The 144,179-nt window shown below is 41.7% G+C and overlaps 2 protein-coding genes across 16 annotated transcripts; one reads left to right on the forward strand and one right to left on the reverse strand.

Moving 5' to 3' along the window:
- Positions 1-1,570: 1,570 nt before the first annotated feature.
- PSMB7 (proteasome 20S subunit beta 7) lies at positions 1,571-31,860 on the forward strand. The gene is made up of 8 exons (XM_068914440.1): positions 1,571-1,740; positions 1,852-1,945; positions 2,159-2,256; positions 2,806-2,946; positions 3,760-3,875; positions 14,408-14,466; positions 29,304-29,455; positions 31,625-31,860. The coding sequence occupies exons 1-8, from the start codon at positions 1,679-1,681 to the stop codon at positions 31,734-31,736; spliced, it is 834 nt and encodes a 277-aa protein (XP_068770541.1). The 5' UTR covers positions 1,571-1,678; the 3' UTR covers positions 31,737-31,860.
- Positions 31,861-32,988: 1,128 nt separating this feature from the next.
- On the reverse strand, positions 32,989-114,494 carry NEK6 (NIMA related kinase 6). Of its 15 annotated transcripts, none has more exons than XM_068914438.1 (10): positions 114,355-114,494; positions 81,287-81,406; positions 70,928-71,068; positions 69,113-69,175; positions 63,256-63,366; positions 59,550-59,658; positions 58,175-58,282; positions 47,678-47,772; positions 40,629-40,742; positions 32,989-35,188 (listed from the first exon to the last, which is right to left on the reverse strand). In XM_068914438.1, exons 2-10 carry the CDS (start codon positions 81,377-81,379, stop codon positions 35,078-35,080), a joined length of 945 nt encoding a protein of 314 aa, XP_068770539.1. In that variant the 5' UTR covers positions 81,380-81,406; positions 114,355-114,494; the 3' UTR covers positions 32,989-35,077. The 15 variants fall into 15 exon arrangements, with proteins under 15 accessions (XP_068770539.1, XP_068770537.1, XP_068770531.1 ...); XM_068914436.1 differs by lacking the exon at positions 114,355-114,494 and adding an exon at positions 113,054-113,303; XM_068914430.1 differs by lacking the exon at positions 114,355-114,494 and adding an exon at positions 113,054-113,191 and having other exon boundaries at positions 70,928-71,071.
- Between the last annotated feature and the right edge of the window lie 29,685 nt (positions 114,495-144,179).

The raw sequence follows: 144,179 nt of genomic DNA on the forward strand, positions 1-144,179 counted from the left end.
AGTGATACGTACTCTTAACGACGTTGTCTTCTGAGGATTAAGCATCTCAAGAAGGAAGACATTTCACTGGGTAAAATGCCTGGAGAAAGTTTCCTTTGCGCAAGAGGTTAATGCACTGCTTATGGTCTTGTTTTGTTCCCACAAGACAGAGAGGGCATCGTATAATTAACGTTCAATGTTTGAAACAAGTAATTCTTGCACTTAAAGTACTTAATTCTTTTTAATCAACTAGATTTGTAAATTCAGGCACCTAAGCATCCAGAAAACAGATTAAGTACGTGGTAGACTTCTGAAAAATGCCACTTCATGTCTGCATCGTTTTAATATCCGTTCATGAGTAGTCGCCACAAGCTCTTTTGTCTAAGGATACATTGGGCCATTCTTTTTAAAAGGTCAGTAAGCTGGAGGAAAAGGAAAGCTCAAATGGAGGTCTACTGTAGGTCATCCAGAAAAATACTGAGCTAATTTCACTGATTTTCTTGACATACAGCAGGATTTCCCTAATTTTGAAAAGGGGCATTTATTTTTTTCTTATCTCACCATTTAACCGTTGCGTTAAGAGCATAGAAATTTTAGGTAGGTTCACGTTTTCTGCATAACAACTCTCACGCAATTAAAGGTTCCTTGTAAGATCTACACACAAAAGTTTGCAATTTTTTCCCTTTTGATCCTTCCTTTCCTTTTGTTCGAAGCTCTTAAAGCTTTTTACAAAACCCACTAGACACGTCCTATAACCTAGTAAACGCCACATTACTTCCATTGTAAATACGTTGGAACCAAGGCAAAGGAAGAAATAACAAGACAGCTTTAGTTTACGCAAGAAAGCAGAGTCAGAGCCCGGACAAGCATCTCGACCGTCCATGTCCTCTCCTGCTCTGACCACAGACCGGTGGCACTTGTTGGAGTGCAGCGTGCCAAGGAAGAGTTCGATGACTCGATGGAAGAACTGGCTGAGGCAGTTTGGCCTTACAGAATAGACCACCTTTAACGGTTTACTATAAATTATATATAAACTGAAGTGAATCTGCGGAAGTTTTGCTGGAGCTTGCTGCAGGCTGCAAAAGCAGCAGCATTCGCATCCCTCCCAGGGTTCAAATTCACCCCTAGCTTCCCAACGGGAACAGACCTTCTCCTCGTCCTTCCTGCCTCGGGCTCTCTGCCACTTTTAAGAGCTTTCTAGGGGCTGCAGCGACTTGTTCTCGCCTCCCGTTCGGGGGCACCCGGAGGAGGGCCAGGACTAACAACTCAGCCTCCGGCCTCGCGTCCCGCTCGCCTGCCCGGGCTGCTGCCTGGGACAAACCCTCCTCTCCCCCCACCATTAGAAGGGCCCTATTTTAAGTTGCAGATCACCAGGACATAAACACAGCGCGGTGCCACAACGCGCTGACAGGCCTGGTCTATTGGGGGGGGGGGCGGCGGCAGGAGAAGACCGGGCCCTCAGGCGAGGGAGCCCTGCCGGCCTCAGGGCGGCCCCGGCCGCCATTTCGCGGCCCTGCCCCATGCGAAGGGAGGGCAGAGCCGGCCGCCGCGCTCCGCTCAGCTCCCCCCCGCCGCGGCCGCCGCCGGCCCCCAGCCGCCCTCGGCTCCCGCCCGCCCCGGCCCCGGCCCCGCTGCGCGCGCAGGCGGCCGACCCGGAACCGCTCGGCCGGCGCCGCCCGTCCCTGCCGCCAGCGAGAAGATGGCGGCGGTCTCCGTGCTCCAGGCGCCCGGCGGCGGCTTCAGCTTCGACAACTGCGCTCGGTGAGGCGAGGCGCGGCGCGGGGCCGGGGCGGCCGGGCTGGGGGCGCCGGGCTGGGGCCGGGCCCGCCGCGGAGGCCCCTGCCCGGCGCCACTTCTCGCCTTGTGTTGCAGGAACGCCCTGCTGGAGGCCGAGCTGGGGCAGAAGGGGCTGCGGCTGCCCGCGGCCCGCAAGACGGGCACCACCATCGCGGGCGTCGTCTTCAAGGTGAGGCGGCGGCGGGCGGGACCGGGCGAGCCCCTTCCCGGAGCCGAGGCCGGGCGAGCCCGGGCCCGTCACGGAGCCGCGGCCGGGGCGGCGCTGAGTCACGGCGCTCCCCCGGCCCGGCCCGGCCCGGCCGCTGTCTACTCTTGAAACCGAGACTTAGGGAAATAATTCCGTGGGGTTTTTCTGTTTTTTGGGGTGTTTTTTTTTTTGCAGGATGGCATCGTTCTCGGGGCGGATACGAGAGCGACGGAGGGAATGGTTGTTGCCGACAAGAACTGTTCAAAAATACACTTTATTTCCCCGAATATCTAGTAAGTGTTGAAACTGGCCGTTGTGTAACGGGGCTTGAGATCAGTGTTGGGGTTTTTTAGGCGTATCCTTTGCTGGCAGCAAGTGTTAAGGTGTGCTTTAGAGCACTGGTTTACTCTCGTTAGAAAAAGCTTGTTCGAATGTGAATAAAACGTCAAAAGCCGACAGAGTTGCCTTGTTTCATGCTCTGAAAGTGTTGAATATATAAAAACTTAATTTCTTCAGCTTTATGTGGAGAAAGAGGAACACTTGGGCTGCAAAGGCTGTTTGTTTTGTTTTGTTTCCTTCTTGGGGTATAACTATATATGCTGTCCGTTAGGGTTACTAGTGGTAAGAGTTTTGTGTCACAGAAACTCTGAACGCCGCCTTGGAACAGCAAAGGAGAAAGGATCCCCAACCAGCTATAGGGTTGTTTTTTCCTTGAAAAAACTTGTGCCTTTAAGGGATTAAAGGTTGTTGAATAAAGCAAACAGAACTCGTATTTGGCCCTAAAGAGGTGTTTCCTTTCTCATCCTCTCCTACCTTCCCAACTTGCTGGTGATGTTTTTCAGTTGTTGCGGTGCTGGAACGGCTGCAGATACTGATATGACCACCCAGCTGATTTCTTCCAATCTGGAGCTCCATTCGCTATCTACTGGCCGACTGCCGAGAGTTGTCACAGCTAATCGAATGCTAAAGCAAATGCTTTTCAGGTGAATGGTTTTCTTATTTAGAATGCTGTTAAAACCACAGGATAAGACCTGAGCTCCTACCCTGGGAGAACCATCACTTAGTCCACCTGGTCTCCATAACGAGACTTTGAGAAAGGTTTAGTAACTGCTCTTTCCCTCGTAGGTTTTTGAATTGAGGTAGAAGAGAAGTTAGGTCTATGATGTTTTAGAGAATTGATGCTATAATCGTATGGTGTTGCTAGTATTTTCGCTGCAAAAGTAGAAGGACAATAATTCATTGAACTGTTGATCGCACCCATGAAAACTTAACTTCCATGTTTGTGGAGAGATGCCTGGACCAGTAAGTAATCTTGTAATGTGCAAGCTTTTAAAATTGTGCATCTCATATGACTGTAATAGAATCTCTATGAATTAGAGAGTTAAAGCAGCCAAGGACATCTCACTGGGGAAATGGAGGAAGACATTCTCTTTTTAAGGTCTCTGAAGAAAAACTTAATTGCAGATACAAGAATTTCATGTTAGCTCTGAACACTAATCTGAACCCTTTCTGTTCAGTAGGGATGCATACAGGTTCATACAATGTTCTAGCACAAATGCAGCATTCAGCCTACTTGCCTGTCATATTTGTTTTTCTGCTTGACACTTAACTATCTCATGTTTTAGTAAATGTATTAATTTAAACTGTTGCTTCTAGATAGTAAAAGTTATTTTTCTATTATGGAGATGCATCTAGTGCAACGGAGGAAAAATTCTCTAGCGCATACAATGTGTTTAGAAAGAACCACAGCTTTATCCTATGATGTGTTCAGATTCACAGATAAACATTATTCCTAGGTATCAAGGCTACATTGGTGCTGCCCTGGTTTTAGGGGGAGTAGATGTCACTGGACCTCACCTCTACAGCATATATCCTCATGGGTCGACTGACAAATTGCCTTATGTTACCATGGGTAAGTGATATGCGCCTCAGTATTGTAAGAGAACTGCTGGTAAGAAGTGTAAATTTTTGAGTTTATTATTTAAAATGTTCTTACTTAAATTGCATGGTTTGCTGTGAGTTCAGACTTAAGAGGGTAAAGTTGTGTTTGTAAGGCAGGTGCTATATTCTGTTTCTTCCTTCACCTTTAAAAAGACTTCCATGGACTGTCATGCTATCTAAATCTAAGCTACCAAAGAGCTGGTATTGGGAAAGCTGCTGTGTGGGTTCTCCAACATATCTTAAAGCAAGATAATCCCAGGATTCCCGGAACCTTACTGTAAGAAATCCTTAGAAACTGAGTTTGCAGGTAGTGCTAACTTGTGGTTCCTATAAAGTCTCACTTGGGGAACTACATTCTTCCACAGATTTTTCTGTAGCTTCACTGGGAAAAAACATGCCTTGCTTCTTGCTTGCAACTGTTGTATTTCTCTTACTTGCTAAGTCACAACTGTATTTTACTCGGGAAAGTGCTTAATTATAGTGACACAAAATCACTCTGGTTTGCTTTCTATATGTAATAATTGGTCTTAACTACTGTATGGAATTTCTCAATGGAGAAGTTTTAGTCCTCCCCTATCTAATGATAGGGTGTCAAATTCAATTTAGTTAGCCCATCATCAGGTTTGTAAATGTTACTGTCCCAAGTTTTCAGTCTGTGTAATACTTTCTGCAATAGCCATAATCTGAGCTATATATTAATAACAGTCATTTTTTTGAAGTCTCTGTTACTGTGGAAGATGCTTTGTCTTTTGATACTGTCATGCAAGATGATCCCACTCCTGCTTTGTCATAGTTCTTAAAGCTGTTCACCATATCTAGAACAAAATGCTTTTTCCTGAGAAATTGCTTTATCCTTCAAAGCACTCTTTGAAATCCAGTTTTGCTTTTAGTTTCCAGGTTTGGGCAACTGTTTTTTTTTTTTTTTTCTGTTTACTTCAAATCCATCTATATTTAGGGTTTGATATTGAAGTAGATATCTAAAGCAATATCAGTTTCTGTAAAGGATAAGCAGAGTAAGTTTTTATATATGTTGGATGAACAGTGAACAGTTTCCAGGTTTTTGCCACATGAGTGCTTTCATCTCCATTTATGGGTAAGCAGGATTGTGAAATGATGTTATTTTCCAGACATACGATGACTTTTTTTCTGTTTTTGTTTTTAGCATGGGCTTTTGGTTATATGTGTTCTTCTTGAGGGGAACCAGAAAAGGGAACTACGGAGGAGAATATGGGGGTGTTCTCTGATCATCCCGGCTTCAGCCTTCTATTTTGTTGGCCAGAGGTAGCTGGAGTTCTAGCTCACTTTTGGATTTCATCACTCCTTGTAACACATCGTTTTTGCCCCTGTTGCTAGGGCAGAGCAATGATGGCTTTCTTAGAGTCTGTGAAACAAAACAGACTTTAATCTACATAATCACCTTACCTCTTCCTGTGCTCCTGTCTTTTCTTTTGGATCATTATTGTATATTCCTCTTGGGCTGTTTTTTCTAGCTGTTAGTCAAAAGAAGCATTTTCTGTGGTCCTTTACATATAAAGTGAAGGATGTGCTTTGCGGTAGCCTGTGATTATTAGAATTTGAGAAATCGCCTTTTCCAACTTGAAAAAGAGTTGCGCCTGTCTTGAGTAACCATTGCTTACTCCTATGTTTTGAGTGTTGTGCTTGAGGGCCTATAGACTCTAAAGATCACTTTTTGGAAATTATTCCTAGCAATCTGGGCCCTAAAAATGAGGAAACACCATATTAAAGAATAAAATGATTGTCAGGGATAAAAGTTTCACTACCAACAGTTAGAAAAGCAAACAAATCGTAAAACTACAATTCTGCATACATCTCAGGCCATTTCTAATTAGGGGGCGTCATAATATTTAAAGCTGAAACCATGAAACTTCTGCATGCTTTTTTGACACTCAAGTACTTCGTCTTGACAAAAACAGTATGGGAGTAATTTTCACGGTGTATATAGCAAAATACAGTCTTGGTAAACGTGTTATTTGTTCTTTCAAGTATAAACAAGAACATGAGGTAACTTGGAAATGGATACTTTGTTTCCTCTGCTTTTGCAGTAGCAGAATGCCAAACACTGGGCACCTTTTCTAGAGAGTCTTATTTTTCTCCCTTTATAAGCAGAAACATTGCTTCTTTACTTTCTGATGGTACAGAGGGAGATGAATATGTACAGGAGAGAGTAAAACTTTCAAACTCCTCAGTGCTCTTTGGTAGCAGCATTAATACAAATCATGAAATGGCTCTTGAGCATTTACCCTTTTACCTGTGATCTCCTTGCTAAACAAAATATAGAGCTCTTTTATGAGCATGTTTAGGAAGATACTGTATTACAGAATGCTAAATTTTCATTCCTATCTGATCTTGATTTGTGACTATAACTTAATTCTTGCTGCGTTTTATAACTACTGTTCATACTTCGTGAAAGATTACACACGTTTTCTGCAGTAACTGTTAAGTTTGCTTTTGTGAAAGTAGAGGGTAGATAGTTTCTTAGCCAAAACTTCAAGGATTAGGCAAGAAAAATGGAGTAATACTGGTCATTTTGATGAATCTCCTTCTCTGAAGGCAAGTCTATCAGCTGTCAAAATGAAAACTTCTTGGGGAGGCAGGCGAATTTAAATTCTTTGATCCTTCAAAATCTATTTATGTAGGTATTCAGAAGAGACACTGCTTTCCTCTGTAGAAAGGTAACTGACGAAGTTCAGTTACTGTAATTTACATTTCATTTTAATTAAAAAAATTATGGACAGTATAAAAGTATTGTAACTTAGTTCTCAATCTAGGAGAAAAATATCCTTTATGATGCCATGTGTAATGGAAGCAATCTGAAAATAGACTTGGACTCTTAGGTGCTTTTTATATACAGGTATGGCCAAACTTTTGCCAGAGAATACTGAAGTAACTGCCTTGCTTGAGGCACATCAAGTACGTTACTGACGCTGCTGTTAAGCAATCGCTGTAAGTTCTCCTGTTTCATAGGAAAGAGGTAGCTCTGTCCACAAGAAAATTAAAATGGGCCATTGTTTTTTGTGCTTCTCCATTTTAGCCGGCCAGTATTGTCAGCTTGAAAATTCACACTTTTGTCTATAAACTGTATACCTGCAGTGCATAAACTTATCATAGCATCTTCTCGTTGCTTATACTTATTCTGTGGTTAGCTCACAAAGGGAGAAGGTGGTGGCAGGGAACTGAAAGAAAGTTAAGCACTGATAATCCAGTTTTTATCAGAGCTTTAATATTCTGCTTCATTTGTTAGAACTGAATCACAGAATTTGCAGAATGGTTGAGGTTGGAAGGGACCTTTAAAGATCATCTAGTCCAACCCCCCTGCTCAAGCAGGGTCACCTAGAACAGCTTACCTGGGACCCTGCCCAGAATATCTCCAAGGGTGGGGACGCCACTCCCTCTCTGGGCAGCCTCTTCCAGTGCTCAGTCAGCCCTCACAGTAAAAGGTTTTTCCTGATGTTCAGACAGAACTCCCTTCAGACGCTTATACACATGGATCAGCTCCCCCTAAGCCTTCTCTTCTCCAGGCTGAACAGGCCCAGCTCTCTCAGCCTTTCCTCATGAGAGAGATGCTCCAGTCCCTTAATCGTCTTAGTGGCCCTTTGCTGGACTCCAGTAGCTCCATGTTTCTCTTGTACTGGGGAGCCCAGACCTGGACACAGCACTCCAGATGTGGCCTCCCCAGGGCTGAGGGGAAGGATCACCCCCCCTTGACCTGCTGGTAACACTCTTCCAAATGCAGCCCTGGATACCATCGGCCCTCTTTACCATGAGGGCACATTGCTGGCTCATAGTCAACTCGTCGACTCCCACGTCCTTCTCGGCAGAGCTGCTTTTCAGCAGATCAGCCCCAGCCTGTACTGGTGCGGTACGTCTTCTGTAGAAGAATGAACTCCTTTGAGATCACATTTTCAGTATATTTAGAAGTCTGTTAGAGAAGAGTAGGGTTCTGGCTTAATAGAGCAAGGCAGTAGTAAGCCAGCTAATATGTATGATACGCTCGCTCTTGCTATGAGTGTGAAAATTGAAAACAAAAACTAAAAATGGCTTAAAGCAAAGCTTGGAAAAGTTTATCTTATAAATGTTACTGAGAATGGGGTTTTCTATGGAGCAGATAAGTATATGTTTATTAGCTGTCTTGAGAAGCTGTGACCTATGAGCCAACTTACTGTACTGAAAGTTGATGAAACTAGTAGTGTTTAGTATCTCTCTTTATAGTTAACACAAACTCTTCAATAGATAAGGTTGCCCATGCCTTTTAAACTGCTAGAATAGTACAGCTGTTAATACAATTAAGTGGATCGTTCAGTTTGAAATGAGAACTGTGGTTAATTTTCAGAAATTCTGCAAAGGTGGTATTGGACCAATAGATGGTGCCATTACCTTAGAAATTGGTAAGTTATTTACTTGGCAAATAAAATTCATGCAACAGTCATGCTATGTGATGTCATTGTTTAGCCTTTGATTTCTTAAAAGAATCAGACATGTCTGATTCTTTTAATTGCCTTATATCTAATAAAATAATAAATTGTAAAACTATAAATGACTTCATACTGCTCTTAGTAGTTGATCGCATGAATAAAGTCACATAGCTACCATTATGTACATGGTTACTTTAGCACTTTTGTTCTAAAAGCCTTAAAATGTGACACTTCTGAAAATCCTGGCCATTCATCTTTCCTTCCATGAAAATAACCCAGTAGCAGGAAAAATTCAAATAAGTAGGAAGTAGAATACCAATGGATTAAGTTCACTTCAGTTTAAACCTTGATTCGTTGTCTGGTGTAGGTCTGTTTTCTGATGATTGCATGTTACTCTTGTTCATGCTTTCAAACAAAGTCTGTCTTGGCACAAATGTCTTTTACCTTGCTACACCCAGTACATTGATACTAGTTGTCTGTGCAGTGACCGTGGACTCTAAAGTCAAGAACTACGCTTGAATCAATGAATCAGTCAAAGCATGTATAGTAGTAATGTTTGAATAATGTTTACAAAAACTGAAGGGTTTCTGTAACCTTCAAAATAAATTTTGATGGGTGAGGGTCTCTGCAGTAAGTATTATAGGTGAATATGTAGTGCAAATAGGCTGCCTTTAAGCAAAAGGGAAGTGAGGTGTTAATCTTATGGCTCGAGAACCTAAAACCTGCAATAAGATGCAACCCAAAGGCAGTGTTTAAAAATGCTGTAGAATTTGCACGTCAGCATACTCTGTATTTCTGAAAGTAAGGTCCTGTTACTTGAGCGAGTTGCTGCACACTCAGAATTGATAGTGTGTGTGCTTCCCAAAGAAGTTCAGTTTCATATCTCCACTGAGTCATTATATTTTCAGTGGCATGTATGACTCTGTACATCTGTAATGTAAATAAAAACTCTGCAGCTCCTTAATTCTTATACTGAAAAACACACTTTGGATCACAGTCAGCTCTAAGGAATATTTTAATATCCCAACTGAACACACATCCTTTAACAATTTGAGAATTAAGTGCATTGTAGATTACTAAAAGTCAAACAACTAATTTATAAATTGAGTAACCTATTGATGGAAGTTTTGTAGGCATTCTGCAGTTCCAAATAGGTATCATTTTCCAAATGCTTTATGTGCAGTTTATTAAATTGGGCTAGTTAATTTCTGGAAATTGAGTATTAAACAGGAAAAATGGTTGAGGATAATTTCCTTTGTTGTTGATTGTTTATTTTGGAGTTTTTTGCTAAAATATCTTAGCTAGTATGTGGTTGTGGATGAATAGAGTAGTGTCCTTCCTTGCAAGGTAGATTTAAAAAAAAAAACAAAAAACAAAAAACCTCTGTGCTTACTCAGGAGTGAAAACATCAAATTAAACTGTTTATGCTGACAAAGGACAAAAATGGGTTTCAGCAAACGATGCAAGATTGTCTGATTGCTTGGCTTGTCTAGGAAAGCTTCTGGCCAAGACTTATAATGAAATGCATGCATAAAATTAAACCACTTGAAGTCTGTAGTTCAGCTTTCAGATACGGTAAGTATGTTCCAGTAGTCTCTAGTGGCTAAACCTAGTCCCCTGGTACCAGCGTTGCTTCATATTCATAAATCAGCTCTTCATGCATTGGCAACATTGGCCTGCAGAGCAAGCAGTACCACCACTGAGACAAGGCCCCTCAGCCAGGAACCAGGGTGAAAAATGATCCCAATCGATGGGACTGTGGAGATCACTGAATTTTTGCCTGGAATGAACAGCAAATTGAATAACAATGAGTGCGTGTGAATAAATGTCCTGTCAGGGAGGCCTGACACTGATGGATTAGGAGGTTCTAAATGCTACTCTCTCAAGGCTGCGTTCATCCTCCAGCGTGGCAGGCTGTGGTAGCAAACAGGTCCTTGCATGATGAAAATGGACTGTGCTTAGCAATAGGAAGTCGTCTTCATGAACGTTGTGCTGAAAAGATCCAGTTTATCTTTTCTAAAGCAGCCATTGCAGTTGCAAAACCCAACAGAAATTGTCAGCTGTTTTTTTTTTTTTCTGTGAATTAACAATTATCTTTCACTTTACATCTAATATGGAAGTTGTACAACTCCTTGAGTAAAGGCCAAATGGGATCTTTGATGTGATTTTATTATAGTCAAGTCCCACAACTTTTTGAACTTAGTTGTAAGAACTTAACGAAATTACAAATATTTCTTGGTGAAGTTAAAGATGGAAATAAACTCTTATGGTCTCACAAGTAAGTTCTCTGGTTCATGCTAACTATTAAACTGAAAAGTTCTCTCAGAATATAACTTGGCATACCAGTTTTTGTATTTTGATTGGCAGTCCACACTTTTATATGTTTAGATGCAGAATTAATACTTAATGAATATTTCTGTTTCTGCAGTGACGCTTACTGAGAACTTATGCAAAATAAATTCTTTGGGTCTGATAAGGCTTTTTTTTCCTTGATGATTGAGTTTCCAAGGTTCCTGAACTAATCTTTCATAGCAGTTAAGATATTTTTTAAAAATCTAGCTGAAAGTGTGTAGCTGAAGATCCCAGATTAAATAGTTATTTATCTAAGATAAACATCTTGTTTTGGTATTATTTTGGATCTGAGCTCAGTTAAACATACTACTTAATGACTGATTACGACACTGCTTTTCTGAATGTTTTAATAGGTTTGAAATTGAACTGGTGTGTTTTAGTAATGTTGAATCTTAACTGATAGTGATTTACATTGGATATTGTGTGTATGAAGTGGGAACATCTATCCCGAGTAAATGGGTTGCATTCTGCAATGTTTGGATTTTATCTTTCTCCAAACATTATGACTGGAAATTGTTCAGCTTGTTTCTACATAAAGGCAAAACATGCTTGCTAAAAATGAATTTTTATTGGGCACTGAATAGATAAACAAGAGGAAAAACTGTTTCCTACACACAAAGAGGTACTCCATAGCACCTTAATACGTAAGACTTCTGTGTTTTTATAGGTGCTGGCAATAAGAAAGCCGTGCTTTCAACTTTTGCTTTGGTTCACAGATTTTTATTGCCAGCTGTCCAGTTATAATGCATACTTTCCACAAGTTTGCCAAGCTAGTATGACCATTGTGGGGTTCTTTGGATCATACGTGGAATTTGACAACTACTAGGAAGCTGGTGTAATTGGAGAGTGAAGTTTGCAACTGTACTTGGAAGCAACTGTCCGCTCACTGCTGGTTTTCTATGTTTCAGCAGCTGGGTGGACTGTCAAGTGACTGGGCTTTAGTGTGCCAGGAGTACAAATAGGTCTTAGTTAGCACGCTGCAGGTGGACTATGAGTTCACATCCTCAGTATTTTTCAAAATAATTCATACTGCTGTTGTCAAGCAACAGGTGACTTGGTTTGATGGAGAAACTCAGAATAATACATCTATTTGTATTTCTAAAAGCACCGTGTTTACATCTGACACTAGTAAGAGTAAAGAGTTTTCATTGTGACATTTACGATTACAAAAGTCTGTTCGTTCTTTGAACGTTTAGCTGTGCTCTGAGACTTTTGCTAGGCACTTCTTAAAATGCAAGTTAGGGGAAGCATGCCCTTCATAACTATAAGCAAAAGAGGAAAAAAGCTGAATTTATTAAACTGCTTTTCCAGCTTTACTTCCTGTTCTGTTAGAATCTCCTTGGGATTTTGGTTTTTAGATGTAAATATTTACATACAGATCTAATTAAATTAACAGACTTTCGTCAACTCTTTGAAAATTTGGATTATAGGACTGTCTGGGCTTGTTTAAAGTTGATATTAAAGCTGGTATTTATTTGCATCTTGGTAACGTAATGAGATAATTAACAATGTAGTTCTTTATCTATAAAGGATTTTATGTAATATAACGTAAGGATATATATATATATATTTTATTTTTCTCTCCAAGTCTTCTGAGTTTCTGTCCCTGGGTTCTTTCAGGAATTTTTTAAAATAGGAAACTGGAGGAATTAATCCAGTCTGATTGTGCGGTGTATGAGACTTCTTTTTACTCAGTACTGTTTCTTCTAAGAAGCTGCAGAAATGTTAAGTCAAATTACTGAATGGTTTGGAAAGATACCTGTAATTTTTTTTTTTTTTTAAGAGGACCTCTATTATTATCAAAGATAGTTTTATTTGAAAATAGAAATTTTAAGAAATTAAGACTGCTTTCTCTTGGCTCAGTAGTTATAACATAGTAATCTCTGTCATATGTTGCATTTATATTTCCATTCTTGCAAATTTTTTTTTTTTTAATATTTACACTATTTTTGTCACGGATCCTTATCCATGGATAAGATTTTTTTTTTTTTCTTTAGACTTCGTATTCTGCTTACAGTAGGCCTTGATTTGAGTGGCATTAGGAATGTAGTCTTAATTTGAGACCATCTCTCAGACTTTTTTTTTTTCCTTCTTCTTACTGGAAATGTTCCCATGTAATTCCACAGGAGCTATTTTATGGTTTGAGCCCTGTATTTGCTTTGGAACAAACCGTATTTTGACCTTGGTTGAAGGTTCAGTAAAATGACTTTTACTTGGTGATTTGTTCTGTGATATCAGCTGTTTGTATCAGCAGTTCATTTCTGCTATTAGTCTCTTAAAAATCCTTTTTATTCCCAGTTTCAGCATTTAAAAAATGGAGTCACATATTACTCTGAGGTGTAAATGAATAGTCATTGCCTGTAATACAAGTACACACTTAGAATGCCCCACTGCTTTTAGATGTGATGTATTTGGTACTGTAAAGGTAATGATCCTCAACCACAGCAATATTCTGTAACAGGAATATCTGTCATATTCATTGGGATTACCATGTTCATTGATTTGTGTCAGTAAATCTGCTGTTTCTACCCTTTAAATTTGATCTATAATTGGACCTCCTTAAATGGTTCAGATAAGGTAGTCTGTATTTCCTCAACAGTGTCACTGTCAGCTTCTCCTTTTTCATTATACATTCAGCAGACTTGATAAAATCAGCAGGACACCTCATTTGAAACTGTTTAATCGCTGCCTTTTTCTTTCACTAAACCATTGAGGTGGTCAAGCAATATACACAAATCATTTTAAATAGAAAATATGGCTTTCTCTGTGACCCAGCTAAACAGATAGCAGTATGCAAAACAAGTTAAAAAGTAATAAATGCCAAAAAGTCTCCTAATTGGTGTAAAAAATTGCAGGTAACTTTATTCACTCCCCAAAAGTAGAGCTCTCTGAAATATGGTCAGGGCCACAGATAGATAAGATATCTTCCTAAAGATTCACTCTTTCTGAACAAAGCAAGCTTACAATTTCAAATAGTATCATACTGCTTTTTATATCCATTTATGGAAAGCGTATTTATAACACCTGCAGTTACAGTGCTTTGAGTAGAGATGGGTTCTGTTACATTACTCCCCTTGCAGTGCATCCTTAAGTGGATCAGAGAGGTAATGTTAAACTCACGTTTTCATATCTGTCATTTTTGTCTATTCAGATGTTATTGTTCAAAGTAAAAAAATAATAGCACAAAATAAATACATAATAAACTGTTTTAAAGTAGATGTGGGAAATAACCTGATGGCAGCAGCCACCTACCCTGTTACCGTTGCTGGTTCACTCATCGCAGTGTGTCAAGGTGACTATGCTAGGGCAGCTCGTTAAAACAATCTATTCATTCTGAGTGTCTTAGTATTAAGTGACATATCTCCTAACGTGGCTAGGCGCAGAAGTGGGACAGGAGAAACAGAGGAGTAAGAATTAGAAACTGTAGCATTCAGTTAACTCATCTTTTCTAACCTCATTTTTGTATCAGTGTTTATTATTAAAAAGAAAAGGCTATCAGAAATGGGACCACAACAGGTCTTTGAGCACTAGATGTAAATTTAAGATTAAATTAGATGCTGGAGCTCAAGAGGATAGACACTTGACAGTATATAGTAAACTAAAATAGACTTTCAGTCTGATTTGTGCTGCTGTTATTTAATTGGTACTTTTTTTTTTTTAAATACTGGATCCAAATACACTGGCTAAATAACATTGTGTCTTAATTTTATTACCATAGGTTCTGGATCATTAGCAGCTATGGCAGTATTTGAAGATAAATACAAACCGGACATGGAGGTAAGAAATGATCTTTAAAAGCTCAGTGTTTCTTCCTTCAGTAATTTTCATGACCTTAAGAATTTAAGAGGCTTGAAGCTTTAAAAAAAGTTAAAGCTGCTCTAGTTTCCTGTACTTAAAATGTTTTAATGTCAGCTTACTGCAAAGCTTTCACAAATTTACATATTGATTTTCAACGCAAAAAAAATCTTATTTCTTGCAAACGTATGTGCTGATAAAACTTGTGTATTTTAATATAGCTCAAAGTTTTTTAAAAACAAATAACTTAACTATAGTTGACTTTAAGATTTTGATAGTCCTTGCATGGTCAGTTTTACTGTTGTGTTTTTTCTTCCCCCACCCCGTAGTCAGCCGTTCTCTTCTTTATGCAAGTCTCTTAATCTTTCAAAGGGAATACATGACTGTAGACCGACAAGATATGGAAGTAGAATATAACATATAGGTAGACCAAAACATAACATATAGTAGAATATAACATAACAAGTAGGTTTCAAGTTGATTGGGTATGTTGAGTACTAGTAACTGCACTTGAATTTTTCACATCTACTTAAAAGTTGTTCCTCAGAACATTTACAAGGTTGTGGGTTGTTTCTGTTTTGCTGCTACTATTGGTCAGGCTTGAAAAATATTTACGTTCATAAAACAGAATCATTCAGGATAGTTGAAAGCTGGTGTTTCATGATTTAGTTTTGAATAATATAGCAGAGTAATTTATTTATCCTTATTTTTAGGATTGTGTCCAGTACATTATTTCTATATCTGTACTATTTCTTTACACCTAGTTACACTATGATCAGTGCCTGCTAAGCTAAGCAGTCAAAAATCCAGTTATCTGCAGACATACTCTTGATGAAAATAAAACCAAAGGAAATAAAAGGCTTTCTGTGACCGTATCTTGTAAAATACCTCTGTAATGTTGTCAGGCCCTCTTTTAAACCACATTAATCTCTTCAGACTTTCTGTGGGTACTCCTTCTCATTGCAATTGATTAATAATTTTACAGTATAGAAAAGAAGAGTTGAATATAAAGGTGAAAATTGAAGTGCTTTGAAAATGCTTTGTAACACTAACGGTTGTGATCAGTTTTCATAATAGCATTTGAACCTAAAATACAGATGTAACAAATCTTACAGCTATTAAGTACCATTGAATAACGCAGAAAAGGTAGAACTGGATTTACTTCAGAAAGTTGGCATATTTTCCTTATCTTTATAGTGCATCTACTATGGGCCATTTTCTACCCTCAAATGTTGGCATGACTGGCATATATTTTCAGTGGGTAATCCAATAACTCCACTGAATTCCTCTCTGAAATGGATTACATAAATTCATAATTCAATGTTGTTTGTCATCCCTGTTAAATTTCATGAAGGAACTTGACCTGTAACATCAGTTGATTTTAAAAATCTGTTTCCGGCAGTTTTCCAGTAGTTAAACTGCTCAAGAGCTAGTGAGCGATAAGCGGTTTCCCAGTTATTCCAGGAAGCGGCTCCTCTTCTGTTGCTATATATGAAATAGCTGTAGCTGTGCTAAATTCCAAAAATGCAGGAAGATCAGGGTTTCTGTGTTGCTGGAGTCTTGGGCAGTATCTGGAGAAACTGGACTTTTGGCCTCCAGTATTTTTATGAAGGCTATCAAAAATACGGGAATATTTTTTAATTAGGCACTCAAGTTTCTTCTGTAAGTAGCATTATGTTGGACTAATAGAGATTCTACCTTTATATTTAATGGTTCTTTCTACCTTTTTTTTTTTTTTCTTTTTCTTCCCTCATGCTGTTGTGAGAATGACAGGCTTTTTGCAGCCTCCTGTGTGGCTATGCGCTTGGTATGTGTGCTATTCATACTGAAAACATGGACTACCAATCTTTGGAATCAACAGCTACAGAATAATAGTCCCCTTTCAAAGATACAAATGTCAAAGAGCTATGCTATGAAACTAAAAATCTTATCTCATTCTCAGCTAGTTTTCAAGCTTGTATTTTAAGTCATTCTTTGTGTAAGACCAACTAAAAAAAGGCACCAAAAATTGGTAAATTTCCAACTTTGCCTATTTAGAAAGGTCATCCTAATTAAATTGTCTTCATACACAACCTTAAATGGCAGCAGATAGTCACTGTTATAACAAGCATGTAGAAATGCAGCCTACCAATTTGTTGAAATGGATATTTAGGTCTTTGAGACTTGCAGGCACCTTAACCCTTTTTTGTTTTCCTGGGCATTCTGTTGGCTAGTAATAATTTGATAATTAAAATAACTAAAGCAGCAAAGTTTTAGGTGATAAAGCTCAGCTGTGCTCTTAAACACTTCTTCATATTTCATTATGGCTGCCAGCTTAAAGTATTTTTTTATTTACATTAACTTCAATAAAATAACCAAATAATGAATGATGTTTCTATTAAAATTAAAACAAATGAAATCTAAAGTACACAACTATGTATTGCATAAAAGTTGTTATGAAATGGCAATGATAAATTTCAAATTCCTTGAGATTAATTCATTAAAATGGGTAGAGGATTAATATTTTTCTGTCAAGATCAATACTGCTTTCCTTTGCACTAATTGTCAGAATATCGTGCTAGGGCTACTGAAGGGTAGTGGTGTGCTGCAAGACCATCACATCACAGAAAAATGATTCAAAGGCAGACTGTCCTGCACCCTCTGGTATCGACTTGCAAATTAGCATCTGGAATGTAGTTAAACAAGCTTAATGAAAGTAGCAGCTGAATACTACTGGAAAAGGCAGTCAGCCTTTTTCCCCTCTGATATATATTCTGTACTATTGAAGCTGATCACCAAACACATCGTGTGAGCACAGTTAAAAAAAATTAGCATTTATTTGAAGAATAGGAACTGTTTTTCATTCTGTTATGCTTTTGGCATGCACTGGTGTCCCATGAGAGCCATGCCACAGCAGATAGTGCACAATATTTATAAGTCCATGACAGGCAATAATAGCAACTTGAAAAATTCTTTTGCTAGAATTTCAAGTTGAGAGCTGCCAAAAGCTGAGAGGATCAAATCTGCAGTGGCAGCTGCTGTGCCCTACAGTTAGAATCGTAGACTTTGAAGATGCTCAACTTAAAAAAAAAAAAAAAAAAAAAAAAAAAAAGACTGCAGGCTTAGCCAATTTTTGCAGGTTTCTAGAGCCCTGGCTCTCTGCCTTTTGAAGATGAGTTGCTGAAGCTTCTACCACTGCCTGAGGCATGCTAACACCAGCAGGATGTGTGGTGTGTGTTGTTTTTTTTTTTTTTCCCATAGACTTAGTGTATCTTCAGATTTAAGTAGCACATGCTTTATCAATGCCAACTGTGATGGTTCTTTCCCTGGTTGCAATGCTGGGAGATGATCTTTACCCAACATCCTTCAGAGAAACTGCAAAGATAGATGGTGACGTACACAAGTGCCACTTCTGCAGTCTGATTTATGGAGGCATGTTTCATTATGAAGCAAGTGCTGGCCTCTAGAGGAACCATTATAGATTGCTGAAGATGTGAACACTTTCAGCCCTGAAGGCCTGTAGATGCTTCAAAAATGTAATGCCAAGCACCTAACTACTGTAGAACAATATTAATCTGTCATGTGGGCAGCTATAGATCTACTTTAAAAAACATAAGTGGAAGAACAGCACATCTAATGGAGTGTTTTGAGCTTAGATCTTTCAGAGCAGCCGATTTTTCTTTCAATAGTTTCAGTAGAGTAGCCACATGGCTTTAAACCTTACAGTCAGGTTTGCAAATACATTCACAGATTCCGATGTTAAAAATATTAATGAAGAAATAGATACGGGAACCATAATGACCTAAGAAAAATTCTCTCTGCAGTATTAAATGCTGGAATTCTAGATTTATCTGTATTGTAGTTTTTGGGCTCCTAGGGAGATTTGGGGGAGGGGAGATTATGTATTTCATGCTGGTATTTGACTGTATCTGTTCATGCTCGTATCTGTTTGAAAAGTAAGAGTTTGTCTTTATAAGAATTACTTGATGTACAGTGAGGCTACAGTCAATGAGGTTTTAGTCATCTGACAACAGCTTTGTGCTCAAGCAAGGAAGCAGGCTGCTTGCAACTCTTTCCTGTACTTCACCCAAACAACCAGGCTTAATAAAAAGTAAATCTTTGTGGAAAGAGTTCAGGGGCACAGAATAGGTGGGAAAAAATAGGAGCTAGTGTCTAGCAGATATTCAGTAATCACTTCTGAAACAGATTATGCCCTAAGTGTGAGCTATTTACAATCATTTAGTATACCTTTTTAGTATGTGATGGGAAGTCAGGTGCTAATGAATGAGAACAGAAAGACTCTGCAGGACTAGGAACAGATTTTAAAAAGTTGGTTTTCACTATATTCCACTTGAACCGTAGATACTTATCTTCCTGTGGCAGGAGCTGTGCTCTCCAAAAAGTTACGTTAACCGCATCTTGTTCTCTACCAGAGACTTGCACCCCTGCACCTCTTAGCCAGGTTTGCTTTTGTTATCATTCTGCAATGATTATGCTAACTTGTTTGGTTTTGACAAGCGTGGGTTAGGGAGCAATGTTATGAGCAGTTCAGCTGGCAAGTTTGGATAATTCTGTGCAAAAGGCAGAAGTGACAAGCAGATGAGGGCAAGTTGGAGGTAGGAACCTTCCCGGCAAATAGTTGCAGCTGTCAGAGTATGCATGTTCACAAAGGAAAAACAATAAAAAGGAAGAGATTGGAAGTGGTCTAGTTGTAAAATGTGTAGACTGGGGCTTTTCTGGCCCACGGTTTTGTTTCTGGCTTTGCCTCTAACTTTTGAGGTACTTGTGAGCAGCCCCGTATCCCCCAAACGAAGGCATGAAGAGTGCCTTCCCAGGAAGGCTCTGTGTGCATTGAAAGTCTTTGTTGCGTCAAAGTGGAAGATGGTGTAAATGCCAGGCTCATACTTTTTATTTTGGTTAAAAAAATACATAAGGCGTAGTACAAAATTTTATGAAAACATGTCATTTTCTTCCATTTTTAAACAGCTGATATAGAAATCATTCAAAATATGTTTCTGTGCTTGTATTTCCTACTGTCCCTCAATATTGTGGTGGTATTTTTGTTTATTAACCACTAACAGTAATACTGAGCTATTTTTGGAAACTGTCAAAACTCTCTAATCTTCAACAATAGTTGTCTCATCAGTCTTATTTAGACTGCATCTGTGTGATTCAAGGCTCAAGAGCAATGACACGCTGCATATGAATTCTGTATTCATTAGTGATGGTGATCAAAATGCCTGTGTCCCCACCATAGGGCTCAGGTGTGGAAGTCTGCAGGCTAATCCCACCAGCTGACATTCAGAGGTTTAATGACTCCATAGGAAGGTGACCACTTGCTGGGAGGTTTGTCGGCTGAACTCAGACAGCAGACAATAGAGATCAAGCCAGACTATCAGAGTTAAGCTGAAGAGCCTGCCTGAGATACTTGAACCCCTGTTGGTGTCAAACACAGAGATTAAGTAAATGAAAAAAAATCTGACTCCTTGTACAAAAATAAGAACTTAGTATTTTTGTGCTCTGTATATCTGTTTATTTCATTACTCGGTGACTGTTAGTGGCATCTCTTCACTGCCTTTTACTGACAGGGCTCATGTTGATACAGATTTCATGCTTTCCTTACACACCCATGCTATTTTCTCCTTTAGAGACATGTATTGACATGGGTAAATATCAGGTGTTAGTGCAAACAGTCATCCAGAAAATAAAGGTTTATCGTACTGTTTCTTATTTTTAGATTAAAATTATACGTTAATGAAGTTTCCGCTTGACACTTTAGACAGTTAGTACTATTTTCATCTTCTTCCATAGTTTTGCCCCTTGGATTGAATTTCCATTGCAGAACTAATGTTAAACAGGAAATATGAAGTCGATTAAAAATGTTCTGTGCCACTTTATAGCTAGATATGCTCTGAAATGCCTAAGATTACTGGAGAAGTGTTTTGAGCTGTGCTTTTTGAATATATCAAAGCACAACTTCTGTGGAGAAATCGGGTGGCAAAATGCCAACCATACCTATCGGGGTTACCAGTGATGCCCCATAACACTTTCTTCTAGTTTTCTGTTTACAAATTATCTCAAGATAATTAATTATGCCCTAGTTTAAATTGGGCCTTGCTGCATGGCAAAAGAGCAACAATTTCTTCACCTTTGCAAAAGTAAGACTTAAACTTTGTACATACTGATATAATTAAGCTAGTCACAAGCAGGGCTCAATGTTAGAGATCATTTTAGTGCACAAGGTAGGCGTAGGACAGGTAATTATTTGTGATGCATTTCTCAGGAGCAGGTGTTCCAGTTTAAGTTGTTTCAGTTTGTATATTTCCCATAACTGCAGAACACAGGGAAAACAAACTGGAAAATATTTCAGGTGGCACGAAGGTGAGTGCCGCTCCTGCAGCGAGGACTCTGAAGGCAGGGTGCAGTTTCGGTGAGCAGAGCACTGAGCTGCAGCAAGGTGAGGAGCTGAATCTGCTGAGGCTGTGAGGGGAGGCTCCCTTCATGTGAAGGTTTATGGAGCATTTCGGTGTATTTAAGAAGAAAAAAATTGCCAGAGAGCCAAAGACTTTTTTTTTCCCCCCCCCGAAATAAAATGTTGACCTTCATTTCCACCCCCCCTGTCCTTTCTTCAGAGCTCAAGTAATAGTGGTATGAACATAATTTGCTTTATTTGAAGCCAGACATGTTATTGCTGGATATTCATCTTTGGTTGTACGGTAGTGGTATATAGATATTTTCTTTTAGATATTTTTTAGAGATTGTCTTTTTTTCCATGATTTGCATTTCTTGCTACTCCCTAATAGCTGAAATTCAGTATGTCACTGTAAGGTAATGCAGCTTTAACAAAAAATTAAGGCTATCACACTGACAAAGAAGAGCTTTCAGCATGGCAGAATTTACGGCTCTTTTATTGTTGAGCACGTTCGTTTTATTCTGAGAATCAGATCTCTAAAACCCATGAACTCTTATCTAGACACAAGTAGTGATGGATTATATGTATTTTTATATTAATTCTAAGTATGGAAATAGTATTAAAAAATCCTGCAATTGTGAGAGGAACTTGTTATTTAAGTCTGTACCGCTGGAACTATGTATTGTACTAGTCTTCGTGTAAGTAATGAAATATAGGAACTAATGTTATTGAGTAGTAGCTCCGAATCATGTAAGGTTTTTTTTGCCTTAGCAGGTAATTTGGCATAAATTGTTAATGTAAATTCGGGTTAGTGGGGAAGACATTATTTTACTAAAAAAGATAAACTGCTGATTAATTCAGTATAGAACTCAATTACAAATTGAAAGTGTCTCTGCGGGACGCCAGTACCCTAAAGACAGCAGATGTTGAATTGATACTCCAGCATATTTCACACTGGTATGAAATATTAACATGGTTTATTATACTTGTGTGGTGCACAATATTAGAAAGGGGGAGGTGGTGGTGATGAGTCTGGGCTTGCAGGCGTATATTCCAATGGAACATGAAAATTCTGTAATCACTGAGAATAATTAGAGACAGAGGTGTATTTTATTTGAAAAGTTCTTAGGAGAAAGCAGTTGAAAAATAAATATTTACTTACGTTATCCACAACAAAACTTGCAGCAAATGCAGTGCAGAAGTATTTGATCTATTAATGAATGAATGTAGATACATTTGTGTAAAAACTCAAATTGCTGGGTTTTTGTAAGACTGCTGAGCCAGTGATATGCTGAGAATTCTTTTTGCATAATTTCCAGCCTATGCCATATTTGTGTGTAGTTTGGCTAGGAAGTAGCAATCTTCATTTCCTGTATTGTTTGTATATAATAGGCAACATAGTAACACCTGATGTGTTCATAATCCAGGGATTTAAGCAAGTTTAGTTTGTTCATTTTAAACGTACTGCAATCAGTGATGGTGGCACAGATGGATACTCTGCGTTTGAGAAAGTACTAAGTGATGAAAGGAAGTCATACAGTGGCGCAAGGAAATAGGAATGTGTGCAACTTGAGCAGGCTTGTGGGTTTTTTGTTTGTTTGTTCTTTTTTTAAGAGTCCTACTTTAAAAGCTAGACAGATGTTAAGTAAACTTACCTTACAGAAAAAGTCATTCCAAACAGAAGGTATGATTTGCAGCATTTGAACAGGATGTATTCTGGAGAGAAAATCCTAATCCTATTTAATAGGCTTTGAGTCCTTGACACTGTTTGTTATGCAAATACTGAGTCATTCACTTGCCTTCCTGCAAGTGAATGAAAGTAATATTTCAGAATTTGGGGTGTTTCAGTTCCTTGTTAAATAAGGCTGTGGAAAAAGAACTGGAAAATAACATGATACACTTTATCTTGATTTAAAATAACTTGAGCTGCTTCACACATACAGTATTAGAGTCATTATTTCATTTTTTTTCCTCTCACATTTGCTTTAGAAACTACTACATTTCTGCTTATCTTCGTTTTTAGCATCTGTTCAGTAAAAATAAACAAACCTATGTATGCTATTTGAAGGCATATTTTTCTTTAGATTTAAGGGTTTTTTTTTTTTTTCCTTCGGAACATAACAATTCTAAAATAATGAATGGTTGAAATTCAGCAGAATGGAGACACCATCTTCATCCCTATCACGGGGCACAGTTCTTTGTATGATGAATTCACCTGGGTGAATTAGGGAAGGGGAGGAGTCTAGAGTTTAATTTTAATGTAATTGCAGGGAACGTTCCCAGATGAGAGGCACCAAATTTTACAGTCACACAAACCGTTTTGTCCTGGGTATCTTCGGATATTTTAATTTTTTTCCATCACTTGCTGGCAATATTCTGATAATTTCTCCCTTTATGCACTGGGAAACTGACGTTTGCTCCCAGGACACATTTTTATGTTTTACTGCTATGTGTCTCCTAGATGCTGCTAATCTTACAGATCCTGATTTTTCTGAACCCCTTTACCTTTGGTGTGATCATAGTTCTAATTGTTCCACTTGTAACTTCTATCTTGTAAACAGTTCTTATGCTGTGCTCCTCTGGCGTGTCAGTTTAATCCTGTCTTTGATTTGGAATCCTGATCCTACACATTCATTGCGTATCTGTTTTATAGCCCATCTTGCGTTGTTTGGACTTAACATTCTCTTTAGCCTAAACTTCTTTTGTGACTTCTTAGAGCACAGACAAAAGATGGTGGAGGAAGAAAGGGGTGTGTTTGTGTGTCCGGGGGGGGGGAGAGGGAATGCTAGAAAAAGTGTTATTAACTCCCCACCATGAATCCCAGGTAATTTCAAAATAAGAATTCCTAAAAGATTGACCACTTTCAAATGTCAGCCTCAAAAGGTAGCCAAAGTCAGGTTCACTTTCACTAAATGGAGTCTTTGAACCTTCCCTTACAAGAAAAAAAAAAACCAAAGTACTTTCCTTCTTTGTTATCTCTTTTTGGGCTTAACCAGCAGGGCTTTAGCGCTGATTCCAGTTACATATTGATTTTCAACGCAATTTCTCCAACAGACAGACATAGCCACCCTTTTTCATGTTGTAGTCTGCTGATGACTCTTCCAAAGTCTAATTATGTTTCTGCAGGGGCTTATGCCCTTCAAGAGATATCACTTTCCTAGCACCAAATTCCCAATACTTCTTTATAGGTTTTTTTTTTAACCCTGTCCTGCCAGAAGCTTCTGATTTCTTCCCCTTTCCTTCCATTCCCCCCAGCTTGTGGATTCTCAGTTGAAGTAGGGTGGGCTTTTTACACTACAGAATTTGAACAAGTTTCATTCTACTGTAAAAGGATCAACTGTGGGGGGTGTGTGTGTGTATATATATGTATAAAAACAAACAATTTCTGGAGAGGAAAAAAACACCCTTTGACATTCACAGTGTACTAACCTTTCAAATTCTTGATAAGACTTGTTAAAGCATTCTACTATATATCAAATATCAGACAGGATACTGGTGGCCTGTAGAAGGCATTAATTTTACTTCAAACATTACTGAAAAACTGTAGAAAGTTTTTTTTTTTTCTTCTTTTTTAATAGAAAAACATCTCCAGTTTAACTTGTGAAATTATGTGAATGGCAAGGAAATAATACTCACAACATTGTTGCAGCTGCTCTCTGTACTTAAGCAGGCATACTGATACATTTGTTTAAAAGCTATTACAAAGATGGTATTAATATGAGGTAGAAATATCCACATGTTCTCTAGAAGACTTTTTTTTTTATTACTTCGGTAGCACTTGAAATCTGGAAATTGCTTAAGTGAGAAGAGAAACTCGATTCAAGCCATATACAAGAATAATGTGGAAAAGTTCCTTATTGGTGCTGTTTGTGACTTGCACCATAGCAGATGTAGAGAGGTAATCTATCAGTTCTTGAGTGTCTACAAAATGCAACTCTCCAGATAACAGGTTTAAAGTAAAGATTTAATACAGTCTCTATCTACTATGATGTTGCAGTGACAGTTTAAAACTCATTCTCTAAATCTCAGCAGACTTTATAGCTAGCAGTGGGCCCATATAAAGCTTAATGGCATTACAACACATAAATCATCTTTTAAAGATGCTACCAGTAGCTCCAATATTAAATGCAGACAATTGTCTGTGTTATAAATAATTTATCAAACACTGTTTCAGATTAGCCTTCCATGCTGAGTTATTTATTTTAACCTTTACTGTAGTATTCCTAAGACGCATTTTGAAAGATCCATTACTGGTCAGTTTAATGAACTTGGGGGTCTGTTTTTTTCCCCTTCAAGCACTACGGTACATCTGTGGTGACCATTACATGGCTGATCTGGACCTCTTTGTGCCTTTTACAAGTGCTGCCCATTTGTCATGTAGTGGTAAATGGAGTTGCACATTGGAGTCCTGGGACACATTGTGTGATGTAGTGATGGAGACAAACAGATAGCTCTATAAAGTGCTGCTTGTCACAACTGACTTGTATTACAGTACATCACTCTTGCTGTAATCTCATTTAAGAAGTAGTGTGGACCCGAGAGAATGATATTCCCAGTTAGCTTGGTCTTTGCAACCATAAAGTAGGAAGTGCTCCTTTTATGTACTCTGAACTTTTAGGGTTTTTTTTTTTTTATTTTAAGATTAATTATTACAGTGACTCATTCATGCCCCTATAGTTAAGACTGTGTCAGCACTTTCATTATAACCTCCTATTTTCTGATCGTAAAACAGCAGTTCTTGCTAGAACTTTGTATGCAGGATCTCTATCAAGGAACAGTTTCTCTCATGGCCGTTCTGGTCATCTTTCTAAATTATGAAAAGGGGATAGGAAGTGAACACAGCACTGTATCAGGGTTCTCTATAATTAAAATTATTTCAGGTTCATGAACTAGGCTGCATTATATCAGAGGAAAGAGCTGAGATTATGTTTTAGACCTTTCTCAGTGTAGTAGATGCCTCAATGTGGCTATAACTGAGCTCTATGGACTGTAGTGGCTATTTAAAAATATTTTGATAGGGATAGATTAATAGAAAGAGTACATTTTAATATACTGAAGTGTTTAACTCAAAACAACAGGTGATTCTGCAAGACTTACATTGTTCTAAAAATTTGGAAAAATTAAAAAGGGGGGAAAAAAGAAAACCCACACATCTGCCTTTGCCTAAGCAGTGTTTTTCTTAAACAGCACACAATAGCTTAAACCTATTTCTGTTACTACTTAATTTTAAAACATATCTACATGTAGTTTTTCATTTGCTTCAGTATGTTTACTTTTGCTGTAGTTGCTATACGTATAGCTATATAAAATATCCTTAGCACGCAGTGAATCAGCTTAGAGAAATTAGTCTTGTATTCACTGAATAAGGAAATATTTTCTTATGAGTTATACTACCAAAACCAGTGATTTAACAAGCAGAAATTATTTTTTTCCATCTGTTTTGTTCATGTCAGCTCAGTTTTAAAAAAAGTAATTTCATGTTTATTGACTTTTTAAAAGATTAAATTCTCATAAAACTGGGAGTGAAATAAGAACCCACGCTATTTCTAAAGTTTACTAAACAAACAAACAAAACCAAACCTCTCCTGGTCCATGTTGTAATTAAGCTGTTTGAATATGAATACTGTTATTACTAAATTCTTTTATAGCGGGCCATTGGAGAATTCAAAATATGCAGTGGGAGCAGACATGATTGTAGCTGAGCTAATTTTGGGCGCCTCTTCAGCTCCACTTGTACACCGGGGCGTGTGCAGCTGCTGTCTGCATCAGAAGACAGTCTAGGAGTCGGCTATGTCTCTCAGCATCATTGTGTTCATGGGGCAGGACATAGGCAGAGAGATGCGGAGGGCTTTAAATGAAGCAAGTAAAAAAGCTGCATTTGTCAAAATCTGCACTGAATATTTGCTGTTTTGTTCGTGATACCTAAAGACAGAAGATTATTTAAATGTGTGAAACATCAGAAAAGCAATGAAGAGAGGAAACAGAATGGGAAACAATTCAGTTACTCGTTGTGTCTTGGAACTGCCTGTTAAGCAGCTGGTAACATTGGGCTAGCTATGCAGTAGCTGCTGTAAGTATGTGTTGAGGCTAAAACTTTTGAGTCAGAATTTCTCCGTATTCATCGACTCATTTTAGTCTTATTCTTTTATTATTAGAACAGGTATGTGCTGTTTATAGTTGTAAAATAAGTTCCTTATACACGATGGAAAAAAATTAAGCTGGTTTGGTGTGTGGTGGGGGGAGAGGGGTAGTATTAATGTGCTTGTGTGTGTAATTTTTCAGCAGCCTTTTCAGTTTGTGTGTGCGAGTACACACACGCATGCGCACGCGCGCGCACGCATGCGCACGCACGCGCGTGCACGCGCGCGCGCGCACACACACACACACACAAAATATATAGACGAGCATGCTTTCTGACTGACACTTTTGCCAGGCAACCAGAACACTTAGCACTTGCTCCATTAAAGTTTCTGTGGAACTTACACTGCCAGACACGTCCCCTATTAGCAAGTACTGCAATGCAATATATATAGTGGAACCAGTGGGGAAAGAGGACCTCCCATGCACACTATGAATTCTAGGCAATTTTTTGGCAGGCCAGGTCCAGTCTAGTCCCAGGGTTGTCAAACCATGTTAAATACACTCCTGGAGCACATCTTTGTTCAGTTTCCTCCAAAAGCAATCCAGCTCATGTTTTCAGCCCGCTCTGCCGTGTGAACCAACGGGCAGTAAGCAGAGCCAAGGCGATGTTTTAAAAGCTTGCTTGGGTGTAGGTAGAAGAGCAGTTTAGTTCAGCTATCAAGTGACTGATAGCCTCCCTTCCAGCATACTGAGAGGCGTAGGTAGATACTGACAACAAAGGAACCTGTACCCGGTTTTTGCAAGATTTAAAATAGTACTGCACCAGGTCAAATTAGTTGTCCAGAACATAAAAAGGTTGTTTTGCAACATTTCTTTATGCTCAGTAGTATCTTCAGTTACAGTGTAAAACTAAGGCTCTACTGGCCTTACCAAGTTATTTGTATTATCGCTGGCTCTGATCTGTGACTTTTAGTAAAGCTGTCGTTTAAATAGAAACAAACCCTCTTAGGGAGCTGTAGAGGGAGCCAATGCAACTCTAATAGCCTTTACGAGAAAAGGGAAGTTTATCAAGTGCATCAGAATTTCTGAGGCCTGTTACATCAATGCCATTTTTATACATATATGTGTGTGTGTCTATATATATATATATATAAAAATATATATATATAACATAGGGAATGAAGAGGATTACAGATATGTTGTAATATATCATTTTAATAGAGAGTTTTGATTTTGAAATGTTTCCTTGTAGAAGACTTTTCTGAATGTTAATTATGCAAGTGTTAATATAGATCAGAAACTACTGCGTTGTTTCATAAAGCTATTTAGACAGCTTCTAAATAGTCCAAAAAACCCCCAAAACTCTGAGCTATGTGCAGCATGCAGTTCCGTAGCTGCATATTTGCCCTTTTTTTTTTAGTATAAAAACCTGTAAGAAACTGTGTTCTCAGATTACATTCGTATAGGATTTTGTTAGCTGTATTACAGTTTAGAAATAATGTGCAGCATATGCTTTTGAAATATATATAAATGCAGCATACATTAAGTGGACTATGTTAAATATATTATGCTTTAGTTATCTGTGGAATTTCAGACATGTACAGCAAAAAAATGGACTGGAGCATATTTCCCATTAATCCAAAATGGAAGAAAATGCATTTTTTTGTTAGATTGCAAGAAGTTAACTAAAAATTATAGGATTTTTTGACAAAGGTACCTCGTTCTGCAAGTATGCAGCTGCTTTCTTTAAATTCTCTGCACTTGCGTTCTACACTGGAATTAAAAATATTAGCCAACTACTATTCGGGTACAGAGCCAGGCTCCCCTACAGCAGTTTAGATGAGCAGAATAAATTTTGCAAACCATGCTGCCTATGTTACAAAAATCATACAAACCATTTTGGTACTACAGAGGATGATTAAATATTCCCCACCTAGGGAAGGCTTGTAACTAAACTAGTATGGATCTTTAATTTGTCTGCAACAGTTACACAGAGGGCACTACAGGGAACGTGCATTGTACACGTGCATGAAAGCCTGGAAAAATATCATAAAGTTTTTCTTTCATTGATTAAGACAGACAGAAATCTTAATTTTGCTTCCTTGACAATCTTTACCAAGTCTCTCGGGGGACGGGGACACATGAACAGGTTAAAAGGCTTGCCTTTTAGATAGCGCCACTGTTCAGTAGACTGATGGTCATGCTCCACAGTACTTTGGTGATAAAAAAAAGGCACTGTTATCTCAATTTATCATTTGAGAGCTCACAGCTTCCACTGTCACATGGACAAACATTTCTGTGAAATGCCAACACTTGTGCAATGACAGCTTTTTTTCTCTTTTTCCAGGAAGAGGAAGCCAAACAGCTTGTGAAAGAGGCCATTGCAGCTGGCATATACAATGATCTGGGCTCTGGCAGTAACATAGATCTCTGTGTTATAAGCAAGAACAAGTTGGATTTCCTCCGTCCATATGATGTGGCCAACAAAAAAGGGGAAAGGTTGGTATCTCTGAAGCTGTGCATTATCCATGCTTTTCTTAACACTACCTGTCTTCCATGATTTATTGTACTGAATTTTTTCCAGAGTATTCTCTACATACGTTTCAAAAAGCTTTAAGACAGCCATTGTCAAAAACCTCTCAATGTAGTTTATAGCTACTAGAGGATAGTCTTTAAATCTGTATTTAATATATTAGAATTTCAGCTAATCAAAAAAAAAAAAAAAAAGTGGCTGCAGCCGCATAGTGAGGTTGCTAGTGGCATTTACAGATATGTGGAAGAAATGCTTACCTGCCACTTCTTTACCAAGCTGGGAGACTGCTTCGAGTTTCAGGAAGTTTGAGAGGGTCATCAAGTTTAACATTTGTGACTAAGCAGATAGATACTTGTTTTTCTGCTATTGCATAGCAATGCAGTCCTGTTTTGCTATGCTTTTGCTGAAATGTGTGTGTGGTGTTGGAAAGACTAGTGGTGTCGCCATACTCTTTGCAGTTCTGCCTAAATTTAGCATGGCAATGTGGAAAAGGGAGTAGCTGGCAGCACAGCCTGTCATTAGCCATTATATAAGAACTTGCTGTCAGGACAAAAAAAAAAAAAAAACACAACAAAAAACCCCCACCACTAACAACAAAAATCTTTCTAGAGATCTTTTCTAGCCAGTAACACCTAATATAAGACTGCTAAGACACCATAGTCACTGTTTTGATCATCACAGTTCTCATACAAATAAAAATTGTCCCGCTATCTACTGTAACTTGTTGAAAAGATAGTTTATAGTTAATAGCTAAATTTGGCAGTAGCAAGATTTTTAGTCAGATTAAAGTTGATGCCCATTTTGTGTATAAAAACAAAAAATTTTGCAAGTTGTGAGAGTTCATGCTTTTCCAGTGTGGCAGCCCTCTCCTACTAGTTCTCCTGTGTCGAAACTTGTGCTGTTTGTTTTCCAGGTCTCATTTGGCAAGCTACATCAGAAGGACAGATTTCTGTACACTCTCCCCCCTTTTACAGTTCTCAGTGTTCAGTTCCTCAAAGCACATGGGAAGGCTGCACAGCATGTTAAAACTTCAGCATTTTGTAACACTTGGAAATCCTTCACGAAGGCAACATTATGCTGCCACTTTGTGTCCTTAGGACAGTCATTTTGAATCTCCTAAATGTAGTGTCACAAATAGTTAACTACAAAATTTATTGGGAACAAGGTTATGTTTACGTATGTATAATATGATCTTGTAATACTGAGAATATTCAGGACACAAGGTGATGAAATTCTAACCTTAAAATCTTACTCACTTCAGAAGAGCTGACAATTATTCTTCTGCACACTCAGACATGTTGCTTGGTGAACTGCATTGCCTAATCAGTGAATCACAGCCCCTAAGGCAGTCACAGAATTTTGCAATATGTACTTTTATGTTATGTGTAACAAGTTGTGCAACTCTTCAGTCCACTGTCAAAATAGTAGAGTTTAAAGGAATTACTTTTTTCTCCCCCTTCTTTTTAAGGCAGATACTATTGCCAAAGCCAAAATGAACAGCCTTGCGCCAGTTAAGGATCCTTTGGACTTCTTGCCCTACAACTGCCTATGCGTGAAACTTAACTCTGAGCAGACGCCTTTATAGATGGTCAGCCAGGAGAGCGTGTTCATTATGCAGTTCAAGTGAGACTGCATTCCGCTGCGTAAATGGGAGAACAGCAAAAAAAAGTGCCATTTTTACAGTCAGCTGTAGCAAGAGTTCAGAAGCATGGCTTGATGGCAGACATTTTGTTTTAAATGTTAGCTTAGTATTTCTGTGTTAAAATTAGGTAAAACATTGATAAAAATTACTCTGGAGCCGCAAAGTGTGCTCTTTGAGCAAGGCCACACAACAAGAATGTTGTATGCTCTTATGACCTCTCACTTATTTCTATCAAGTTGCCTTTCAAGTCACATGGTAACCTTTTTTTTTTTTTAAAAAGACAATATGCTTCCTAAAATACCTGTTTATTTAAAACTTCAGTTTATTACAATCAGTTTAGACTTTACACTAAGCACAGTTTCTTTACTCGCTTTGGCCTTGCATAAGAAACTCCCACATCAGGGAAAGTTATTAGAGCTAGAATAAATTTTAAATGTGACTTTTCCTGGGTATTATCATCTTCCACATTAACTTTCACCTATTTCTTTAACAGGTTTGGTAGATACAAGTGTGAAAAAGGAACTACTGCTGTTCTCACTGAAAACGTAGCACTCCTGGAACTTGAGGTGGTAGATGAAACTGTACAAACCATGGACACTTCCTGAACTACTCTGTGCAGTGCTTATGTTACTAGAGACCAGTCTTAGCTATGTTTCAGTTTTAGAAGCCTTCCTCCATGAAGAAAAACATGCAACTGATGTAAAATAAAGAGGGTTCTTACCAGTCTAATTAATGTTTTCAATGATACTGCTTTTTTTCCCCCTGCTTTTCCATTCTCTCTGCTGAAAAAGCGAGGCTTATGCAGAACTGAACTGCTGTTTTTAGTGCTGTGGGCCATGAAAGTAAGGTGTACTTTACCCAAAAGAGCTGTATTATCACATATAGAGAGTTGGGCTCTTGGAGTGGATACCAGGCATCAGTTACTTCTTACTGCCTCTGCAGGGCTTCAGACAAAACCACTAAGTACAACAGCTGCTTTTTGACTTCAACTCAGGAAAAAAAAAAAAATGTATATATATAGTAGTAAGGGTAAAACTTTTCTGGTTAAGCCCAATTTCTGTCTGTTTTTAATATAGCATAATGGTCTTTTCTTGATTATGCCTACCAGATCAAAAAACTTGGTATGAAAATAGTGAGCACTGATTTTGACCTAAAGCAGACTACTGACTTACAGTATTGCAGAGCAGAAATAGTGGTATCAGGACATGTTTATATTCTTTTTCCTGTTTTCTGTAGTGACAAGATACTGAGCAGATCCAGCCACCACCGCAGTACAGATATTTTCATTTCTAAATTACCTAACTGAAGACAGTACAAGTCAAAGTCCAGTTGTCTTGTTAGTGGTCTCTCTTTTTCTACACGTTTCCACTTAACCTTTTGAAAAAAAAGCTAAGTTTTCAGAGCCTGTATTATTTGAGCTAAACTGATTTCAGACTGTTCCATGTTGTGCCACTTAGCCACCCTCCAACCCCCCCCCCCCAAAAAATGCTAGCTTAACAAACATTCACCTGCAATTTTTTTTTTTCTTCTTTTACTGAAAAGGGAAGGCATATCATCTACAGTCAGCTTCAAAAGGTTAATTGATATTAGTCTCTAGTCTTAGCACCTGCAACAAAACAAACATCCAGGAAAAATAACTTTAGACAGGCCACACTTTGGAGGGTGAAGTCTCATAAATAGGTTCCCTCAAGACAACTGACAGTTTATATAGTCCTTTTGCCAGAAGCAGAGCTTGCTGTAAAGCATTAACATCTCATAATAGCTGTTTGTTAGAAATATTTTCATATTTACACATAGTGTTTTCAGTGATTATTTTAAACAATTTTTTTTTTTCCTTAATACTGGACTCACTCATACTTTTTTCTTAACAAAGGTGTTTATTTTGTAAATCATTGTTTTATTTATCTAAAAATGCACAATTGCAAAAAAAAAAAAAAAAATTACCTTTTGAAATACATTTACTTAAAAGCACTAATAAATCTTATATAGCAAGAAAGTGACCAGACTTCTCAAGATAGTCAAGTAAGTTGAGCTTCCCTGAAAGCCAAAGATCCTATTCTATGTTACACCAACTGAGGCGCAGCACAACCATCCCTGTGAATGTGTAGCTGCCACCACGGCTTAAAGGAAAGCTGCAGTGTAAAAATGACGCTCTTCGGTCTTAACGCTAACAACTGCTAAAGAAAGAAGCTGACCATAAATTACACATGTTAGCATGGGACTGTTGGAAGCAAGTTGGTGCCTCTCCTCCGTTCTCATGCGGATTTGAATTTCCTGAACCTCTCATGAGAGAGCAGCAGGCTCAACGTTCTGCTGAGAAGACTCACCAAAACGACACCTTGCATTAATGAGACCAACATTATTCACAGCAATTAATAGCTTTACTTTGCTACCTTATATAAATATTTTAAAATTTGATTAAAAGTAGTTGACGATGGCACTGCAGTTTTCCTTTAAGTAGCGAAAATTAGGTTTAAAAAGAAATCCACTAAAAGCATATATATGTATTTAACCTGCTAACCCTAATCTTATTTCAAAAAAATTAAGAATTGGATGCTTTTTTAAAAGAAAAAACAGGCACAGGCTGCATTTTAACTGTCACACACAAATTGCATTTTGGCATTAGCCACTGTCACGCATGGAAGCGGCGCTGTAATGGTACAGGCTTATTTCCCCCAGATGTTGTCCTCAGGAACATCAGGTGCAGCACCGTTCCTCCAAACAGGCAAATGAAATGGAAACACTTGAACGTGAATCCAGGTATTGTTTCTAAAGCAGTGAATATTTTTCATTGACAGTAATGAAACAAATCATTGATTCAATGAATGGATTTGTTGGCTGAAAAATTTTCATGTAGTTAAAGAAGATGACTCCTTCAAATCAGGTTGCGCGTTTATAAAAATTCACATTCTATAAATTAGCTTTCACAGTTAAATAGATAGGGGCTGATCCTTATGCAGAATTAGATACACAAAGCATTTTACTTATTTCTTTTTTAAATGTTTCAAAAAGTTTAAAACACTGCTTTGCTTATATTTTTCCTATCAGTACCTAAAGTACCACTGAATTTGATAAAAGTATCTTCCCCAAAATACAGTTGGCTTAGAATAACACTGATTTTTAATAAGAACTCTTAGCCTAAAAAAAGATTCATACCAAATGGGAAAATAAGTTTAAAGAGAAGTTAGTTACCTGCAGAAGCAATGCTTGTTTGGTTGGTTCCCCACCCCCCCACCGGTATATGCTTAACTCATCTTATTGGCTAGAGCCAAATTAACAAATAAATGCATCAGCAAAGTATTCACTCTAAATTTTCAGTTTAGGAAAAAAAAAAAAAAAAAAGAAATCTTGAAACAAATGTGTTTCCCCTGCCCCAACACCCTTCCCAGTTCCTAAATCTGAAGAGGAGGGAATTAATAAAAACACATAACTGGATGCTTTAAAAGATGATATGAAGTAAAAACTGAATTTGCTATTAACCATTTGCAGAAGAGGCAAAGTAGCAGTTATACAAATTACACAAAAATCTATGGCAATTCTTACATTATTATAAAGTGATTTCACTGAAGGAATTATTTCAATATTTCACATTACAGTTAAGATAGAAGGGGTGCGTCAAATGCTCTGAGACACCCTTGTTAATATAATCTATCCTAGATTACACACGACAGTTTTAAGAAAGGACCCTTAAATGATCTACATCTGTAACATGTTATTGGCTTAAAAAAAAAAAAAAATCACTTGCAATACCTCACAGAATCTTCACTTTAAAGCATGACCACCTTGTAAGAGTCCTTGTCAAATAACCTGCAGAAATAATGGAGCATCTTGCTATGAGTGCTCAACCCTCTCACTTGTGTGACTAGGCACCAGTCGGTTTCATCTGAGAAAAAAAATTCAAGTAAGACTAAGCTGTGCTGGCTTTCTGAGAGTATTTGCAGATGGTTCAAGTGCTGGAGGTCCAAACATGCATTTGTTTTGCTATTTGGTGCACGTAACCAATGTCAGGTCTTTGATCTGGATCAGGGTATATGCACATGCTGACCAGTTCCCGTAGCTGAAAGACAGGAAAACAGGCATTCAAATATAAATGGATCAACTTAGGTCTTCCCGGAAAAAGATACAGAGCAGTTTGTCCGACCACTGGAGTCCAGGACAGGAGTTAGGAACCTTTTACTCAGGCATTCACGGGCAGACTGTGCACACATTCACTTGTGCACACATTCACTTGCCCTCCCCATGAAAGGACCAAGGAGAACCTTTTACCTTAGCACTGGAGCTTTTAATCTTCTACGTAACAGAGTGGATTTTACATAAAGTCTTTATAACGTGCTGTTCAGTATGTACCTACGTGTATCCCCTGCTCAGAGGCTTTGGGTGGCTCTACAGAGAACGCAGCAGCCTGGCTGATCTGTTACTCCTGACGCTGACTGCTGTAAGATATATATATATATATTTTAAATCTTCTTTCCTGGGAGATTTTTATTTTACCTTAGAGAATCAGAGCAGAGACATCTCAGATAACTAGCAGCTTGCTGAGGGAAACAAGTAGTTAGTAAGAGCGTGACGAGTAAGACAGACAGGGTCACAGGCAGGCCTAAGGGCAACGCCGGTGCAGGGGGCTCCAGTTTGGGGTGGGGTAGGGAAGCAGCACTGGGCGGTGGGACAGAGGAATCGGGATGTGGGTGGGAAGAGGGAAAAACAAGCTCAACACCAGCGATTTGACTGAGCTGACAGATGATGAAGGACTCGGAGGAAAAGGAGAAAGTATAAAATGAGGTGTTTCAAAACGTGTCCTGAACAGAACTCTCCTGTACAATAATTGTCCTCCACTTCCCACGTCAAATGCTTTGTAACGAGCCAGTTCAATGTTTGTAACGTAAAGTCTGAACAGCACTTCTGCATCTTAAGACACAGGATGCCAGAACGTAGCTGTATGAAACAGCAGCATTTCCTAGAAGACCTCTGTGAAGAGAGAGACTGGTCATTGATTATGTTTAATAAGTAACATGCAGAAGGGCTGAAGTCTCCCCACCTCCCAACCGTCTTTATTGTGCACATGAAAGATTGTAGCTTTTAATTATACAGACACCGAAAGCTGCTCCTATCCCTGAGGCATGGGGAGAAACAGCCTTGAGCCTCTGATCTTCTCACATCCTCCCAGTAGCCACGGTGCCAATTATTTTAATGGTAATTAAAAGCATGACCACATAAGCTATAAGCACATAGCTTCAGCTGCATAACTGAATATACCCAAGTGAAGCTTTCAGTCCCGAAGGGGGCAAGGCCCTACGCCCCGCGGTGCTGCTGGGCCTGAAGCACGTTTCAGCGGGGATGTTGCAGGGACGTACACAGCTGAGCAGCAGACAAGCAGACAGGGCCGAGGCACAGGCACACGTGCAAGCAAAAAGGACAGCGTAACGCAGTTCATACCTAACCACCTTGCATATCGCTGTGTAACGTACACACTGACAGCAACACAGACCCACTGCCCGGCTCTCTGCAGAGCAACCTGAACTCCGCAGCCCCTCTGCCTCTGCTCCCTGCCGAGGCGGCTGCGAGGTGAGCCAGGGTGCGGGCACGCGTGTGCGCACGTCTGCGTGTAATCCTGTGGTAGCTAACGAGACCTCAAAGATTTAACATGTACCTGAGCCCTGATCAGACAGCCTGCACCACAAAACAGACACATGTGAATGAATTAAAACACTACTGAAGATCTGAGCAAAATCTGCACCACCAGTACAACTTACCCAACCAGTAGCTTTGTTTCCATGTAGGTTAAAGCACTTAAACACAGTCTGGGCAGTTTTGTCCTCGGTCAATGACCATCACAACACAGAGGTTTCACCACCACCATCTCCATGGAACTGATGATGGACCAGGCCTCGATAAGCCCCGCAAACGGGCGTTGGCAATTTACTAACAAAGTTTTCCAGAGATAGAAAACTAATCCCAGCTAGAGTCCCAGCTACTCTTCCTGCTACAAGAAACAAGCCAGCTGGCCATGAGATTTGGACTGTTTAGCCATAAAAGGCTACAGAGGAAGAGGGGCATCACTTAAAGGGAACACCGTTATAGCAGGCATTCTTCAATAAATGCTCTCGTTCGTCTAAAACAGTGCTGCGAGTGAAACATTCACGTGATTAGCAATCAGCCTGCGGCCTAACACATCAGCGCAGCCAAAACTTGGCTTTGAGACAGTACTACTGAGGTGAAGGAAAGACATGCTGATGGCTCTGGAGCATGGCTGAAAACTGTTCAGTAGCATGCCTGGCCTAATGCTCACTCCTGCATGGAGTGGGCATGGGTGGGAGGAAGGCTCTGCTGCTTTCCCCCATCCCTCACAAACCAGCGGCAGTGACAGTATTAGACTGATTTATAGAATCTGCCCTCTCAATCTAAAATGGAGACATTTCCTCTCGAAGGAAGACGTACACACCCAGACAGGGGACACCCAATCGCCCACTGCTCTCAGGAAGAACAAATTCCTTTTTATGCACCTTGATGCTGCAGATGCTCCATATTTCCAAGTCTTTCAGGAAAAAAAAAAGTCCTGGTGGCCTGCCTGCGTGTTTTACCTAGCTCGGCTGGTGGAAAACACCAACACGCCTTCCCTTTAGCAATTCACTCCAAAAACATCTGAAAATTTCATCTTTAAAAGTATGTACTACAACAAATAGCGTTCATAGTGGAGTCATGTCCTAATATTAACAAAATTAGGCCCTTCGCAGTTTCATATAACAAGCAGCAGCTAATACAGTGAGATAAGCTACAGCCAAAGGCGCAGCCCTCCTCCAACTTTGTCAAGCATTCTGTTAATAGTGTATGAACACCATCTGGAGTCTCTGGGACCTGGTGCCTTTGAGCTTTAAACCATCCTTCTCACCCTGGATTGTATCACTGCACTACACACACTCTTTAGCACTGCCAGAGGGAAGCAAACAGACAGTAATTGTAAAGACAGGAAACACATCTGTCAACTTACACTAATTCTTGCTGCCAGCAGGCATATCTTGAAATGCATGCTACAATAGCATGGCAAACGTGAATGTGCCTACCCTGGACTCGCTGCTAAGGCAGCTTTGGGGGGAAAAAAAAAATCCACTTTTCTAGAACAGTTCCCAAATAATTTTTTTGCATGAGTTACTTAGCAAGAAGCCAAACCTAAACTGTGTCTATATATTTATTTTTAATGAGCACAATGCCCTTTGCAGTCAAGATCCTGCCATCTTTACGTCAATATGAACAGTCTTATATGGCTAAGAAATTGCAACTGTCCATTGTCAGAGGAGAATTGGGAGCAAACCAGCCACTTCACACAGGCTGCATAAGAACTTAGGACAGGAAGGTAACAAGAACAGATGCTCTCTACAGAGAGAGAAAGTGTCCGTGTCCACATCCTCCTCCCGAACGCAACAGCCAGCTGACTGCATGCTACAACCTTATCCAATACTACTGCACAGACAGTTTACACTGTTTTTTATGGAAGTGTTGTAAGCAGAAGAGCTTTCAGAACGGGCCTGATGCAAAACTCTTCAACAGTCACACTGGGAAGGTAGCAACCCGTGAGGACACGCGCTGGTGTCATTTTCAGCAGCCTTGCTGGGATGGTTTCTCTCTCCAGTGCTGTACACTGCTTTTCCACTACAGAAACTCATTGTTAATGCAACCTGTGTAAGAGACAAAGCGTACTTCGATGACACTGTATTTGAAGCAGCCAGTGTGTCTATGGACACGGTCAGACCTTTGTACTAAAACTGGTCTTTATCCCTGCAGCTGAGTGACTCGGTCTTTCAAGCAAAGACTGTGGTGGCTCAGAGGACAGTACCACACCAGCCCCAGGGAGACCACAGTCATGGTTTAAATTCATGAGCGAAACACCTCAAAGTGCAGGTGAACCCCTTAGCAGCCTTCCCCGAGCGATACTCGCCTTAGTGCGGCTGACTCAAACCCACGCTGTGGGCAAAACCGACCTTCACAAGTTTAGTGTTCTTACCCTTCCTTTAAGGGCCATTAAAATTAAGGGAGTTATTTATGTCCAGTCCAGAGAAAAGCAATCCTGCATCCAACCTACCCAGAGTTTCTCCCAGAGCACAGGCCAGCTCCCAAGAAACGTGGCCCGTAGTGGAGCTAACTCCTGCTGCCTGCTTCTGCTGAGTGACATTCCTCAACGTCTCGTAGGCAGATCCACGTGCCGCAGTACCTTTCCCCCATAAGCTAAATGTCTACAGTTCAGTGTATTTACAAGTTAACTGGTTGCCAGTGAGAGCGCTTCCTGGTCAACTTATTTTTTCCATTTGCTTTTTTCAGAAAAGCTGGCAGTCTGAGTACCAAAAAGATGGAGACTAGATCACATTTTCAAGATGCAGAAAATATCTCCAGTCTTCTTCCTCTGCTCCCCCCCCCTTTTTTTTTTTTCCACTAGTATCTCTACTTTTTGTCCTATCCTCTCACAGAAAAATCCACATTCCCCACTTGGCTTTATGCACATTGCAATCCCAAGACAGACAGATCTGTGTACAGATATATGTCCATTTCTTTCATACAACTGCCACAATAAAACCCAGCAGCATAAGACGTACAGAGCACTGGCACAGTCCCTCTTACGGTGGAAAAAACAGATTGTCTGCTAACAGCTAGGTATTATACTTTCTCTGTATCCCATCTCTTGTTCCTCAGAACTCTGCTGTAGACTAAAATAAAGACCCAAAAAGGATATGGTGAACATCTAAAATTACATTAGCTATTTCTTTTCAAAGAGGGGGCAACTACGACTGAAAAAGAAGGTGAGGAAAACAGCTGGCTTATCTACATAAGAAAAAAAAAATCTTAAAAAGAAAAAAAAAATCAGCCCAAAAGGCGCAGTACAAAAATCAACAGGGGTGACTGCAGCTAAACTGAAACACAGCAGAGCAAGCATGCACGGCGACAATTTGTGCTACAGCTGGGTTCAGCCACTGCTCTCCATCTCTTGCTTTCATGAGCAATAAAATTAACCAGACTTTTTAAAAGCCCCAATATGGCTGCTGTGTATGCGCTTACCGTACTAAACTAAATGAGTTTCCTTCCCCCTCCCACTTTTTTAAAGAATCTTTTTTCTCCCTTGTTACACACTCCACAACTGAAGACTTCACAAACAGAAATTTAAGTGCTGTTTTATGGTATGTTATTTGAAGGGAAGGGAAGGGAAGGGAAGGGGAAGGTTTTCTCACGCTTCGTTGTTGTGTTTTGCCACTGTAACAGACTTCCAGTCTCAAAATACTCCCCACACTAAGAAACCTTCTTTTCTGTCTTAATTTAGCTTGCTGATATTCAGACACTACGACAACAGGTTCCTTAGCCAGCCATAAACGTACCTGAGATATTCTCTCTAGCCATCCCCTGTTCCGCCTTAGATGCTGGGGGCTTTCCTTGGGGGTTCCCTGTCCCGTGAGGCAGGGCGGTAGCTCGCTGTACCCCCATCACCCCCAGCCCCTGGAATAACGTTCCCAATTTACCTTTTCAGAATAATGTTCGGCTGGAAGAGGTGGGTAGTCACATTGCTCTATTTTTTGGCAAAGAGAAAACAGGTTCATTTTATCTCCATAGAAAGGACTCTGAAGAGCTGCCATCTGGAGAGAAAAAGAGAAAATATTTCAGAAATGTAAGGGATTTAATAGCCCTCAGTACCGCTGATTTTGCGAGAGCAAATTTTCTTCTTTGACAGCGAGCAAACGATTATGTTGCTCTTTGAGAGCGTATGCAAGCCAAAGTTGCTCCGAGAGCATGACAGTTTTGCACGCTGTCGCACGGCTGCTGCCAGAGGCACCGGGTGCTTCGTGATGCCCAACCACCCCTCCAACGCGGTCAGCGCAAGCAAACGGAGTTACAGCAGGCAGCAGCCCAGAGCTCCTCCTATCACAGCACCCTGTCCAAACTAAAGAAACAAGAGTCCATTGTTGCACCGTGGCGTCAGCCCCCTGCGGCCCCCTGTGCTGGCACGGGACCTTCCTGCGCTGCGGGCTCACGCACGCTTGCGCCCTGGGAAGCTGAATCGCCTCCCCTGCCTCCCCCGCAGAAGCGATCTGTAACCAAAGCAAGCAGCCGGCTTGGCAGCGTGGAGACTGGAAACCAAATAGATGCCACCACTGCCCCCCAGCACAAACACCATCACTCATCACTCTTCCTTGGATCTCTTCACGCAGCAAAGCCTCTGTTTTCCTCCCCCCGTGATTATTTCTGTGCAAAACGTTTCAGATGTGGGACACTGGATACGTACAGACAACAGTTCTAGGAATACACAGAAAAATAGTACCGATTTTTTTAAAATCAAGGAATAGGATACTTGTACTATAGGGCAATCATTTAGAAACGAACCGCCTGTAAGACCGTGATAGCTCATCATAAACATGATGACCTCTTTAAAAGCGAAAAGCTCTTCTGCCTTTGATAACGTGTGACGGCTTCGCTCTTCCTCAGTCACAATCAGAACAGTTTGCTCTCTGCCGCTGCCAACTTTTTAATAGACTGGGGTAAGAAATAAATTGATTAATTCTGGATATTTGGCTACCTAAAATACAAAGAATCTTATAAACATGAATGATTCACTTCAGGAAATAAAAAAAATAAAAAAATAATTAAAAAAAAAAAATCAAGCAACCCCTGCTCTCTCACCCCCCTGGAAACGTGCTATTTAGGGAAGAGGATCCCACACAGATTTTGGAATCAGACTACTGCAACTTCTCCTAATCAATCTCTGTTTTTCCTCTTTAGATTCTGTTTTATGAACCCAATATTTGCATCTCCAAAAATAGGACAGATTTATGAGACAAACGGAACCTCCCCGTAGCAAGGACGGCACGGCGGAAGGCTTTCGGTGGGGAAAAATTCCTTCCAGGGCAGGCAGAGAGTCTTTAGAGAGACATGTTTACATTACGCTTAAGTCTCAGGAAGGAAGCTGCATCTTCATGCGTCGAAAATAATTTCTCCCGGAAGCCCTTAACCGAGCGGTCTAAATGACCATTAAATGATGAGCCTCAAAACCAGACATAGTGAGACATGCCTACTCGGACTTCAAAACGTGGCGGAAGCAACGTCTGTCTATTCAAAGTAAACGTTACGAGTCAAGAACCGTTTTTCTGCCTCCCTCTCACGTACGATTCACGAGCAGCAGAGCCACCACCCTGCCCGGCAGCGGCAGGCGCCGGGCCAGGGCTGCCCACCTCCGCAGGACGCACGCCCGCAGCTCCCCATCCACGTACCAAGGAAGCCAGAGCGCTAACAGGAGCCGTCGTCAAAGGGAAGGCCTGCGCGGCGGCGCGCGTCGCCTCGGCACGCGGCCCACGCGGCGCCCCATCTGCTTATTGATCCCTAATGGCATTCAAGTGCTTCTCGTCACTCTCGCTGACTGTCACGCGCAGCGCCACACCACACAGCCATGCCTCCTCCTAACGAAGCGCTATTGGATAATTGTTGATATTATCTACTCTGTTTAGATCTTTTTAAACCATTTCGCCACGAGCCGCATCAAATCGGCAAGCTTTTCATACTGAGGCCAGCTGAAGTTGCTGCCTCTCACTACGGCTTTAATAGGGAGTTATTTGATAATTATCAGTCTTTGGCTCATTACCACGCACCGTGAAAGCTTTCTGAAGGCGACTGTCTTGGTGCTGACACGCACCGCAAGCTCCCAGCAGCCTGCACAGAGAAGTCAATACTAGATCCCCTCCACTCTACTATCTTGCACTTAGAGACCAAAATTGATGGATTATTAGTGATTGGGTGATAGGTACACAGTTTTCACTGGGCTTGATTTACAGCAGCTGGGCACTGCCAAGGCGCAGGCTGGCCCGCCGGCCGCTCCGCCGGGACGCGTGGCAGCAGGGGCTGCCGCTAACCCCGACCTTCCTTACAATTAGCGTACCTCCAAAGGGTAAGCTAGGCAGGACACGTTAAAATAAACCATACTTGGATGAAAACATAGACATATCTTTTAAAGGATCTAAAGTTATTATGTCTTCCACTTGCTGATTTGCAACACACACTGGTCTCTTCACGAAATGAGTGAAAACATTCCTCAGCTTCACAGGGTTATCTCACCTCAGCTCCCATGCTCAGAGGCAAGCAAACGTTCGCAACGAATTATGAGACAAATGAAAAGTAACGAGATGATCTGACCATTTTCTTCCAAGCCAGTTCTCTAAGACTATCTCCTTACGTGCCTCCAGGCTGAAATATTTCTCAGGAAGTTCAAGAGGTATTTATCAGATATCCAGAAACGCTTACAAATAGCAATTGAGAATATTTTAAGGTACCCAAATTCCACGGAAATACTCTGAACTGACTGGATGGTTCTCAAAAACCATCTCTGAAAACTCCAGGCTTGTTTACTTCAGGGTTTTCTGTTTGCAATTCTTCACATAATAAAAAAATCAAAATACTTGCTGTGCCAGTGAAAAGTACTACCATTTGCTGCAGGCTGACGGAGAAAAGGAATTATGCTTGCAACCAGGGCACAAAAGAAAGGGTTTAGTAACATTCGCACTTTTACCTCTCTGCGGTTTCACCGGCTACTGTCAGCAGAGCGGCCACGATGCCAAGCGATTCTTCCTACGCTACAGAGAACCTGGATTGAACAAGCACAGCCAGGCTCCTGAAGCGTGCCCTAACTGCAGGGTAAGGGGCCGCGCGATATGGCGGTCGTGTCCTTTTAGAAGCTTTTCAAGGCAAAAAGGTGAAGCGCTGTCTCCATTACTTAATCTAAAATGCCATAATCGCAAGAGGTAAATCAATGGGGAAAAAACCAGAGACTCCAATTAAAACTCTACTCTTCAATTAGAAACTTAAAGCAAACTGCTATCAATTGGTTAAAATAAAACCGGAGAGCCTGGTGCTCAGGATGGCTCCAAGACAAAACAACAACGCGTGCATTATGGAAGGAACATAAGGCAATCAAGCGTTGAACAAAGTCCCCTAGATTTCAATACAAAAATCAGTAATTCCCTTAAGCTCAAAAGGGATTTTTCAATTCCCACTTAAATTTCTCTCCGTATCACGTTAAATGATCTAGCCCCAAAGAAAAAGAATGAAAAGGAAACAACACATTCCCCCCCCGACTGAACCGCTAATACAGGGAATTACAATTGAAAGGGATGCCATACCCTAAACCAGTCCAGAACGCGGAGCGGAGGGGAGAGACTACAGGCTCTCTAAATATATCACTAACAACAATTTGTGATGCTACATTTGGGTTTGCTCTGACATTTTGATTAGAGCAATTACAACAGGGCAGCTAGATCTCCATTTAAAATGACCACCATGCAGTATGACTGGTTAAAAAAAATACATAGGAATTGCTGTTAGTGTTTAAATTGATCATCTTGCTAGAACTGCTAAAGTCATTGCTTGTAGCTATATCCTGGAAATAAACAACTTATTTTTATGCCCTCCAAGTTATCTTGATGACAGGTTTATACAGGAAGTGAGGGATGAAGACAGTTCCTACTATACTGATAAGATTTTAAAAATCACTGTGTGATTATCAATGTCAAAGTTAAGTGGCGTTATCTGACATCACGTCCCAAACCCCTCAAATGCTGTGTTAAGTGAATTCCAGTGGACACACACGTCTCTGAAGGCAATTTGTACATTAAATCTCTCTTCAGTTTATTTCTCCATACAGATTGTGTAGATATCAGAAGTGACTCATAACCAGACCAACATTATTTCTTTTAAGCAAAAGAGAGACACATTTTTATTTCATGTAATTAGTAGCGATAAAATACAACTCCTTCAAAGAGATGTGAATTTGATTTTTAATTTCAGATTCTGAAAAGTTTAGAAAGTCCAGGAGCTGTTTTATCTAGTGAATACAAAATTGGTAACTGGCCAGTATTTCTTGGAATTTGCAGGATCTCACAGCTCTTGTTCACAAAGTAAAGGCTTACCTACGTAGGAAGCAGTTTAAAAATGCTTCATATGCCAAATCTTTCACATATTACTACAGTACCACTACTCCTACCAGCAAATTATGTTTAGTGTGCAATTAAGTCAGCTTCTTGAAATACAAGGAGTACTATGACTACTGTGCCATAAGGGGACCATATTGCCTGCAACAAAAACATATCTTAGCGCAATGCTAAATATTTCTCTCTGCATAAATCTGGAATCCCATCTCCAGGAGGGCTCAGTCTCAGAATGACTCAGAGCAGCCTGGTAGAGAAGGTGCTTCGTACACCAAAGCAAGAGAGTAGCAGCGTCCACCTTGGGTGACTACAACTACAGCAGATGCACTTGGCAAGTGCTACGCACCCCGGCAGGGCAGCGGTCAGTAAAGTCTTAAACTGAAAATTCCTGTTTAGACCAAATACGTGAAATGTTTAATTAAACAGTAAGTTACTGGGAGCTCAGGTTTCCTTCCTCCTGCTCCTACATAAAGTAGTCTCTGAACTACTTTTCAAATGACAAGATTACATACAGTTGTATTGTATCATTCCAGTTTTAACATCTCATTAGAAGCATTACAAACAAAACCATCCTTCATCAAAAATACCAGCTTTTAAACCATTTGTTGCTGCTGCTTCAGGATTTTATTAAAAGGCACTTCAATTATTTCACCAGAAGTAGCAAGAATTTGAGGACAGACGGACAAACGCTCAGTTTGAGCTCACAGTTTTCCACTTATGACAATGATTTATGATTTCTGAACACAGTGTCTCATAGCCTTCCTCTTCCTATCTCATGAGATTTTGACAATAAATCAGTGATATGACAACCTTGGCCTCTAGCATCTCCACTAAAGCCAATCTACTCTTACAGCAGATCTAAGAGCTGTTTGCTCTGATACTACTACCAAGGGCGATACTGGGACTTCACGCTGCTTGTGGTCATTTATGAGGCATTTATGTTACACCTAGATAATTCTTTTTCCTTAACTTAATCCTATGGCACGTCAAGTGTCCAGGAAGTCAGCAAACGTGGACAGGCTGTCTAACGAGCCTTCACCTCACTGTGAGGTGACACAGTCTTTGGATGGATACTGGTAGCAGTATAGAAAAAATGCAGAGTTTTTTGCCAGGAACATTTTTCGGGTCACATACAAATCCATAAGCATATCCAGGCCAACTGTGCTGCTGTTCTTACGTGTGAGAAGCAAAGGGCTGTCAGACTCGGACAGCACTGCACTCCTCCCAAAGACTGTCCAATTCCTCTAGCAGGATTTTATTCATTTACTTCACTGAGTTCCCAGCACCAGTATCTCTCTCTGAAGATGCACACCACATGGCGCTTTCACACTCTGCCAACAAATAAATCGGCAACTACTGCACTGTATGACTCAGAGCTTTGTACTACACTAATAATGGTAAGTTACTGCCTGTAACAAGCATTTAGTCGTATTAGATGAGTATTCTTCCCAGAAGTATATAAACAATGACAGGCACTTAACTCCTGCTGGGAAAAGCTGTATTGTACGCTTTTACAGAAAAGTGACTTTTATACCACCTTGTCCTGAAAGACTCATTTCATCAGCAACTCGAAGTACATGCCAAACATAACTGTTTTCACATCTGACGTGTTCAAAAAATAAAATACATTTCTGTTTGTTCTCCTAATCCACATGGTTATGAAAAGTTGCAGTGAGAAGCACAATCTCATCATTTCACATAACTTAAAATAACTCAGGAAAGCATAACTCTGACACTTGGAAGTCTCATAGTAAAGGAAGACGTGAACAATACTCTTAAAATTAAATAACCTAGGGATCTTTAGTTCTTTGAGTAGGGTCAAAATCTTTTTAAACGTTGACCGCACACTTTCACTTGAATTCAAAGACGTGCCGTACATTTAAGAAAGATTAAGATTAGACTGTAGGTGAGCACAAGATTTCTCAATAGCCTTTGATCCTAGCTAAAAAACTTAATCACAAAACTCAAAGTACTACTGTAAAATCACAGCATTCATTTTTAAAATCAATCTAGTAGTTTTAAGAAAAAAATTATGCAATAAGTATGCAGTTCATATGAAGTGTGGCTGCTTCGTGCCTGCACATTTGGCTATAAGACAACGTACAATTCAAAAACATTCCATCTGAATTCTAATCAAGTTAGAGAAACAGTGATTTCACATTACACAGAAACTCTATTTTTCTTTACCAAAAGCTCTAGAAATCAAAATATTCCAACTGGTCAGAATTCAATTTAACAAACCAGTCGCTTATATTCACATGAAATTTTCTATTTTTTAAACAAATGTGGTATTCAGGACAAACTACGAATCTGCTGTCCTAATAACTGCCCTGCTCATAGCGGACAAAAGGAATGCCAGTGAACTCGCTTGTTTACGTTTACATCCTCAACGTGTCCTGGGACCCACTAAACTAACTTGGCCTAAGTACTGTGCTGTACAGCGCAATCCCTTGGTTTTGAGAGCTTAAAAAGCACATGAAAGGATTTAACTTTTTGTAAGGTTTCCCAATAATTAAGCTAAAATAAGTTTGACCTACTCTAATTTCTGCTTCACTGTACTGTGTGGTTAAGACAAACTGGAAAAAAAGGTAGAAGATACTTACCTCGTACAATAAACAGCCCAAAGACCAGATATCGGATTTAAAGTTATAGCCATTTTCATGTATTCTTTCTGGGGACATATAGTATGGAGTTCCCACTGTAAAAAAGCAAAACAGGAGCAATCGTCATCTTAGAAAGTGACAGCGCAATCCGTATTGTAGAGAAGTTTGCCTTCGTTAAAGGAATAGGTTTAGCACAACCAACTCATTAGAAGATTTACAGAATAATTTGGAAACAAGTCACGGTTTCAACAGCATATTCTTATCTAGAACGAAAAATATAATAATATAAAAAAAATTAGATGACAGGTGAATGTTACAGACAGTATCTTTTTTTATTTTTGAAATTTGAGGACAATTATCTTCCCTTTCCAGTCTTCCAAGTATCTCCGGAATATCTCACATGTATAGAACGACCGTAAATGATCATTTTCCTCTGGTTCATTCAACAGCATATGAAACTCCAAGTTAGATGTCATGAACGTTCACTGCTAAAACAAGAACCTGGTGACAGCATATCAATTGAACGTTCACTTGACATCCGCCCCACTAGCAGCATGACAGACCGGCTCGAGGTATGACGGGGTACCCTTTCTAAGAGTTCAGGAGACCATTTACTGTAGCAGAGAAATGGTGGTAACAAGCCCAACATCAGACAGGAATTCAACAACTTTCTGAAAGAACGAAGATAATTCCAAACTGTAAAATACTGTTCCAACTTGCAGTCACGTCAGAAGCTGTGGGATTTCTAGGTAGTTTCAAAGTCTGTACTTTATCAAAAGCAATTTACCACAGCATTTTGGACAGGAGTTAAGGAATTTATTAATAAATTCCTTATCTCAAAAAGACTCTTTTTAAAAAAAATCCTAAATAAGTTTCAGTTGTGGTACTGAAAATATAAGACATCCTGGCACTCTCAACATCAAATAACCCTCAGATACATCATTTATTGAAACATCCAAGGGCTTTATATGCTCTTTTTCCCTGCTTCCCCTGCTTGCCCATCCCCTGTCACTTTTTTCTGCTTTTGGCATTCCAGCATATCCTTCTCCTAATTAAAGACCTTTCCCACAAGATGGCAAATGTTTAATTGGCCTGTAACATTCAGTTTTCAGGTTTCTTCACTCAAAACCCTCAGAGCAGACAGCTTAAAGACTCCTAAGCAGGTGAATGATGGGGTCAGAGACGGGGAGAACAGCCACCACCGTCCCCCAGCTTTCCTAAGAAGGAGTTCTCCTACGTTGCAGTAAACACACTCCCTGAAAAACAGCTCATCTTGGACAGCAAAATTCCTCCGCACAGTGCACACATGACCCAGCACAAAGTCGGGCTGCTGCTGTCAGTAGGATACCCGACCAAATAACCTTGGCATCCGCTAGCTTAGACCATGCAGCGTTAAGTACACGTGCGAGTCCAAAGTTTACATGAATTTACATGTCCAAATGTAAATTCTAAACGCATTAGAGTACATCTTACAAAGCTCTGTGAAAGAACTACATTTGGGTAGAGTAGCTTTGAGTCATTATGTGAAGTTCTTCTTGGAGACTGCTTCATAAAACTCCACTGAACACTGACGTGCAAGACACTTCCCTACCTTCAACTTCTCAATTCCTCTTTTCTCAAATCGGTCAAGAAAGTTAAAAGTACCAGCAGAAGCAGAAATCATGCTAGCCCTTCACTGACAGCAGTGAAAGGAGCTGAGCATGGGTGCATCGCAGCACATGGAAGCAGCAGGAGCAAACACGAAGATCATGCCAAGTCTTACTCCCACAAGCTTTCGTGCTTTGCAGTACTTGGTGCCAGTGGTGGCCTCCAGCCTTAGCTGTTCTTGCTATCAGTTATTCTGGGTCACCGCGTGACAAGCTCAGAGCAAATAACAACGTGTGGGCTCTAAAGTTACGGCCTTGCCTTCCACGTTAGGAGGGGTATGCTCGGTAGGCTTTGTTCAATTTAAAATTGTCGTTTTGGATAATGCCTTAAAATGACCTTCGACCAAAGCAGAATGACAGGGTTTATAATACGGATGAGTGCGTTATAGCCTGTATTTGATTTTTTTTGTGCATTAGTCTGTTCCATTATATTAAACAGGTCTGTGGAGCAGTCCATGCCTGAGCTGATTTTATGAAGCCTACCTTGCACATTTACCTATCATTACTGTAGTGTTGTCAGCAAATGTATGAACAAGCAGGTCTCTGCGTTTCAAAACTGATGCATTAATTTTTAAATAACCGCCATGATAAAAGACTGACAAGCCCAATTCTCTTTATGGCCTGTCCAACATTATGTGGGAATCTCCTGTAATGAGCATCTTCTAGAAAACTGCACAAGACTTCCAACGTAATCAGCCAAGGCTCACCATTGCATTACATTAGTCAATTTGACAAGAATAGTCTAATCGGAGACTATTAATCAGAAACTTTCTTTGGCATTTGCCCTGCTGAAAATACAAAATATTGTTCACATTCAATATTAACCACCAGCTGGTAGAGTAATGCCTTTAAAGTTATAGAGGTCGCAAAACAGTACAGAAGATTATGACTAAGTAAGCATCTTCTCATTCTATTCCTGAAAGTCTGAGCACTTCACTTGAGTATCAGCCTACTTCAGAGCTACCAGAACAACATTTCTTCCTACTCCCCTAAGCACTGTCTGTGTGCCACAGCTAAAACACCCACATGTACCAGAAGATCTCCGGGATACGCGCAACACCAAGTTCAGGAAATGCTAATTATTCTGAGTAAGAGTAAGAGCTAAGTCTCTTGTTATATCAGGAAAACACACAGCCAAGGCAGCAAAGTTATTCTAGAAATAAAATTCAAATTCCTCCCTTCCCATACGCAGTTTGCATCAAAACCAGCCTGCGTGATTACAGCAATCAGTGAGCATCGATACACTGAGCTGAATTCCCAAATCCGCCTCAGAATTGCTCCCATACATCCTTCACTAAATAAGGAAAATTATGCTCACTCACTTTGAAAAGGTTTTTCAGCTTGAATGAGAGGTAGTTTTTTGTTGTCATGAAAATGACAATCGCTGAGTTATTAGTGCCCAGTCCCGCAGGCGCAGCTGTGCTCCATTTCCCATACAGAGCTTCGTCCTGTGCAAGCGCAGGTTTTCCAGGTGTTAACGCTTCCTGTGAAACTTGCACTTAGCTCTTCATAGACAGAAGAAATCTAAGTCATTCGTGCAGGAGGCTCTGTGCAACGCATGCTCATTCGCTGAATTGAGGGCGCTATAGCCTGGTGTCTTGCAGCAACGGTCCCCCCCCCCCCACACCTTCAGGCACATTGTCATTAGACTGATTCGGGTACAAAGTACTTCCAAATATTTTCAAAGGTTCTGTATTTTTTTTTTTTTTTAAGTGCCATAAAATACAGGCATCTCTTGAAATTGGTCAAACTCCAGAGTCATACTTAGCTTCAAAATAGAAGAGGAACAACTGATAAGGAAAGCTATTGTTTCACGTTCACCAGCACCTTCCAGCTAATCTTTAATACTGAGCTGAACAGTGTTTCTGAATCCATCACTTTTCTTTCTCACAGCAGGGAGCAGAGTTCTGAATATGAAAGAATCTAACAAATTCTGACCTTTATTGTATCTTTACAGAGTATTCCCAGTTTCAAACCCAGAGATATCAGAGCACAACACGGGCCTCAAAGGGGTAATACTGATTAAAGCATTCCTTCATTCTAGAGATGTTCTACTCCTGTCAAAACAAACTTCGCAATGTTTTGAAACACTTGTGATTTTTGAAACATGCTCATTACATATGAAAAAGGCAAAGAACTATGCTCAAAAAACCTGAGCTGCCATCCATGAATAACTTTTATTTTTTTTTTTTAAAGCGACGAAAAGGCCCACACTTTTCAAACTAATAATTAAAAATGTTTGGAATTAGTAGCTAAACTTTAACCAGGCACACTATTACATGTACTATGACCATATATTTTAGTATGTTTTAATAATATCTAGCGGTGCAAATACTGCAGGAAAGCAATTCCACTTGAAAACGTGGAACCTGTCTCACTTCTCCAGAGACGCTTGTAGGTTATCAAGAAACACTTACAGCATTATTTAAAAGAAGTCTAGTTCATAAGTATTGATGTCTAAAAGTTTTCAATACTTGGGGTAATTAAGTGCTCCTTAGCAAGAAGGCTGAGATCTTTTCCTAGAAGAATAATTTGGGAATTAGCTCAACTTTTGGAAATTAGTTTTTACAGGCTGTCATATTTTCAGGAGAAGTAATCTGTGCCTAGTTCTTTGCAATCTATTAAAAATACAAGAACTCTGTCATGCTCTCAACCATCAAGGATAAACTGTTTTAGAATAATGAAGAAACATTCAATAATAGAGATTTGATATGATATAGCTTCTCCTGTCATTGGGATAAAAAAAAAAAAAAAAAAAAATTTGTGGAAGCCTGAACAACTCAGCTAAGAGAAAGCAAGACAGCATCTCAGGTTATGTTTTTCTTCCTTCAGTCATTTATTAGTTACAGAACTGCTGCAAGATTTCAGGGCACCAGACTGGAGACAAGCATGCTGCCTCCATAGCAGTCTCAACTGAATATGCAAAATAAAACAAAAGTTAAAACAGTGGTCAAAGGCCCTAAAGTGTGCTTTAAATTCCTTCAAATCTCACTGTGAGGTATCCGCACTAATTGTTTGGGGGGGGGGGGGCAGGGGGGAAAACCGATCAAATCTACTTGTTCTTACAGAGAGACTATTATGCACACAGACCTGCAGCTGTTTCTAATAGACTTGTTCCTTTAAGCTCTCATAACTTTTTCTTACTAGCGTTTAATTACGTACACAACCCTATCAAGTCTTTATAGCCTTTTTTTTTTTTTTTTTTTTTTAAGACACATAGGTACTGTACTATTCCTGCAATGAATGAATGATTCTGCAGCTATCTTTTCTTCCACAAATACTGTACTTCATGCACGGAAACAAAGGCCAAACTTGTTCAAGATGCAGAGAATATTGGCTATTACAATTTTAGGCAGAGGTCCACCTTTTCTTAACAAGCAATGCTTTCCAGACCCTTGAAGTAGTGAGAGTTTTGCTTGGGATGGTAAAATGGTTTCGCAAAAAAAAAAAAAAACACCACACCCCAAACCCAAACTCTGAACAGGACGTGTATACGAGAGCTCCCCTCAGGAGCGCAGAGCTACTCCCTGCAAGAAGCACAGGAGGAACCTGCACCACCTCGCCTCTGATCCACGGCCACTTGCATCTTCTAATTTGGGAAGGTTCGACTTGCATGCATCCCCCAAAAGGAAAATCTGTTCCAAGTTTATTCTTGTCCAAGAATAAATAATAAATCATCTGCTGCAAAACAAGACTCTATTCTGTGTAGAAAGCATTTTTTTCAAAATATTATGCCAGTCAGAAGCTTGGGATAATGCCAAGTTTTATTTGGTTAAAAATGAGCATTATACCTAGTCTCATAATAAAGTTAATGTTCATAGGAATTCTCTACATTTATTACAGCTTCTAGTAAATCCAAAACTATCACTTTACTGTTAAGTTTTACAAAGTCTATTCAATATTCAAATATGTTTTGCTCTTTATAGTTTTTGTCTTATAACTGATCAGGTCTTACAGTAAAGGTTAATGACTTGACATATTTCTAACTAGTACTTTAGCATACCATTAACCAGCGAGTCATTTCTCCGGATGCCCACCTCATAGAGGAGGTTAACAAACTAAACAACAGAACACAATCAATTAAACTTTTTAAAACTCTATATACATTCCTATCCCTTTTGACTCTTGAATGAAAAAGACAACAGCTGGAAACATATTGTGCACCATTAGTGGAAAATCAACATAACCCAAACTACATGGTATCATACACCCAAATGACAATATCCAAATGTCACTTCACTGTAACTGGGTGCAAAGCCTTGGGTTAAATATAGTCACTTTTTGTGGTGAAACAGGCTGTCAAACAGGTACCATATGGCTCTTCTAGGGGAAAAATACCCATGCAAAAGGAAAGAACTGTAAATGTAATAAAGTCTTCACAGTAAAATCCCCAAAAGGAATAGGCTGTAAAAGTTTTCCAAGAAAATAAGTATTAAGAAAGAAAGAAAGAAAGAACTCCTCCTCATCTGGCCCTGAATTTCGCCTCCCTCACCTATAAAATGAGGCTTTTGTGATATGCAAACCCAGCTCCGTTTAAACTTAATCCTGGAGGTTTTGCTACGGGGCAACTTAAATTAGGGAAAGAAAGAAGGACAGTAAGCCATCATGTTGTAATGACAAAAATAAAATTCCCCTTAGACAGACTGATTACTTTTAAAATATGGGAGTTTTCTGGCAAAGCTTGCGCAATGAAGAGCTCTCCCTACGAAAAAGGGGTTCCTGTCTTCTCTCACAAGTCATAAAGGAAAGAGGGAAAAATGTGAATTCATCCACATCTTTGAGTCTTCCTCCTTGGCTAGAGGGATTTCACCATTTTTACTGTTTTACATCCATCCAACCATGCTTCTGTCTTTACTGATACAGTTTTGTTTTTACTTCTGTAACGGTTAGTGAGACCAGTAGGTAGCCAAGTTTACCCTTTTTGCAGGTCTGCCTTTCAGGGATTTTTTTAAGCAGCCCTCACTTTCCCTCCTGTTAGGAGCACGCGCTGTTTTGGTGAAACAGGAGACTCAACATCCAGCCACGCAATTTGTCATGCAGCCTGCTGTTGCTCCAAGCAAGACGCTCGCTTGTATCTTGTGAGCTGTGTATGGGCAAATCTTTCATTTTTCTTTCATTACCCCGGCATGTACTGTCACTTAATTTTTATGTATGCAATCCTTCCTGACAAATATGATCTGCTGCCTGGTAATTCGTTTGACGTTCATTCTGTTCCTTGCTCTAATTATGGCTCCCGTTCCTGACACTGAAGCGGCCGCGCTGCCACAGCCGGATAGTACACCTGTCAGACGGGTTGTGGTACTGCCTAATGCCCTTTTATGCCAGTCTGATGTTAGCAAATACAAAGAAAGAAAAAAAAAATTAGATGAATATATTTGCATAAGCCCTGCGCTCAATTCATGGGTCAGCAGCCATCGAAATTACAGTTCAGGGCGGTTGCCAGGGCAACACGGCTACAGCAAGCATCCGAGAACACAGCCCGGCCCGCGCGAGGTACCGCACTCTGCTCCACGCTGCATGCGGCATTCAGCGTTACTTAAACAAATGTCTTAATTAAACCAAAACCAAGATCAGAACATTTCCTGCTGCGATAAAACCTATAAAGCTGGCAAATTACCCTTTCCTCCTCCCCCTTCAAGTCTACACATTTTTTAATTGCAGAAATGTTCTTTTATTTGGAAACCGGAACCAGCGCAAGTGGTGGACGGTCCAGTCTCTGCCTCCCCCGAAACACACACGCTTTGACTCCAAAGTCACTCACTTCGGCTCCTTTAGCTCTTGGCATTTTATCCACCCGCCTTCAGGATGCTATTGATTTGCGGAAGGGCAAGGTTTGCTCGGAAGAGGCTTATCTCCTGCTACAGCAGCTTTCTCCATTAAAAGAGAACAGCTCCAATAAAGGTCACAAGCTTGGCTTACATGTGCAGCCAGTTGCTAAGCCCCAATTTATTCTTATTAATATAATAAGTGCAGCAGTCAAAATAGATAAAATCATATTATTAGACATGATCATATTTTTGCCTGTTCAAATGATGTGATTGTAACTTGCTATAAAAAGGATTTATTTTCATCTGTTAAGTATAGTATACATATTCTAGGATCGCTTTTAATGCAAAGGGAAATCTCCTAATATTTTATGAAAATAAGTCTTAGAAGTGCCTCACCCTTTTTCTTCTTTTTGTTTTGGGACACGGACACAATAAGGCATGTATCTTCCTTTTTTTTTTTTTTTTGGCATGCTTAAAAGCTCCAGTGTCATCAGAGAGAATATAAGCAAGCAAGTTTTTATTCGTAGTAGAGAAGTGATACAAGCAAGGCTCATACGCAACAGAGGAAACTGCCTGCGTAAAGACAAACAGTGGAACAGACGCGGTGTGTTCCAAAACCAACAGAGAGAGCTAAGCGCAAAAGAACTTAAACACGGCACTAAATACCGTAAAACTTAAAGAACTACTCAAGAATTAATGAACTGTACATACTGTATAGTCATCTATAGCATCGTAATTAATGCTAACAGAAACAAAGTTTATACTTAGTTTCCGTATAGTTCCTTCACGCAACAAAACTTCATTCATGTTACTTATCTTTTTATAAACACTGAAAACGTGTTCTTCTCAAAGAGGCCTTTTTCAAAGCACCTCAAATCATAGAGAGAAGAAAGTATGAAAACATGAAACAAGTGATGCATTTTAAGAACATACTTACAAAGGCATGAAAAAAGTATATGCTTGCTCTGATATTCTAGAATTCCTACTTTCTCTTATAAGATCATAAATAGAGCTTCTTTTTTGTAATAAATTAGTTCTCTTTGACAGTTTTTAAAACTATCTATTCATTTAAAAAAAATCTAATTGCAATTTTAATTTTACAGTGATGCACAAAATTAGTTTTCTGCAACACATCAGAAGGTATCCCTAAAAAACAAAAAAGCAAAAAAAACCCTGTGTTTGATATGTTTTAGAATTGATTTTTTAAATATTGATTGCCATGTGACAATGCCTTTAGGAAATATTGATAAAGCATGAAAGAGATCAAATACAAACCAGGTGACTTAACAAATGAGTATCAGAAACACCGTCATCAGTAACAAAAGTACAACTCAGGAAGGGGAAAGTATATATAAACCTTCCAAATTTCATCCCGTGATGTCTCGGAGCTTTTTTCAGTTATCAGTGAGAACCCATGTGAGATGGGCGAGATACCAAAGGAATTAAAAGAGGTTAACAGAGTGTCTTTATGTGGTGACACAGAGGAAAGCAGGAAGGGAGAGAGGAACCCAGACACTGTAAACCAGTCAACTTAATTTCAATTCCCAGAAAAATAATGGAGGTACATAATCATGTCAGGTGTAAAACACAAGGGGGGGGGTGGGGGGGGGGAAGAAAAAAAAAAAGAGAGAGAGAAATGAACAGTCAGCATGACTACTCCAGAACTCCAGTGAGCTAATCTTCCATGGCAAGGTAACAGGCTTGCGAGAGAGAGAGAGAGAGAGAGAGAGACGCAAAGATGTTTCACAACTTTAGTAAAACTTTTAAGCAAAGTTACATAAAGTTTTGATAAAGATAGCTTTCGCAGTTTGCTTAACTGAAACTACTTCATGGATGCAAAACTGGTTGGAAAACAGTTCACTGTCAAAATGGAAGGCTATCGCAAGGGAAGTTCTGCAAGACACCCATTAGTTCCTGTTCTGCTCAGCACATCCATTAACATGGCAGACCACAGCAATGTAGAGTATGCTGTTACCTTTGTGGATGTCAAGAAGCTGAGTTGAATCATAGCACAGCAGAGTACAGAATAAAAATTCAGAGCGAGTACAAGTAGGAGAGTCTGGAAGCAGGACTCAATTCGGTAAGAATAAAAGCCGGGTACTACACTTCACAGAATCACAGAACGGCCAAGGTTGGAAGGGACCTCTGGAGATCATCTAGTCCAACCCCTTTGCTTCAGCAGGGTCATCTAGAGGACATTGCGCAAGATCGCATCCAGGCAAGTTTTGAATAGCTCCAGAGAAGGAGACTCCACAACCCCTCCGGGCAACTTGTGCCAGTGCTCTGTCACCCTCACAGTCAAGAAGTTTTTCCTCATGTTCAGATGCAACTGCCTGTGTTTCAGTTTGTGCCCGTTGCCTCTTGTCCTGTCGCTAGGCACCACGGAGAAGAGTCTGGCCTCATCCTCTCAGCACCCTCCCTTCAGATACTTGTACACACTGATCAGATCACCTCTGTCTTCTCTTCCCCCAGCTAAACAGGCCCAGCTCTCTCAGCCTCTCACTTCAGCAAGAACAATCAGCTGCACAGATAGACTAGGAAAAGACCTAGAGATATGTGGAAGGCATTAAGGAAACTTGTGTCTTTACCTGAAACTCAGCTCAAGCCTTAAAGGAAGTCCCTCTTTGGAAGAGATGAATCACGAGGGCTTTCAACACCTTCCTTACCTCAGACGGCAGTCAGACTCCCATCTCAGAGGAAGATGGCTGACCAGCATCTGCTAAAAGCGTTGGTAGCGTAACAGCAAATTTTAGCAAGCAGAGTGCAGACATACAAATACGCTATTTTGAGTGGAAAAACTGCATATGACAACTTACATTTTGCTATAAACCATATACTTACCAGACAAGACCACGCTCCAGAAAAAATATCAAGTGGAGTTTTACGATGCAAAACGTCTACAGATTTTTTATTAAAACTCCAGGTGTTTCAACACTATTTAAAATACATATCACAGAAAACTTTACATGTGTCCACTGAGCCAAACCTCCATCATAACGAGAGGACTGATAACACTTATTTTGAACAGCAGAGCTGACAACTGTATAGCTGTACTTGCTTAATGTCTACAAGTATTTCCTTACCTAAGGAATGTGCTGCAGTGGTTTTAGAACTAAAAAACCGGCCTAATCCAAGATCTCCCAGCTTCACCACCCCTGTGGCTGTTATAAACACATTGGCTGGTTTTATGTCTGCAAGAAGAGAAAGGGAAAAGGTCAAAGCCACAAAAGGTTACCTGGTTCTAATACTGCAATAGAAACATAGCCTGGAGCTCCTTCTGCACAAAAGAGACTCGATCAGAACCATGTTTCTTTATAGCTTTGATAGGCTGAGTCTTTCAAGACTTCAAGTTCCGCAAAAAAAAGAGTATACTTCTCAGCACACAAGAAAAGCCAATGAGGGAAAAGTTGTAGGGAAACAGCATAACAGAATAGAGGCAACCTCTTTCACTGATGGAAATCAAAGAAATACTTAAATCTGCCTCCCTTTGGAAAGGGTAATTTTCTACAGGAAAGAGTACTGTATGACATGTTCCCTTCATGCCAAAGGCATATTACTGTCCTACACTACACAAATTCTGGGCTCTATACAGCATATTTTGTTTATGCAGTGTAAAAATTCCTTGAACCCAAGTACCCTAAGTAGTCACACCAGGGTTTGCATTAGTGAGGGCTCTTTCCCCACAAGCTAAAGTTAAAATGTTAAATGTGACAGATTCCAAATTTCAGCTACAAATTGTAAATTTAATTCAGGTAAAATTTGCAAGCTAGATCAGAAGATGTATACAGAAGCCAAAATGCTACCTCTCTCTTTCCTGAAAAAATTACTGAAGAACTCACTACTTGCGAGGAGAAAGAAAATAATGAGCAGCAGAGATGGCTATTAGTGCCTTTTGGGATATTTGCATTTCCTGGGTCAAGTCCCTTACAAAGCATTTCATTTATACTGAAAGAAGCAACATAACTTTTGGATAGAGCCCAAAGTGATGAAAAGCTCTAAGACAAAGGATTCAAAAATAATTAATGAAAATTGAGAACAGGGTATGGGAGAAAGCGTGGAACGTATTTGTATTAATATTTCAGAAAAGCTCGCAAGACAGAAAAACTCTTCTAAACTCTCTGAGGTCACGGCTAATATAATGAAGGCTATTTCTTAGAGTTCATTGTATCCAGTAGTCTCAGCATTTTACTTCTGACACTTTTCTAATGGCAAGTTTGACACTTCTACTTAACATCAGTGTCTGGAATACAAAGCAGCTCATCTTCCTAATACCATACTCACTTCGGACTGAATCCTTTAACAGTGATGCAAAAGACAGAAGGAGAAATCCATCTTGCAAGCTCCAGCCTCTCTAAACATGCATTGGCTGAACATCAGCATAATTGTTTTTGAATGCAGGCGCTTACTAATTGGAACATTATATTATTATTCAGTGAAAAGAGACTGAATTAATGTTACCTCTGTGCATCACCCTGCGGGAGTGCATGTGTTCAACTGCACTGCATAACTGCACAAAATATTTCCACACCGTCCTTTCCGGGATTAACCGTTTCTGCTTTTTAAAATACTGTGGAAGAAAATAAATAAGAGATCAGTGAAGAAGTAACACACTTGTTTCATTCCTGGACTCATGTTAGTCAACTGCAGGTTGCTCATGTCTTCCAGATCTGCAGCAGCATGACTTTTCTCCTGATTAGCATTTAACTCCTTCTCTCTGCATGTAAACTTCAATGCAATTCACTAATTAACAACTATTATGAAAAATATGCTTAAGTAGGTTTGACATTTTTGAATGGACACCAATTACAATTAGCATTAATCTCCTTAATTGCCTTGCAAAACATATTTAATGCTTCAAAACAACAAATGTCTCAAATATTTTGCCTTAAGTAACAAAGGATCATTAAAAAAGCTTGTAAACATTTGTTATTGTACAATCTATCAACAACAATAACAAAATCAGTTTCTCTGTTTCAAAAGATTGCAATAGCATCAATAACGTATTTGTTCTTCTTCCGTGATCAGGTAGAATAATATATTCTATTTCATGCATAATAGGAACATTATATTAACTGAACTTTCTCTAGTGAGACACAAAGACAGTACAGATCAAGAGACACAAAAATTTGGAGAAGGATAGTTTTGTGTGCGTATATGCAGTGCCAAGCATAGCTGAGTCCTGATACCACAGACCTCTGGCCATCAATAGCTCTCAGATAAAATAATCATGACCATCACCATAGTACACACAATAAAGAATAGTGCAATATGTTTACCTAGAAAATTTAAGTCGTCTTCTGAAGTAACCTACTAGAAGAATAAACAGCCAGCTGTCTACTCCAGGGGAGGCTAAACATTATATATCTTCAAGTATCTTTTCACATTTCAAGAATGTCTTACAGTCATGTGGATGATGCCCCAAACTTGCCAGCCCTCCTTCAATACCTCCTAAAATTCCACTACTTTTGATTTGGGTCTCCAACTTCTCGTTGCTTATTCTTGTGCCAGATACTGAGCAAGTTCTTCCTCTACAGCATCAACAAGATACACACCTAATGCACTTCACAACTTCCGGTGGTTTAAGATTTATCCTCATTCTTTGATATACAAGGTAACATTAGATGACGACAATCTCGGAAATGCTGTGCACCCTTCTAGCTCTACAACTGCATTTCTCTTGTATCGTACACACCAGAACTTCTGTTAGAATCAAGTAAGAGCAAGAATAAAGGAAGAAATCCACTGAAAACGCCCCTTTTCTGCATCTTGTGTTTTTTCCTTTCAGTACAGACATCTGATGTCCATTGTCACATTTTATATTTTATGTGAAATGCTGCTAATGGTTCTTGTTTGACTCAAGTAATGGCAAATTTTAATTTTGCAGATCAGCTGCGAAGGGGCGTGACCGTGCAATTCCCCAAGCAGCAAATCTGACAGCTTGCAACAGTTTCAACCCAAAACTTGATAGAGAGCACAGAGGAATTACAGAGGGTGATGGATAAAGTGTTATATACACGCTATTATTTAATTCTCATTAAAGTAGTTATGAGTGGATATGCAAGACCACAAGTGATAATTTTCTAAATGTCATGTCCAATAAGATCTGCCTGACATTTACAAGGAAGTCCCAACTCTCCAGTGGGTTATCCAGCAACACTCTGCTGCACCAGCTTTACAGTACCTCATAAATAATGCAGGCAACAGGGGCGTGACAAAGACAGCCCCTGTTTTTATCACTCTCGCACCTTCAGTGTGTTGTTATTGCTGTTCCTACCACCTCTCGGAAACTGAAAATCCTAAACATAAGTTTTAATTCCAGAGAGATTAGGCGGGAGGGCTGGGGGATGGCACTGAGGAGGAAGCAGGCAAACTTTATTCATTCGATTCTGTTTTCAAGCTACAACATTTAGGAGGACATTTGCTTTCATTTCCTCTCATTTTTTACAGTTTGCTTTTTAAAACTCGAATTCAACAAAGATTTGGGCCAAATTTAACATCATTTATAAGACCTCAGAAAACCCAGCGCCTTTTCTTTATGCCTGCAACAAATACGTGGGAAAACGAACTAGACTGCAGAGCGCTGATAGACAGAGCAGAGCTCACAAATTACAGTCTTGTTCAAGCTGTCAACCTAGGAATCAACAAATTAAGTTTCAGAAAATGTAATTCCTAGTATGGCATAAAAAAGTAATTTTCAGAGAGTGAAATTACCAATCCTGATAGATAAATAGCCAGCTACATATTTACTACCAGGGAAAGTTTTAAACTAAAGCCCTAAACGACATAAGCATGCAAATATTTTATACGGTGATATCTGACAACTATGTAAGTAACGCTTTTTATAAGCCGAGATTTAAAAATCAAACAAAACACTTGCATGTCAGGATGGTCACAGCCCTAATTCTTGCTCTCACAGGGATCACTTTCTTTCCATCTTTAACTGAAGCTACTAAAAGCCTGCAACAAATTGCACGTTTTCTAGGATCTGTTGGGAAAAGGGTGAAACATACAATAAACCACAAGAAAAACAGTACTGAAGGATAAAAAACAGACAGGAGCTTTCGCCAGCCACACAGGTGCTTCGTCTCCAGGCTCTCCAGCGAGCACAGGCAGGACGGTGGTGACGCGTGCCGCTGCAGGAGGCTGCCTTCGGCGGGAGACAGCGACGTTACCTTCCACACGTACTTACGGCCCCACCAGCTCGTCCCCCAGGCTTGGGGCAGATACTGTCACTGTTAACTCTACGAACTGCCTGTGGATTCAAGTAATATCTGTAATCTGGGGGCTCTCACCAGAAACTTCTCTGCCAAAAGTCTATTCCCAGCTCTGACTACCCCAGGCAAGATTCTTCTCCGAAACGGAGCAGACTTGCATGGATACCGTAAATTTAGCCACTGACTACGGACTACATGGGTAACTTGTTTGACAGCCTTTGGCCTAGTGCCTCATAGCTCTGCTGGCATAGAAAACAAATCTGTTAATAAGATATTTTAACTGTGACAACAAGGAGGAGAAGAACTTTCCAAACATTCACTTAGGATAATTACAGAATAATGATGGCAAAAAAACAGGTAAAACATGGAGAGAAGGTTGAGAGTGCTAACAAACATGATATAACACATCTGTTCTCACAAGGGATGTATGTCTAAAGATTAACATGTCAAAGAAAATATAAAAGCAGGTGGTAACAGCTTAACTAAAGCTGGTTTCCAGCAATACAAGTATTCCTAAGAGCAACATAAGAGAAGAGCAAGCACTTGAAACATTTTCTCAATCCCAAATCCCTGCTGCAAAGAAAGTCAATACACTTTCTAAAACGTCTTCAGTGTGGCAGACAGGCTATGTGAATAGTATACCTAACGATAATTAAATATCCCCAATCACAGATTGAATGCATCAGCCTTGCAAAATAATATGTACTCCCCCCCACATCATGCTTGCTTGCTGCCCTCTGGAGCAGCAAGCAGAATCAGGCAGCACACCCTAGTGAGCGTGAAACGGCACGAGACCCTCGGCTTTAGGCCCTGGAATCACCCTGTCCTCGCAGAAAACTGCGAGAGGAGAATCAGACTACGTTTCTAGCACAGATCTGCTTTCCTCCAGAGCCTTATATCTTACATAACCCTGAAAGTTGATAGTACCTTCAGACCTGACATGTCCTTACCTTAATCATCTGAGAGAGATCACCAGCATCTGCCAGTTCCAGGACAATGTTGAGCTCATTGTCTTCGATAAAGGAATCCAAATACTTAATTATGTTGGGGTGGTTCAGTTGCTGCAGATTGAGAAAGCGCAAGATGAAAATTTGTGACAACGCAGTAATTTCAACTCAAGGATACAATACCTGTACCCACTTTTGTGATCATTATGCAAAATGATTCACAATAGGTAGAGCTACAAAGAGTGCTCCAGGCCTTTATACGCACACAAAAAACATCATAAATGAGTTCATTTATCACAAGCACAGCCACAACAAAAAAAAAAGTCTTTTTTAGAAGAGTAATCAGGGTCAGAATTGGGGTGAAATAGCCTCTTCCATTGTAAGCTCACAAAATATTTAAAAGCAATGTCCTAAAAGAAACTTGGTTAAGCAGTAACTGCTTAAAATCTACTTCTTTAAACAGAAATGAAAAAAAACCCCAATAATTAATTATAGTACTCCTTGTGGCCTCTCTGTCCCTGAGAATAAAAGGCAAGTAAAAATTTAATGAAAGGAAAATAACGCACAAATCTCACACAATATACTAGTTTATTTTTCTCATTATTTATGTCAACATCTTCATTTTTTTTAAAGTATAGCTTGTTCTTATATTCACAATTGGCATTTTACTTCTATTTCCTTGTGTGCTTCTTAAAAATTTGCATCTTCTCAGATGTAAAGGACAGAATTAGGAAAAACGACTTCATTAAACTGTTGTATAACCAAAACGGACAAACATTTAAGCTAGAAAGGGACCAAGTAGGGTCACACAAAATAAAAGCAAGCAGGTAAGTTGGAAAACGTATAACCAGTTTAGCGTCTGTCTCATTAAGCCACAGAAAACCTGTTCCACAACCTTAGTAGAATCAAAGACTGAAAAAAGTCTACGCTGATCAGACAGACGTACAATGCACAGATCTGGAAATACAGGACATGCTATCAAGCTTGCGTGTGAAGTTTCTCAGATAGATTAAATCCACAGGATCTAAGGGAATATCATTTTGAAACCACAATGATCTTATTTAAGAATCAGTCCACGCACAGGGGGCCAGCTGAAGACAGCCTCCATCACTGCCCTGCGCTCAGCACTCCTGGCCGTAAGGAAGTTTCTACTTTGAGGCACCACTTCTGCTGAATTTCACCAAGAAATTACCCCAAATGCTTAAATACTGCAACAAAAGACCTGGCTCACTTCTACCACACGCTTCACAATAGCGGAACAAACACGCATCTCAGATGCGCCCCCGCCAGCGGAAACGCTCGCTGCCCGTGGTATACAACGGGCGTACGTGTGCATGGCTTGGGGTGGGGGTTACCCTGTCACAGATTTCAGGCCTTTAAATAGCCTCTATTCCATAGAAAATAGAGCTTCAGATAATTTGCAGGCTAATATGTGCTATGAAAATATTTTTCTCCTGGTCTTGTTACGCTTTACTCACAGGACTAAAATAAGAAACAGGCTCAACAAATTAAAATTTCTGTTTTAATATTTTATGTCTGAATCTCTTAAAATAGAAAAACTGTAATTGCTTAGAAGACAATATCTAGATTTCTCTATTCTCTCGTGCTCATTTTGTATTACATTACCCTTCTCTTGCGTTCCTAAAAATGCAATAAATTTAAAAATTACAAAAGTAAGCATTTCATCTCCTGAACAGCTGTGACCCCAGTGTGTCTATTTCAGGGGTTAGGAAGCCAAAAGAAACACTGTTATGATCCATCATGCTAATCAGGCCTCTCTGCATGCGCATCAGGGGAGAGATGCGGCTTTGCAATGCCTGGACACTAGCTCGCATTAGCGCTAATGGAATCCATGTGCCGGCATCAAGAGAAGAACATTCCCACAAGACCCAGCTTTAAATAAATAAATAACGTAGTCCACCATTTCTGCTGAAATTTCTGTTAAATGTCTGCTCTCGGGTACATCGATCAAAGGTCAACTTCCAGGCAAAAAAGTGCCAAAGTTGGGAGCAGATACTGATGCCTAATGCCCGCTGGGACTCCTCGCTCTGCCACCACCTCACACAAGCCGTCTGTCGCGGCACAGCCCACGCCAGGGTATCCCGCACTGCTCTGGGCTAACGGGAGTCGGTGATTTAGGAGTTGTTTCCTGCCGCTTTGCTTTTATGATGGGAGCTCTCGGAGGAGTTCCCAAAGGCGCTGGGGAGTTTAAGCAATCAAACCTTTTCCTAAACCTCGGCACCACGTGCCATTAAAATACAAAATCAAAACACAGTAACGGTGACAAAGACTGCGCACCTTTGGAGACCCGCGGCCGCTAGTACCTCCCGCTCCTGCACCCCGCTCGGGTCACGGCGGGTACCGAAACCCAACCAGCGCGCAGTCTCAAGCATGGCCGGGGTCTCCTGCCTGACCTAACACAACCGACGTAAAGAAGTTACGCGCATTTTCTAAGAGAGAGCGTGCGCGTGCTTTTTACTGACACGCCTCTTAGTGATTTAAAGAGAGCCATTAGATGTAAGGAGGGACGCCTATTCTGTCACGACGAACTTGCATAAAGCCCCACAGAGAGGACGCCCGGGCCGCCCCGCTGACGCCGGCGACGGCGGCTTGCAGGAAAGGCCTCCGCGGGGCCCGCTGGGGCGGCCGAGGCCGGCAGCCCCGTCCCGGCGCCGGGCGCACCCCGGGAGCCGCGCGGGACGCCCTCCTCCGCTGGGCAATAACGCAGGGTTGGGGTGTGTGTGTGTGTTTGTTTGTTAGACAATGTATTTCACTGACGCTTGAACACTATCTGCCCAGAACAGCGAGGCAAAGCACCTCGGGATCCAGCAGCCTGGCATAAGCCAGACTTCTACTCTTTATTCATTCTTTTCTCAAAATTCTATTAAAAAAAAAAAAAACCCGACTCTGTAGTTGTTTCTGTAACTATTCTACATGCCTGTAGCTTGGAAAAAGCTATTTGAAATACCTTTCGTCAGAAGGAAACCACATTCATTTCTCATAAACCCTTAAACACACAAAACGTTACAAACGCCTTTTTTTGCGTTAACGACATTTTCCTATTTCTTTAGTATGCCCTACAAGTCTGAAGGCGGCTAACGCCTGATGCGCATGCACGCAGAGCTGCCGGCGCGCGGGTGAGCCCGGGTCGGCCCCGGCAGCCCAGATGCTGATTACAGCCGCAATACTGAGCTGCTTTCCCTAAATGTTTTAGCTAGAATTACACTGGAAGTAATATACAATTTGGTGTGGCTTCTTTTAAATCGGGAGCGATTCTAATCATTTCGCAAAATTATGAATTAATTTTCACCAAACAAAAATTAGTTTCCATGACACAAAGAAATCTTCAACCAAAAAAGAAAAACTTTTATTTTGACAGGGATGAACTATAGCAAGTCTATGCAATCCCTTCACAAATCCTTCAGTGGTCTATATTAAAATAAAAGCAAAAACAACACTCTTATGGCAAATTGTTTCAGTATCGGTTTACAAATACTTTATACTGGACACCAGAGTTTAAAAGTAGCAAGAAAATGTCAAAAAAGACGAATAACCCACATTGCACGGCCGGGCTCCGGATACAGCCGTGGGGCAGAAATCTGCCACGCGTCCACAGAACTGCCGAACTCCGCTAACCTGAGCAAGAGCTCGGCTCACACTGAAATACTGTGCTGAAACTGGTCCTTAGACACCGTACACTTTCCAGACACAAGAACAATTATCCTCCTTGATGAATTTAGGAAATAAATTATATTACCTTTTGATACAACAACACTGGGCAAATCTTGAAGTTATTGAGACTAAGTCACATGTCTGACAAAACCCACCTGTCCTGCTTTCCTGCAGCTGCACACACACCAGCCTAAAGGAGCCCCACGTTTACAAAGCTCACAGCAGCATAGCAAGAGATCCATGAAGTTTCCTCAAAGTCAGCCCAGAGGAGAACTTAGGTACCCTGCGGCGCAAACCAGAGTCTAGAGAAACTTTTCCTACTTCCAAGCCTGGGCTCTTCTGTCTCAGCTGCACGAGCGGGAACATCCACTGCCCGGTCCTCGGGATGAATTCGACATCACGCTCTGATGCGGCAGCTTTTAAGTCAAGTTTTGAAATACGACTTCTTGGGACCGTCCCAGCACATCCACGTATAGCCCTTCAGTTATTCATACGAAGCTGTGGGAACAGGCAGCCTGGGAGCTATCAACTAGCAGAGGATGAGTTGCAGATATTGATCTGAGGAGGTCTAGACTAGGCCTGCGGCACTGAGTGAAGCGCGTTCCAGCTGCTGACACTGACACGCTGAGGGTTGGCCAGCTAAAATCCTCCCCTGTCTCTAAACAAAACCTTGGAAAACTCCATGTGGCAGCCTGCTGGGAACGCCGTTGCACCTGCACCAAATTATCCAGACAGGCTGACCCGAACGACATCATTAAAAGTGCTTCTGAAGTCGGCAGTTTGAACTTTGATTACTTTTTACTTATTATCTGCTGATCTTCTCAGAAGCTGAGCTACGTACCTCCTGGATACAACTCAATGCATTTTGTTGGCTCTTGGTTGAAAACTAATACCCATTTGAAGGAAATCAACTACAGGTAATATTAATGAATATATCGCTTCCGCACCAGAAACGTGGTAGGATTTATCAAAATGACTTTTTAAAACAGATTCAGACTTCCAGATTCCTTAGATGGTGCTATGTAAATGTCCAAGTAGCAAGATTTGCTCACATTCAATAATAAATAATAATTAAACTATCAGCACAGCTAATGTTTTGCATAGTTACTAGTGTATTAGTGTGTTCAGTACATCGTCAGCAATTGCTCCCTTTCCTCCACCTCCAACCCCAAATAAACACATTTTCTGGAATGTTTCCTATTCTTTTACAAAATATTTTGCAAAACAATCAATCTGATTTTATCAACTAGTATTTTTCAAAGCAGAACTGTACTCTGCTGGTATAATGGAAGCTCACTCCCTCCAGGGAGCTCCAGCTACTACAAGAAAAATCATAACAACTTACAAGCATGACAAATACGCTCCTCTTGCCTGGAAGAGCATCACGGAAGGTAAATAACGAGAGCGCAGTCACACAAACCGCTATCGACACGGTCATGCTGTATCTCTATGGTGCAGACTAGCAGTTCCTAGCTTTGTCTCCAACAGCATGAATATAAATTGACAATTTAAATAGAAACACTTATTATTTAATTCCCTTAGCCTGACTAGCTAAACTATTAGTTTATCTTTCAACAATCTGTTCCAGTTACTCAAACTAGAATTTTAAAATGCAACTCGTATTTTATACCAATGTTTTAAAATGTACTAAATTACTGAGGTGAAAAAATCACTAGTTAGTATAATCACTTAAAAAAACCTCTTTGATTTCACTGCCTTTTTCTAAGCTACCATTTTTTCTCGTGTGATATGCATGCATATACAAACACAGGATATACACATGTTAAACCAAGAGTGTTTTTCCCCTCATTTAGCCAGTTCACTAATTAGTTTCTTTTAAAGTGAGAAGGAAATCAACATTTTTAAGAGCAAGAACCTTCATGCCTCTCTGAGAGAGGAGTACTTCTATTTCAAATCCTTCTGTCATTAAAAAAAAAAAAGATTTGTTAGACTCTCTATTGGCAGAGCACTTGATAAAATTAAGCTTTAGGATGAAACTCTTGTACCATAGAAACACACAGTGAAACCACGCAAGCTCCCTAACTTGCGAAAGAAAGTGTGGTCTACTAAGATCTTAACTGTGTGCCATATAAATTGTGTAAAACAAGGCAAGTGACAGTAGCCAACCTGAAAACAAGTTGTTTCCTCAAAACAAAAAATAAAAAAGAGTAATTGTAAAAATTCTTACCTTCAAGAGGTCAATTTCCTTAATGCAATCTTGTCTAGCCTTGGCATCCATCATTTCAAAAATCTTCAAAGAAAAAAATGTCAAAGATTAAAATGAAGCAAAAACTTAAGAATTTCATATTTTAATGAGAAATTGGTCTTTCTTTCTCCACTTTATATATTCTCACTATAATGAGTACGTTGGCAACGCCCAGATCAAAGAAAGATCAATGTTATCTTTATTTTGAAACTGCTACTAGGCTAGCAATGGGGAAAAATTAACTTAGAACCTATAGGCAATATGCTAAGTAGAAGGAAAAGCGAGATGCTAGTTTTTGGATTTGTTGGTGTGACTTTCAACATAGTTACTTTGTTTATTTAATATTATTTAATGCTATTTTCATATAGTAAATGAAAGACAAAATTATGTTTATTTTTCTTTCAAATAACATAAAAACAAAGCTTCTACTGGCTTCTCTGCAATAATTAACAAGAGTATTGCGCATTAATATTCATTCTGTAATAATCACATTAAGTCAGTAGGAACAGGAGTTTAAAGGATCTGCTGAAGGATTAAAGGCAACTTTCTTCAAACAAAATGCTGTTCATAACACTGCACAATCATCTAAGTTACAAATCTATTTTGCATGAATATTCTTCAGAAATTTGCCTTAAAACTGTAAACAACAAGTGGAGGGATTTTTTTTCTTCTATTCCACCACCAAAAGCCCGGCCACTGAATATCTTCATTTAACCTATCAGCTGCTCCTCAGCTCCCATGTATCATGGTGCTCCTTAGAAGAGCAGAGCGAGGCAGCAGCATCTCCCCCTAACCTCACGTTCTCAACCATCTGCCCCATTTTGGTCTCTGGCTTTGGCGCTCTTGTCTTCTCGTATGATCGATCCATGGGAAGATGCCAGTTTCTCGGCTGTAGTCCTACAGCCATTTGGGCCCTGCTTTTTCACACGCGTTCACAAATAGTTTACTGAACCCTTTTTATAAAGTAAAAAGAGAAATTAAAAATAAATAGAAATTACATGACTAGTTGTCCACAGTTTTGATATTAGAAACATTAACCCACTCCCAGATCGCAAGGGATAAAGATCAAGCAGCGCGAACATCAAATTCCTGCCTGCTGGCAACAGAGACGGGACTCCCTAGGAGAGGCGCGCGGACAAGCGCAGCGGGTGCAGCCGAGGGAGGCGGGAGGCTCGGGCCGCAGCCTGACCGCTCGGCCTTTTATACCCACCTGTAACATAAGCACCAGGAAACTAACCTATTCTAATCAGTATTTGTAAAACTACTTTGAAAGTAATATTCTTTGTGGTATACTGTCTAACTGGAAGTAGAAGCAGAGTAAAAAGAAACTCTAAAACCAGACCACATTAAAATAAGAAACCAAGGACTTTTTTTTTTTTTTTTTTTTTAAAAAAAAGACAGCAAGAGAAAGAGAAGCTCCTATTTTTCCTGGTAGCATCACCTACTGCTTACTTATCTTCCCCATTTAAGAAAATAAAAAGCAGATGCCATTCTCAAAAATATAGTTTACTTGAAGTCATACTTTATGCCCTCCCAAACTACTAATACTTAGATAATGTCCTCAAAAATTGGAGGACGTTTTATATATGTAAAATTGATATTTTACAGACCAGATCAACTAGTGGTCCCATCAAAGCAAACTCTCAGTTCCTTAACCATTTTATTAGATTATTGCTGCTGACAAAAGAATACTGAAAAATAAGAGGTATCTGATTCAGGAGTAATGTGTGTGGACCCCTAAAACGTTCCTATTTCGCTTTGCTTGCATTTAGCAAGCAATTCCATTTAAATACTCACCTGAACTTTCTTTAATGCCACAGGTTTTCTGTCCAGAAGACAAGTTGCTTTGTAAACTTCGCTGAACTGCCCTCGTCCAATCTTCTTCTCTATCTGAAAATCTGCCAACGTGCAGCGATACGGGTACGACGTTAAATGTCTCTGCTTATTCAAAAGAAATACAATCAATCAATGAACTAGAAAAAGTGATTGAAAAGAAATAATGAACTCACATTCCTCATCCTTCTTTATGGTTGCTAACTAGCAATTTCTCTGTCTAATAACATTCGCAAGGATAAATTCCTCACAGCAACAGCAGAATTGCCCAGGCAGAAAGACAAAGAAATTTGATGCTGGTAATAGAAGGGACAACGGCACGGACTGGCTTCCCTCTTCCTCACTCGCAGTTTTCTTTGTCCACTTCATACCATACTGTACCAGGAGATGTCATAAAGTAAAGGTTCAGCATGTTACCACAAATAAATATGTGCATAAAAATAAAGACACTATACTGCATAAATTCTTGATACTTTCTGCAGGAGTATCACTTCAGTTGTCTGAACGAAGCACGTATATGATCTGCATGCTGAAATGGGACACCTATTTTTTTTTCTTTTTTTTCCCAAGTCTCTTGCCCAACAGGCACACCAATTTCCCAAATTTTGGCCTTCAAGAGACAGTACATGGCCCACAGTCACTCAGCGGAGCCATAATAACCATTAGCATTACCAACCAAAAGCGTGGCAGGGATGCCACAGTGGGTCACATCAACATTTCAGAGTCCTACCACCACTTAAAATATATATATATATATATATATATATATATATATATATATATATATATACACACACACACACACACACACATATATATATATATATTCTGAGCTTTCAAATCATATTCAAAAACAATTCATTTTTCTCATGCATCACATAAAAGCATTTCTAGTTTCGTGAAGTAATGATTAATCCAAATTTTTGATGCACTTTTTGCTACTGGCTTAAAAATATTAACCATACTAAAACATAAAACTATTAGTAAGTAAGAGCTATCAAAAACGTACAGAAGAGAGTTTAGAACTCCAACCATGCCTATGTTTCTGCACTCATTTCTGATGACCAGGAATTTATTCTAGAGAAGTCTAAGCTGATCGTTGAACACGTTTATGGTCAAAATTATCTTTTCTAGTTAATTCAGCTGATGTTACTAGTGCATTTAGCTAAATGACTTTTTAAAAAGGAAATAAAGTCTTGCCTTCTGTGCAAGTAACTAATTAATCCCAAACTACTGTCTCTCTCGCTACACGCCCCCATCAGCTTTGCCTGCTTTGGTCACTCGGGAGAGGCTGACGACTCCCTTTGGAGCAGGCTCAGGTAAATACGCAGTTAGGCAGGTATACCCAGCGTAACAAGTATTATGTACTCTCTAGACTAGGAATTGCTCCCTAGAGCCGTTCTGGTCTCTTCTATAATTAACATGACTGCTAAACAATGTTTAAAAAAGAAATTATGAAAATTAATGACTTAAAGTTGCTGTGCATGCCAAGTAGACTATTTTTAAGCTTCAACATCTTGAACTATTTCAGAGTTCCCATCAAAAAATGCAAAGAGCAATTAGACAAGTACACAACTAAAATGGTGGGGTTATTTCCCAGGGATTCGGCTCTTGTTTACAGCTGAGTCTTTAGCTGACAATCCCCGCAGAAGCGTCCAGGAAGAGCAGGCGATGGAGACTGGGTATTTTAAGGAGATGACTACTGCGACTATTGTTACAGGGGTGGCATGGAGATAAGACTTCAGAGTGCAGGGAAAGTTTTCAGTCCAGCACCTTTTACTTGCACTACATGCAAAAAAGTGAAAGGCTCTGTCATGGTTTATATTTATTGAAAAGTAAGTAAGTTTGAGTAGCAGTAGTTTTTATTTCTGTCATAAAGAAAGGAAATCCAACAAACAATAAAAAAGGTATCAATCAAACTTGAAAAAGCTTCCAGTTTTAAAGTTGTCTGGGTGCTTCTGAACTACAGTCACAGTTATTTGGCAGAGGTTTTGTAAACAAAGTTGTAAAATTCAATGTTTTTAAGAAGACTCAGCAATAAAGTCTCCTAAATAGTAATTTTTGATCCACAAACTGCATCAATCAACTAAGCCATTTTGAAAACTGTCATCTTTAAAACACCTTCATCACAACAAACACAGGAATAAACCCACAACAGAATACTACTCTACTACAGGTATATTCAAGAAAAAAGATTATGTTTTATAAATACTTAAGATACAGAGATACTGATATAAATCACAAACTAGGCAGTGAAAAGACTATCGCTTCTTTTTGCTGCCATCTTCAGCCTTCCTCTCTTAGCCATACCATTATGTCCAGCCAATGTCTGCTAATTCAAGTAGGCACATAATTGGAAATTTAACCCCAGGGCATCATGATCATCAACTTTCTCAGTGCAAGTTGCCTAAAAGAGCAAAACCATTCCTTTTCACATGAGATGACACTCTGAGTTATTATTTTTGAAGTGCCAAAGCCACAGGTAAATTTTTCCATCTATCCTCATAAGTCTTTAAATAGTTTCACAGTACTATCAGGAATGGATTTTATCTCCCCAGGCTAAAACAGTATGTTATTTTACTTCATGTACAATAATCTATGCAAACAATGAGGTTTTATTACAATTTGCAGTTATTCATGACAGTTAGTCACATGGAAATGGGAAGCTAGTTTCATCAAGTACTTCCTTTAAATTGTTCAGAGAGCGTTTCCCTTTTAAGACATAGCTTAGTCTACCCTATGCTTTGAAATGAACATTATTACCTACCTTACCTCACAGCCTCGGTTGGTCGGACAACACACGGGCTGCAATAAAAATTCGCGCTGTCGAGTAAAGGAACTTTCTGAACCCAGCAGCCAGGCTGATTTTCCACTCACCTTAGTGCCCATCTATCCAGTCTGTATCTCACCTATTTGGTGGTAAGGAGACTATGGGAGATACGTGTCAAAGGCCCTGCTAAAAACCAAAGTATACAACATCCAGTGCCCTCCCCTTGTCCACAGCTTACCGAGAGCAACGAGACTGGTCAAGCATGATTTGCCCTTGGGTAAGTCCACTTTGCTGCTCCCAAAGACCTTCTAGTCACGTGTTTCAAAATGACTTCTAAGAGGATTTGCTCCATGACCTCCCGAGGGATTGAGGTGAGGCTGACCGGCCTGCAGTCACCCGGAGCCTCTTTTTTGCCCTTCTTGAAGATGGCCAATTGCAGTCATCAGGGTGTCCTCCAATTGCCATGACCATTCAGAGATGATAGAGAGCAGCCTTGCAATGGCACTGGCCAGCTCCTTCAGCACTCTTGGATACATCCCATCTGGTCCTATGGACTTGTGCGTGCCTAACTGGGTTAAGCGGTTCCTAACTCTATCATGCCTTCTTTCTCTGCCAGTTTAGTTTCACTTTAAAACAAAGTAGTTTTATTTCCAACAATTCAATGAGAATTGCCTAAACTTATTGTACAACGGAGGGCCATTACATTATGCACGGTGAATACACTCTTGGAATTTTGTATAGAATAGACTAGAAACTGTGATCAAATTTATTTTCCGGTAACTTTTAAGTCATCACAAATATCTGCCTAACCATATATACAACACTTACCCAAGTATAAGAAAGAAATCAAGGGTAATATCCATGTGCCCTTTATAAATCATTAAATTCTAAGTGTGTTTAAACCAAGAGTGTTTAACTGTAAATTAATATTTGAAGCATGTGCCAAGAAATATCTAGCAACTTCCTAACTTTACTAATATTAATTTATATTTTCAAGTGACAGAGTATGTGAGTATCTCCTAACCACTTTCACATGGTTAGCATATAAAGTCTGCTTGCCATGCTGCAGTTAATGCTGGGTGATGACTGGACACCTCAGCTGATATGTTCTGGCATCCTCCAGGACTACAGCTGCACATTTACATATGCAATGACCCAGATTTGCATTTGCTATCACAACCTATCAGACCTAATTAAAATAATGGAGCTTTCATACAGGCTAGAAGATGTTTGACTACAGTATAAACTAGAGAGTATGCTCAGGCTACACCAAACCTTATCAGAGAGCTCCCTATTGATTAGGGCACTCCATGTTCCCGTATGTCTATTTAAAATCAACGTGCTCTTATGTTTTTTTTTTTTTTTTTATGTTAAACATAAGCAGGTAACTCTTCTAAAATACTGTTATAAAACACACACACACACACACACACAGACACTTTGCACACCTAACAAACATTCAGCTCCTCAGAAAACCAATCCCATGGTCTGGCCTTATATACCTTTCACTTATTTCATGACTTTTGACAAGGGGAACGCCCTTCTTTTTCCAAGTCCTTCCCAGTTTAACTGCTAGTATTTTCCATAAAGCTGCTAAAGAACCAATACTTACCCATTCAAATAAACTATGGTATTTATAATTCTCAGAGTTCTATATAAAAGATACAAACTGTGCGTACAATTAAGTACTACCATCATCCTCAGATCTATCCACCTAAACTAGATTTTCTCATTTTCAAGACAGATTCAGGCTCAGTGAGGAGTTAAAGCTTGTATGGGTATAGAGGAACCAAGCACCTGTCTCTGCAGAACATATTTCAAGCACGGTGATTGGGGGGGGGGGACAAAACAACAACAAAAACACACACAACGCTTTTGGGATTTTACAGACGCTAAGAAAGTGCAGCTATTTGAAGACTTCTATTCCCAGAGCAGCTGTAGGAAGCAGATAGTCTGGGAAGAACTAGTTTTGAGACAAAGGCTGCTCTCTTTAATCCACACAATGAAGTCTCATTCTTCTACTACTCCATAAAAGAAAAGAAAGAAAAAAAAAAAAAGAAAAACCCTAAAGATTAAAGTCAATTAATTCCTCGTTCAAATAAAGAGGCTATTCATTTTTAAGAAGAAATGCAGAGATTATTCCAAGAACAAGTTATTCTGGCATACATGTTCTCTTTTAGATGTAATCATTGATGCAAGAGCAAAAGTTTCAAAGCTGGCAGAAGTATGCAACGACAATGTCCAAATACTTTAAAGCATAAGTTAGCCAGAACTTGCAGCCTCCAGTTTTGGTGTTTTACGAGACTTTCTGCCAAATACAGTTAGTAAAAATAAATAAAAAAATAAAATAAAATAAAATAAAAAATAAAATAAATAAAAAAATAAATAAAAAATAAAATAAAATAAATAAAAAAAAATCCTATGAAACAAACTCTTTATAGCAGCATAAAAAATAAAATGACTGAATATATCTGCTGCAACGACAGGAAGCTTAATTAGAGATGAATAAGAGTCTATACACCAGGTTACAAAGCAAACCAGGCAAACGTGGAGGGGGACGGTATTTAAAAAAAGAAAAAAAAAAAGAGTCATTGTTATATACTTACTCCTTGGTAAAAGTATTTAGTTTCTACTAAAGTTTCTCCTTATTTTTAGGTATGTCTGTTATAGCAGCAAAGAACATACTAAACTGTTTGCCGGGCTTAGAGACTTGTTTCTTTTTAAGGAAAAGCCAAGCTTCTGATCTATTAAAGCTGAAGAGCGAACCTGCAACTCTTCATTCAGAGACGCAGAGAACAGGGTGAACCGCGGCTCCTCTGCTCTCCAACACAGGCCGCGGCACAGCGCGCCGGCCGCGCGCCTCGCCAGCCCGCGGCGCCAAGCCCTGCGGCGCCCTCCCCAAGAGGCGGACCAGGCTGAGCCCTGCACGCGCGGCGGCGCCGCCAGGGACCTCTTCCGGGCATGCATGAACGCAAACATGCCAAAATTTGCAGCTGGGGAACATCTGAGGCCACTTTATCCAAACTCTTCATGCACCACTATAACTACACACAGGCAGGGCAGCCGCATAACTTGAACAGAATTTTTAAATTTTTTAAAATGAATAGCTGTAGGGGAAGCTAGCTCAGACTGTACAGCTACTTGGGGAATGGAAGAGTACAAAGCAACTGTTCTGTACAAAGAATTTCCATCTCCAGAACAATTAATGTTTGACCAGCAAATTCACCTCTTCATTCTTACTTGAATACGGGGTAAATCCTGGACAGCCCCAGCAGTTTCCTGCACCAGGAAAGCTGGGGTTTCCGGGAAAGGGTAATGCAGACAGACTAGACTCAAAGACTATAGAGCAAACTATCAGCAAAATGCTAATGCGAAGGAGGACAGCGCCTGTATGGTTGCTTCTCCCAGAGGCATGCAGAAAACCAAGTCTGAATGAGCCAAAAAAAAAGGAAAAGTTCTCTGCTAATTGCACAGTGCATAAATAGTGAGCACTGACGATAATTAATAATAAATTCAGTTGTTTTACTCCTGCCTGATTGACACAAGGAAAGCCAGCACCAGTCCTAAGTTTGTGCAAGTGGCTACAAGGTCACAAAACATTTAGATTGCTTGTAACCAACTTGAAAATTATTAAAAATTGGTTAACCAACGGTTAAGAAGTCAGACATGACAATCTTCAGATGCCAATAAAAGCATCTTTCCTGTAAAGCCATGAAACGAAATATTTTTTTTTAGAAACAACAACAACAAAAAAAAACCTCGTCCAATTAATTTTCTGAAATCTCATTAAAAAATTTAGCCCAAGTCATACACTCTGACCTGAATTTTAATTACCTTTAGGCTGCATATGAGATGTTTTTCTGATATTTGCACTGCATCATTAATTTTAAAGCCACCTTTTCCTCGCTTCTAAAGTGCATACTTCACGTGAATGACATTTACTGTAAACTAATTTCACCTTTAAAAGACATCTGTGATAGTAGACGGGGAAGCTTCAGCCCCCACAGCTGAACAGATATACATTATAAGCAATGATTTACTTCCATCTCTTTATGACGTTCCAAATTGTACACTCATCTCCATTCAGTGGCACCTACTTGAAAAGAGTTTTGTATATTTTAAGATTGAAATTTCACTGTGGATTTATAAACTCGCATTAGAATAGATTGATTTAAAAATGTTTTTCTTCCCCCCAAGCTCACCAACAGACTAGGAAACCGCGGGCTTTAAATATTCAAATAGGTAGTCCAGTAATTATTGAAGAATACATCAGCTCTTTCATTTTGCAGCTTCTAAACTGAACTACATAATCATCATAAAATAGCCTGAACCTGAACTGCTATTTAGAACTTAAAGTTTGAAATTCCAACTAGATTCTTCAGCAAAGCTTTAACATCTCTATCAGCATATATTTGTACTAGCCAATAACAAGGAGAGAAGACAAACACCAGCTTTAAAATAGCAGATCAAGCTGACATTCACATCAGCAAAGAAATTCATATTAACAAATAAATAAGCTAAGCACGTCAGAAAATGATAAACTGAAGACAGTCTTTGCTGCTAGATGACCTAGCTGATATACCTTAAATTAGCAGGCCAAAATGAAGTTACCATGAACATATCTATTGCTAAAATGTTTAGTAAGTATATAAAAGGATTGTTTAGAAGTGAGTAACTATGTTTATATAATACAAATGTTTAGTCAAAAATTATAGGTCCATATTTTTTTTTATATCTCTGATTTACTCCGCAATGAGTTTTAATTCTTATTGCTATATAATCTGGAGATGTAAACGACTGACACCTTCACACAGGAACATTACTAGAAAACACTTTTCTTCTTTTCAAGAAACTTCATCTGAATAATGCCAGGCAGGTAACGTAGCCAGAAGCTAAATAAGCTATCTTACTGGGCCTTTTTCATATTTATATATTCACTTATTCCAATTAGAAAACTTCTAAATACAAAACTCTATTGCGAGTCACGAGGAAAAGGTTCAGCAAAACTCTATGAACAGCGCAAGCGAGGAGCTAGGGACGGCTCTAAGCTAGCGCTGCAAGTCTTTCGGGGCAAGTTTGCAAAAAAACCAAACCTCTGACGTGCAGTCCATTTCTCTCTTGAAGTCAAAATAATATGTCTTTTTTATATCTACAGCTTATAAGAAACATATATCAAGGAGTTAGAGCAGAATTACTATATCCTCAAATTTATATACTAAGAAATTGTTCCAGAATACAAATCAGGTGCGACGGGAGCAGAAGAGACAGGAAGGCAACCGCAAGCGGAGCTGGCGCCGACCGTTGACACAGCGAAAAAGCCTCCCCCCGCCCCGACCTGGGCGGCAAGCTCTTCCCGACCACACTGCCCCTGAACTACCGCAGTTAGAGACAGACAGGAGGAAAAGCCCAAGGCGCCCTCAGCCCTACGCTGACTAGTTATATGACAATAGGCAACTTGTCTCCAACTTTCACCCGTAACACAGAAATAACCGTCAGACAGAAAAAAACGCTCCAAGCAGCAGAGGAAAAATAGAAAAGTCTTCTGGCAGAGGAGCTCAGTCTTGCACTGGTCTTCTTGGAGGCCAGACAGTAATTTTGAAAGAAAGCGGTGGGGGGAAGCGAGGACCATTCCATATAAGAACTTTCTCCTCATCTGATACTCTAAAAGATCAAATTGTGTCTATTCTACTTAAGCTTTAATCCCTGTCATGCTTGATACTTTTCATAAGACAAGTTTGACCAAAATTTCCTTCCCAAGTTCTCTCTCTCTCTCTCACACCCACAAGCTATTACATCGCATGTCTATTCTGAAGGCATAAGCAATGTAAAGAAATGACGTAATTTTGGATTCTACCAGGTAACAGGTACCAGAAAATTGAAAACGGCATATAATTATGTTCATGCAAAGTGGAAAATCAAAAACACATAATAAGCAATCATACCATGCCATCAATGTTTTACATAGTCTGTCCTTTAAATATTATAATTTTTGTTTATTTCTACACTGAGTTTGCTGGAGAGGCATTTTTCAAATCCCTAATTTCCCTATATATTTTCTTACATATTCCCTATATGTTTCCCTACATATTGCTATTCAGCATCCTTTTTTTTTTTTTTTTAAAGACAGAAAAAAACCTCCAAATTTTTGCTGCAGTCATATCTCCCTCCTAAACCGCTCTCAGAGTAGTTAATACACTCAGAGAGCTCCATTAACATAACTTGGATATTAACAGATTTGAGGGGCATCTTCACTAAACAATGACCATACAGCAAAATGAGCCCACTCAGCATCAGCATAACAGCAGAACACAGATTATTAGCTTCTAATTACACTTAACTATGTCATTACAAATTCTAACATGCGCTCCAAGATGCCATGAACGTATCTGCTGCACAGGAACACTTCCTAATCTTGTTCATGAAATAATTACAGGGGCTCTATCCTGCCAAATGAGGCAGTAATTAACCCTAATTGCTCAAAATGCAACTGGCTAATTCTAAGAGATTAATCAAGGGGATTCAATTATTATTAAATGACTTAATATGACAAATTGCTACATTAGGGGAGGGGGGCTTTGCTCCGTACAATGTATTTTCAAAGCAGTGCTGCACAAAATACATTCATCCCACCATGTGTGCATATGTAACTTACTGTTTTTGCAAATCTCAGGCTGTTTTGTTATTGCTTTCCTAATAACCTTTTCCTACGTAAGGAACCTTGAACACCACTGGACTGCACGCTTAGGATGACAAATTAACACCCACACTCCCCTCCCCAAGGTAATATTCAGCCGGAGTCCTCGAATTATTCTCTCTAATGGCTCTTCCACAATGGTTTTTGTTCACTCCTTGCAATATGTAACAGGGAAAACTTAACTTCCCTGATAAACAGTCAAACATTCTAAAAAAAGCAAGCAGCCAAAATTCACAAAACACAAATGGGATGTTTCGAGTGAAAGTACTGGAGCTGCATTGCATAAAGGTGTAACCTGACTTTTATCCCCATTCTGCAGAGCGGGGGCGAGGAGAACGAAACGTTACAGCAGCACAGGCAAAACATGCTGAAGGAGAAAGCTTCCAGAGGCTCTCAGCACTTAGTCAGAGATCCTACAGTCCCGTGCAGGATGACCTTTTTCTTGTACTCAGTAATTATCTCTTCAGAATTTATTATTAAACTGTGTGAGGAGATACAGAAGTACATTTATCCACTGACATTGAAACAACTGCTTTTCTTTGGCCTTTCCTTTACAGAATCAAAGAGCAGAGAAAGTCAACACAGTACAAGTGTTTATAAGCTGATTTAAAAATACCTGCTCTAAGCAAAACAAAGCATTTCCTTTTTCTCTTATTATGATCAAAAATTGGATTCAGGAAACTCTGGCTGGCTGGCAAAATCCAAAATGTGATAAACCTTTTAACTGCCCTAATCTCAGTATAAGCAAAAGAAAGGAGAAAAAGAAAAAACAAACCTTAACACTAAGAACTCCGTAGGCCCTTACGAAAGGGAGCGAAGAAAACAGAGGAGGAGAAAGCCGCGAGACACACGCTCTTACCTGAGGATCATGCTGATACTCTTGTCCTGGCAGCTTGCACAGAGGGCTGTTCTGGTCCCCGAGATGATGGGGGTGGTTATGTTGTCCTTCCATGGTAACATACCAAACTGCCTTACAACTCTGCTGGCATTAAAAGAAACGAGAGAGAAAGAAGTCTCATCACTGCCAACCCAACACTGAAAGCAAAAACCCTTTCTAGGGGTGTGCCTACACGTGGTTGTACATCGAGACAGCAAGAACTGATTCCTCCCCTTTTTTCCTCTGATTGACTCACACATAAAATTCTCAAAAAAAAGGAAACCTTTAGCTACCGCAAGCCCCACAAAAGCTTTGCCTGTCGCTGACAAACCAGAACACGTACGCTGACGAACGCAAGCTAGAAGAAAGCGGCAACAGGTCAAGCATATCCTAACTCTTGAGAGTTAACAGAGCAAATACTGATATCAAAAATATTACTGGTTTTCAAAAATACTTTTATAAGCAAAACAGCAGAAAAACGATTTTCGGAGGGTAAGCTTTGGCCAGTGGTACGTTGCCTATCCAAGGCACTGCTTTTGTCGACTCAAATTTTGCAAGAGGAGTTAGCATTACCTCGTCTAAAACTGCCCAATCTAGATGCCTAACATAATCAGATAGTTAGTGAGCAATTCAATAAAGGTTAGCATATTTTCTACTTGTAAAATGAGACAAAAAAAAAGTCACGAGAAAGTTGATACTGTTTCTCTTAATATTCAAAGTTTCTCCATAAAATTCACAGTGTTACTTAGTCCTCCTTTGAGATATATGTGTTGTCTCTGCATTATTTTTACTGATCTCCCTAATAACAGTTTCCAGGTGCAAGAAGGCATTTCCCAGTGCATACCTCCCACCTCCCGACCAGGCATCTTGTTATTTTTCCTCTTTCTGAGAGGACTACTACGTTGCTGAGAAGAAAGGACCTTTTTTTTTTTTTTTTTTTTTAAATAAATGAAACATGCTTCAAGTTGTACACTTATTTGCACATAGTAAGGATGGCTGAGAGGTCCTAAACCAATCTCAATCTTGGAGAGCAAAGAAAAAAAAGGTTTAGAGGGGGTAAGGGAGGGTTTAAAAAAAAAAAAAAAAAAAAGGCAGCACACAAGCTATGCAAGTAGCTCCCAAACAACTTTGAGCCTTTCTGCTCTGACCAGAAGTAATTTAACTGGAATAGAAATTAAAGACATTCTATACATTAAAGATTCATCTGCCTTTTGAAGGTCAAAAATGAATCAATCTCAATGGATCACAGGATACCACTTTCCAACCTACTCTGAAGCATCACAGCAATCCCTGTAAACCAGAAAACAAAACCTAAGTTACTGCCCTGGATTATTTGGCTGGGAATTTATACAACATAAGGCACAGAGTGGCACTGGACCACAGTTCTAGCCATCTTGAATTATGCTCATAGACAGAGAGATGAGATGAGAGATGAGAAGAGTAACTTCTGCTTCCGACTCCATAAATCATGAGAAAAACTTCACGTTCAAAGGGGTTGTAGAGCTTTATTCTTTGAGCCCAGGAACCGACTGACCAAGAGGAAGCTGTCAGGAAAACGTTACAAATTCCTCTGACAGTGATGCGAACAGATACAATTAGCTATCCTCGTCATTCAGCAGCCACTACACAACAAATTATAGCAAGTTGTACGTTTTCAGACTAGAGTGGAGGGGGACGAAGCACACAGAACACAAATAACCATCTCACCTATTTGCAGTATTTCCTGCAGTCCTAAGGAATTTCCAAGTGAATCTTACACTACTTGCTTTTAAAGCGTTCTGCTGTTCGAAAATCTGAGGCATACACAATCAGACGTGATGCAAAAAGGCATGCTTTTCTTTAAATCACATTTGTTAAACTCTGGTTTGGAGTCTGCATCTTCTAAACTTTCATAATACTTAACTTTCTACATTAAACTGAATCCAACCTCCCACATGTTCTCCCAGAGATAGTAATAAGTAATTCAAACATGGGAATGACCAAAACTTTCATTATCACTTTGGAAGGACTCTTCCACTCTTAAGAAATTTGGAATAATAGTTATTCATCTATTCCAACGGTCCATCCAAGTCCAACACACAGCGTTTGCCAGTACAACTCCCTTCCTACCGTTCATCGCCATTGTGCAGGAATATCACGCGTGTGGGAAACTAAACTACCTCAGTACCAAAATAAGCCATCCTTGCTCACGAATCTGGTTTCTTTGAGACTGCTCTAAGCGGTTTCCAGCCTAGCCTCTCACAAGGACCCTCCGTGCAGGGGGAGGGCTCAGACGCTGCCGTTAGCCCAACACAGCTGAAATGACAGTCTGTTCGCTTTAAAAATGGGACCCTAAACTGCAGCAGTTGTAAACAGCTGCCTCTCAAGTATCTGAGATGTTCCTAGGACAGGAACACCACTGCGATCGCAGACCAGTTAACCCCACTTCGACTTCAGAGCTCTACACAGACGGGAGGAACACTGCAGTAAACAGAATACCACCGAGGGCTCGTACCTGCTTTTCGGCCTAAAAGGCCTTCCCGACACAGCTTCTGCTTGCCTGAGCACGTAGCAGAGCTCTTCTAGAGAGCACAGCCCTGCTCCCAGCCCCGGCACCAACCCTGCTAAGTTCATCAGCTGCTCTCGAGACACTTTCTGAGTGGATTACAGTACTACTCAGCGCCACTTCGGGGGCCAGGCTGCAGCCTGGAGAGCAAAGCCCATCCTCAGAAATACGCTGAGAGCGTATCCAGAACACACGCAAACCTCCTTCCCCCCCAAGGACTGCATGCAGGGGGGTTGGCTTATTAAATAATGTCATTCATTGCTAGTTATTCAATATCCACACACGCTCCAGGTAATATGCCATTTTTGAACTGCCTTGGTGCCGGTCCATCACGGTGGCCAGCCGTGCGACGGCGAAAGGGACGGCTTAACGGCCAACACAAGCATTTGCAGAAACTTCTTTCAGGAGTTTTGGCAAGTATTCATGCAGTGAAAGAGCACAACCTGATCTCATTAGTGTATTAATAGTGCATGCCTGGCATTTGAGCAATGACTAATTCTTAATTTAAAATACACAAGTATTTTAAAAATTTTCGGGGGGGGGGGGGAAGAAAACACGATGCAGAAGAATTTCTGCAGCAAGTTGGGCTTCGCTCTTTTAACAGTTGTCAGCTAAACAAGCCTTTAGCTCTGGCAGATCTTTCCCAACATCAACTACCATTAAAAAAAAAAAGCTCTTCTTGTGTTCTTAAGTGTATGAATTCTCACAATAATAAAAAATTAACGCTTGAGCGTTTTCAAATCACCAATATTTAGCATCAGCACTACATTAACCATCAACCCGACAGCACTCTTCTACCTAATTCTCCAAGTCTGTGACACTCTGCATGTGTTATTTGTGTGTACATAACACGGGGGAATTTTCAAGTGGCAAAATAACAAAGGCAGAGGCCTACCTTTAGACCGAATTAATTTGCCTATTTTTCCCACAGTGTTGCTGATTTGATTACGAAAAGAGGTTTTTCCCTCTGAGGCAAACATCAAGGCTGCTGCGGCTTTACTGAACTACAGCAAGCCAAGTTACCCAAACGACTGGCACGCTCCCGGTCACATACCTGGGCATCATCTTTGCTCAAATTTATGCTAGAACAGAAAACAAACGCTCTCATGAGGAAGCGGCTGTGAGAGCCAGAATATCCGCGGCATTTAAAAGGGCTAATGCATGGGTTGCTCTCAATAAAGAAAGTTTTTCAAAATCTCTCCTGTGAAACTCCACTGGAGGCAGAATAATCACCGAGAGTAGGAAGAAGCCTGATTTTAACATTCCTTCAGTATCGGTTATCTGTAGATTTATCAGTAGCAAGTGACTAATTAAAAAGCAAAAATATGTCTCTAACATTAAACTGCCCTACAAAATTTCTATGCTGCATTAAACTGTCAGAACTATCTTAATTATTTTATTATTCCCAATTTTAAGAAAGGTTGCTTACTTGAAGGGAGAACGTAGCACAAACTTCTTTCTTTTCTAAGTCCACAAGCACAGAGAAAGGCCTACCGGTACAGCCTGCAGTTTAGTGACGGCCTCACGTCGTGCCTCTTATCTCCAAAGGAATTCAGAAATTTTACATTTACAGCCTCGAGATAAAAGGCACGGCCATGCAGTGTCAGGCAAAACACATGGAGTCTAACTCTGGTCCAGCACCACCTCTCCTGCATCCTGCCTTAGGAAAGCAGTCAAAGGCAAAAAGAGAAAGGTAGTTATTTCTGAATGAGAAACCAAGTCATCTGACCACATCCAACTCTGGGGCGCTCCTCGGAGAGCCCTAACTTGCTGGCTGCCCTGGGGAGACGCGGGGTGCGATTGCTCCCCCAAAGGGATTAGCCAACAGGAAGGCAACTGACAGCTCGGAGCAGCCTGGCTGCCACGAGCCGGTCAAGCGATGTGCTGGGCCGAGTATTTGGGTTTGGTCGGCGCTGGTTTAAAGCGCTATAGCTGGAAGCAAAGGAAGAAGTAGGAACAAAATATCAGCTTTGAAAAGAGATCTGGCACAGCTCGCATGACAGCAGCCCCGAGCCCCGCTGCCGCGGCGGGGACAGCATGTCCCGCTCAAACTGTCAGCTCTGCTATTCTGGGCCCTTATTGGCAAACACGCGCTATAGGTAGAATGGGAGGGTTATCCTCGGTACGAGGTTTCAGAGAGAGTCTTCAAATAGTAGCTAACAATAGAAAGGCACTTTATCATGCCAAAGACGGTACGTGGATTGCAAAGAGCCAGAATTCTACAGGAATTTATGCATTTTTTGAGATATTCTCTTTAAAATAACCTAACCACAAGCAAATACTCTAATTACGTTTTTAAACATGAAAACGTTGAGGAGAGAACATGATGATGTCTGATGCAACTACTTAAAACCAGCAGCTTTAACCTCATTTGGAGCTAAGTTTTACTAATACCGAAGCTGGTTTGGACACTGTTACGCATGTTGGAATGGAGTCACTCTAGATTACCGAGAAAAAAAAAACATAATACGCAAGCAAGGAATGTTTCAATCTTTTTTTAGCCACCCCTTATTCCATTTCCCTATTCAGGCTGCATAATCTGTGCATTAAATAAGCTGTCCCACGGAATCCAAAAGCCACCATGAAACCTTTAGCTGTAATTAATATAAGCATTCAGATGCTCATATACCGCCTCATTCTGGCTACGCAGATTAGGATGGAGCTATCACATGCTGGAAAAGCAGCTTCTACATACAGTGTCATGTGTATGTTAACCACAAAGTGAGAAGGAGGCTGAATTGCAAAATATTTCAGCATAGTTAAAGTATGTATTGGCTCAATAACTAAATGTCATATTAACTGGTTATCAGTGAAGCACTTTATCTTAATGAATTTTCCTTTTAATTACTTTCTTTAAGAGTTGGAAAGAGAAAAAAATTAAGACAGTTTTAGCAGCCTCCACTCTTCAAGAAAATTACTCCTTATACCTGGCTTTTGCATTGTGTGCATTTTGGCTTATTTCTTTAATCACAGTGCTTGATGACAGGAAAGTAATCAAGGAGCTAAGAAGGAACCAAAAAGGTAAACAAGGAGGCAGGATCCAACGTTGTTCCCATTAGTTACCAGCAGAAGCGTTTGGCACCGACACCGCTTCCATGAAACGCACAGTAACACTGCTGCCATTGCCACAGCCTGAACGGCTGCATTAAAATATGGCTGAACTGAATACACAGGATGAATTAGGATGATCTTTATACATACCTACCTGTGCCTCTCCTTTAATCATTTTTAAGCAGTAACCTGAAAAGCAATACTTATATCAACAACACCTTCAAACGCGAAGCACACAAATTTTCACATTCTTATAGTAAACATATAGGCTCACATTCTTATAGTAAACATAGAGGCTTTTGCACAATGAATTTTTTGTCAGAATTCTCACAAACGTAAATTTTCCATGTTCAGAGTTCACCATCTCCAAAAAAACAACAAAAAACCCAGAAGCAGAGAGGGGATTAACAGTTACGAGGATAAATATTTAAGTGTCTACGGCTCCACAGTTGCAAATAAAGCCCTCCCCAAGAAATCTCAACTACAGGCCTCATTTACAACCAGCGGACACTATGTCTCAACATAAAAAGGAAGTTTGTCTCCCTGTCTAATGCATCCTTCAACACGCATGACAAAAGGGTGAAAATAAATCTACTGTGCTGGTGTATTTTAGGATGTAGTTCTACAAACAACTGGACTAAGATCAACAAATTCACACTTTACATACCACTTTTCAGTAGCGACAAGATCATTGACAAAATATAGCATCAAAGAAATCAAATAGGAAAAAGAAAGTCAGAACACAAAACCAAGCAATGACAGTAAGAGTCTGAATTTGGTCTCACTTCCGTATTACTATTTGCCGGGGAGGCATACGACACAGTTCCAGAAAAATAAATGAAGAATTTTTCATCTGTTTAAATAGCCAAATACAACAGTAGGAAATAAGACAAGGGGTCTTGGAATAAGCTCACTTAACACTGGCACGTTTTCCCTTTACATTGTTCTAGTTCTGCACTTTCATTTCTCAAGTGACAGGCTTTTTATTACCATTTCCAAACTTCCTAGGAAACTCTGCACTGTCAGACAGCTTCAGACTGGGTCCTGACCATGACAGTAAGTTTAAAAAATATTTTCACATTCTGTGAAGCATCACATATCTTTCCAGAAGGTGGATAAAAGAATAGGATCTCATCATCTGCAAAAGGCATTACAAGAACAACCTAACAGCCTTTAGACACTGCTATGAACACTCAAGTTAAGTATCTCATACATCTGTGTGTCCAATACACTTATGCCTCAAAAATCCACATACATAAAACCCAGTGCTGTACACAATCCATAAAATCTCTTGCAGCATTCTCCAGCTATCGAAATCAGATAACCACCCCAGTTTAATCAAGACTGAAACAATTAATCCCTCTTCTGGAGGGAGAGGTATCTCTTTTGGGAACCATACAGTAAAAAAAGGAACACAAATCATGGCAACTGGGGTTCCCACCGGCGAGCCGAAGGGGCAAGCGGAGCGGACACCACTGTTCTCCCCTACCAGGGGACGAAACGCAGGGGAGAGTTCACTGATGTTCCACTAACGAGGCTTTACTTACAGGAAATTCCAGCCAAATAACGTTAAGGATGTGACGACTGTTGTACTATTTGGGTTCAACTTTAATTAGACAGATAAAATTCAAATTGGTTGGCTTGGCTGCCAACCAGTCTAATAACTTCCACAACAGCACACAACGTTGAACTTGACAGAAAGAGTACAAAGCGTCACCAGTTCAGGTTAGCTTCCATCACTGAAGCTTATGATCATTCAACATGAGCAAAACCAGGGACCTCGGATGTTTGCCATCTCTCTTCTACGAGGATGGACCCGGGCTCACCGCCCTCTCCCCAGCCGCGCATAAGCACCTCTCTCACGCAGAACCAGAGGGAGCTCTCATCAATACAGCATCCCCTCAGGCTTTCAGTTATTAAAATGTTGGTACTTGGCCGCACAGTATAAATAAAGCAAGACATACATTGCATTGGTAAAGCTTTAATTTTCTAATAAAAGATATCAAGACAGCATATAACCCACACACAAAAAATGGCAGCTCCTGTATAACTGACGATGCTGCCTATGTAAGTATTTGCAGTGATTTTAACAGTGCAGGGCTGTCTGCCTTTACCTGATCCACCGGGGAGAACAGCTTCTGAAAACAAAGGAAGGAAGTGAAAGATTCCCACTCAGAATCAGAGCTCAAAAAATAATTTAAAGCTCTATTTAAAAAAAAATTTTTTTGAGAAAATATAACTGAACACAGCACAGAGCTGCTTCACTTCTCCCAAAAATCTAAAGTTAGAAAGTCAAAAATTTTGAAGAGAGTGCACTGAAAATACTTAAGATACCAAAAACTTCCACCTAATTTTCTTCAGGTTATCTCAATGATTTTGTAGGCAACTCAGTTATTAAGAATTCACAATAAATTTAACAACATCGTAGGGAATACAACCACTTAAACCCCAGATGAGACAAGCAGTTTATTCTCTCAGACTACAACTTTATGTAGACTAGTCTACTACCACGTGCCCTCAATTCCCTGCAGGGGGATGATACAAAAAAGGGAAAATAAACGTCAAGACACCCATCCCAAACAGAAAACACCCCATGCAAGCACTAACACAAACAACTGGCATTGCAGTCTTTAAGCACTCTGCCGCTTACTGTCACCTTTCCGGAGTACAGTCATTAATACAACAGCGCGTACAGCAGCACTTTTCACAGGTAACCTGGAGTTCTTACGAAGCGAGGACAGAAAGCCGGCCGAAGCGCTCGGCCACCCGCTCCCCTCGGCCCGCGGGCGCCCCGTCCCACGGGCCCGCGACGGCTCCGGCCCCACCATCGCTCTCCAGCGACACAACCGCTCACAGCCCCCGCCCCTTCGCTCCCGTACTGGACCGAGGAGAAAGCAGAGCAAAACAGTCCCCCCAAACCCCGGGGTACCTTGGCGGCGTCTTGACAGGTGGCGCTCCGCGAGCACAACAGCCCAGGGCGCTCGGCAGCAAAGCCCACGATCATTAGTTACAAGATACTCGTTAAGGCTCAGACCCTCATCGGCCTCTTGGCGTTCAGTCTCACACCCCCATTGCCCAGGGTGCCGCTCCTCTTCAAACCAGCCCTGTCAGACAGCTGGGACCAGCCTAATCGGGCAGTACCATGTGTCTCTGGATGCCTCAAACCCAACTACAGGCCAAATGATTTGCTCCCAGATGGGTAATCAACACGACAGGCCTGCACACCTCCAAAGCGGACAGCAAAGGAGCACCGCGAGTGGGTGCTCAGCGCTACACCCACTCTCTGCGCCAGCCCCGCTCGCCCCCTCTGCAAGGTACAGCCAGCTGTTTCCATACGCCTGCGGTCAGTTCTGCGGCTGCCCCCAACACGACCCGGCGCCGGAAAGCGCGGAGACTCAAGCGGTTGCTCAGGTGACCTCAGTGGGAAGCAGCACAGCAAAGGGCTGTGCTACAGAGGGGCGCAGCGGGCCCTGCGGTCCCCTGCCCTCCTGCGGCCCCTGTCCTCTTCCGGCCCTTGCTGCAGCACAGCAGAGCCTTTGCAGTGGACGCTTTTGGAGAGACAGAACAAACCGCAGCAGTTATAGCTTTCCCCGAGAACTGCCACAAACATTACCTTGCAGAATAAACTACAGGACTTTTCTACTTTTGCACCACTTCCTACTCTAAAATCTATATGATTTGGTCTCTGGGCATCTCAGCATTCCTGGCTGCAAAATGAGGGCAGCTGTGCCATTTCTGGAAACGTTAAGCGGCTTCTTGTACCTGCAACCTCCTGCAATGCCCTCAAATAAAATGTGACATAATTGTGCAAACAGTCTTAAAAATATGCACAAAATGCATTCGCTTATATATGCGTCTCTTCTCAATTACTGCATCCCTTTCATATCCTCCCTCTCCCATATCCCCATGAAGGGGGGGGGCCAAGCAGCTCTATATGGGCAATAGCAGCTGGTGTAAAAGAAAACAAAAAAATGGGAATCTCATATAGTTTCAGAAATCTATGGGTTGTTTAAACACAGTCAAGTACGTTACTTAAACTACTGTCCAAATTTCCACCTCTGTAATATGTACAAAGAATTAAGATTAACTGCCCATAAAACAAGCAGGTTCCTAGGTCAGCTGTTGATACCCAAAGCAGATACTTTGCAAGTAGAAGTCAAGGTTCTCCGGTCTCTCGTGAGTGATAAGCGTGTTATTTACTGCAGGCTCCCCAAAAAACACAGCAATGCAAACTATTTTACAAAATAACCACAACCACAACAGTAACACTTTCTTCCTCTCTGCTGCCCAATAATATTCTCTCTTGCTTTCTCATAAAATAAATCTGTCAGGATACTATATGAGATTACCTATATATTTAAATGATGATCTTGGCTTATGATTACATTATCGCTCTAGTTCAGGGTACGTGTTATGGGGAAGGCAATTCAATCCTAGGAGAGTATTATTTTCGAGTGACTTTTATTGTCCATTATCTTACAGCATTTATGTCACAGCTAAGATGTCTGGTAGGAATATTTCACAACAGAAATATCTTTGTCGTTAGTATTCTCATTGCAATTTAGTCAGATCAACCTTTAAATCTCATCCATCATACTGAAGAGCTTTGGCAAAGCAGGCACAGTAATATATGCTTCCACGCAAAACCTAATTACAGGCTAGGTTAAAAAGCCTACCCCATTCCTTCTGCGGTACAAGGTGACAGGAAATCCTGAGCATCCCTTGCTTTCTCACTCTCCCTTTTTGTTGGTGGAAGCGCATAACCGGTTCATTACAGCAGACTGATTCTGTCTCGCACATGACAAACTTACTTGAACCTAACAATTAAACTTCTGACAGTGTTTCCAAAAGCAGAGAGTATTTACTGTAAATGCTTGACAATTTTTCCCTCTCTGCTCATCTCTCAACAGTCACCTTATGATGACTGGAAATTACCATAAGCAAATAGCAGTTTAACATCCAAAAAACCCCTCATGTTAATGTGAAATACACACCTGCCAACACCGAAGAACTATAAATACGAATGTTAAAGGAAGAAAACATAAGGAACACCACTGAAGTACATGAGACAGGGGAGAATGCTGCAGGAGCTGAGTTAAATACTACAATTCAGTTTAAAATGGCTCAAAAGAGTAAGGTCAGACTTGCCTGCAAATGGCACAGCTGGCTGGAATATACTATGATACGGCGGATTAGAAAGAACACAAGCCCCACGGAGGAAGGACTACACCTTTTTTCTTACCAACAGCTCCCAGATCACGATGTGGGAATTGGAACAAAAATTTTCAAACAAAGTAGCATAAATCATCAGTTAACAGTTTCAAAATCTTAGACTTAACATTACAAAGAAACTAACTTTATATATAAAGTATATATATCTGAAAATGTAACATAGCATGAATTATGTAGACGTGCAAAGCCCAAGAAAACACAAAATACATGGAAGTATGAACAGACTCTCAAAAACAATATATTAAGAGATCCCTGTTACACAACTTGGTTAGTTTTAGTAATACCACCCATCACCAAAGAGCTAATACGTTACCTAATTTAACTTTATTTGTCCTCAACGACATAATAAGACATACAAAAATTGGCAGAAATTGACTTTCCCGGGCTTTAACACCAGGGAGGCTTTAAACAGTGGGGAACTAACTGGGATCAGGGACTGACAAGAGAGACTGAGCGATAAAGCCAACAGTATTTTGCTGCATAAAAGGGTAAAACAAACTGGTTTTAGGCTAAAGGTAACAAAAGCACTGGTCACCAAAGGCAGGTAGCGACCTGATTACACGCGCTCAGCAGGGCAAGGGCAGGGGCTGGTGCTTTAACCCGCACCGGCTCCCAAGCGACGAAGCAATCGGGGCCAGTTTCTCTCGAGAAGAGGAGCTGGTTCAGTAGTAAAGCACCTCAGGAAACATACTGAATCCTTGATTATAAACAATACTTGTGTTTCAAAGTAAAATTGTATCAATGTTTTTAAGTACTAAGGACACCCCACTGTTTTTAACTCAACTTTTTCTTAAATTTCAGTTAACAAATTGTTATTTTTGAAGCCTTTCAGAAGTTTATCCTCATCCAACCTTAAGTAACTCATATCAATAGAAGTTAAATACACAACAGAGTATGGAAATTACCTCACAGTATGAAAACACAAAAATATATTTATTCATGATTTTATAAATAACTGCGGCCCAACCAAAATGTAGAAGCCAAGTCACAGCCCTCAGCAAAAACCATACCTCCTCATCTATTTTAGGCAAGTAAAAATTTCAGGTATGCAACAAAAAAGCCTATAGACCTACGAGGAAAAAAAAAAAAAACACAGAACTGAAATCTTTTTAGTATTTTAGTCACATGTTCTATTCTTTGAGTGTTGGAATAATTTATCCTGAAAGCAGGTGCAGATGGGGCTGTGTTAAGACTTTGTGCAGACTTTACTAGAGTTTCAACAGCCAGGAACAGAGTGCAGCCTTCCTGAAGACACCAAAATCCATTAACTGAGAACGTTTCAGTAAAACGGCTGAAAACCCCTAAAGCTTTTTCATATTGTTATGTCAACAGCTGATATTCATTAAACAAATGCTGTGACAGCCATTGTAATTCGCTGTTCCATACCTAGAAGCCAAATGACACTAAGTCAACAAATTTAAAGCTATTCAGAACAATCTCACTTGAAATGTCAATTAAAAAAAAAAAAAAAAAAAGCTTCCTGCCAACAATTAAATATCTATGTCAAACTTTCGACTCTTTCGGAAATCACTTTCCTTTCTGCAGCCCGTTTGGCTGTGCATTCCCATTTTTAGCAGACAACGTTATCTTTTCAAATATTCTGTGTTCTAGTTTTGGGGCAACACCTCTCATGTTCCGTAAAACAATTTCAAAACAGCAAGGTACTCTCCCTCCCCAGCTGCATTATTATGTCTCAAGATGTTACATTAGTTTCTACAATAAATCTGATAAAACGTTGTGTACATCAGTTACTTTCATCAGCTCTCACCACCACCCAATAAGGAAGCTATTACCTTACTTTGGGTTCAAAAGTCACGCATTATTCCCACCCTGCTTTTCTTCACACATAATCTCCTCCATGCAACAGCACTGACTAATTGAGGCTGTCCTTAAGCAGAAGGGGTCTACTGGTCGTCCCGTATGGCTCCACACATACCAACAGCTCTTAAATAATCGTTCTTTTTTCCCTTTTTATTGTTCCTTGTAGCTTCGTTTTTTGTATTTTCTTGTAAGCTACCTACTCTTTGTAGTGTGTGACAAGGGTTTGGAGGAGGGATTTAACCGGAGTAAGCTCATACTTTTTATGCTGTAAAACCAGCTTCCTAGAACTTGGGTCCCAAATCAAAAGATATAATTGCTTTTAAAAGCCTCCTGAAAATGCTTTAAATGCTATGTAGCTCAAACCATTCATTATAGGATGGTTTCACGTGGCTCCTATTAAACAGACACAGTCCTAGGACCAGCGCCAAGAGCACTTGGTGATTTATAGTTATGACTAAGTAATCAATGTGACAATGAGATAAATGTTCCTTTCCACCAGCCTAACTGGACGACTCCTATCTCTTATTTCACTGCACTGAGTTTCCTGCTGGAATGCCACACATACCCAAACCATGTACATAAATATTTAAGACGTAGATAAACATCAAAAACATATTCTCTTCTAAAATTAAGTATTGATAGCTGTCAGCTGCATTTAAAGTGACAACAGCTCCTTTGAAGAGAGATTATACTGCAAATGCAGTACAGCAACAGCAGCTTGCAATTTTTCCCCAACTAGTTTTCACTTATGTATATGTTTCAGGTAAAGTAAGATGCCAACATATCATAACTGTGTTTTTCTAGGTGCAATTTTGAGCCTTATAAAAGGTATTCGTTATATTCATTTTTACATCCTTTGAAACATCAGAAGTAGACCTCTCAGACCACTGCTACTGTTAAAGATAAACATGTTTAAAATAAACAAATATTAAATCTACGTGGAATTTTACCGTACTGCTTACTAAGCACGCAACAGCACGCTTACCTTTTAATTTATAGTGCGATAAAGCTTTCAAGCCTGAAGCCAAATTATATAAGAACATTTCTGTTATCCCTCTCAGAAGTCATTCATTTCTGATGAAAGAAAAGATTTAACTATAGGCTGGAAATATATTCATAACATATACTGTCACACAAGCTGCAGACGTTTTCACATCATTAAACCATAACTGAAATAAGCAACATCACACCGAGCTACGGAGCACCGTGTGCCCTGTCTGCACCGGCAACGTCGACTTCATTAGCACGCTGGCTGCGCCGTCCGCCTTCGGCGGCAAGGGACAATCGGCTAATCGCACGTAAGTAAGCAAACTCCCTGTATTGTGAGCAAATTGACGCTCTACATAGGTGAAATAAAAACATTTCCCACTCTCAACTAACAACTTAAGAGCACTTGTAAAAAAGAAGAGCCAAAAATCAAGTAGTGGGAAAGACGTTGCTTGAATCGTTCCCAAGCTACGACAAGAACACCTGATCTCGGCCAATCCCTAAAATAACAAGTTTCTATCACACACAAATAAAAACACAAATTACTTTCTCAGCTCATTCCAAGAAACACTTGCAATTCGCAGTCTCAAACAAGAGCTGGAGCAAATATGATCACCTTATGCCATCGAGCCTTGGGTTCAGGAGACAAAGAGAAGTAACATCCAGAGCACAAAAATTTCCAAGCTGGTCTGCTGCTACACCCCCAAAATCTGAATGTTTTAACTGTTAAGCCTAAATACTGTATCTCTTCTCAGAACGATTAATAAATATATGATATTAAATCCAAACACATTTTTGTGCAAAAAAAAAACAAAAAACCAACAACATGATTAGAAACACTGAAAGTTAGCACTGATAAATATCTTTCAATTAACGCTCTTCCAAGTACTTGACAAATATCAACCTCGCAAAAATAATTCTGAAATATTGCCATAATTTCTCAAACATCTAAGGCAAGCTTAGGTGCGCCAAAATGGAAGATGTCAGAGGGACGTAAAATCCAGGAAACCTGCTGTAACCACTCTGTTCATGCAGTTATTCTCTAGATCCATTAATATGAATCTTTGAAAGGATTAATAGCCAACATTTCTGTCTCAAATGCAGAGAAAAGGGAAGGCGGAGGACATACAGGCTCACTCAACTTCAAAAATGTCAGAACAACAGCTTGAAGTATTTACACTTTTCATAATCAAGAGTAAGAGGAAACGATGCTAAGAATTATGCAACCTAGCCAATCTAAAGAATCATATGATTCAAATCCAAAGGCAACTTCAAAGCCACCTCACAAAACCCTATGCAAAACTTCCCAAGCAGCCAGATGCTAACATGGCAAGAACAGCTTTCAGAGCATCTGCCTCTCGCGAGTAATAGCCAAACGGAAGCAAAAATTCTCCTCTGTGTAAGAAGACTCAACATTTTTCTACTTACTGAAATAGCTAAGTTACAAACGTATTTGTACTTTTTTCTCTTCAAAATATGCTAAAGACTGTATTATCTTATATTGCTATAAAATGTTTTACCTATACTATTAAAAAAAAAAAAAAAATCTAACAGCACCAGTTTTAAAAAGCTAACGCTGCCCACTACTTCCTACGCACGGTTGCGCACCGCTGGAACGAGGCGGCTCCATCACCTTTCCCACACAGGCACGGTCTCCTTACAGAATAAGGTTCCTTTACTCATGCCTTGCAGATCTGGGCTACAGGGCGGAACCAAAAAGCTGCTCTTCTGCATAGCTACTTTTATTACTTATTTTGATGACAGACAGGGTTAATGAAGTTCTTGCGGAGAACTCTCCCTTTCCTGGGCTAAATGCCCAAATTCCTTCAGGATTCACAAGACTGTCTATTTAAATTGGGTCCAATTTTTTTCCTGCAGAGAGGCCTGCACAGAACGTTCTGAAGAGAAACCGGGAATCAACCTTCAAAGCAAACTAACTAAACGCACAAGTCCTCTAGAGCGGACGAGTCACATTCGCCATTATATTCCGCCCTATATGTAACAATTTTCTACTATTCTAATAAGCTTCAAGGTTGAAGCGTAGACCGAGTAGCATCAGCACATTACTACACCCATAAACATACTCATACAAACCAACAGCTCCTGTCCTGCCCACCCCTGCATTTCCTTCCCCACCTCCTCGGCCTGCCAAGCTGCTGCATGTGTCCTACGCCAGGTCTGTTAGCACAGAAATTCACGTGCACGAGAGAGCTCGGAAAGTTGGACTTTGCTTACCAAGAGGACATCCCCACAGTTTCACTTCCAGTTTCTCCTCTAAGAAATCTCTGCTATATACCTACCACAAGGCGACTTTCGGACATTGCTACCTATGGCAATATATTGCTCAGAGCCCGAGAAGTTTCTCCGCACAGAGGCACGAGACATCGGCAGATAACTTGCCCTGCCTTGGTCTTTTCTTCCCCTAAAATTGAGCTCAGTCTTTCAGTTATTTTGCAGATATTAAATGGCCTTCAAGATAAAAAAGCACCAGTGTCAGAGAGCAAGGAACCAAGAACTAACAGACCTTTGAAAGTCCCTTTACATTACGTTTTTAGAATGCAGCACTGGTTCCTTCTACCCCAAGTTATCTGTGAGTGAAAGCCAGGATGAGAAGCATTTAGGGTGAAAGCGCTAATGCAATTAAAGAAAAGAAAAGCCCATCTGAGGCACAGAATGCGATTTGGCATTCACTAATCCACAAACAGTCAAGCAAAATGTAATTTTCCAGCCATCTTCAATGATTAGTTTTTCTAGAACGCACCTCAAGACACCTGCCACGGACTACTTCATCAGCGTTCACAGGCAACTGCTTACTGTCAGACACTTGCATAAATGAGAAAGTTTCAAAAAGAAATCATAAATATTTACAATATTTCAAAATGAGCTACAATATGGTTTATTAACATCAATGCAAATTATGATGAAAGCTTGTTAATACCTGTGAATAAAACACTACTACTCATCAACAGAAGTAATTTTGTACCGATATATATACACTTACTGATAGTGTAATCTATTTCCCCAAAGCATGAAAAATTTACAAATCCAGCAAAATACATGCACAGCCACCTGCAACCAGCGAAACAGCGAGCAACTTGGCAAAGCAAATGCAAAAGGAGAATGATAAAAATTAAAGACCAGTGACAGCAAAGGAACAAATTAAGCTAACTTAAAACTGACTAAAGCAGCTTAAAGAGTTAGTAGAAAAATATAAATGAATAGCCATATAGCAAATGATATGGACATAACCTACACTGCAGTATTAAGTATCCAAGCAAGGGCTGGATCTTGTATTTGCTTTTGAGATGAGAGATCCCTAGCAGACCGAGCTATTTTGTTGCAAGAATTTCTAGTGAAAGAAATATTTATAAAAGCCTTACAGAAAAAAAGTTTGCCGCAATGCTGGAGGTATAGTAACAAATCAGGGATTATGGATCCATCAGCTTTGCTGGTATGAAAGAATATGAATAAATACAAAATTACTGACTTTTAGTTATGTATGGGGAAGAAGACATTGTAATAATTATTGACTTTTCATCAGCTAATCAATTAGTTAATGACCAACAGATATTTGGAAACTAGCTGGGTTCAGTAACTGACAAGAGAGACTGAACAATAAAGCCAAAAACATCGTGCTGCATAAAAGGGTGAAACAGAACTCTTTTTAGGCTGCAGGAAAGAATTATGCAATATCAGACATCCTGTCTGGTTCAAATCAAGCTGTGCAGTAGTCCTGAAATATCCCTCAAATGAGCCCACTTATTAAGCACAAACCTTTACATTTACAGCAGTGCGCACTGAAGGTTCGCAGAGATTTACAGATAACAGTATTTTCTCACATTACCGAGGGGCTGATATCGCTACACAGATGTCACAGGCGGAAAGTGAGCAACAGAATTAAAAACAAGCTGATTGCAGTCCCCGATGGAGTCAAACTTGGGAATGAAACATGTCTGTCCTGATTCCCTACTATGCTCTAACCACTAGACAGTATCACAAAATAAATATGTGGATCACCACAGTGATGTCAGCAGGATCCTGCAGGGATTTATAGATGTTTGGAAAGCAAAGAAGAGTGTGGGCAAGGTTTCTATAAAAACAATAAAGCTGTTTTGATAGTACAAATTCCCGTGAGTTGACAAGAGTTCCCACACTACAGCCAACAGCTGTGTAACAACTTGCTTTAAAAAAGTAAATGTGTGGAAAGGAGCAATATACATAAGAAAAATAAGATATTACAGAAGTGTTTATTAACGAATTTGCAACTTCTACCAGTTGGTTAAAGCTCTGCCTGTTTATTAAAAGTTTCCATTACAAGCTTTGTACTGATTCCCCTCCTTTCATGGACTTGCAGCTATTTTTCATGAGAGGTAGAGGGGGACAGAGAGGGGAGGAGTTTCTCTCTCCAAAAAGCAGCCTGTCATCCAAAAACACAAAAACCAGACGTGCCACCCAGGCTTTTCCTTTTTCATTTTCCAGAGCACACGTATCCCATATATAAGTGATATATTAACAGAATTAAACACCCCATCTGCTGACACTCTCTCATGATTGCGTTACTCACTAATACTTTCAGATACGCCTTTTCATGTTAATAACATCCAACACCTTTATCACATTTTCTATACAAATTTGCACTGCTGAAAATTTTAGGCATAAGGTTTTAAGTTTTAAATATTTTTATGTTCATGTACATATTTCAGCATCAACCTCACCTTTATTACAGAATTTAACAAATTACACAAATGGTTTTCCAAAAATAAACTTCTCTTGGGTAGTTTCACTTAAGTTAAAATTTCAGCATGAAACTCAAGCCCTAAATCCCTACTAGACCACATATATGGCAGCAAAGAAAAGCTTGTCTTTGTTCTTACTGCTCCTAACGTTGTAGGATTTTTTAATTCACTTGATACTAAACTGACCTGTTGACTTTTCGAGTATCTACTCGGTTCAGCCTCACCAACAAGCTGTTTCTCAGCCCTGCAATACAGGACTTCCAAGACAACTTTATAAAGCAATGAAGTTAAAAAACGCATTGGTGGACAGAACGGTACTTGTTTAAAAAGAGTGAGGATACACTTCACAGGAAGAGAAAGGAAGAATTTGGGCAATTTTGGGAAGGTTTCTTTTCTTTTTTTTTTTTTTTTAAAAACATAGCTCAGACTATTTCTGATCAAACCAAGATTAAGTGAGAATCCAAAGTCCCAGAAGCGTTAACTCACTGCAGAGAGAAGGCAGAGGCACGACTGTGACACTTAGTTTTACAGCTCAAACCCAATCCATAAAGCATGGGAGGCGATAAGGAGGGTTGCTTCGTTACAGCTGACAAAGTCCCCAAGTCCACTGTGTCACACGCTGCAGGATGATGATTTTCTCCCTGAAGAATTTACAGTGCAAATCAAGTCAAAAGCCTACTAGTAAACTGATAGTGAGGCTATGGCAGAACACGTGACATGCTCTCCCCAAAACATACAGCAACATACCTGCAACCACCAGTATCGTCACCCTACGGTAACAGCATGAAGGAAACAAAACTATGGACAACAGCAACCAAGTCTGGAATGGAATTAACGCCACATCCTGACTGCGGGAGCAAAAGCTGTCCTGGTTACTGCTGCTACCGATGACTTAACAACAGGTACAGATTTAAATATGGCCCTGTATAACAAGTTATAGACACTCTCCAAAGAGAAAAATATATTCCTCACATCATCTAGCTGCTTTTCCTCAAACTCATTAGTGCCATTTATGCTGCAGACAAAACGAGCAGGCTAGCATTCAGCTGTCCCCAATTTCAGCTGAACAGTGACAAAGATAACATGTTATTTTGCCCAGGTCTGATCAGATTAAATGATTAGTGATTCATTTCAAACTTTACCTCCTTTAGAGCACCACATGTAAACACAAGCAAAGAGGTTGTTTTAAACATGCACACACACACACCACACACCAAAACTGTCACACCTCCTTCCAGCCCAGATTTCCCTTTCACTTAAGCTCTTCTGGCTGACCAGCTTCTCACTCATGAGTCGCAGGAAAGACACTAACAGGTTCTCCTGCCAATCCCAGAAACCCTAAAATAAAGCTGACAAATGGCAGGAAGGAACCTCCGAGACTTTGTGCTACGGCCACACTACCGGGGATGGGAGATTTCTGTCTCGCGGGCTGCCGATCTGTCATCTGTCGTCAGCACGCGGTTCACATACAAGGCTGTCATTGTTTTAAGAAAACATAGAACCAAGCAAAACTCCAAATACTCCAAAAGGTTTGTTTAGCTGCAAATAAGATGACTAGAGAGGAAGGGAAAAGACAGGATAGTTTAAGAAGTACAGAATTTTTTTTTTCAGTGGCATTGTTACTGATGGAACGAATGATGCTGAAGCAGTGAATATTTGACCTAGCTATTCTGAAAATAAAGTCCTCATTTCCTTCATTACCCCTTTGACATTTTTCTAAATCCACAAGCAAACACAATTTTGAGGGTTTTTTTTAAATGAAGAAAGAAGAAAATAAGGGAACACCACACAAAACACAAACTACTCCAAAAAACCTGGATGAATCTTTGAAAACAATAAGCATGGTATTAAGAGGCAGGAATACAGCATGTTATACCAGAAGGGTTACAAGGGCTGCTTGTCCGTGAGAGTGAATCATGGTTTACCTTTGGGAAGAAGGAAAAGTGTAACTAGAGCAGTAGCTCCTTAGGGGACTTATTAGATCCTCAAAGAGTCATCACAGATGCTGAAACTTGCTTTTGCAGCAGAAGCTTCATCTTACAAATATACAACAGAAATGCATAAAAGAAGAAAACCCAATAGATTACGTTTCAGCATTCACAGATAACGAAAGAAGAGAACTGAATACTAGAATACACAGCCTCTCTGGCCTTACCCACCCTAGACTTCGCAGAAAATTTCCTACCATACTGCTTCTTCAAGAGCTAGTGACAGCACGCGCTCTAGCGCAGTCAGGGATGCTCCCAGAACCTGGGGTTTCCACATCACCAAGGATTTTTTTTGACTAAACTTATATCTTCGTCCACTCTATAATCCCACAAAAATTTATTCTCAACGGGCAAAATGCTACAGCACTAAAAGGGCACACCGCTTTGCTATGCAAAGAATCACACAACCATCAGAGCACACTGCTGTGGTAATACTGATGGCAGCAAAAGGAGTGAGGGAAGGGCAATTTCAAGAAGAAACAACTCTAGCCACAGGGCAATGACCTAATTCTTTTTATAGGCCTACTGAAACCCTACAAGAGTTGGAACAGATTTTTGCTTTAAGTCAAAATCGACAATTAGAGTAAAACCGTAACAAAATCAAACCAGCCATCCCTCTCCACTACAGGATCCTGGAATCCAAACCCTCCCCTAGTTAGCTGTGTGTTCACAAACATAGTAAAAAGTTTGACACAGGAGCCTAAGCTTGATTGTAGTGAAATATGATCTAGAAGCATTACAAATTTATCCTGCACCAGGAAGAACAGGAAGAACCTCTGTTGTTTAAACACTGCTTTTTGCTTTAAGGCTTAGTAATCAGTTATACCAATAGACAATCAAAAAAGTTATACATCATTTGCAACAATTTTGACTTAAGTAGTTGCAACTTGACTAATAGTCTTTTCTTCAGAGACAGAATTACTGCAAGTTTTTCCCTCTCCCTGCATTAGTTAGGAAGCACAATAGTTAAAAATAAGTCATCATAGCGACTTTAAAGGACAAAAAGAAATCCCAATAAACAAGTCACAGAGCAAGTTAGGGCATACCTTAATGTATCAAAAACTAAGAGCAAATACAGGTGAAGAACTGTACCCAACGCTGTTTACCCATGGAGAGTACAGTTCTTACAACTGACACAATGTTATAAATTGAGTAACTGACCTGTAAGGAAGTAAGGAGCTCAAGAGAGTTAAAAATTACCCTATAAATACCATAAAGATTAACAGATTTGTAATACCCACCCAAGAAGCACTTACTCTAAGTAGAATGATTATGAAAACACAGCAAGAATATTTACTACATAACACTGACTTTAGTATATACAGACCGCCACAAAAGGCAGCACTGGTTCTTAATATAGTGACAGCTGAAAGTCACCATTTAGATTTCCAAACTGACTCAAGGGTAACATGCAGACACATACAGTTGTGACTTATTTGCTTCTTTGGGATATATGAATATATTCCAACAAAACAAAAACAACTTTTCAAGTTTTTTTTTTCCCCTCTAGTTTAACATTTGTTGTTCTTTCCCATTTTTGATATTTAACTTTGGCATAGCTCATTGATGGAAGAATTAATGAAATACTGACACAGCGCAAGAGAGCAAGCAGAACTGTCAGGAATGAAAGAGGAAGGGAACTTTCGCGTTCTATATGTTTGCTAATGTCTGTTTTAACCTAAGTCACTATTCTTTGGGGAAAACAAGTGTTAAATAACTACAGCTTTTCTCCTTATGTCCTCGCTACACTGACACACGTGTGCCCTGAGAATCTGAACCAGCAGGCACTCTCCAAGACAGTCTTGACGTTCACAGCGTTCCTTATGCAAGAAACACAAAAGGCTGCGCCAAGGACAAAAACTGCTTCCTTTCAGGATGGTAGAGACAAGTGTCCAAGAGGGCAACAGCAGGACAGAGACTAAAATTTAAACTCTTCAAAGGAATCGTATCGAATTTACTGTGAGGTGGCAATGCATCCTGTAGGTCAACATTCCCCAATGGTGTCACAAGTTGCACCATCCACAGGGATTCTGATCTGCAATTCAATGCTTTAAAATTCACTAGGTTAAGAAGAAGTTACTGTCCAGCAGAAAAGAGGACAGTCAGCTTTAAAGAAAGAGGAAAAATTGAAACTTATATTATTCAGTGCCACTTGAGCCAGGAGCTAGCTGCCGATTCAGAAGCAGGCACCGAGAAGCAGTAACGCGGATGAAGCCGCTCGGTTCTGCTTCCCCTGAGCGTGTCACTTCACACATTCGCACACCCACCAGCCCTCAAAGGGAGCAATCCGAACCATCCAGCACCAATTTTTCCTGTCAGCATGGATTTAAAGTTCCATTTCATGTACACCAGGAGTTTTCAACAGGCTGATGGATATTTCCCGCCTCCTAACAAGTGGGCTTCTCAAAGCTCAAAGACCAAATGACAAAAGTAACTGGAGAACAGTAACTGTCACCGAGCTCTGCAAAATGAAAGACCTGCAAATCCTCCCGCGGGCGTGCAGCAGCACCTGCTCAGGCAGCTTCTGCACTGGGCACCGTTCTCCTCTGGTCCATTTTTGACCCCTGAGATACTAGTGCGCTAGGTGAGGGGAATGCGATTCATTGCTACGCAGCGCAACAAAGCAGTTGTTTTCCCCAAAATGCACAGCACACCTGCCAGTGCACCCAGTCCTGGGCAGCTCTGCTCCGGGCCAAACACCAGGCCATGCTTCCAGCCTGCAAGGTGGGATGCTGAGCTGAAACGAGATACGGAGACACGCTCCGCGAGGTCCCTCAGCTGTCTCCTAGCAATGCCCAAGCACGTATCTCGGGATGCACCAGCGAGGCTGCCGACAGCCCTTCATTTCATAAATAGCCATGGCAGGTCCAAACGTTATCACTCCTCTCTCCCTCTGTGTATGCCCCCTCCTCAAGGTTAATCACCGCCCTCTTTGACATTACCACGCTCAAGTTCACTACCCTTCACTTGATTCCTCAGTTCGGTTAGTTTATAAGTGGTTAAAGCTTACCCAAGTAGCCTGGCCTGAAAAACATTAGGGAGCACTGGCACACATCGCTCTGCCAGCAGATGGGCGAGAGCGGTGCATGCACCCGAGGCACGGCAAACAAGGGAAGAGAGTAGCCTGAAATTAGGATCAAAATCAGCCCAATAATTTGATAAAATGGCAGAGAATTCTCAGCTGCCTTCCTGAAAAGCCAGTGCATTAACCCACCGCGCTTGGTGCCCAGGGTCCTGTTGAGGAGTACTCCTCCTGATGAGGAGTAGCTTGGCAGATATTTTGATTCTTCATGTGATAAACAAACTCACATGAACGGCTGGAGTCCAGGACTAAAGATCTAAGTTACTCAAAGTAAAAAATACACAGAAATTTTAAGACTGTAACCTAGTGATTGTAACATATCAGTTAACAGCCCAGAAAAAAAACGGATAGTGAGGAAATTAACAGGAAAAACTTCATCCTAGTTGCAGAAATTTATTTAAATATATATATATATATATACACACACACACACACACACATACATACATATATATATATATATATATATACATACATACATATATATATATATATATATAAAAAAACTGCCATCTTCTGCATTTTGTGAAAGTTACATATCACATTCAGGCACTCCATAACTATTTAATATGTTTTACAATCGTCAGGATGCGCCAGCTCATAGAACAATGAAGCAGCAAGTCCAGTTAGGACAGGTTCTGATCTAAAAAGCAGTTCATGGAGATCTGTGCATTAAACCTGTTTTCAAAACAACAATATAATTTTTCCATTTCTACCATGTTGAGATCTTAGCAGAAAATATTCAATTTTAACAAAAACATTTCAGGCCTTTCATATCTGCTTTTTTTGGAACTTCATTGTGTTTTGACTGTTTTAAAAATGTGGATTTGCTACATGCTTCCTTGATAGCTTGCAAATGATCTTGTTGTGTAAAATACAGTACAAAAACAGGACAGGCAATACCACCTATACTGACAATATGCAGCTGAGTCCAAAGAAATAATTCATAAAGTATCTGCAAATCACTGGAAGAAAAAGTAAACCTAGATATGCAACTACATCAAAAGCAGTAATGAAGCAGGAGCGGCACTCTGGGCGAGCATTATGCTGTCCTAACCTGATACGGGCAATATTTAAAAAATAAAAATAAAAATAATAAAAATAATTTTAAAAAAGGAATTTATAAATTTATATCCTGTAACTCTAAATCCACCTCTTTTAAAAAGCAGAGATTTAACAAATGATGCCTCCCGACTTGTAAATAAAAATTTGTGAGGTTTCAACAATGCTTTGGAGCATAAAATTCCTAGTCTCTCCTTCACTTACACCATTTGGTCTCAAATAGGCTGCTGTCAGTTCACTTAAACGTGCAACAGGAATCTCAAATTTGACTAAAAGGTTGTATTCCATTACTACGGGTTTTGTATGGAAACCTTTTCAGAAGCAAGAACCTAAGGGGAAGTTTTTTCCTTGCCCATCTGCGACAGACAGCTGTTCGCTGCCTGGAATCCATGACAGCAGACACCTGAAGTAGCACCAAGCTAAAGTAAACATGTTGCGCACAGTTTTCAGTGTCAATACAATTTAAAAAAATAAAAAAAGTCTAATTTACTGCATCATGCCATGCAATAAATTAAATCATATGATTAAACACTAGAAGCTAAATGATACAGAACATCTTTTTTTAATTAAAAAAATAGAAGTAGTTTGTTTCTGAAACATTTTTAAACGTATTAAAAAGAATACAACTCAAAAGGCTTCTCACACATGCAGAACTACGGCAACTGGAGCAAGCGCAGATGTTTAAATACTTAGCACAGGTTAGAATTTGAAGTATTCTCGATCCGATCCAATCCAATGTGTGTATAAAAATAATCCAAGATAGAAAAAGACCTACCTATCCATATAAAGATTTGATAGGTTTACGGACTGCTGCATTTGAACCACTATTAAAAAACAAACAAACAAACAAACATGGTTTTCTCCTGTTAAATAGAGCTGAGCTTACAAGTTCTAGACCTGGCCATTTAATCACAGCTCACACAGAACCTCTGTTCCCATGTCCCACGTTCCAGCTGATGAAAGACAGCAGCTTCCAATCTAGCTTTAAATAAAATCAAAAACCCTTTAAGAAAGTTTCAAACAAGTATTTTGGAGGACTTAATTTTCTATGCAATTTAGACATACTGCAGCAATCTCAATATGATGAAAAAAGTTATACTTTTAAACTAGATTTTGCACACAAGTTCTTAAAAAAAAAAAAAATTAATCAAGTCCAACATTACCTCTCTGTTTCAACACTTTTTTCTCCTTTTAACTTCAGGTGCAAATCAAAAGTCAACCATGGAATCCAGAAATGGAAGAGATCTACTACATCACACTCAGCGTGCTCCTCTGCCAGCAGACTAGCGCTCCCTGAAGAGCATCCTCTGCTGCTTTGTCTGGCCCAAACTCAACACTAGTGGGGATCCTACCACTTCCTTTCGGGAGCCTATTTCAGAGGCTGCTGCAATTTATAGTAGCAAATCCATGCTGATATCCAATGTACTGTTATTTCTTCATGCATCATCTCTATGTCTCACTGCTCAAGAATCAAAATCCAAGATACTTGTAAACATCTTAGCATAGCTCTACTAGAAGATAAGTTAAGTATCTATAGTATTGAAAAAAGTGGCATCAGCAGTCTGCTTTCTGCAGCCTGGATGCCCTTAAAGACGGTGACCTTTAAAAGGCAAACGTTGCACCACGTACCTATATAACTTACTGGACTTCTACTTCACCATTTTTAATTTGCTCTCCCATCTAGAGACCGTACAACTACTGTCCCAGGAATTCTGAAAAGGTATTCTAAAATCTGCACCCAGCAGCGTACACAGGCCAGATTACTGAATCAGGAAACCAGATCAAGCGCCTCTTCTCAACACTGGGGCCTGAGCATGTTCGTGCTGAGCCTCGTGCTGAGCTGAGCTGATCTACCAAACTGTGGCCACTGACAGGACCTAGCCTAGCTCTCCAGGTGCACCTCCTCATCCCTCCTTTGCGTCCGTCCTTTGCTCCCTTTGTGGACCAATTCCTCTCTGGGGAAAGGAGGAGGCATAGCTAGGGAAAACAGCAATCGCTCTTTCAGCAGTACAGAAGGTAAACCGGTTCAACTCCCTCGCTTAACCAAGACATTTTTTCTTCCATAGTTTTATGCCAGTTTACTCTGCTGAAGCAGCTCACTGAAAGTCAGATGAGTGCCAGCACTGGCCCAGGGGAAACAGAGAAAGTAAGAGAAACTGTCCCTTTTGGTAGCATCAAGCTGTTGTATCAGCTCAGCCATCCAGTCACTCGGCGGGATGTTGAGACATATCAAACCTTCCTAACTCTGTTATCCTCAGTTTGCAGATAATCTATTCTTATCTTTTAAGGCACTTAGAGATCTAGTGATGAAAAGCACAAAGAACTTGATAAGTACTTGCGTGTGCTCGTACTATAAACTTTGCAAGAGAAGGGCTGACTGTTATAAACATATTAGAGTTAATGAGACTTAATAACAGAAGAAACTGTTTTGAAGGCCTCAGTCTTTAAAAGGCCGAAGTTTTAAAGGTTATCTAAAATGGACAAAAGTAACTTTCATATGATTTTATATTGGAAAAGGTCACTTCTTTTTCAAGTGTTCAGCTTAGTGATGCACAGCTGTACTGAAAACATTTTTATTTTCCTCTACCGCCATGCCTGTCTTTTAACCAATAGCAGAGTAGCTCACCATTTCCATGTCGAAAGTCATGTTTCTAGGGCCTTTGGTGATAAACAGTATCAATGTAAACATGAATTATTTTTGAGAAAGCAAGTTTGCTTTCAATACTGCAAGAATGTTTTTGGTGCACACAGAAGCAGAAAGAAAAGGCAATTTAAATACAGTAGAAGTCAGATTCCTAGATCATTCCCAGAGTACTTTTCTCCAAACATTAGGACACCAAACAAACAGCTGATTGAATCTAAAGAACTCTCTTAGTCTGGCAAGTAGATACATAACGTAACCTCTTTCAGACAAACTCTACATACGCTATCATGTTTAGATAGCAATGGAGAGAATCCCTCTGACTTGCTCCTCAAAAATATATAGATATATAGATCTATTTCTTTACATATATTTTACATATATATACACGTATATCTTGCTACTATCTCTAAATAAGTCTGTTCCACAGACACCTCTAACTGTAACTGAATCATATTATACACCGGAACATTTTTCATGAACTCTGTCCTTTAAGATCCTAAACATTATGCTGAAGCTACTCACTATCAAAAGTGACTGAAAGGGTTTTCACAAGCAGAAACAAGTTGAAAGCTGTTAGTGACGAGTATTTTTCAAATCAAACGTCTCCACATACTACGTTTGAAACCAGTTTCTTACAGTCAGCATCCATCTCTCACACCTCTCGTTCAGCACGCTGCAACAGTATGAACGGCATCGCATAATAACGGTCACTGCTTGTCACAGACTTCTTGCCTTTGACCAGGATACAAAGACACGTACCGCACAATTTCCTGCAAACAGCCCAGCAGAGTGTCCGGATAGGTGCATGCTGAAGCAGTCACCAGTGTTCACATAAAAGGTAAAATAGACACGTTTGGTCATTTTCCAAGACAAATGCAGGAGTTTGTGTCAGAGCAAGAATACATATTCATGACTCCCTTAATCTTAATTCTGTGCTCAAAACTCTAATAGCATCATGGCTGCTTTTCACCTAGATAAGTGTTGAATTTTAATAATACTAAATATCAGAATAGTAAAAGAAAAGAATACTAAAAAACTTCTAAAATGAGGTTCCATTTATTTATTTTGCTCATTAGCCAAAGATAAAGGCAATTGTTACGGCTTTCTTTGCTATGAATGTTCTCTTCCATAGCAAGAGCATCTAAGAAAAGTGAATTAGAAGGACAGAAGTTAAAAACCCAAGTCCAGCTATTAAACCTGTTTTCTGTAACAGTGGGTATCCCAACCGGGCTTTCACTTAGGAAAAAAGCAAAAAATCAAGCCCCAGATGTTATAATTATGCCCAGCTCTATCATTCAGGTTTTGGCATCTTTATCTAGTACTTCTCCTTCTCTTCCAACAACAATTTTCTTGCCTTAAATTTGGAATGAATACATTAATTTTTACTGCCTGCCCCACTTGCTGACTGCTGCAGTTCATACTGTCTAGTCTGTATTGCCATGTTGTTTTTTAAGTATGTATGTTCCATAACTTGGAGCTTAAACATATCTGACAGCACAGAAAGTAGGAGGAAACGTGAAATATATCCACCAACTCATCTCCTACACCTCTACAGAGAGCGTACACACCTTCAGAGGTGGAGGTCAATTTGTTAATAACTATCCCGATTTTACAGCTAAGAAGGCAGAAAATGCATAAAGTCAGCTATGTCTGCTCCTATCCCCACTTCAAAAAATTGCTCATTGAACAAATAATTATTAACAGATCATTCAGCACGCAAAAAAAAACTTTTCAAAGCCATTTAAAGGGACCTTCAGACAAACAGCTAGGTCTGAATAAAGCCAGAAAACATGCTGTGAGATAAATCTCCGGGTTTCCCACTATTTTCTGTGGCACAGCCTCCATTACTAGGAGCAAAGAAAAGAGTCAATACAGGCTCAATAATATCAATATACGCATAAGTATTACATATTGACATTAAAACTTTTGGGCAGGATCATAAGAGGCAGGTATTACAAAATATGTCCGGTTCCCAGCATGGGTTTAAAGTGTGACTTACTCAATTTCACCTGTTTTTCTCTTAACAAAATACATACTAAGTAATTTAAAGATATATATTAAAACTCATATTCAAATTATGTGCCCCTCCTCTCTCATAAAGCACACATTTGTCAAGAAACAGAATTCCAGAGGCAGCAGGGAAACAAAATAAACAAAAGTGCTTTGTACGCGCGGAAAATGTTCATTCTGTTCTGACAAGTTCCTCTTGGGGTGGTAACCGTCACTCACATCCAGTCTAGAAATCTCGCTTCCCACAGAAGACGCTCGCTCCTTTTCCACCATAACAGAAGTTCCTCTCCTCCCAACCCCCATTTTTATGCGTCTAAGTCATAAAGCCATAGGAAACGGGGCAGCAACGTTCACATCTCAGACAAGTTCCTCTTTTTTTTTTTTTTTCCTCCTTTTTTCTGTTGCTGCTTAAAAGAATATGACTGTCACAGAGAATGTCGACAGGAAAAAAGTAACAGCGGAAAGAGTTTTGACTCAATGTCAAGAGATGTATCAAAACATGAAAACAGTATAAATGCCGCAAGTTAAACAGTTGCTTACAATGATTCACAATAATGAATTTTTAAAGGAGACATAGAAATGACAGCAAGTCATTCACAATGTGTCAGGAACTTGCATCACTGGACTTCTAATTGTTACAATATTTCCCATCAAATTACTTGTAGCGCAATGATGCCATAGGCAATTATCATTGGCAGAAATATTTTGCGTGTGTGAACAGACAAACAGATGGAGCTCCAAAGTCCACCATTATTCTCAACAAGTATCTATCGCACTCTGGAGTGAATAACATGTTGAAGAAAATGGTATTTTGCAGTTCAACTCAAACAGCATATACTCTCTCTAGAAGGCAATGCTGTAATCCCTGAAGCACTGGTTTTATTTCAGACTTCCTATTTTTTAAAGATAACAAAAAATAAAGCGTTCTGAGAATATGTATGCTCCTCTCCCGTAAAGTGCTCAGGAGGACATCAGGAGCTGGCAGACAAAAGAGATGAAAAATACGAAGCACCTAAAGAAAAGTTCTCAAATTGCAGTCTAGGGACTCCCAAAGAATTGTAAAGTTCTTTTCATGAGCTGCAAGAACACAAGAGCACAAAGAATCTCATAGAAAAGATAAGGAAAAAAAAAACGTATAAAAAGGACATAATGGGCCTTTTTCATATGGCAGTGTCACTTAGAGTGGCATGCAAACGGAACTTGTATGGGAACCACTAAGCTAAGGCATGAGTGTTTGGCAGCACTACTGTTTCTAAGGTTAGAAAAAAAGAAGGAAAAAGAAAAAAGTGTCATCACACATACACCACACAAAACTATGCAAGTATTCCTATTTTACAGTATTTTAACTTTGCTAAAATCTTAAAACAACGCTATATAACAACACCTCTCTGGAAAGCAACCGAGTAAGATCCAAATTTGTCCTAGTTTTGACGACATCTCCGTTTATTTCTCACTTTTGCCCAGGCACGTGCTAGCTAGCCGCAGAGCGAGCGAGCGCGCCGGCACCCCGCGCAGAGGAGCGGCCACGAGGCGCCGCGGGGCCCGGAGCCCCCGGGGCGGCGCGCTGCGGCTCGGGCCGGGACCCGCGCGCCTCGCCTCGCCTTCCGCCTCCCGCCGCCGGGCCGGGCAGCGCCCGCCCGCCCGCCCGCCCGCGCCGGGCCGGGCCGGGCCGGGCCGGGCCGGGCCGGGCCGGGCCGGGCCGGCGGCAGCCAGGTGCGCTGCGCGCGCCCGCCCGCGCGGCGCCCCGGCCCGCCCGGGCGGCCCGGCCGCGGCTGCCGCCTCCCCGCGCCGGCGGGCAGCTCCCGGCCGGCAGCCGCGGCGGGCACACCCCCGGCCCGGCGGCCCGGCCCGGCCCGGCCCGCGGCCCTCCCGCCGAGGCGGGCTGTGCTGCGGCGCGGGCGGCCCCTTACCTGCGGAGCGCCCGTGGCCGTGCGGGCGCGGCCCCTCGGGGCGGGCAGCGCGGACGCCCGAGCCGGCGGCGGCCCCACAGCCCCGCACCGAGCGAGCGGCGCCGCGTCCCGGACACAACTTCGCCGCGCGCTCCCGCCTCCCGCGCGCCCGCGCCGGCCCGGCCCGGCCCGGCCCCGCGCCCAGCCCGCCGCGCGGCCCCGCCGCCCCCCCACTCACCCGGCCCGGCCGCGCTGGGGGAGGGGGCGGCGGCGCGCGCGGGCACGCGCGCTCGCGGCTGCCACGCAGGCCGGGCGGCTCGGGGGCGCGCGGCGGGACGGCCCCGGGGCGGCGCCGGGCGCTGCCGCTGCCGCCGCCGCCGCCGCCGCTGCCCGCGGCGCCCGGGCCTCCCCCGCGCCCGGCGGCCGCGCCGCAGGCCCCGGCCCCGGCTCCGGCCCCTGCGCGGCCGCGGCGGCACCAAAGCGCCTGAAGTCCGCCCAAAAGCCAGCTCGGTTCCCGGGCGCCGACCCCGGCGGCACGGAGAGCGTTTACCTGCGCCGATTTTACTTCCGTTTTAACTTGTGGGTTTTTCCATGTCCTGAGATGAGTCACAGCAAAAGCAAAACTAGCCTAGGGAAAACAGAATTAGCAGAGCCCTCCCACCAGCGCGCCGGCTCGCGGCCTTTACTCCCCCGGAAAATTACCGCTGCCAGGGCCTCGCATGTCAGAAGTGCCCACGTCCTTCCCCGAAAACTGCGCAGTGCTCATTTGCAAACTTCCCCATTTTTAATTTCAGCCTCTGGTTTCTCACTCATGATCCCAGGGATTAGTTCCTTCCCCGCTGCGGGGCTAATACAAACTGAGTGGCGACAGTGACAGAATTAGAAATTTGTTGCAACAATGGCAAAATTATACAGCTAAGACTTTCCTTCGCAGTATTCTCATTTGTCTTTCGCTGATCCTCTTACGTAACGTTAATTATGGGGACATGTAATTAGGTGCTCTGCTCCTGCAAAGACATGTGCTAAACATCACCAACAGAAGGAGTAGCCGTAATGATCGTAAGAGCAGTAGTCACATGTCTAAAGCAAAGTGCATGACTTTTTTTGCAGGAATCGGGGTCTAAACGGGTCTAGGTCTAAAATATATGATCTTAGGAATTCAGTAGAACCTTTTTTTTAATCAAATGGAAATTTTTTCTTCCTTTTTAAATTCACGAATTGCAGTGCTTTGTAGATGAAGACAAAAGCATTAGTAACCTTAGTATACTTAAGTCTAAATTCAACAGTATTTTTTACAAGTGAAGAAAAACTCGAAACTGAACTTAACAATAAATAAAAGTGAAACTAACAGCTCTCATTTAATTGTCTAAACTGGGTGAAAGGCATACAGTAACAGAGAGCATATCTGGTGAGAAATATTTCTGATTGCTCATATTTTGTCAATTTTTGTAATCCAAGGCCTAGCTACAGCAGAAGAAGTTTGCTGGCATGACAGTAAACCAGCCTAGCACCGAGGTCCTATCACAGCAGGAAACTGCTAGTGCCAGCTTGTAACTGATACCAATACCAGTTCAGCACATGAAATAAGCTACGCAAGCACGAGCACTTTTCGCTAGTATAACTTCGTTTCTGCTAGGACTGTTGCCAGTTAAGAAAAAATACAATTAAAAAAAAATCCTCTAACCAACCCTGTTCAATTGATGTAAGCAGTTAGTGTGGAGCTGATTATAACTGCGACCTGCACGGGATGGCAAAGGCAGGTGTGCAAGAGGAAGCTGTTTCCTTAGAGGCAGAAAGGGGCGTCCAGAACAAGACCCCCCCGCGCCAGGAGACCTCCGTTCTTTGGAACACGCCCGAGACGCCGATGCCCTTTGCGCTGTGCCCTAACCCTTGCGGGTTTGCAGAGTCCTCCAGGCGTCCTGCCGCTGCACGTACGGCTGTCTAGAGAGGACGGTCAGAAACACCGACACCCTTCCCCAAAGCACTGGGGGTTTGTTACTTACATTCTTTGGAAGTGGCCCGGAAAAGACTTTATTCCGCGCACTCTGTGTTTACATTCGTAAACATGCGCCTTCTCTTGGATAAACGCTCCCAGCCCACGTGGAGCAGAACACCAGGCTGCCGCGTCGCCTCCCTGTTTGTCGACTGACTACATCATGTAAATCAGAGCTGTGGGCAACCTGTTACCTAACACGGTTTGGTTCTAATAAGTCAATTTTTCCAGCAGACTTAGCTCACATATCTTAGCTCGACAGTAAGTCTCTGTTTTGCAGGACCAGAGAAATCATGGCCGATCTTAGCTCAAATGGCGTTTTTTCATCAAAACTTCTACTCTTGGGGAAAACATGTTTTCTAAAGCAGCACCACCTCTGGAATCCAGAGAGACAAAAAAGATACAGCAAATGTTTGCAGGGTGGTCAGGTGATTTTGCAAGATCTGAAACCATTTCTTCTGAAAAGGTCACCGCTAGATTTTGGTTTTGTTGTAAAGCTGTTTACACAATGCTAATATAAACTCAGTGCGCTCGCTTTGGGTGTGTGTAAACATGATCCTTCCAGAGGCTCAGATTTCTGATACTTCTCACATTTAAGATACTGCAGAACTATATTCTCTCTCGCTGAACATTTCTGATAGCATAAAGAGTTTTCTCTCAAGGGTACAGATGCCTGCACAGCTATGCAATGCTTCTCACTAGAGACAGAGCAATAGACACAACAGATGGAAAGTAAGAGGCCACCTGGTTTTAAAGCAAATCATATCATCAATCTATCAGTACAAAATCTGAAACATGGGAAAATGCTTAGAGAAACAAAATGAATTCAGTTTTTTGTCCAAACTCAATTTTCCCAAGGTCTGTTGATTTGCAAAAATGCATTTCTTTCTCTGAAAAAGGGAGTGTCAGTGCATTGAGGTACAAGAACTGAAGTGTTTTACATCAAAATAAAAAAAAAAATCTTTTGTCATGCTGCCATAAGTTACTGCCTTTCTATTCAGAAAAGCTGTTTTAGAAAAATCTGCTACATTCTTGTGCACAGCTCCAAGATCCAGGTTTTCCGTTGCTAAATTAGACAGACCAGACAGAATTACTTTAGATTATCAACAGCAATTCAGTTAGGGAAGAAAATTAAATTTCCTCAATTAAGTCTTGACAGAAATAGACTGGCTTTCATATAATATGCTATTATTCTGTATGACATTCTTTTTTCAACAACCCCCAAAATAAGAAACTTTCATAAGAAATTTACATTATTTTTTCCCCTGTTTCAGTCACTTTAAGAACAGCTATTAATTGATCCTGCAGCCTGGCTCTTCATGGTGGTATTTAACACAATGTACTAATCCTGCGTTCCCTGCCCAACTAAAATTCCCTTTGAACTCAGGGCAAGTTCTGTGTCCAAGGACTGCAAGATTAGGCTTTATGTCTCCAGATCAAGTCTACTGAGGTGTAAGAAAGAAGTATATTTTTATGCACATCCATTTAAATAAAGGGTGTAACATCCACAGATCTCAGCTAACCATTTTCATTTAATCAGTTTAATTATTGTATACAGTTCAAGAATGTGTTGATATCTATTCTAATCCACAGTGTTTACCATCACAGCAATACAACTGTCAGAAGGAACTCAGCAGAAAGTGCAAGGCTGAAGTTCAGCCTGCAAGGAATGGATAATTATATATGAGAAAATATTTTGAATATCTTCATTTTTAAACTAAATAACAAGGAAATAGTCTTCTATTCCAGTACAGACAAGCATTCATTCCTCTAAAGCTTGTATGGCTAATACTCACTATGGTTATAAAATAACCACCTCCTCCTCATTATTTACAACCCAAATGTTTCAGTGCTGTACTAACCGGTGGCTAGTGAGGCTACTTTATTCCAATTGTTCCAACAGAACCAAGCACAACAAGTAAATGCATAATATCAGTGGGGGTTGGGTTGAGAAAATTAAATTGGAAAATTTCTTTATTTCTTGAGGGTACAAAGATTCCTGCCACGGAGACTGTTTCTGGGAAAAAAGAATGATCTCGACCCAAATCTTTAAGGATTTTAAATCAACATACAGTCAATCTGATTGATTTACTTTATTCTGAGCGCTAAATGCAACTGCCACAATATCCTTCATCCTTAGTCTATTATCGATAAACTCCTGGCCTTACTGACTTAATATATGCCTATTGACTTATTTGTTATTTTTTATTCTTAATAGCGTATACTGTGGAGACTTCTACTAGGAGTTCTTTTCAGAAAAAAGAATCTTGTTCCTCAAATGAAAATTACAGAAAGAGTTTAAAAGAGATGCAATTTTCCAGCGGTAGCTAGAGAAGATAGGCTGTGAATTTTTCTTTCCACATACATAGCTAGAGCATGTCTTCTCCACGCACACACTACATGCAGGCTTACTTTCATAGTATGTGTGCAGCCTGCATGCTCAGTTCTCATATTTCTGTAAGGTTCGAGTCCCAAAGGAAGCATTAACGCTAAAGGAATGCGTACCAGTATGTAACTAGTCTAAAAGTCAGTACAAAATCTCTCCAACAGATTGCTCAGAGAAACACCTCTTTTTTACCATATTTAAGATTTGTAGATTGATCTCATGAGCATTTGTGCAACAGTTCAGTCTCAATATGATAGAAGTACTGCGAAAAAGAGAGAAACAGAATCAAAGGGCATTAAAAAGCATTGGTCTTTGGGAAGATAAGGCAACCTAGACGTGTCATGTGACCCAGAAAACACGCCAGCGCAGCCGCCTGCGGATCTCATCAGGGAACCAGATGTGACCAGTGGCAGAATATCCTTCACAGCATGAGATCTGGAGTATGTGATTGCCGTCCAGGAAAGGGGAGATGGGAAAGTATGATGGAGAAAATGTCCTTTTTTTATAGTGTTTAATTGCTTAGAAGAAAGACACGTTTTCTTTAAAGAAGAGAAGATGCTAGAAAGCAGGCTCAGGAAGGTGTCTGGAAGAAGAAGCAGAGGGATTTTTCATACGGACAGAAAATTTAACATTGCTTCCTCCTTTCTGGTAATTGTGTATTTTAAAGGATTAAGTGACAATGAACAGTTCTCATTCATTCATTTTTTTGGTCAGCTGAAAACAAGGCAGGGTGGTAGAGAAAAAATTAAGAGGCCTGTTGTCCCCTACTAAGCAGGGCAGGAAACTGTGACTTTTCATTCATGAAATTTCCTCAGACTCCCACGAGGACAGGGCAGATGGGGAAGGTGTTTCGCCCCAGCAGAAAAACCTGCACAAAGCTAGTGGGTATAGGGAACACCTCCGTTTCAGCCACAACTCACTCTTCATGTTACATCCAGGCCGATCGTAGGGCTTAGTCAAACTGTCATTATGGTACCTACCACCACCCCGAATTACACAGGGCTCACGACAAAGCTCCGCTTTGCCTAGCAAGGGTGATGGATGGGTGCTTTGGTTGCTTTTGTGGAAAGGCTGGTGGAAGACGGAGTCTTTCAGGCCCAGAGGCTTGTGCTCACTGCTCATTTTGGAGGGAGAGGGAAGAGGAGAAAGTTTGTTGTATAGAACCGGAGCTTGGACACAGAAAAAGCTGGGTTTCCTGCACACACAGATTTCACTCACTGGGTCCTCAAAAGAGAAGCAGCTGCGGATGCCTTATCTGAGCCCCCAGCAGAGGATTTGGAGGTGAAGTCGGAGCCCTGGAATTTGTATTCAGATGAAGAACAGAGAACCAGTGAAGAGAGCAGAGTGCCGGGGTGAGAGGCCCCCAGCAGCCCGTGTTGCCAAGCAGATGGGCTGCTGTGTTCTCAATCAACTGCAGTTTTTAAGGTCATGCCTAGATAATGAGCATCACAGCACTCAAGTCTACAGATCATGAATATATGGATGAATATTGACTCATACATTTTCCTTTCTACAACTCTGTTCAAGTAACTTCCCCCCTGCTCCAAAGCCAGCAGGTCCTCCCTTATGTTATCTCTACATACTCTGCGCCGCCTTCTGCCTGCTCATGACTCCCTGGCTTTTCTGGCAACTCAGCTTCTGACAGTGTGCAGTCACTAGGATCCCCCCTGCTGGCAGCATCCCCCACAGTCCTCTTCTAGGATCTTTATAATATGAAAGGAGAAAACAGATAGGACAAATAGTGCCAAGCTTTAAAAAGTTTCCTTCGGTTGAACTTCAGAGAGAAAGTCACACAAAAAACGAATCCACTTTTCCAGCTACAGCACCTGGTCCTTAGAAGTCCTTCATACGCCACTAGAAAGTTTTACCTACTGGTAGTATTTGTGCCAGCACACAGCGTTGCTGTGATACATGCAGGTGGGGCTGCCTTTGCCAGTACAGCAGGACCTCAGCAAGAGGCTGAACAACCAGGACTCACACTGTACTTAAATATATAAGAAGCTATCTCAGTGTCAGTGTAAGGACAAGAAAAGAGAAGCAAATATATAAGCTTACATCACCTCACACAGCCAGCTGTTTGCTGCTGCTGCCACAACCTTGAGAGCCTCCAGTGACTGGGCAGAGAAGGAAAGATGGTGGCTGGAAGGCCCTCACACAGGAGACTTGAATAGTGTCTTGCAGCTTTTCTGCCAGATTGTGGCTAAACCCAGAGCAGATCCATGCAAGAGAGAGAACAGACATCTTGGAAGGAAAGAGTCTAGTGAGGAGTAACCCTCATGGTTGGAGGGAGACCTAGCAGACTTTGACCATTTGGCAATGTCCTTCTGTGATCAGAGGGTCAGAGAGCTGAAAGAGGCTGTGTAGCAAGGAGCTGAATGAGACAGAGACATGTTGCTTAAGTACTTTCTCTGATATACCCATGGTGTGCTACCTGTTGCACCAGTTTTCTGTCTTTTGACCATCTTGTTGGCAGAAGTACTGATACTAAGTCTGAAGGTTTCTGAGACTTGCTCTGGGAAGACAGAGAGAGATTGGCCACAATAGGTATAGTTGTGCAGGAGTAAAAACTGAAAGAAGCTCTATTCTGTTACTGTTTGAGCTCTAAGACGCATGCCATACAATTTGTTACACAATTTACATTGCCATCTGTGTTTTCACACTAGCCCAATAACATCAAAATACACAAAAAAGGTAGAGGAATTTTGTTCACAATCTGCTGTAAAGCCTAATATGATCCAATGCAAAATGTCAAATCACACTTCTGCCTGAAAAGCTGTGATTTAAACCCTAGAAGAACCCATTGCCTACATTTGGCGTAGATCCCTCCCAAAATAGGTTGACAATCTCTAAAAAGTTATCATCTAGTCTAAAGTCTATCCCTTGTTCACTCTACTGGCTCGGAGTTTGAAGCACCATAGTCTAGACTAGTTGGATTCCTCTTGCTTCTCTGGGTAGGGTTTGAATTTGGGTCAGTTCCCATCCGGAGCTTGATGCTGAGCCTACGGGGCCCTTTGGCTCATTCTAGCCTTGAGCCACAAAGCACGCTGGCATGTAGGCAGTGTGAGTGGCTGGAGAGTTTGGGCTCCGGTGTGAACTCAAACCACATGCTAAGTTGATAGTAAAGATAAATGGTGTCAGCCCATTCTCACTGGTTCATCATTGTGTTAGCAAGGGCGTAAGCTTTACTGCTATGTCTCTCCTATTTTCTTAACGAACTGTCTTAAGTTGGTTCCTGTTTATACACTGTCCCTGGTTGTTAGCAATGCTTGGATGCCTTCCCTTGCCCAGCCATGCTGGGGTTTTCATTCTTGTTGCAGAGGTTCGCTTCCTCACAGCTCCATGTGTGAATTTCTTTGTGGAAAAGGAAAAGGCAAAGAGAAGTAGAAAGAAAAGGGAAAAGGGAAAGAAGAAGGAGAAGAAGAAGAGAAAAAGAGGAGAAGAAGACAGGACAGGAGAGGACAGGAGAGGAAAGGGAAGGGAAGGGAGATAAAAAGAAAAAGGAAAAAGAAAAAGAAAAAGGACAGAGAAAAAAGAAAGAGAAAAAAAATTAAAAGAAAAGGAAAAAGAGAAAAAGAAGGCAATTGAAGCCAGACTGAGCAGCTCTGGCGTTAGCGGTCCTAGGCCCTTCCCCTATTTTCCCTGACATTCCTCCTCGTGACCCCTTCCAAGTGTTCTGGGCGAGTTTCACAGGAATGCACAGTTACGCTCGGTCTCCGTGAGCACGGCCTGTTATTCAAAAGGAATTGGCTGAGCTTTCCAGCTTTCACAGCCAGATGTTACAAACGTGACCCTGCCAGAAGCAGCAGCGCATGCACCTTCCCATGCTCGGCCCCCTTTCACAGGGGATATTTTCTGAAGAATCTATTCTGGGTAATGCTTTTCTTTTGTGATTTGTTCTCTTCTTCACTTCTAAGATCTGTTCATAGCATCAGTGCTACATAATTTACCAGCTGGAGAAAGGGGGCTGAATTTTGCCATTAACTGTGGTGGGAGCAAGACAGATTAATAAGATTATAGAATTTTGAGTCTTACTCCTGAGTCAGGACTCAAACTGTGTGCTTGGTGCTCCGCAAAAAATAGAGAACAAAAGAAGATTCAGAAGAATCTTCTGAAAAAGCTTGCCAGGTAAGTTTTTGCATTTCAGACTAACAATATGGATGAATAGAGACAAAAGAATGCAAATGAAAAATGAGATAACATTGGTTAGCGTGACAGACAGTGATCATACAATATCACCAGCTTTTCTTCCAGGAAAGAGGCATTTTCTTCTTCTTTGTGGTATATTGCTCTATCTTATTAAGAGCCATGGTGATATATACACCACGATCCACAGCAAGGATCCAGTTCTTTAGAAGTGCTGTAATAAATCACTACACACTCTGAATGATAGCACTACAATTTTATGATTATAACTTCACGTCCCAGATGATGTATGCTTACAGGAAACCTAAACAGTCACAATTATTTTCAGCTGAACTCCTCCCTTCTCTTCTATTGTCTTTCTTAGTCTTGTATTAAATGAGAAATTCTATGGGACAAAAACTTTGTCCTTTGTAGTAGCCCATGGGATTCCTGACCACAGTTAGACTCCCTACTTGTCACTTGATTTAATTTATCAACATGTGACATGGTGATTTTAGCTTGCCTCAAAATGGGCAGAGGTGGAGGTGGAAACAAATGGGCAGAGGTGGAGGTGGAAACCATGAAGTTTAAATTTAATAACATTTTATGATTCCAAGAAACAAATGATGAATTCAACCTTTAAAATAATGTCATGAATGGAGGTTAAAATAATTGTACAACATAGTTCTTTAATAAAGTGCTTTGAGTCCCTCCAGTGAAAGGTGCTGCAGAAATGGAGAGCGTTATGTTTATTTATTAATAATCCTGCAAAGGAATATTCGTCTGTCTGATAGATGACACAGGTGACCTCCTGCCAGGGGTGGCGTCTCTCCCCTACAATTTACATTCTCGAAATGATTTCTTATCAGATTACTTACAGCACAGATTAGCTTCTCCCCCTGCTATTCACTCTCACAGCACCATATTCAACTGTTTGTTCCAGAAAGACATAAAAATAATCATATGGAAAGTCAGTGCTTCTGCTTCCAGGGTGTTCCACCATGGAAACAGCACATTGGCTACAGATGGATTCCTGTACTCTTTCTCAGGCACTGGGATTTGCATCTGGGGGAGATGCAGGTCACTGGCTTGAAAAGAGCATTCTGAGTTCACAATTTGATAGCACAGCCAGATAAACAAATGAAGTGTCCCAATTAGAGGGAAGAAAAATAATCAGCCGGCTGTTTAGTGGTACAGGGACTGAAAAAACTAAGGAACAAACAGATTTGGAACAGTCAAATGACAAATCCCAGGCATTTATTAGATGCTGGGGAGACTGTAACCATCAGTGGCAAGGAAATGGTTAAGGGAATATATTAAAGGTGCAAAGGGTCTCCCAACCTCTGCCACTGTCAGTTCTGTCAGTGGGTCTACAGATGCCCGTGGAATAATTATGGCCTATATTTAGATTATGGATGCATGGGGCAGGGTGAAGGTTGAACATGAGGAACATGGTTGTTTGCAGTTCATTAGCGACAGGAGCAGCCCAGGGTGGGAGGAGGGCACTGAACTGGATTCTCCCCACCTGGAGTGCTTGTGCTGAGCTGCATAATGTCAGGGAAAGAGATCCGATTATATGTGGAAACAAAAGAAATAAACAACTGCGTTCAGATTGTCACACCCAGCGAGCAGAAGAAAGGAAGGAAGGAAAGAGAGGAGAAAGCAAGACAAGCCTCTGGCTCTCAGCCACACTGTTCTGAACAAATGAACGCAACGGCCACCAAGAAACTGTCCGGATGGAAAATGCCGCAAGGCCAATATGAGCTGCGTGAACGTGATTTTCGGTGTGGTGTTTGCATCTGTGTGTGAAAGACAGAAAAACATGCAGTATGTAAAAAGTTGTCTCTAGCTGTGTATTGTGCTCACCATCCAAACCTGCGTGCCTGGAAGTACTGGAGAGCTGGGAGGAGGGAGCATGTGGGCTGCGTTCCCCATGTGTGCTAGGGTGTGTGGTATTGCAAGCTGGACAAGCGGATGTACAGCAGCAAGATGTAAAAGGCCTGCCTAAGCAAGAACTAGAGTACTGGGAGAAGGCATGACAAGTGAGTCTGAAAACGTGTACAGTGCAATGCCTAGGCAGGAAAATGTTGAGGCTGTCACCCAGAAATAATCTCAGGTGCCTGTTGTGCTGATTCCTGTAGAAAAATTCACTGAAACACACAGCAAAGGATCTAGAAAACAAGGTGAAAATGCAAAGAGGATGGCCATGGCTCACTGCAACATGATGGAGACTTTCTCCATAGCCTCTATCTGAGCCTGTCAATGATGAAGTGGACTTAGGGGAGCCAATATCACAAAAACAACTTAGGTAAGAAGCCTATGAATTTTCCTTTAGCTAACTACTTGGCCTCAAAACCAGAAGAGAGCTGAGTTCCAGATTAATTAGAGCCCAAAGCACTCACAGCAGAGCTCACTGTTGCTTATTTAGGGAAGAGGAACCTAAGTGCTCTCTATTCTGCATGTTTCCCACTATTTTTGCAGTTCCTTTTTGATTTCGAAAGCAATCCTTTAAACACCACCTTGTGATTAAACTTTCCCAAGTTTAAACTTATGTCTAGGCCCCACCGTCAGGGTCTGTTGTAAAACTCAGGGGTTTTACTCTTCTAATCCTCTATTCACACCAGCATGTCCTTTTGTCAAGGTCCTAGGTCTTTCTCAACGAACCCACAGACAAGAGCTAAAGTTTTGCCAAGGAATGCTGTGATAAGGCGATGGTCAGGAGCAGGAATAAGACTGCATTATTGATACCTGTTGTATCTGCTTCCCCCAAAATATTTCTCTTATCTGAACTTCCCTTACCCTCCCAGGTTTTGGTGGTGTCAGAAAGGAGATCACTGTTTGCCTTCAGGCTGTATTTCAATTGCCTTTAGGACGCTAATGGAAGAAACTCTTCTCTATACTCCCCATTTTGCAGACAAGGAACCAGAGACCCTGAAAGGGGAGATCATGTGGCCAGGATCACACAGAAAACCAGTGGCAAGAAGAAATAAGGCCCCAGAAGGTCAGATTTCCGTTTTAAAGAAGGAAGAAATAAAAAAGCTCCTTGCAGCATTACAAATTCCAGGGCAAATCCAAAGCATGCTTTCTTTAGGGGAAGAGAAGAGAGAGGGAAGGAGGTTGAAACGGTTTTGTGGCAACAGCTCACATGTAACACCACTGCATATGGCCATGTCAACACTGGAAGACATTGGCAGTGCTACTAAGCAGGCCTTTAGCTACTGATCTGCTGGTGCAACTATTAGTAAACAGAAAATCAAATAAAGAAGAGGTTGTAGAGATTGTAAAAATGAAAAACAGATGCCATAGCATCCCATTATTTCTTCAATGCAAACTAAAAACAACTGACAGTTTCCCATCAAACTGACTACACAGGGCCCCAATCAAATGGCTGGCAAGGTATCTTTTCGCCAAGACACTGGGGATAATGAATTCAGAAGTTTCTGAACAGCTGCTTTTCATGGATCATTTTGGATTTGTGATGCAAATATGAAAAATCCATGCTAAATGCCCTCAACTAATTGAGTGGAGTACACTGAATACAAAAGGATAGCTCACTGACCTTGGTAAAAACAGTACAAAAGCGTTAATCTGCCCAGAGAGATTGAGAAGGTAACTGAGGAGCAGAAGAGAGCAGAAACCTGTATACCTTGGATCAGTTTCCTAATTCTACTTACCAAGAGATTAAACACCACACTTTCCTTTGGGAATACATAAGGGACCCCAATTCCTATCCTCACAACCCACAGCAATGGAGAAAGAGGTAGGTGGGAACTGGGGTTCTGCCAAATCTGCCAGTGTCAAACTTGACAATTCAAAGCAGAATTTGACACTCGGGGAGAAGGGAGAATAATTAAGGATCTCTTTTAGAAAGGTGGGAAGATGTTTTTCATTAACTTAAAAAGCACAAGATGAAAGGAGAAGGAAGGCAGCGACGGATGGGAGTCGAGCTGGCAAGAAACAGGGCTGCTTGGACCTCTAGGGTTGCAACAATGAGGCTCCCATACAAGTGAGAGATGGAAGATGAAATACTGGCAAAATCTAAAGCAAGGAGAACTGTAGCTTTACAGGCTGATGTAGCAGAGCTGTTCACCTTGGAAAAACAAGAAGTAGTTTGAGTTGCCTGGCTGTATATTGCAAATTGCTAACATTTCTCCTTAGCGAGGTGTATGCTGCAAAGGTATTAACTGTTAACCACCAGTTCCCTGGATGAGGAGCTGTTAATACTCTGCAAGGCTGGAAGGATGTTGCTCTTCTCAGCTCCCTGTATGGAAAAGAGCAGCAAGGTCCAGCAAGCAAGCAAGTCTCCCCAGTTGCAGTTTTCTAAAATTGGAACGTCACGTCCGCTGGGCTGCACATACCAGCTCCGGTCCTGTCAGCTGTTCCTCACTTTATCATCATGTTCCTTTGAGGGAGCCTGGCTAACTGCTGTCTTATTGCTACGGGCCCTACCACACCTTCCCCAGGTTATGCGTCTGCAAGGAGCAGCAACACAGAAACACTGGAAACAATATGGGCCAATCTATTATTTATACACAGCTTCTCCCTTTGGGCCTGAACAAGCAAAAAGCTCTCTTTAAAAGCCTATAATTGTTGGTCAGATTCCAAGAGAGACAAAGGGACGTTGTAAGGAGAGTTTCATATGAGCTTGGTAAAACACTCTCCTCGGGAAGAGGCGGCAGATTTCCTTTGTGTAGGAAGGCAGGCGGTGGACAATTTTGTTTAAAGTTACAGCCATAATGAAGGGTTTTTCTATGCGTGTTTCAACGACATTCACTCAAATTTACGCTTCCTTGAGCAGTTTTCTGCATTTGTAGGGTTTTGGTGCCATTTCTAAAATAGCAGCACTATTTCATGCCCTCTTGAGTCTGTATCACTCGGGAAGTTGAAAGTGCTGACTCAGCTCTCCGAAGAGACTGTAAAGCATCTCTCTCCTTGCTGTTTGCAGTTCCCAGTTTTGAATAACCACCAAACAGAAATGCTTTGGTGCCCCTGGTTTACAGACTGGACGGATAGAAGGTTTTGTTTTAAACAGGAAGGAAACAGGGAAGTACCATAGTGATGCCACAGTTGTCAGAAATAAGAGCAAAGACAACTGAAAAGACTAAGTATCAGGAAGAAAAACAGGATTACAGTCAGGTGTTGTGCTAGAGGCCTGGGAAAACACTTGAATTGTATTTTCGCTCGGCTAGTTTCAGCTGAGTTCCAAATGCCCAGAGAGGAGCCGGAAGGTTGCCAAGACAACAGCGTTTCGAAAACCGCAGTGTTCAGGTTTGGATGGGGATGAAGAACATATTCAAGTTATTTTGCAGTATCGAGAGCCACAAGCCAGCAAGAGAATACAGGTTCGGTAATACTCAGCAGAAACTAACAGAGCCTTCACAAAACTCTATTCTTCCTTTTACTCAGCACAATCCACATGTTTTTCATTACATCCAAATTGTAAAAGAAAATATATACATATTAAATAAAAATACCAGAGCTCTGTGAGTGTGTTTGCCAGTTTGCATTCAGGTTACAAATATTCGAGCAGTGTGTTTTAGAAAAGAGCTGTTTTATAAGGCTGTGATCCATACTCAAATAATGAGAGACATGCAGTATTCCCAGACATGATTTCGGCCCACACACCCTCAAAAGCAAATAAACAAAAGCAAGAAAGCTAAACCAACTTCAATGGCTTGGTTGGTTTGGGTAGATCAGTGCTGTAGAACAAAGATTTTTATGGATCATAGAACTCTGTTCAGTTTTCTCAATGTTTTTAGCCTGATTTCCTAAGGATGTTAAGACTTCTGCATTCACACTGTCCATCTGTCATTTCTCCCTCCATCTTCTCCAGCCCATATTTCTTCTTTGACTTACTGGCCAATTTTAAATAATTTTATATAATTTGGCAAGGACTTGGAGGAGGCTCCAACACAAATTTCAGTTTGACAAACTTTGTGAAAAATCACTTGAACAGAAAGTGGTCAAATGATCTGGCTCGCTGGCCAACCCCCACACACAGAGCCAGGACCACACCGTCCCTTACCCAGCTGCAGACCACGCTGGGGGCCAGGGGCCACACGCACGGGTCAGTGCCCTTGTCACTGTACCTGCAACTCATGCCATTGGGGTCTGGGTGCAAAATTCTGCAGCCCCTTTCTGCAGATAGCAGTGTTCACTTGCACTGCCTAAGGCTTTGGATTTTGCTGTTGAGAAATCTGCAAGAACAAGCACTAGCTGTTCAGCAGCAATGCGAGCTGAGTAGTGTTTAGGCTATAAAAGTATGCTGCGCTGGTGGAACGTATAGAAGGAAGCAGTATCTAAGAATGGATTGTTTTACGAGGGGCTGACTTTAAAATGACTCATTTAGCACAGAGCAGCAATTGTGACTTTATTAAAAATCACCATGTTCTGGAGTGAACTCATTGGCTTGACTATGTGTCCTGCCAACTTCGACTTCATCAGAAAACAGATCCTGCTGGATTCTCAGGGAGAAGCTCTGGAGAGGGTCCCAAGCCTATCTGCCTCCACAGGGAAACTGCGAGCACCCCGTCTGCCTGCGCGTTTCCTGCCTGCTCGGGGGGGCTACAACCTGATTCCCTCCATGGTTCAGATCACATCTTTTGCTGCCTTTGTAACAACTTCCTGCTTGTTATTTTTGTTCCTCTAGTTTCATTAGGTACATTTTGTGTGGCGCTCAGCCACTGCACAGTGCTTTAATTAAATTAAACAAAAATGCTCACAGGAGATAAAAATAAAACTTTTCACAAAAGTACGTTGTAAACTGCAGCAACGTACCTACATCTGCCACAAGGACAGGTACTAACAACTAATGCACATTCAGGAGAACAGGGCGTTCAGCAGAAAGCGTGCATAACCAAGGAACCACAAGTGGAAAAAACAAGACTTTTTGTATTTAAGTTTCCGTAGCCTTCAAAGAGATCCAACAAATTAAAACAGGTTATCTGCTTAATACTGTAACTTGTAAGGGTACGGACTTTGCATGGCCAATTTAAAACTCTATATCAAACTTCTTTCTTCTTTCCTTTCCCTCTGAAAACAGGTTTTGGGGATGGAAATACTGATCTAAACTAAATCCCAGGAGCCTGACAATCCTTCTCCGTACTTCCCTGAGACTCTGGGACATTGCCAGCTTCATGCGATGGAAAGGAAGACTGCCAGGTCACAGGGCATGCCACAGCTGGGATTTGATTTCTAAGCAGTCATTTAATTTAGGCCTGGAATAAGATTTATGGGAGTCTATCTGAAATCACAGAGAAAGAAAAAGATACAGGGCTAGAGAGAAGAGGCAGGTGGATGCAAATTCAGATAAGATGGACTCTGTTGGAAGGGCTGCAGAATATTCCTGTGATGCTCCTAGTTTACACCTCTGTTTTATGGATGGGGAAACTAATGCTTCAAGTAAGAAAATTCATGCCAGCAGAGTGAATAAAAGAAGAGGGAAGAATAAGGACTCACAAGTTCTGTCTTCCAGCTTTATGGTCTCAGCCCCCTTTTCTCCTCCTTCTTCGCCACACACTCCCTCTGCTGGGAGGGTGTGATGAAGAGGCAGAAATTTTGTGTTATTTTCCTGCTCGCATCAAACAAGGAGCGTCTGCAAGCAGAGATTTACAATGGGGTTTGCCTTGCAGGTACGTTGGCCAGGGAGACGTCCAGCCAGCAGCCGCTGGCAAGCTCCCCCGCAGTCCCTCCTTGCCCACGCTCCCCCGGCACCGCCGCCGCAGCACAGCAAGAGGCACAGGTATTTCAGTCACGTTCCCAGGAACTGGTTCACCAGCTACCTCTAAGGCATATTTTTGTTGCTCCTACTGTGCGGCACCTGGCCCAAAACCAAGCTGGTCCTCCTGAGCACTTGTCATTTTCTCTCTTCCCTTTCCTCCTCCCCTCTACAAAAAAAAAAAAGGAAAAAAAAGAAAACAAAACTGTTTCCCCACAGGCTGCAGACATAAGTGAGATGCAGGTGCAGGCTGCACAAAGCTAATGAGTTCAAATCCCAGCTCCCCGCACACCCTCACATACAAGATGCCCAGCCCTTTGAAGAGTAAAAATGAAAAGAGAACAAGCACAAGTGTGTGCACCTGTAGGAGACAGCAGGCTTTCGCCTTCCTGCTCCAGCCCGTGGGGCGGCCAGCAGTGCAGATGGACAGAGCGTCCACTCCAGGATGCCACGCTCACTTCATAGTAATGCCTTTTCCTGAATAGCTTAAAAGCATGTCTTAAATATCAGCCTTTGCAGCACTCCAGTGAACCTGGTCATTATTATCCCCATTTTATAAATGAAGAAACTGAGGTGGTGTTTAGAGCAGGGAAGTCATTTGTCCAAGATAATGCAGTTTGCTGGGGCAAAGACAGAGGGGTTGCGGTCCCTAGCCTGGCCCCTGTGCTAAACCCTTCCAGGTGAGCTTTGGCGCTCGGAAACCTTTCGAAGCTCAGCAAAGGAACTCTCCTTTCCCTCCTTGTGTTTGTGCTTTGGCAATGACTGGCCATCATGGCAAATTTAACACAGAGGAAGAAAGAGAAAACTGCTCCACTGCACTTTGGAATAGCAGCAGCCAGGTGAGGTGGACAACAAAACTCCAAACCAGGTCAGATGCAGCCATGTGCCGCCACCTAGTCTGAGTACAGCACAGTTCACAGGTACTTTCCAAACCAGCACCTGCAAACCTCCTTGCAAAAGAGAAGCTCAGATGAGGACCAGCTGTTGACAGAGAGAAGGACCATTCGCCTCCTCTTCCATCTCGGTTCATCTCATTAGGAAGTCCCACAACCTCCCTCTGCCCCGCAGGGAAACCACCTGATAGCTTTGTTGAGGGTTTCTGGCAGTGACTTGTGCCTTAATCACTGCAGTGCTTTGAACATCAGTGGGAGGAGAAACATGTTCCTACAGCTTTAGCCAATCCTTTTCAGAATAGTCCATTGGTTTTTTTGTGGTAGCTTAGGTTCCTGCTAATATTTTGCCTCTTTGCTACCTACGGAGAGAAAGGGAAGCTGCCTTGTTTCCCTGCCCTCGACCAGCTGAGCTGCTGTAACGCAGAGCCCTGGCTGGGGAGCGAGCTCCCGCCAGGCCTGCAGCGTTCACTGCTCCACTGCCCTGCTCGTTCCCTGCACAACCCAGAAGGCCAAGAGAGACTTTCAGCCTTGCCCTTGCTAAGACCCAGCCCTGCGTCCATCGGGCTCAGCTGTCCTTGCCCTTCAGAGGGTCTGCCTTTCTTGGTGCCTCCACAGCAGCGCCTACGCTCCTCCAGGCAGTGCTGCTGAGCCCCTTCCTGCGCGCTGGGTTCCAGTCCTGCACAGCCCGGACTCCGTGTGCCCTCGTGGGCAAGCCCCGGCTCACCCTCCTTCCAGCTCCCCGGCTACCAGCATGTCACGCTGCAACTCAGCAAACTTCACTTAATCCTAGAGCACCTCTTCTACACCCCCAGGCTGGCGGGCACATAGCCCTCTCACTACATGACATTTATGGTTCTGTGCCCACTCATGGGCAGACCCACAGAGCTGTGCTGTGCTACGATGTTCAAACCCCAGGAACAAGCATGTCGTGTGTGCACACATGTGGGTCTTTGGATTGAGACAGTAGCCATTAGGTCCTGGAGTGAAGAGCAAATGGACACTGAGGTACCCCAGGGCACAGCACGCGCGCGCACACACACACACAAATAAATTTGCCTAACAGGAAAAGAGGAGCCTCCCCAAAGCCCCTGCTCGCTCTGCAATCAAGCTTTGCAGGACGGTGCCAGCAGGCTTTGCAGTACAGCCCCAAGGTCTGTGGAAAGGCCCCCTGTGTAACTGGAGGTCTGGTCCGGTCTGGAGCGGAGCAGGACCACCCCTGGGTTTGCGCGTCACTCACAGCAGCTCCTGCCACATGCCAGCAGGGGAAGGTGCAGCTGCGCTGCCAGGTGACCGCAGCACCCCGGAGCGCCCAGGCAGACGGCAGGACCCGCGGGAATCCTGCGGGATGCCTGGAGGAGACACTCCGACCCTTCTCCCCTCCTCCCACAAATCTCGCTCCTGCCTCCCTCCCTTCCCAGGTTAGCCTGGTGGAGATCTTCCCTTTTCTGTGGTGCATTTTTTCTTTTGCAAAGCCCTGGTTTGTCTAAGGCACAAGGTCCCCACAACAGACTGTATGGAGGGAACAGAGGAAAACGCGCTGGAACTGGTGAGAGGGCTCTGCCCCATGGCAGGGCTGGTGGGAGCACGAGGAGGGGCTGCAAAGCCGCCCTATCCAGTTCCACAGAAACTCAGCTCGAGCAACCTTGCAGGCCAGGAGATCCACTTATACATGCATTTCACTGCAGGGACAGGCTCCCTCTGGCTGGTCTGCCCAGAGGGCAAGACGCTGCTCCTTGCTGCTTTTGGAGAGCAGCTGGGGCTGGCGGAAGTTAACCCGTACCCCTGCACCGCGTTCAGCGCGGGGCAGTCCTCTGCAGCTGTCCGGGCAGGTGGAGTCCTTCAGCCCTGCGCCCCTCTGTCTGGCAGGCCAGGGAAGCAGGGCTGGCCGACAGCGCCTGCTCCCGCGGCCGGCTGCTAGCTGCGGGTGGCAGAGCTTCTCGACAACATTCCTGCGGGAGCAGCTCTCGCCACCTCTGCTGCTTTGCTGTTTACTCACCGGGATATGTTTCAGCTTTGCAGAGAGCTGCAAAGCATTTGCTGCCTCTCACTATTAACCTGTGTGCAGGGCTGCGAGGGGGCAGAAAATAGGACAGGAAGCTGGGGGCGCACGTAGCCCCAGTTCAGGCGCTCCTGTGAGCATCCAGCCAGAGAGTCACAGCTGAGGACATGGGGCTAAATCCATCCTTGGTGCAAACAAGTGTGACTCGCAATACGGCTCCAAAAACCAGCATAAAACCAGGCCTGAACTGGACCCAGTGCGGGTAGCAGCACGCAGAGCTCCAAGCTGAGACCCTGTTTCCTCAGGGACGTGAGCTGGAGCTCTAGCCAATGTGCCTGATTTCCCTCTCATTTATTTTAGACTTTCAGCAAGACATTTCCACAGCTACTCCCGATTTACACCAGTGGGAATAAGAGATGGTCCAGGCCCCTCCTCCCAGAAGCCTGGCTGTGGTTCCTCAGATTTCTTACTTGCAGAAAGCATTGAGAGTCAATTTTTTCCCTGTTAAATCATCTGATTTTTTTGGCTCCCCTTCTGATAGGAATTCTTTCTGTCTTTTGCATAATTTTGCCCAGTTCCAGCACTGACCCATGTTTATGAAAGGGGCTTATGAGCTGTAATGTTAACTAGCCTCAGTTTGCTGATTCAGCAACAGAATAAATAGGTAATTACACTCTGCCATATGTGTCTCTAATTCCAAATAGATGGTGTCCAAAAGGCGCTGTGCATTACCAGCGGATGACTGGAGTTGGGACTGTAAAAATGAGTAAATTGGTCCCCAAGGCCAGAAAAAGCTCTGTCAAATCCCACTGTTTATATCATACTGAGTGGCTGACTTGTGGTTATTTTGTAATTTAATACTGCTAAATGTCAACGGGAAATCCTTTCAACTACAGTTTGATACCTAGTGACAGAAAATCATTCAAGACTTAGACAAAGCAGCCAGCTCAGAGAGGTGCATTTTTTTCTTTTAATCTTTGCATAAAAAGTGATCTTGCAGCAGCTGCCCTGCCCTGAAGGGGAGGGGGCAAGCCCTCTGCTTGAGCCTTGTTCCCCCAAAGATGTGCCCAACCTATGCCATGCCAGAGGCAGCAGCTCGCCGGCATTTGGCAGGGCTGAATATCCTCCTGTGTTCCTCGAGAAGGGCATCTCTGGGCTCAGCAGTCCCTGTGGCCTTGCCACTCATGCAAGTCAGCTGGGCAACAGTTTCTTTACTCCTCATCCCGCAGCCCTCTGTATGAGGCTAACTCTGCCTGTGAGTTTGTTTATAAGAAAACAGAAAACCCAGAATGGCTACATTCCCCAAATGTTTCCTGTAAACAAATCCAAATGATAATGCACACGCTGGGGCTACTCACGCTACACTAGGGAATGAGCTGCAGAGAAGAGACTGCAAGAGACTGAGATGCATCTCTTTCAAATGATGGAATGATTCTTGCACACAGTGTTAAATAAATATGTCTAAACTCGCCCAGAGCAGCCTATTGTACGGCGTTCCAGGCCTCATCTGAGCTCCTTGAAAGACTGTTGCTGGGAAGCCATCAAAACTGCAAACTGGAGTCATCTAGTCTGATTTCTTTTAACTACTGGTCACCTCCTCAGGCAAGGACAGTTTTCCTTAGGACCTGAGCATCCCAGTAGTGCGTGGGCAAGCAGAAAGAAACTCAGCTCAGAGTTGGCTGTGCTCAGTCCAGGAAGACCAGCAATAAGTTCTGCACTTTGGAAGGAAATCGTGCCTGGCACTTGCCATGGGAGGGCACTAGCGTGTGCAACACAGGAGCTGGGGACACTGACCAGAGCCTGGCCAGGCTATGCGAGCAGGGGAGAAGTTTCTCTTCTTTGTGTGCAGGCATGGGCTCTGCACAGTACAGGTTCAGGCTGCATTTCAATAGCAATTTGTACTGGGCAGCAGCAGCCATATTTCCAGGGCTGCTGTCCAAAAAGCGTCTATCGCACCTGATATTCTTTGCTCGGCCTGTCTTCAGCAGATCTCTCATCTCTAGGGGTTTAACACAATAATTAGAGGTCTGAGATCTGGGCAAAGCCTGTCTGGTGTATGGGGTAATTTACAAATGCCCAGACTGTCCATGCTCCTAAGCCAAAGGGGAAGCTTAATTAAAGGCATAGGAGAAATTCATCTGGGAGGAAATTAGGGCAGAGAGAAGCCCCACCCCAGCAGAGCAGTTAGCAGAGAGCATACGAGCCAGAAGGACACCCTCGGTTCAGCCGGCCCCCTCAATGCATCCTTCTGCTGGCATGGGCCAGGGAGCAGGGCTTTGCTTGGAAGCAATGGGCAAGTCCCAGCCATGCGCCTAAAAGCAAAAAAAAAGTGCAGCTCATTGACTCTCTGCTCCCTCCTGCTCTGAAATGCTCTGACAAGACGCGCCGTACTAGCTCTAGCATCTCTCCAGGGCTGCATGGGCCAGCCTTATGTTTGCAATTGCCAGCTCAGGCTAATGGGGTCTGCAGGGAAGCTGTTTCACACTCCATTCTTCTGTTAGACGCTGCTAGCTGCAAAGTGGGGGGAGCTGCACAAGCTGCTCAGGCAATATGTCTGCCCAGATCCCACAGGATCCTGTGTACTGCTCTTCAGTGATCCCTTAGGATCCAGTCTGGTTGCTCAGGTTTAGGCCAGAGCCTTCTAGAAACCAAGAGCAGCACAGCTCATGCTTCCCTCTGTCAGGCTGGGGGAAGAGGGGAGTCGCACTGCGGGAGCTGCTCGGCCCTGGGTAGCCTCAAAGCAACGGGCACAAACGTAAATTCAGACCAGTGCTAGAGACTATCACAGTACCAGGAGTGAGAGTGTCTCTCATCAGAGGTTCTCAGGCCACGTCAATATGCACAAGGAAGTACTTCAAAGGTTTTCTCCTTACAAACTGGCCAAAAATCTGGAGAAGACCCTGCAATTTAGGAGACAGTATTCTTCTCTCAGAGCCTCCTCTCCCAGACTGGGGAATGGAGTTATTTTGTGGTTAAGCGAGCCAAAGGCCGAGGTGCTGGGAGTCCTAGATCTGCTCCAGAGATTTGCTGTGGGGCTTGAAGCAATCTTTTTTGGCCTAGCTTCTTGCAGGCACCTGACACTGACAGGAGCCAGTGTCTAAATGCATTCCTTGTCTGTGTCTTACTTTCCCCACTTGTAAGCTTGGGTTAATACTACCTAACCACTTCCTGGGGTGCTGTTAGTCTTCATTAATACATTCAAAGCATGCCAAGATCTTCAGATGAAAGAAATACGGTAATGCAGTAATACTGTATGATTATCTATTGCACTTGGAGACTCAGCCCTCACCCCGTAACCTGACTTGGTGGCTCCTGGCATCCCCAGAAATGCTGGTTAAACACCAGAGCACTGAGGGGAAATTCAGCAATGTCCACACTTTAACTGTGAGAAAGGTGCGCAGCTGCCATCCTTGACAGTGCTAGTAAAACTCTGAATATTTGCATTTCTACAGGACTCTCCTGATTCCTGCCACATGGGGCAAAGGCACCTGAATTCAGTCTCTAATTCTGCAGCACAAACATGGAGAGGAAAGTACAGGAGAAGAATCACAGAGTAATCACTATCCCCCATGGCTGGCAGGTGAAGAGTAGGCTGCAGATGGGCTGTGAAGTGGCTTCCCAAAATCCCAGAGAAGTTCCCCCCACCCACAGTGTTCTTCTGGTCATGGTGTGGGGAGATGGGACATCAGTTCCTCGAGTAGTCTAATCTGGCCCCTTCAGTAGGACTTCAGTCCTTCAGGGCCTCAAGGCAGATCTTTCAAAGCCCATTCTCATGCTGCTCAGCGTGATGTAGAGGAGGCTGGAGGGGTCCTTTGCTCTGCCTGGTAACCTGGGTGCAGACTAAGTGCTTTCTCAGATAATTCTTATTTTTCCTCACAATAAAGCTAGGTTCTGTGTGGGGCATATACCTCCTAACACTTTCTAAATTCAGGAACTCTAGAACTGCAACAAGAAAAATAAAAATATTTCAGGGGGCTGAAATAAGCCCCCTGCTAGCCCAGCATGCCACAGAAGACGGAGTCACCTTTAATGATGGTCTGGAACGAGCGCTACAATATCACTTTGGTATGCTAAATACTGCCTCTCACAAATTTACCATCTAAAAACACAGCTATCTGCAGTGGTTTGGGAATTTGCAAGAAGGATCAATCTGGGCATGCCAGTTATTCCAAATCCACAGACTGTGACTCCCACTCAATAAGTAGAGTGGGACAAAGTGGCTTGCAAAGACATAGTCAGGAATTTCAACAGCAGGCCAGGCCTCTCAGGTTATAACTGGGTCCAGCACAACCCCCCATGGGCTTCAGCTGCTGTTACCTTCAGCTAGAGAGGCATAGGAGGGGAGCGGGAGGTCTCTAGCCATTGGAAATTGTTCTTCATGTGGTCACTTTTCCCCTAGGGCCTCACTTGCCCTCAAACCTGAACTCCACAGCACTCACCCTGTGCTGCATCTTTGTGCTTTTGCTCTGCCTGAGGCTGCTGGGATGCATGCATGCAGCCTCCCGTGACTGGAGATAAGGCCGGGGGAAAGGCGATACGATATGTGGGGGGATTTCCTAGCCTGTAACAGTATCTCAGATTTCTACTTTTGAGATCAGCACAGAGGGGAAAGTCTGGGTTGCCCAACAGTCCCTGTAAAGCAGAGCAGCCACCCTATATAGCAGAAACAGCTCCGCTCTGATGTTCCCAGAGCCAAGCTAACTCCAGAACTGCTCACCTCTAAGGCTTCCCACATCCATCCAGCACTCTGCGTTCTTGAGGGGGCCCATGAAACAGGGGTGCTCTGCTCCTCTGCGTACTGAGAAATTACAGCTGAAGACACCCAGTCCTTACTTTGCTGTAATGAGATTTTTGGGCTAGCCATACCTTCTTGAAGTAAGACCCATTCTGCCTTGAATCCCTGAGCCTTTTGCAAAGAGACTGTTTCCTTGTGCATTTGGGAACAAAGTACCATCAAGAGGATGCCTGGGAACAAGCAGTGGCTCTGCACCTGCCTAGGTCAAGGGGTCTCTGGCAGGTACGCGCAGAAGAACAACAGTGACAGAGTTGTGACTGGCCAAGACAATCATTTGAGGGAAAACATATTGACCTCGGGGAGTTATACGTCCCATCTGCAACCCAGCAGGGCTGCAGGGACAGGGAAGGACAAACTCCTCAGAACAGCAGGGACAAACACGGAAACAGGGTTGTGCATGCTGTTTGCCCTAGGGTAAATCAAGTCCCTTGGGGGAGGTGGGTTTGGTGATGGCTTGTCAGAGATGCTGCTGTGCTTTGGCAGGCTGGATCTGCCGTGTCACCCCAGCCTGAAGTGACACCTGCCAAGCCCTTCCACTCGGGCTGGGAGAGATGAAAGGATGGAGTGGCTGGCGGTTAAGGCTCAGTTCATTAGAAAGAGTCCTGTTAATTGGGTATCAACTGGCCTCTGCTGGGGATCAGGGACACATGGGCTGGGAATACAGGAGCTGCAGTGTGACGCTTGTCAGATATTTGAACGCCGGCAGACTGGTGTAGCTGGCATGGGGAGGGCAGGCCCAGCCCTCAGCTGGCATGTCAGGCCCTGCCCCTGAGAGATTCACGGGTGCTATTGTCTTGGCCAGACTAATCCCTCTTACTGGAATGCTGGTCTGGTTTTCCTCCCCATCCCAGACTGTGCATCACACCTCTTGGGCTTTGCTCAGTTTAAAAATACATGTTTAGGGCTTAATCTGTGCTGCCCTAGGGCACAAAGACCAGGCTGGCCTTGAGATCACCTGACATTAAGTCCTGAAACAAAGCCCTTAGGGCAGAGTCCTCATACTCTGGCACTAAAGTCTCAGTTCCTGTCGCCTGGAAACATAACAGGATTGTCTCCGTTTAGTGGGATTATGGCTGAAAAAGCCTTTTGTTACTGCCACTGTCTGCTCCAGGGTTGACAGCTGAATCAAACCAGATGGGAGTCCTATGGTCAGAGCTAGGAAACGGTGCAGGGCTCCTGCCTCTGACATGGATTGACCTTGGACAAGTCACTCCATTGCACTACATTTGGCCTCTCGTCCCGGGGACAGAGGGGAGGAGCAGGCCTTCAGAGATCAAATGCCTTGTGCCCCGGACACGCCAGGAAGCTGTGTGCAGCTAGAGTAGGGGCAGGATTTACTGTCACTTTTGTCCTTTGACCTGAAAACACAGATGCATATGCATGCTAGAAACAGCATCCCACAGTGGATGCTGGGCTTGCTGGGGACAAGCATGTGACTTTTGGTGATACAGCAGGCCACATTCACAGGGGGTTATGGGAACATGGGGGGAACATGGGGAACACAGAGATTAAAAGTGAAATATGAGGCTTGCCATACATGCTTCCTGTCTCTCCGTTAGGTCAAACCACAGCAGTGTCCCCTCACAACAGCAGCCTGTGCTATGGGCCAAACTTCAGTTTTCTTGGGGTTGTTGGCATGAAATTGCCTAGCCCAGAGGCTTCCCTCAGCCCTCCTCTGAGCAGCAGCTCGGGGAGGACGCTGTTGTAGGCCTTTTCAATACAGAGTTGCAACCAATCACCTTCCCCTGACACTTGCAAAGCTGCAGTAATGACGGAAGCCTCTCTACCTTTAAGGCATGAGGTATGCTATACACAGCAAGAAGGTTTGCCTAATTAACTCCGATTGTATATGACATTGTCATGTTGATTTACTAAATATACGCAGGAAATCTCTTTATTTCACCAGCTGATTGGTGACATAATCTGGGTCTGTAAGGAGCAGCCTTGACACCAATTCCCTCTGGTTATGTTACCTGTCTTTTCCACCTGCAATTGCATCAATGAAGCCCACAAGGAACTTCAATAACTAATTTATTCATTTTGCTTCTGATTTATAGTAAAAAGGAAAGGATGTCAGGATACACTTGTCTAGAATGACAATCAAGCCCAGAACCCTTCCAAGCTCGTGCCTTCTCAAGAAGTAGAAGGCTTCACCTTACCCGCGTGTGCATTGTGCAGACTGCAATTACCAGCCACTTTTGTAAAACTGTAGACTCAAACCAGCTGGGAGAAAGTTTCCAGGTAATGCAAGCCTGGAAAAGTCAATTACCTTGCTCCCTTATTCACTAAAGATATGGACATCCCTGACTGACACAAGACATGTTCAATCATGCTTCTCATGAGTGTCCCTACTTGCCCCAGGATAACTACTCCATGTTTACCAGGCTACGCTGAGGACCTTTTCTTGTACTGCACCGTGACGCAAAGGGCACCACAAAACCCTGGGATCAGTTGTATGAGCAGGAGGCATAGCATGGAGACTCAAGTTGATGAAAGTAAATCCACAACTGCCTGCAGATGAGTCCCAGTAAAACTGCTGTATGGCCCAAGGAACTTCCACATTATTCAACCTTACTTACACCGCAGCACATATTTTCAAATCTGTCTTTGCTGTCTAAAGGAAATGGACTCCAAGACAGCTCTGAAAATCTCATCCTAAAACTTCTCCCCTCTTGTGTGACATAGGAAATTTTCTAAAGTTTATTTTGGCAGCATACTGCTTTCAGTATCTAACCATGTGCCAGAAGGTCAAGGCTTTGCTCTGCAGACAGACAGCAGCGAAATAATTACTGATCTCCTCTTTACAGGCCACCATGAAATCTTTTTCCAAAAAGAGAATACAGTTCTACGTGATTTGTTGAAAACCAGCTGTTAGATAGTGGTGTTTGCTGAGCGCTGCTGCAAACTTCCACTTGCACAGGTTTGCACTAACCGGGCAGATCCATGGTGCACGCAGCTCTCTTGCAGAACATTTGTCAGGGCTGAGAGAGACCTGGAGCTGAGTTCTCCGCTTTTAGCAAAGTGATGGAAGGGGCCTTGCACTGGCACTGTTCATCCTGCCCCAGATTTGCACATCACCATCCTAGGCCATCACAATGGCATCTGCCATTGGCCACAACTCTGTTTAACACTGTTTCCCGAACTTGAGGCTTTTCTTTAAGGTCTAGCCCCTCTCTGAACTGGGAGTTGTCAGCGGCATGCAGTGTAAATGGCCTCACGCTGGCAGAGGCACCTGAGGAGACAGAGAATGCCTCCTTCAGCAGTTCTCTGAGCTGCTCCAATTTCTTCTCAAGTGAGTGCTGGGAACAACTAAAGTCACAGACCAAAACCACTTCCTCTTGCACATGGACTGTCCTCATCAATGCAGCACTACTCATCACAGTGAAACGAGAGCCTCATTTGGCAGAGCAATCAGGGGAGCAGGGTTAGCTACTCAAAGGGATGTGCAGATACTCTGTGTCAGGCATGCAGCCTAGCTCAGCAACAGAGTAAGCAGGGCACAGGGGAACATGTAACTCCATTGGCTGAGAGCCTAGTTAAGATCCGTCTGTGTCAGCCCAAAGCTTAATCTGGATTGATGCAAACTGCAGAAAGTATCATTAGAGCCTGTCTGGGGAAGTCACCGAGCTTCCCTGCTCCCTTCTTGTCTTCCCCAATAATAGAGATATTTCTGTTTACAAAGGTGGACTTGATCCTCAGAATTTCCTCTGTAGATCTCTAGTATTTGCATGTGTCACCCTGTTTTCCCTGGCTCATTAATCACTCACTGTGCTTGTCAAATTGGAGCGGTGCCTGCTGCGCTCCCGCAACCTGCTATAGGGGCCCCAGGCTGAGTGTTTCTACTGCTACGTTATAGCTGCTTTATGGCATTTCAGAGCAGGCACCCCAGCGTGCTCCTGGCAAGCACATTCGCAGCACCCCCAAGAGCCCCCACATCAGCACGGGAGCGTTGTCTCTGGCAGACTGCATGGCAAAGGGAGCAGCACGAGGCTGGCTTGTTTGCTACAGAATAAAAGCTTTCCTTAAATTGCAAATAAAACATCTTTCATCATCCCTGGGGTCTGTTGGGTGTCTCTCACACACCAACACACATATATTTGCCTGGTCTTTACTGTGCCTCCGGCCCTGCACCAGGCAAGCCTTGGTCCCTGTGCCCAGGGCAGGAGAGTGTTCTGGCTGGGGCCTGCTCCTTGTGGCACCCAGTACAAGCACTGCCCTGCTTGCAGAGGCACCTCAGGAGGACAAGAACAGACCCCTGCCTGCAGTCCAGCTGAAGGTTCCCTTCCTTTTACAGACAGGCATCCTTCATTTCTTCTCACAGGTCACTAGTGTAAGGTCTAGTCCTTCCTGATGGTTTGCTCAGCATCTGCTTCATTCCCCTTTTCTGAAGGAAAAGTTTGGAGCAGGCAGCTCCCAGGTAGCTCGCAGGTCCTGCTGTGAGACATCATTTTGGGAGATACCAGGAGCAAAGACCTATTTACAGCAGAGGAAGTCCAGACCAGTGAGCCAGGTACAGATACAATTTAAACAAGGTCACTTTGAGTCACACAAGCCTGTCTCAAGTAGAGCAGGGGTTTGTCTCTGCAGCTTGGAGTGATTCTGGCTGATTAGGAGCAAAGCCAATCTCCCCCTTCCTGCCTTTCCCTGGTCAGTTAGTGAACATTGCTTCCAGGAACAGCTCCCTTTTTTTTCCCTCTTCTTAATGACAAGCGTCTGATTGACACGAGAAGCTGAGACCCGGTAGGGCTGGGAAAATTCAATATTGCTAAAACCAGGACAGGAAACAGCAATGTGTGCCTGCAGTCACAACTTCGCATTAAGTAATTTGGGTATTAAACTGAAGATGACACAATGAAATGCTGAAATTACCTTTATTTATCCCAGCTGACAGGGCTAAATGAACCTAAAATGGTTCAAATTGGAAATTATAGGTATTTCTAAGGCATCCATCATCTTGCTATCAAGCTTTCACACATGTATTTCGGCCTTTCTCAAAGCCCATCCATTAGGGTGGTAGCAGGTCCACGTGAGACTCGGTTAGAAAGCCTTGTGCAGAGCAAGGGACATGACTACAGCCCTCACCACGTGAGCCTCGAGGCCATGGGACAGCGGGATCCCTGGTATAACACTGCTCTGCTACGCTCAGTGTTAACAACACTTCAAGAACTGTCATTTGGTCCCAGACAAGGAAGTTCTGCAAGATCCCCATCCTACTGAGAGAGCTAGGGATGGCAACGGGGGAGGAGATATTTCCCTGTAAAACACTGAAGGGAAAAATTCCACAGATTCAAGGTAATTCTTTTGATTTGTAAGATTTTTAACAAAAATGTCCCTGAACTTCCTGATCTGCAGAGTTAGATGAGAGACTTCAGGAAAGCCAGCTCTCTCAGGAGATTACCAACCAAGCTTTCCTATTTCTAGTCAAGTCAGAAATACCCCAGAGGCAGTGCCAGTCACGGCTGACTGACATCTGCTATTAACCAGCAGGGCAGCTGGGCTCTGACTGAGTAGTGGAAAAAGTTAACTCTGTCCCTTCTCCAATTGCAAAGACATGGAGCTGGGAGCTCAAGAAGCCAGGAAAGACACATGGCTGAGTTTTCTGCACATGCTGTTTACTTTGCTCTGCCAGCATCAAAGACTGCTAACCCAGGACGAAATCTTTAGGCTTGCTCTTCAGTACGTCTGTGCCCATGCATGGCTGTGAGACCAGCTGAGGCTCCCAATTTACATCTGCCTGTTTTGATTTTACACCAATGAAAATCGCAGTTTGAAGGACAGTCTGAAATTGTAATTTCATGTAAAGTTTCTTTTGAAGTCTTATTTGAATGTTAAAATGAAACTGTGTAAACCTCTAGTTGGAACCCATTAATAGCTTTTAAATTTCACAAAGGAGTTATTAACAAGTTATTGATTTGTATGCTCAGCAGTTGAGCAACAAAAAGGAAAATCAAGACCACTGTAAGCTGAGAAAGTAATGCGAGTGTCACACTTTGATACAAACAATCACTGGGAAATATTTCATTTAAGGTTTTCCATATGACAAGTCAAAGAGGGAACGCAAAAATCCCTTGTCTTTAAAAGTCAAGCTGAACTGCCGCAACCTGAAGATCTCAGAAGTCTAGGCACAGGGAAGACAGAGAACCAGTTTTAGAAGCTGGGAACAGTCTGAACCTTATCCCTAACCACAGCCCAGACACAGCCCAACTCTGTGCAGCATCACAGAATATCCCAGCAAGCTTCCTTGGTGGTGTTTTGTCGTTTCTGCAAACTTCTGCTCAGCCTTACACTGTGTGTTTTCTGCCAGAGCCAGGAGTGACAATATGAAATCCTTACCAGAAATCTCTTTTCCTTTTGAGCTGGCAAGGTTTCTAGAAAGATTTCTAGACCCCCAATGAAGTTTGGAAAACAATGTGGAAAAGGTCCTCCATAGGAAGCGAGAGCTACCACGTGGTTGAGAGAGGGGAGTGAGGCATCCGTAGCCCAGCTAGCACCAGCGAGTCCTGGTAGAAATCCCCTCAGGGATGTGGAAACCTGCCTGTGCTCCAGCCTGCCTGTCGCAATACCCGTCCTCTGCAGCCTGGGAGGGTAAACCACCATTCTTGTAAGACACTGTCAGATCATGAATGGGCACTGTAAATCATGGACTCTCGGAGCCTCTGAGGACGGTACCAATGAAATATCGGAGGTTGCTGGTTTGGATTTTGACCCTTCTTCCTAAGGATTGTTTTAGGTGTAATACATGTCATTTCCATAATGCCATCACAATTTCTTTGCTACTGTTCATTAGGAAATTGCAAAAGGAGCCTTGAAAATACACACTCTCTCATATCTGTGACAGCAAACAGTAGCCCAGCTGAGCCACGCTCCTCTCTTCAGTAACTTAACTACGTGCTTAAATTTAAGCCTTCACCTAGAGCATGCTGCAACGCTATGTTGAGCTAGGGCCTGCAGTGCATGACTTTTTCCTTCACATGAAGTTCAGATGCCTGCTGCAAGATGCAGCACCGGGTCCATGATGTGCTCTGGAGAATGTAAATGTGTTACTGCTGACATATTTCCTTTGCACGCACACTCGCATGCCCATAAGCACCAGGACATGTGTGCCCAAGCAGTCCGATGGGGATCATTTGTGTTGCATGGAGGGCAAGGGACACCAGCTGTTGAGTCATCACTTAATTGGCAATGATGAACTCATTTTGGATTTGCCTTTTATATTATTTAGGAATGGACTCTTTTGGGGACCTTCTGCCTCATTTTTTTGTCTCATCCTCAGAAGTCTTAGGCAGAATTCCTGAATTTCTCTTGTTTTCCTTATCTGACTATTTTATGGCTCTGGTTCTGCTCTCCATCTTCTTGGCACCTTATCTTGTAGGTCAGTTTGTTCCTCCTCTTCATTTGAATGAAATCACACATATGGTTCTCTGTAGGAATTAGCACATACCTTTCCTTTTAATCCTTCTTCTGCCATTTCTTCTGGGGCTTTTTCACACGCACAGAGACACCCACACATTTCCATTCATACTTCATTCATACCAATCTAAATATTTCTATTAAAAATCTCTACAGACACGAAAAGGCAAGACATGCCCCTAGTATCAAATGGCAATTAAGCAATTCACTTTCCTCTAAAACTAGTCTACTGTAATTTTTATCAAGAAAATCAAGCCAACCCAAAGCAAATTAATATAGATATGCCTGCTCAAAGTAAATAATTGCTAGAGCAACTGGGGGCAGGGTTAATTCTCTTCTTTTCTTACTGTTTACAGAGTCAGCGGCAAAGAAAGGACATGTTTCATTTTCTCCACTTCAGTGGGGTGATCTAATGGGCTGGAGTGGACTTACTAAAGCTCCAGAGCATGGTATAAATGGGTAGCAGCCATCAGACAATGCAGGAACAAGGCAAATCAGCCCTTTTTAGCTTCA

Source organism: Struthio camelus, chromosome 20 (assembly GCF_040807025.1).
Source record: "Struthio camelus isolate bStrCam1 chromosome 20, bStrCam1.hap1, whole genome shotgun sequence".
NCBI lineage: Eukaryota > Metazoa > Chordata > Aves > Struthioniformes > Struthionidae > Struthio > Struthio camelus.

Coding starts and splice junctions, on each gene's coding strand:
- PSMB7 (XM_068914440.1), top strand. CDS start 1,679: ATGGCGGCGGTCTCCGTGCTCCAGGCGCCCGGCGGCGGCTTCAGCTTC. Junction 1,741..1,851: donor AGCTTCGACAACTGCGCTCG/GTGAGGCGAGGC, acceptor CTTGTGTTGCAG/GAACGCCCTGCTGGAGGCCG. Junction 1,946..2,158: donor TCGCGGGCGTCGTCTTCAAG/GTGAGGCGGCGG, acceptor TTTTTTTTGCAG/GATGGCATCGTTCTCGGGGC.
- NEK6 (XM_068914427.1), bottom strand. CDS start 109,313: ATGACCAAACGTGTCTATTTTACCTTTTATGTGAACACTGGTGACTGC. Junction 81,407..109,211: donor TGTTTGCAGGAAATTGTGCG/GTACGTGTCTTT, acceptor TAATGCCAGCAG/AGTTGTAAGGCAGTTTGGTA. Junction 58,283..59,549: donor CCGCAGGGTGATGCACAGAG/GTAACATTAATT, acceptor CTCTTCTTGCAG/ACATAAAACCAGCCAATGTG.